Raw genomic sequence first — 115,915 nt, forward strand, 5'->3', positions numbered from 1 at the left:
CCATTGGGGTGGAGGTTCCCGGCTTCACCCCAGGCCACGTCCATCTCATACTCTTCAGGCTAGGTTAGTATTTAATCAAGGGCAAACAAGCAGAAAGTAAATAAAGGGAAACAGTGTGAAATACCACCTCAGAAATTGGTTACGGTTCTCCTCTTGCCAGGCAGTCTAGCTACTTTCATCCTCCTCACATCTCCCCCCTGCTGTTATTTACAGAGGAGTCTCTACTCTGGTCTGTAAAGCTAGGAAGTTCGGTCGAAGCTCCGAGTCCTGGAGCAAGCCTGCTTAGCTGTTAGAGGCCACAGAGAACTGTAGGAAGAGGAAGCACACAGCGTTGGTTCGTCAGGCCTGCCAACGGCTTCACTGTATATACTTGGTGTGACCTTCTAGGACTCTGGATATATTAGATATAATTACTGAAATCTGCATTTCAGGAGCCATTAAAAAGCAGGTGACTCATTTGAGCAGTGAGTTGGGTCAGGCAAAGGAAGTGAAGCAAGCAGACGAAACACACGGACTGTCAGTCATCGCGGGATGCATTTCTTTCCTCCTTAGGGCTGCGAGATAGCTACATCACAGCCGTCATCCTAAAATAGTCACGGTATTCCCACCCTTGTCCAGGAAGATTCTCTTCGGTGCTCTCTAACCCAAATCTGATCTTCCCACAAGACCGTGATAGCCCTGTGACCCTCTCAAAGTGTTAGCTACTTGCTTTTCCTCGCTTCTTATAACCGCTGGGCCCCACATCAGGAGGGTGGCCTGTGAGCTGATCATTGCTGCTTTAGGATCAGTGCTGCTTAGCCAGGAGGTATCTTTCCCCACAAGGGATATTTAGTCAAGACTTAGAGACATTTTTCCTTGTCTAGCTGGAGGCTGGTGCCGCTAGCATCTGTTGTGTAGAAGTCTGGAGCACTGCTCAGCTCAAGGCAGCCTTCTGCAGCAAGGAATGAACCAGTCCAAAAGGTTCACCGTGCCTCTGTTGAGCTGCTCTGTTCCAGATCATTACCTCTCTTTTTTCAAAATATGGCCAGCCTTGAGCCTCATGCCTTTCTACAACCTGCTGCCCCTCCATGGTCCCCCCTCATTCCTTGACGATTCTAGCCTGAGCTTGCTGCCACAGCAGAACCATGCCTCATAGTCTCAGATTAATTCAGTATTCACATAGGCTTCTTGATTCCGTGTTCCTTTTCCCCTACCTTGGCCATACAGTCAGTCAGCCCCTCCACCTGGCTGCGTTCCAACTGCACCCTCTTTATCGATTCCGTTTCAAGCATCCCATGACCACAAGCTCCCCCATCTTTATGGCTCACCCACAAGAATAACCCAACCCTCTTCTGGAACACAATGCAGTGATTCTACCACCTCGTGGTTCCCCTCACGCCTGCATGTGCTTTCCTTCATCCTCTCTCAGATTCTACAGACCCAGCATTATAATCACTCTCTTGCATGTGGTCTCCCTATCATTTTTGGTAAAACCCCCGGTTAGATCCAACTCTCTATCTAACCCAACTGGATGATCCTGGAGAAAAACACGAGCACGAGGACTTAGCCTTGCTTTAAATCTACGACCACAGATTTCAGTGGGCACCTAGTTGTCTGACATCTCCCTTGTCAGTTGGCTCCCCCCTCTGCTAGACAATTAGTTCATACTCCCCTCACAAACTCCACTTTCTACCCCACTTCTCCTCCCCACTTATGACCCTGCCTCCTATTTCACCTAGAAAATAAAAGGATTCAGAAGAGAATTCTCCTACCTTCCCACCACATCTACAGATCTGCCTATATCCTTATCAAAAGCAAAACTCTGGGGCACCTGGGTGGCTCAGTGGGTTAAGGGTCTACCTTCGGCTCAGGTCATGATCCTGGGGTCCTGGGATTGAGTCCCTCGTCGGGCTTCCTCAGCGGGGTATCTGCTTCTCCCTCTGCCTGTTCCTCCCCCTGCCTGTGCACACATGTTCTCTCTTTCTCTCTCTCAAATAAATAAAATCCCAAAAAACAAAACAACGAAACAAAAAACAAACCTCTATACTTGTATGCTAGACCTCATTGCATCTCCACAACCCAGGAACATTGCTCCAGGAATTCCCTCAGGAACATGCTACAATATTTCCCCCTCTTAAAAAAACAGATTGCCCTTGATTTTTGTACTAGCCTGCTAGGGCTACCATGACCAAACACCACAGAAATTGATTTCGCTCAGTTCTAGAGGCTGGAAGCCCAAGATGAATGTTTCTCTTGAGGCCTCTCTCTCAGCTTACAGGCCGCTGCTGCCTCCTGTGCCCTCATGTGGCCTTTCCTGCGTGCAGACACTTCCCTGGTAGCTCTTCTCATAAGGACACCAGTCCTACTGAGTTAGGGCCCACACCCATGACCTCATTTGACTTCAGTTACCTCCTTATAGGCCCTGTTTCCAAATACTGTCACACTGGGGATTAGGGCTTCAGTCTATGAATTTGGGAGGAACAAAATTCAATCCATAACATGTTTCAATGCTCCATTTTCTGCTTCCCTTTAAAAAAACTTCAAAAATAATTGTTTACTAGCTCTACGTCTCCTTGCATCCTCTTAGGTCTAACCCCATCAGGCTTTCTTTCTTCCTCACCCCTCCACCGCTTCCTCACCCCTCCACCTCTCGTCAAGGTCCCCAGTAATGCCCACATCATGGAACCCAGTGATCAGTTCCCAATGTTTCCATCAACTGTATTTAACACAACTGATCACTTTCCCTTCCTTGAAACATTCCCTTCGCTTGGTTCGCATGGCATCACTCTCCTTCATTCTGTCTCTGACTTTTCCTGACTCTTCATCTTTGCTAGTTCCTCTTCCTTTCTCCTGATCCAACATGTTGGGCTGCCCTAAGGAACCATTCCTGCATTTCTATGTCCTCCCCCTCCCTAGATGATCTCTTCCTCTCCCGACTCTAACTACCATTTAGACATGAAAAGTCTTACGTTTATCTCCCACTCCAAATTCCAAAGGATTATATCCGATAGCTTAACACCTCCACTTGGAGTCATCCCAGGCGCCTCAAATTTCAGACATTCACAACATAACACCAGTTTCCCATTCCCACTTCCCACCTGCCTACACTAGCAAACTGCTTCTCCCGCAGTCGGCTCCACCTCTTTCAGAGGAAAGTCCAAATCTATTCTTACAGGTGGTAGGTAGAGTCAATGGCCTGGCAAACATGTTTGACTCCCCCCCTCACGTACACATCCAATCCACGGGTGAGTCCATTTGGCTTTCCCTTCGGAATACATCTGCTGAACACTGCTCTCCACCTCCACGGCCACTGTTCTGGTATAAGACACCCAGATCTCTCCCCCACCTCCTACCTGGTCTCCCTGCTTCCACCCTTCCCCTCCTGTGTCCTCTTCTCCAATCAGGAGTTAGAGAGATCCTTCTGAAACACTTCAGATCACTCCACACCCAACATCTTCCCATTGTACTCAGAAAGAAGCCAGCGTTTGCATTAGCATGTAAGAGCCTGCACCCTGGCTCCCTGTTCTCTCATTTCCTCCCCCCTCACCCCTAGTCACTCTGTTCCAGCCCAACCTGCCTCCCTGGGCTCCACAAACCCTCCACGGCTCTGTGTAGCAGCCTTTACAATCACTGCCTCACTATCTGGAATGCTCTTCTCACAGATATTTAATGATTGTCTCTCTTTCTCCTCAGGTTTCCACTCCTACATCAAACATCATCTGTCAAACATCATCCTATCAGAGAGGTCCCTAACTACCCTGTATAAAATAGCAACTCGTCACCTCAGGGCTCCATATCCCCCTCACTCGGCTTCATCCCCACCTCACATACATTTCTATTTGTTTAATGTTTGTTCTCTGTCAGCTCCATGAAGACAAGGATTTGGCATTTATTGACCACATTGTTCCTGGCACATAGTAGAGGCTTAATCAATATTTTGTTGAATAAAAAAAAAAGATCTCATTTGGCACAAGTTTCAGTTTGGCTGTCCTTGGTATCTGTTTCTATATGCAAGACTTTGCTTCCCCCAAACGCCAGATTTGTCATTTAACCAAATACCACTTGGGGAAAAAAAAATATCAGCCTTTCTCTCAAACCTGCTGGATAAATTGTACACACTTTAGGGACCAGCCTTGAATTTTCCAATTACCTCAGACATCCAGGGAATTGCTTTACCGTGGAGAAGCTTATTGTATTACATCATTTTCCCCATGTGTCTTTTAACAAATCACGTTTCAGAACCAAGGATAAAAAGCTTTTCATGTATTTCAGTTGGAAAAGGGTTTGGGTAATTGTAGAACTCTACTGTAGATGAAGCTCTGTGCAAAAGAAAATTTCTGTCAGACATCCACGTTCTGGCAAATGCCCTAGCCTTGAAGCAGTATTCATGGTAGCAATTCCTTTACAAACACTAAGATAGTTTGTGTGGGAGGAGGTGGGTGGCTTGCTCATTGGCCTGCCGTACAGTGGGGTCCAAATTCAATTCTACTGTCCTACCAGCTGACAGACCTGGCAAAGTTAAGAGTGATCTGCAGAGATTCCTGAGGTGAGGAAAAAAAGAGAGAGAGAGAGAGAGAGATCTGAAGATTTAGGAATTGTTCCCAGCGTCGCAAAGCGCTTCAGAAATCACCCTTGAGCTGTGAGCAGTGAAGCATCAACATCAACAAGGTACAGTGTCATGAGGTAAGTTTTGTCTCTGGTGTTACAGGTAAGACAAGAGAGCCACAGATTATTGCCTCTGTCCTCTGGGATGTTGTCAAGGGATAAACACCTTGGCTGTCTTGGATAACAAACACACACATCCACCAGGTGGCCCGCCCACTCTGATCTCTGAAATGCAGTCCTCACTCAGCTTTACCCCAGAGGATGCATGCCTGCTGAGTTTGTCTCCAGGGGAGGTTGGGTGAAGTGACCGCTAATGGAAGCAGGACGTAGAAAGGCATTTCCCTCTGCCTGGTTAGCCTTTCGGTACTGACTTCAATTCCCTCACCGCTTTCCCAGTCTTCCCTAACTAGTTCTCGTTCAAGCTCCTTGTTCCAAGCCATCCCAGCGACCACGCCTCTCCCAGCAGCCCTTGACATCTCCACAGCCATTCGGGAGACTTTAAGCCTCAGGGAGGACGGGGATGGTTTCAGGTTTCGCTTTGACCCTTTGGCTTTCAGTGCCCAGCAATGCCTGGCATATTTAATATCAATTTTTGAACTGATTACAAATGATTTAGCAGTGCAAGTATTCTCCCTATCCTACCTTGCATACATCATCCCTGCCCTCCCTCAGATTAGCTAAGGATTCTGGGTAAAAGGACTCAGGCCAGAACAGAGGTGTGTAGCTGTGGATCTGTGTGCCGGGTTCCCTCCCTGGGGGTGAGGTTCTTCCTTACTTCAATCCCCACCTACTGACTCTGGGGGGTACTTGGTACACTCACTGACCCTAATTTCATTTTTATTTCTGAAAATATTTTCATCTAGGTGACATGCTTAGGAATTCTAAGTTCTTCTTATAATTCTGGGCGTTGCCAGCTATTTTTAAAATTCGTTCTGCCTTTTCTTAGGACAAGATGCTAGACAGCAAAGAGCAGTACAATCTCCCCCTTTGTAAACCCAATTCTCTCAAGGCATCACGGTCAGTATCAAGATTCCCAATGACCACAGAGGTCACACTGAGCACTGATGGCTCTACGACTGTCCTACTAGTGCGGAAGAGTCTGGCTTCACCTCTGAGCCCGGCTGAAAGCCGCTTCATTAGGCAACAGAGACAACCACAGAGTAAACAAGCTGGAGGTCACACACAGCTGTTCACAGTCACGCACACAGCCGCTAGAGAAAAGGGTCATACTCCACGCAGATGGCATCCTACCTGCTGCTGTTCATGACTGCATGGAAACAGGAGTCCTTGGTGGGATTTTTAAAGGACTCGGTTTTCTGTCCAGCCATGACATGCACTCCACACCCTCTGTGATCAACACTGCTAACGAGAAGTCAAACCGTAAACCTGCCACAGAGGCAGATTTGTCACACGAGAAATCCCTGGTAAATTGGGTGCTCCGTGGGGTTGTGCTTCTGGATGGATGCTTGCCAGCTGGCTTTCAGCTGCACCCAGGCTGCTGTCTTACTCTCATATGCCCAGACTCGGTCCCACAGCAGTAATACACGCGCCCGTGTAACCCTTGACTGCTTCTAAAGCCTCAGTGACATCCTGTCCCCACCCGAGTCTGGTCCGGTAGGCAGGCAGCCGTAAGAAAATCCACCAGGTTAACAGTGTTTCTCTCCTAAACAGTGCGTGGGATGCACATGTTCATCGAATATGCCTTCTGACGTGACCAATGTCCATCCCCTCAAACAGGCTGCAGTGTATAGAGCAGTTAGCACATTCCCAGTGGAGCCTGATGGGATATATACTAATCCATACACCTTACAGATCAAAGAGCTGAGCCTCGTGGGGAACCTGTAGCTAGCCTACAGGACAAGGCAGAGACAGGCTTTGTACATCCTTGCTGGCCTGGGAGCCTCTGTTTTCCAGGGACTGTACCTTTGCCCTGTGTGTTCATCTTAAAACCTGCAAGAAAGGGCAATCTTACTTCTTTGTTTCCTGATCTCATCACGGACCTTATTATAGTTGCTGGGTTCTGAAAACAATGCCCACCTTACAAATGGGGAAACCAAAGTGCAGAGAAGTTAATGATCTTTTTCAGGTCTACAACCCCAGCTAAAACAAACCTGGAACTCAACTGAAGACTGAGTTCTACAGGAGAACTCTTCCTATGGGCCATATTGTCACCTTTTTTGGTCTTTAAACCTTGTCCTGAGAAAGGACCTTTTCTTACCCAGGCTCTGATGCCTCAGCCCACACTGTCACTGGGTTAGCTTCAACTCCCACCCCTGACTCAAGGTTGGCACTCATAGTTCCATCTAGGAGAACTACAATCCTTTCTCACAGAAATTAGCAGATGTGTTTTGGAAATGATTGCTAAGAGGAAGAAGGAAAGAGGAACAGCTTCCCAAAGCATACAAGTCTCAAGAGCTTTTATCAGAGTACCAACTGCTATCTGACTAACCCTAAAATCTCAGTGGCTTAAAACAATGTTATTTCTTGATCATGTGATAACGCCCTGGGTGAGCGGAGGTGAGGAGGGAGGCACACATGCAGGCTTTATTCCAGTCATTTGGGAACTGAGGTTTACTAGTCTGGCAAAAGGTCCATGGCCCCAAAGGAGGTTAAGAATCCCTGATCTAGTGGTTTCTCTAGGGCCTTGTAGGCTTCCATCAGTTCCTTGGCATGTAGTGGGCCGATGAAGGAAGAAACAGTGTGACGAATCACTCCTAAAGTTGGAGGGGAGGTTAAGAAATGACTTACATTACTTCTCTCCTTATCCCATTGACTAGAACTCAGTAATATGGACCCATGTAACTGCAGTGAATGCTGGGAAATGTAGTCTCTCTGGGTGCCCAAGAAGAAAAGGAGATGGGGTTAGCAAACACACATTATCTCTGTTACACTGTCAAGCACACATTTATTGGATTATACCAACCATAATGTAAATACTAAATGATACAATGCTAAATGAGAGAATGACACTACATGCCACAAATACTGTCAATTTGTAAAAACGCAAATACAGGCATACTTTGGCTACTGTAGGTTCAGCTGCAGACTAATACAGTGAATATCATAGTAAAGTGAGTCAAAAGAGTCTCTTGATTTCCCAGGCATATAAAAATATTTACACTATATTGTGGTCCATTAAGTGTCCAACAGTAGAATGTCTAAAAAACTATCTATCTTAATTAAAAAATCTTATATTGCTGGGGCGGCTGGGTGGCTCGGTTGGTTGGATGTCTGACTCTTGGTTTCAGCTTGGGTTGTGACCTCAGGGTTGTGGGATCAAGCCCCGCATCCGGCTCCATGCTCAGAGTGGAGTCTGCTTGAAATTCTTTCCCTTCCCTCTGGCCCTCACCGTGCTCGTGTGTGTTCTCTAAACAAACACATAAATTTTTTGAAAAAATTATTTTATCGTGAAAAATACTATCATCTGAGCTTTTAATGAGTCAGTGGAAGGTCTTGCCTCAATGTCAGTGGCGGCTGACTGGTCAGGGTGCTGGCTGCGGTAATCTCTGAAACTATGATGATGGTGAAGTCTGCCACATCGAAGGACTCTTCCTTTCATGAATGATTTCTCTGTAGCATGGGCTGCAGTTTGATAACACTTTCCCCACAACGGAAGTTCTTTCAAAATCACAGTCAGTCCTCTCAAACACTGCCGCTGCTTTGTCAATGAAATTTATGTGATGTTCTAAATCCTCTGGCATTATTTCAACAACCTTCACAGTGTCTTCACCAGGAGTAGGTTCCATCTCAAGAATCCACCGTCTTGGCTCATCCAAGAGCTCCTCATATGTTCAAGTTTCATCATGAGATCGTGGCAATTCAAATATAATAATGATGAAGAAGCCTCAAACACTGTGAAATTACCAGAATGGGACACAGCCACAAAATGAGCCGGCGCTGTCGTAAGAAATGCGGTGTCGGCAAGGCGTGACGAAGGGAGGTCTGCCTGTACTGGAGAGATGCTGCGTAGTCAACTGTGTTTCACAAGCAGCACATGATACTCTAGCAACGGGAAATTATGGAACACCACGAATGAAACAAGAACAAACACTGGATGGTTCAAGAATACCCAAACCAGACATCTGTTCATGGATGACGCACCTCCTTGCCCTGAAGCTGGTGTGGCAGAACTGTCTGGCCAGAGACAGCTGCAGAGGCCCGGCCTCCGGGTCCACTCTCCGCCCTGCCCTGAGACATGTTACCAGCCTCACTGGTAAGAGAGAGGGAGGGCCAGCACCGGAGCGGGCAGTCACACTGGTCTCCCGTGAGCTGAGAAGAACAAGGCAACGGAGGGCTTTCTGAGTTTGTACTGAGGCTTTTGTAACAACTCCCCTGGTGTTGTTTTCCAAAATTATCTAACTCTAAGGCACATTCTTTTTTCTGAAGTAACTCTTTGGTTTCTAGGTTACTCTTAAATAAGTTGACTGATCGACCTGACGACCCAAGTGTTTAATGTGATCACTGGCATCCAATTCCTTGGATAAGATGGCGGCTCCTACTGCGGAGGGCCAGGCACTTGCCAGTAAAATGAGAAGCCGAGGAGGGCTTATCTCAGGTCACTGTTCCAGACTCTACCACAAACCTGCAGCGGTACGACCCTGAGCCCTAGAAAAGTTAGATGCCAAAAAGGACTTTGAGGTCAGCCAGAGTGAGCTTCTTGACAGATGTGCCAGATCCTGATAGGACCTGTTTGGCCAAAGTTTTCTTCTTCTCTTGGAGGTCTAAGATCTTCTCTTCTACTGTTCCCTCACAAATAAATCTAAAAAAATAAAAATAAAAATAAATAAATAAATAAATAATCAGAAACCCCAAAAAGCATATTTAATGACCTAATCAAACTTGCATTTACGCTTGAGTTTTTACATGAGATTTCTTTCTTAAGTTGTCTTAAGGTTTAGTTAAAAACTCCATGTTTATGAGAGCCAAACAACCTTGACTGAACATGTGCCCATTTAAAATGATGTGGCTCGAATTATTTTTAATTTCTTTCTGAAGCTAAGGTAATTGGGAACGCGCCAAAATAGGCAAACGCTATCCCTATCCAAAAAAAATGCAGAGATCCAGCTGTCCCCCAAAAAGCTCAACCTTGATCAAGTCCGAAGGCCCTAGAGCTTATCAAGTTCCTGCCGTGTGTGCTGGTGTAAGTAGAGTGTCTTATTTCTTGGCGAATTCGTACTGAGGACAGGTTTTACCCCCTGAAGAAACGCCACTATACTCATTCCCTCATTCAGCAAGTACTGATTGCGCATTTGCACTATCGCCAGGCGCTGTGCTGGGTGCAAGGATGGAGATGCATGCAGTCCAGTCTTGTGCTCTCGAAGAGAACACAGGAAGAAAGGCATGAAAATACACAATCACACAAGCTGGAAGTGCTACAGTCATACATCCAGTGTGCGCAGAGTAAAAGGAAACATCTCCAGTGTTCAGGGAAGTCTCTGTTGAAGACCGAGTTCGTAATGTGGGGCCTGTAGGACGAGCAAGGGTTCGCCAGACGCAGCAGAGAGTGGGCGTCCCAGGGAATGGGAATGGAAAAACCACGCCGAGTTTAGAACAGGGTTATGTCAGAGGAAGATCAGGTGGTCCAGTCTGGCCAGGGCAAAAGTCAAAAGGACTCCACCATGTTACAGAGCAATGACAGAAGCTCTGGAGGATGGTGGGTCAGATCATGAGAGGCTCTGCACTTCATGTGAAGAAATTCAGACTTGAAAGAGGGAGATGGCAGTGTGGATAGGAAAGAGGAGATGGTTTTGAGACATTTCAAAAATAAAATGGATGGACTTGGTATGTGAAAAGGGAGGAAAAGGGAGGGACCCCATCTGTGGCTCTAGGATTGGATTCGGGGATCCTATTCATGTAGAGGCAGTCTTCAGAAGCATCGAGAGATTGGAGGCGGTATCTCACTTCAGTCTGTGACATTCTGAGTTCCTGGAACGTGTCATAGTACTTGCTCCAGAGTGAACACTCGGCAGGTATCAGATTTAGAAGCTGAATGAGACAAGTGCACGAGTGAACAGATAATGGATACACACTCGGATTCAGAGCGTCAGCAGGGATTTGAGTATCGAGGTCTGATGCTGTAGGCCTTGGGGATGCAGGTTCAGACTTTTGGACTTCCTGGAGCAGATAGGATTACGAGGGGAGGACCATACAGGGTGAGGTGAGAGCTAAGGACAGGGTAACCAGCAGGATCGCTGTGGAATTCACAGATGATCTGTAACAAGAGCGGTTTCAGTGGAGCAACAGGGGTGAGAGGCTGAGGAATGAATCTGAGAGGTAAGGAAGACAAGACAGTCAGCGACTGCTAATTCTTCAGGAAACCCAGCCCTGAAAAGGAAGGAGAAAAAGGGGTCCGTTGCTAAAATGGATTATTGCATTAACGCTGGTTGTGGTTCTTAAGGGAAAAAGTCCTGAAGAGTGGAACATTCTGTAAAAATCGCTGGCTTGTGCTCTTTGAAAATGTCAATGTCATAAGACACAAAGAAAGACTGACGTATGGTCCCAAATTAAAGGAGACAAAAGAGTCATGACAACTTAATACTACACAGCCTCTAGGATTTTCCTTTGCTGCAAGGGACCTCACTGGGACAGGTGGCAAAACAGAATAGTCCGCAGCTCAGATAACAGCACTCTATCCGTGTTAATGTTCTGATTTGAGCCATTTACTGTGGTTATGTAAGAGAATGTTCTAATTTAAAACCGCACCCTGCAGTATTTAAGGGTAAAGGAGCACCACGGCAGCAACCAACTCTCAAGTGGTCAAGAAAGAAGTCTACATGCACACAGACACGTGCTACAACACACGAGCAGTTTCTGGTATTATTTTTACAAACATGATTTTGGGGGATATTATTCTTTTAAGAACTCTTACATCCTTTTCTGCATGCCCGAAGTTACGTCAACATAAAAGTTAAAAGCAAAAAACTAATAAACAAAAGGTGGGGAGGAGGGTACTTTCCCTAACCCTAACATACAAGCCTTTTCTTCTCTTGCAGGGACCAACCCCAAGGTCACCCCCAAATTGCCTGTGTTCCCTTCTGGACTGTGAATACCAAGGGCGCTGTGACTCAGGAGCATAACTAGTCAAGTGATTGCCAAATATTTTACATTCTGTTAAAACAGGACCCAAGAAAGACTGGCACAAAGGGAGAGCCTGTGAAGGGGCCTAAGCCCCAGCAGGTCTTCACTTACTTGTGCACAACAACATCTTTCTGCTGCCCGACACGGTAAATTCGGTCACAGGCCTGGTCTTCAAGTGATGGATTCCTGTGAAAAGAGAGGCAAGACTCAAAGGGGCTGCCACCCTGGACTCGGTGGTCAAGGGCCCTAGGCAGAGGCGGCCTGCAGCTGTTTCTGGATGGTTCTGCACCTACAAATGGGGTTCACAGTTTTCAAGGGTCAGAAAAAAACCAAATAAACAGAAAGCCCACAGTGAAGAATGCGGGACAGAGACCCATGGGGCCTGGGAGGTCTAAAACAGCTACCATCTGTCCTAAAATATTTACAGAGAGCTTGCAAATCCCTGTCCTTGGCTATGCTGGCCCCAGAAAGGTTAGTGTCAGATACCTTCTTGCCCTCAAATGAGAAACTCAGGTCAGTTTGCCAAGAGAAACTCAGCACCACCACCAGCTGACTTTAAGTAACACAGGTGAACCAATGCTCCAATTCAGTCACTAACCAGTTGGATGAACTTGGGCAAGTCACCTCACTTCAACCCTTTGTACTTGAGATTGCCGCATGGAAATATGATGGCTACCTAATGAGAGGAAACAGCTTTCTCTTTCTTTTTTTCTGTAAAGATTTTATTTATTTGAGAGAGAGAGTGAGAGAGTGAGCGAGCAAAAGCTGGTGGGAGGGGTAAAGGGAGAAGCACTCTCCCTGCACTACGTAGGGAGTCGATGTGGACCTCGATCCCAGGACCCTGAGATCAAAGGCAGATGCTTAACCGACTAAGCCACTCAGGTACCCCGGAACACCTTTTTGATATTCTGGGATTCAACTAAAGAGACTTAATTTCTTTCCTTCTTTACAGATGCTATCAAAACTAAACTAGTTTCTCATCTTATCTCTTTAAAATCTTGGACAACATTCCTCCATTTCAGAAAACAGCATTTCTTTATTTTTTGAAGATTTTAAGTAATCTCCATACCCAACAGGGGGGCTCAAACTCACTACTCTGAGATCAAGAGTCGCACGCTCTACTGACTGAGCCAGCCAGGCGCCCCCAGAAATCAGCATTTAACTCCCACTCTGCTCTCCTCCCTCAAACATATCAGGGAGTCCTAAGACCTAAACACATTCTCCCAGAAGATGGTACTGGGTTGGCCTGAGTGTGCCAATCTGGGCCGCCTGGAAAACCAGACGAATATGCAGCGATCTCTGCTTGGCATAACTGGAAAACCCCAAACTGAGACTAATTAGGACATTTTTCTCCTACCAACACACACACTCATTTATCTTATTTCCAGGAAATTTGCGGTTACGCTCCCAATGTTGATACAACTCATGCAGCCAAGGGCCTTGTGTTAAGCATATTCCTAACATGACTAGAAAATTCCTTCTCCTTTTCCTTTTGGAGTAAAGCTTCTCCTTCTTTTCCAGGGCTGAGATTTCCTTGGATGTCCACAAATGGCGTGAAATATGGTATTCTGAAGAGGTAAAACTGAGTGATGTGGCTCTTAGCCAGGAGAAAAAGACTTCTTCCCAGTTTCCATGGAAACAGATGTAAGATTAACAGTAAGGTAAATGCTATTTTAAGCAGTCATTTGAAGCCTGGCTTGCTCAGGAATTCGGGGCCATCAACAGCCCCACACCCTGTACAGACCAGGAACTGTGCACAGGTGTGCAGCCGAGGCAATGGCCCAATACAAAAAGGGCAGCCTCTCCATAAGAAGTCAGCAACCCCCCTGCCCCCACCCAGCTATGCTAAGACAAGGCAAGATAAATCCAGAGTCATTACCAGTGCATGTCCAGAAGAAAAAGGTGGTTTCCTCCAGTCAGGTTTAGACCCACACCTCCAGCCGAGAGAGATATTAGCATAACCTTCAAAAGAAAGCATGGCATTCCCTTTACACAGATCTGATCTAATACACCTCTCCCTCTGTCTCTGGTTCAAATCCAAGATCAATACAGATAAGTACCACGTTCCTATCAAATTTCCCTCTGCTGTCAAAAAAACCTCTTAGAGATGCACTCCCCTCACCCTGAAGAAAACTGTTCACTTCTGATGTTTTTGTGACTCAACCTCAAAACATGAATTGCACGCCTGCCAAAATACACAAACGCTGCAATTCAGAGCATGGGGGGTGCCTGGCTCAAGGCACTTTCATGGAACTTTCCATTAATCAGATTCTGTCCACTCCCACGGTTTCTGCACCCTCCACCCTCCTGCCGCTGCTGCCCTTCCTGCCTCCCCAGGCCACCAGTGCTTTCCACGTTCCCTCTGTCCCTCAGATCTCCCCACACTTCCTTGTATCCAACTCCCACCTACCCTTCAAGGCTGGCCTCGTCCACAGAGATCGCTTGAGCCAACGAGCTCTGCTCTTCCTCTGCTTTTAGCCCTGGTATTTTATTTTCTTTCAAGTACCTGTATACTTCGATACGTACCCCAGTAAATGTCTAATAAATTAAAAGTACGGGGAAGGATCAAGGCAACAAATGTGTTTACACTGCAGTTCTCGCCACGTAACTGAGAACAAGGTGCTCTCTGTGCTCTCTGACAGAGCTCTGGTGTGACCAGCTCATACCTGGGGACCCCTGGAGCTGTTAAAGGCCTCCACCAAGTCCATCCTCTGTTTGGGGCTGACAGAACCATCAATGGTGGCGTAAGTCAGGCCGTGCCTCTGAAGGTGCCTCGCTACGACCTGCAGCATGCTGGTCCACTGGGAGACCACGACACTGGAAGGAAGGAGAACACAACATCAGCACGCTGCCCACCCCCCACCCCGAAGAGATGAAACAAATTCATCAGCAGGGTCTCAACGCCCCTGTTACTCAGTCATCAAATGTGGATCCAGAAAGGCCTTCTGTCCCCTGCGGGGCAAAGGCACATGTTTAGGTCACATCTCAAGGTGAGGATGCTTCCAGTTGTTTCCAGATCCAGGTTGTCATTTGTCTCATGCTAGATGAGATCAGAATACAGTGGTGGTCAGCCTAATCTAAGGGCTGCAGCTTCCTATCACCTGGAGACCTGTGGTCCTGCAGGGAAGGGATGCACGGGCCGCCCTCCCTTCACCAGCCCCTGTAAGCTACTGGCACGTCTCTACCCTCACACCTTGTGCTGTGTTTCAATTAGGGTGGTAAGTTTTAAAAATCAAAATACTCCACATATACAAATGCAGATCCCTAACACACATGTGAGGCTAACAATGAATGGATCCATGCACCCAGCTCGAGGACATTCCCAGACCTCGGGGCTCCCTGCTGACCACACACCTCACCCTGCCTTTTGCACCTGTCACTCCCCTGCTTTTCTTTGGGGGTTTCGCTACTTTTAAACACTTCTCCAGATGCTTCGCTCACTCTGATCCTCTAGGGACTTCCTTCTCAATCAGTGCCACAAGTAATTTAACTAGTAATCATAGAGAATGTGTGCTGTAACCTCAGTGCTTTCTGCTGAGGAGGAGTCAAGGTTCTGGATTTATAAAAAGCTGAGATTCAGAACTATCAGCAATATCAGAGTTTCTGGACTCATCACAAATAATAACTTGGATAATAAAATAACATTTACCTCTTCTGGGACCCTGAATTTCCTCGGATTGCCTCCAATTCCACCAACAGAGATGTAATCTGGGAAATGTTATTCAGTATACGTTAAGTTGCAGCAAATTCGCTTTTCTCCAGCATCCCTCACCTGAACTTCTGAATGGCCTGCCTCTGGTCTGACCCCACTCTAGGCCACTCCCCTCTCTGCAGCCCAAGGACTGTTTCTAAAATGCCAGTCTGTCACTTTCCTCCCCTCCCGCAGGGCCTCCCCACCGAGGACCGAACCCAAGCTCCTGATAAAGACCTACCAGCTCAGCCCCTCCTCTAATGATGCTCCTGTTATACCAGAGTTCCTCCTCTGCTAAGCCATGCTTTGTCTCATCTTTGTCCACTCTGTTCCCTCTGCCTGGAAAAGCCTTCCATGTCAGATCAACATCACTTCTTAGGGGTCCTCACTAATCCCAAAATAGGGTTAGGTGCCCACTGCCTCCCTGCTACTAGGGCTCCCTTTGTTTCTAGCACTGCCTTTTCCACGCTACCCACTGTGTCTTAATCATCTCTTGCCCTCATGGCCTGAGGTGCTGCAAGGAAGCCGAGCAACAGAGGACTGGTTCATTTTGGTTCATTCTCCTAGCGGCCAGCACGGAGCCAGAGCAGAGAAGGTACTCTCCTAACATTTGCAGGAAGAGAAAATCCAAGAGCTTTACCCAGTTTAGGGCCCACTCCAAAGGCTGTTAAAGAAGCGAACCACCCACCAGTCTGAGCGACACTTGCTAAGGTTTCCCCCAAAGGCTCTCCGGGTATTTATCAAACCCCCTCAGAGCCCATCTGAGTCCACAGGGAGCGGTCGGTAAGAACCGTGCACATGAGCATGAGTTGGGAAAGCAGCTGGATTCACCCCTCCCAGCTGCTAATGCAAAGGACCTTTTGAAAGCCTCTAGGGTCCCTGGAGTTTGTCCCTGGGATGGTGGAGGAAGAAGAAAATGACCAGGAATCAGGAGATAAAGAGAGCTCTTCTGCTGTACTCCTTCGGGGCTCCTGGTGAAGAGCGTGAACGCCTCATCACGGAAACGAGGGGCCACCCCAGATGAACTCTGAGGCACCCTCAGCGCTTATCTTGTACTGCCCTTGTTTGGGTGCTCACCTCTAAAGGCCCCTACTACCCACAAGGCTGCCTTCCGATCTCAAAAAATGTGCTGGACAGGAAGTGAGGACAACACTGGACCATTCTGAATTCATAGGAAGAAAGCAGGTACGTGAGGTGCCCGGCATCTTGGCGACTTGAGGTTGTGGTAAGGGCTTGGACCGCCTCATAAAAAAGCTAGTGATAGGTATTTTGAGAAAACATCAGTGGGAGAACTGAACTCACGGTCCATGAGCAGGGGTCCAACTCCAGGAACATTCTACATGAGGTTAGGTGTGTGCTGCCAAAACTCCCTTCCCTGAGTAAAACAACCTTAAATGGTTTGAACTACTATTAAGGGGCTCCCATTAAAACACCCTGTGAATAAATACTACCCAAGTATTAGATGAAGCACACAAATTATGAAGACTCGGAGTTTTAACCCAGTATTTACTCTGAAGGTGCTAACGACAGGAAGTTTGTCCACATACGGTATCCTTCCTGTGTTTCTCTCAGTTACTAGTGGTAAAGACCTCAGTAGATATTGTGAAAGTTTAATTAAAAGTAATTCTTAAGTAACACCATTCCCTTGGCAGTGACCTCATTTCTAGTTATATTAAAAAAAAGAACCACTTGGGGCGCCTGGGTGGCTCAGTGGGTTAAAGCCTCTGACTTCAGCTCAGGTCATGATCTCAGGATCCTGGGATCGAGCCCCAAATCAGGCTCTCTGCTCGGTGGGAAGCCTGCTTCCCCCTCCGTCTCTCTGCCTGCTTGTGATCTCTGTCAAATAAATAAATAAAATCTTAAAAAAAACAAAACAAAACCAAAAAAAAAGCCTTTGAAGAGAAGCTGAGGCTGGGAATGGCAGCTTCAGACAGCAGTCGAGAGAGAGCCTCGCCCCACTCTCAGGATACGCAGACTAATGGTGTATACTCCAAACCAGCCAACAGAAAGGCAGCCCTCAAGTTACAGCACATCTCAGCCTCCCTCTACTACAATGCTTCAGCCTCGAAAAGCTTTAATGAAAATAGAACAAAATGACTAATGGAGATAGAAGGCAATTTAGGAAATAATACTCACAGATGGATGCCTTTCAACAAGTCTAAGCAATTGGTGCTCAGATGTATTACACAGTCTCTGGGGTCAAGCCTTTGTTGTTTTCCTTTAAAGCTTTCCCGCAACAAATTGCTCACTCACTGAGGCCCTGTCACTGGTGTAAACCTGATAGGCAACCTTCCCAGTGATCCATGACAGAAAATGTGCCTTGCTGCCGGGGCTGGCCCAAATCACTCTCTGAGAGCCCACGAGGTAATAAAACTTGTTATACTTGTGAAATAAAATAAGAACTTAAGACTGGAGGGGCAACTGGACCAGCTCACATCTAATAGTTCTAGCCTCGCCATTCAATGGCTGTGCACACTTGGACAAACGTGTCGCTCTCACAAATGGAAAAAATGTGTGAGAAAATCCATGTTTTTCTATCAGAATGGAGGTGACAAAAGTACCTTGCTGCTCGCCCTTGTGTTCTCAAAAAGCTCTGCCTTGAACTGTTCACCGTTAAGGGAAATGATGGGAGATGCCTCCCTGTCACAGAGTTCAGACAATGTCATGGCACTGAGCTGCTCTTCCAGAGAAAGGGCGAGGTCCTCGCTTTTCAGTTCTGCTGGGTCCAGGGCCTGAGGAGAATACAGGAAGGGGACAGGGTGGGGGGTGCAGATGGACAGTTGAGGAAGCAAGCCATATTATTTGCCAACGAAGTGAGGACTGTTTAACATTTCACACAGCAAAATGTCTTGTAATTTATCACTGGTATTTCCTCAGAGAAACCCTGATTAAAATGTAATCTTGCAAGTTTTTCACAAGATGAAAGATAAATCAAATGATGGAACTTCTTAGAGATTTGCCAGACAGATTACATGATCATTCTGTTTTCCCAGCTAAAGCAGTATAGTTAATTAAGCTATTGATAATCAAAACACATTACCACAGCTCCTCTGAAAGAGTAACAGACTCATCTTAATTATGGATGTGCCTCTAGCCAATGTTAAGGCAACTTTTCCAACTGTATTTTTTCCAACTTGAGTTTTCATGACTAGCCTTAAAAGCCCCTGTGCTGCCTGAAGGCAGAAAAAACTAGTAGCTAAACTGGCTTTATGACATCCTAAAATACCAAAGTATCCATGAATGGTTTAGCAATGACATTTTCCATTCTAAAATTAAGTTTATTTACAAAAACAAAACCAATACAAGCTGTTCTCAACACTATGAGAATAATCTCAAGATCAATAAAAACTAATATAAAGTAAAATAAAGAAGCTTCCACTTCTCTGTCCCACCAGAAAAACAGAAACACCCCAAAATGCCATTCCCCTTGATCCAGCAGGCTGGACCCCAGTTACAGAGGCCTGAAACGGACCTCTCTGGCAGCCGCTGCGGAGGGGAGCACACGAAGAGCTCTTCTTACCGACTTCAGCAGAGACAGGTGACAGCAACACTGGCGAAGTCTCAGCAACTGGGTCAACAGTACGTGGGGGGTGCTGGATCTTGGCAAGCTTGCCGCCACCTGGGGCCCAGGCCCAGTGGATGCAAACTCCTGGGCCACTTCCAAGAAGGGACACAAAGCACATGGAACAGGACAGGGTTTACAACGGAAAAGCGGGGAAGAATCACAAACTGAAGGAGGCTGTTTTGAACTTCTCTGATCTGCGATTCAGTAACAGAGCTATAACTGACCTCTCTACCAAGGAAGCCACACAAAATACTGGTTTTCTTTATGGACCTAGGTGCATTATAATCACGTGGATTTCAAGAGTAACTTTAAAAAAGTTAGATCAGCAGGTCTGGCGATAGCAGATCGGCTTATTTAGCTTTGGTCTGAGTTCCTAGCTAAGGTCAAGTCTCTGATACCAGGCATTCATAATGTCCTGCAGCCGTGATTTTTACCAGATCTAAATCCACATCTCTGTTACTTGTGTGTACTTATGAGTGTCCCACCGCTTACCTTTACTGAATGGATTATCAGGGCTTCTTCCAGACTGGCTGCCCCCACCTTCCTGCCCTCTTAGATAGGATCGCAGAGCTGACCTGCCTCAGATCGAAAGAGAAAAGGCACATGGAATGTTTGCTAAGACCAAAGAGGTTTACTAGTGGTCACTGCTTAACCATGCTTGAAGCAGGATCTTGACTAAGACTTGTTAAATAAAGTCAGGCTCGTGGCAAGCACTGGCAAAGGTAATGAAAATTAATTATTTTAAAAGCCAAATCATTTTTTAAAATAAGTGTCAATAAACACATTAATATTATAAATATTATGTCTGATGATAGTTATTAATTTATAACATATTATAATGTTAATATTAATTAGTATTGGTTTATATTTATCAATAAATACAATAATATTACATCAGGTATACAAGGAGAAAATAAAATTCACATTGGAAATGAAAGGCATCAAGCAGGAAAGGGTAAATCTGGAATTTTGGGAAGGACAAGAGGTTTAGAGAAAGTACAAAGAACACATGACAAGAAGGATTACAGAGCAGTTTGTTGTTTTTAAGTTCCAATGAGATGCTGAGTAACAGGTCGAAGGTCAAAGAGACGTTCTTTCCCAACATAGCCCCACAGAACCAGACACACCTGGTGTAGAGAGACCACACTGTTTGGCTTCTACGCAAGGAAGCCAATGAAGAACAGGTTCAGTGTGTATACAAGACAAAGGTAAGCCAGGGAACAGGTGAAGGGAGAGAAAGGGAGATTTAAAAACCAAAACAAACAGAAAAAGGAAGGTAGACATCCAAGTTATCAACAACACTATAAATGCAGTCTGAAGACAGTGGACCCTTAACTCACACCCAAGCAAGGACAGGAATCACACAACAATAAATGTGAAGTACTTCCTCTATGCACACACCTTGATCTTGCCAAAAGGACACTGTAAACATTCTCTTCATCTTCAGAAAGCTTTAAATGGTGCACTTGAAATTTACGTTGGGGCAGCATCACCTGGAGGAGAAGAATTCAGCTACAGAAGTCCGACAAATGACCTGGGCATTACAGAGTACATTCCCCATGGCGGACCCTGGAAACCTAGTCAAGCCCTAGGTAGCTCTCTCACCTGCCCTAAAAACAGGATGACTATGATACATGACCACTGAGGCCCCCTCACAGAGAGACGGGACACTCAGAGGCTCCGGAGCAAAGCAGATGGCTGTTCAAGCCAAGGCAAGGACAGGGCAGCCTCCTTCCCTGGCCTACCCCAGGGACAGGGACAAACAAGATTACCAAGGGCTGGCCAGTGGAGTCCAGCTGGTCTTTTGTTCTCCTCAGCAAAAGGCTCTTGGTTAAAATACTTAACCGTTCTCCTCCTTTCTTTGAACCATTGTCAACCTGGCTCTTCCACAGTCGGAAATCATCAAATGGAGAACAACGGAGAAATCTTTTTTTGTTAAGGAATAAGAGGGACAGTAGGAAAAAAGAATTAGCGAATGGTTTAAGGAGTAAATAAGGGTCCAAGGAAACACACAAGATGAGAAACAAATCCAATTTTCTGTTATATCTGTCATCCAATCATTTTTTAATAGTGAATTTCATACTAAAGCTCTGCAAGACACATCAAAAGAATCTAAGTTGATAACAAAACCACATTATAAAATGTGAATTTTCCTATTAACAATATCTGTATCATCACAAAAGGACATACAACCAATAGCTGGAATTTATTCCTAAAGCTTCAAAGGCCAGCAAAGAAATTCTATATTCTCTTATGGGCTGACTTGAATAAAAGCAAGGGCTTTAAAATCAGCATTCTTTTCAGTTTGCTTCGAATAAATAGCAGGCCTGACCCTAGGCCATACATTTTAAAACAGAAAAAGCCCAAAACATTCACTGGTCTGAAGAAAGAGGGCTTCTGTTTCCTTTTAATCCATCCTATATTTTTCCATATATAGGGCCTGGATAGAATCTTAGTCCTGCATCTGCCAGGCCATCAGCTGATTATCTTCTCGTAATATGAATTCATTTGCCCTTTAAAGGTCGAGAAGCTTGCCATCCCCTACGTGAGATAATCTGGCATGTTCTGGAGCATTATTGTGAGATATGCAATAATGACCAAGGGTTAACTGACTGGTTCGCATTTACATAATCCCGAGGAGTTTTACTCACTTCAGCAGTGAATACATGTCCAACAAGGTGTTCTGAATGGGGGTTCCAGTGACAGCCCAACGGGCCTGAGCCTGGAGCCTGCACACAGCCATGGAAGTCTGAACTCGCGGATTCTTCACACAGTGAGCTTCATCTAGTATGATTCGAGCCCAGACTATTCGAAGCAAAGGTGTTTTTGCAGTATCCTGGAAGAAACCCAAGTGACATCATCAACAGTATGGAAAAATGTACATGTCTTCAAGGAGAGGAGGGGGAACAATGAACGAGTAGTGAGGGTTCACTCTCGCCATCCAGTTTGGGGGCTCAGATTGGGTATACTGAAATGAGAATTAAGCTGAAGAAACCAAAAGGGGAGACTCTCAGTAGGTAGAAATAAACAAGTTGACCCAAGGGCTCCAATCCTTGAGTTTAAGAGGCTTGAGAATAGGGGTACCTGGGTGGCACAGTCAGTTAAGCCTTCAACTCTTGGTTTTGGCTCAGGTTGTGATCTCAGGGTTATAAAATTGAGCCCCACATCAGGAGTCTGCTTGAAATTCTCTTTCTCTGTCTGCCCCTTGTGCTCGCTCTCTTTCTCCCTCTCTCTTTCAAATAAACAAATCTTCAATTTAAAATAAGATGCCTGGGGCTCCTGGGTCGCCCAGTGGGGTAAAGCCTCTGCCTTCGGCTCAGCTGGGCTCATGATCTTAGGGTCCTGGAATCGAGCCCCGCTTAGGGCTTTCTGCTCAGCAGGGGGCCTGCTTCCCTCTCTCTCTGTCTGCCTCTCTGCCTACTTGTGATCTCTGTCAAATAAGTAAATAAAATCTTTAAAAAAAAAAAAAACTCAAGAGTAAAAATCTTTTAACTTGAGTTTTCAAGTTATAACTCTGAAGTGAGCAACAGCTGTGGGTCAGGACTGCACTAGGTGTCGAGCCTGGAAATTCACCCATTTGAATAAAATATTTACTAAACTGACAAAAAAGTCACTATAAAAAAATTCACTGCCAAGTCTACTTTATAACGTAGGGTATGAAATCAGCCATAAAGGACGGTTCCTAGCCTTAAGGAGTTCACAATGGAGCGGGAAGAAAAACAAGCAGAAAGATTAATCACAGGCGATGTTTATGTACGAAGTCCCACTGGATAACCCAGTAGATCCTGGACGACTCTCGTCAGCGTGGGTCACTGCCGTATCCCTAACACCTGAAGCAGCAGCTGGCTCATAGCGGATATTCAGTATCCGCTGAATGTGTGGAGGGCGAGGACATAAATAAGCTCAAGGTGCTAAGAGAGGCATTTAAACAAAGGATTAAAGGATTCTTGAAGGTGAAAAAAACAAACCAAATTAACCTGGAAAAGGCATGGAGGCAAAGCATTCCATTCAGAGAGAAGGAAAAGGCACAGAAGCCATGACAGAGCAGGGCAGACACACATCCGGGGGTACTGAGCATGCGGGGCCGCAGGGAGGGCTGGGCCGTAGGAGATGAGGGACGCCCAAGCAGGGCAAGGTCATCAAAAGCCTCATACACCATGTACAGGAACTAGGGTCTTATCCTGAAAGCCGTGAGGAACCACTAAGGGATGGGAATAGTTCATTATCAACCAGAAGTCAGAGTTGCTGTGCTGAAGAAGCATTCTAGAGACTTCCGCAAATATGGAGATCAGACAAAAAATAAGAACGTGCAAAAGATTTGTTCTGGGGGGCGCCTGGGTGGCTCAGTGGGTTAAGCCGCTGCCTTCGGCTCAGGTCATGATCTCAGGGTCCTGGGATCGAGTCCTGCATCGGGCTCTCTGCTCAGCAGGGAGCCTGCTTCCTTCTCTCTCTCTCTCTCTGCCTGCCTCTCAGTGTACTTGTAATTTCTCTCTGTCAAATAAATAAATAAAATCTTTAAAAAAAAAAAAAAAAAGATTTGTTCTGGGAACAGTGCTGTATTTTCAGGAGAAAAACGCCCCATAGTAACTACGCAAAAAAGCCTCCACGCTGAGTAACTGAGAGGACCCTGGGCGTCCTTGGGAACAATCAGACAATCAGGGTTTTGGCCTGGTTATCATTTAGCCTCAGGCCCCTTTGTGGCCTTACCGTTTGCAACCTCTTTCCCTGGGAGGCAGAAGAGAGGCAGGCAATTTACCGCTTAATACAAAAATACTCGTCCTAAAATACTGGTCTTTGGGGGGCCTGGGTGGCTCAGTGGGTTAAGCCTCCACCTTCGGCTCAGGTCATGATCCCAGGGTCCTGAGATCGAGCCCCACATCGGGCTGTCTGCTCGGCAGGGAGCCTGCTTCCCTCCTCTCTCTGTACCTGCCTCTTCTGCCTCCTTGTGATCTGTCAAAAAAATAAATAAAATCTTAAAAAAAAATAAAATACTAGTCTTCACAGTAAATATAAAAAATATCCTACGAGTATACCCCAGAAGATTCTAAGATAAACAGTGCAACTGGTGGGGCTCCCACAGTCAAGTGATGTCTAGTATAAAAAGAAAGGAAGAGAGAAAAGAACTTTCCCCTTCCATAGATGGATTGTTTAGGCCACTCCTGACTTCATAGGAAGGTACCTTTGCTGTCTGTGATGCTGCGGAAAGACACTGGTTAAACTATGAGGTATGGGGGGTGCCTGAATGGCTCAGTCGGTTAAGCATCTGCCTTCGGCTTGGGTTATGATCTCGGGGTCCTGGGATTGAGCCCCACATTGGGCTCCTTGCTCAGCGGGGAGCCTGTTTCTCCCTCTCCCTCTGCTCCCCTTGCTTGTGCTCGCTCTCTCTCAAGTGAATAAATAAAATCTTATTAAAAAAAAAAATCAGGGGCGCCTGGGTGGCTCCGTGGGTTAAAGCCTCTGCCTTCAGCTCAGGTCATGATCCCAGAGTCCTGGGATCGAGCCCCGCGTCCGGCTCTCTGCTTTGCAGGGAGCCTGCTTCCTCCTCTCTCTCTCTGTCTGCCTTTCTGCCTACTTGTGATCTCTCTCTCTCTGTCAAATAAATAAAATCTTAAAAAAAAAAAAAAAATTATGAGGTGTGGCTCCCAGACTCACCTTCCCCACACTAGGGTTTGCACTGGGGGTCACTCCCTCTTCTTTCTGTGTAGGAATTTCCTTGGCCAGAAGGCTATAGGTAGTGATCACGATGTCATATGTAGAGAGGCTGCACAGATAGGACACAAAGCAAAAGGTAAACAATCCCTCCATGACTGACAGGAGAGGTGGAGAGGATCCCTTTATGAAAATGCCCACAGCTGGAGGCACATCGGCAGAATTCATTAATTCATGTCCTTAATCCACATATACATGGTTCAGGAGAGGTAAATTTTACTCATTGCCTTATGTTTTATCTCTGATCATTTTTATAGTCCGCTTACTATAGCTAAATGGCCTACCTATTCCCATCACATGAGTCAGAAAGAAAAATCTCTAGCTGGAGTCATATAAAGCTGGTTAGGATCTGGCAACAACAGGAGTAGGGTAGGGTTAGGAATTAACATTTAGTAATGCTTTGAGCTAGATCGATGCTGAAGTCCCAAGGAAGTAAGAAACCCTCAAAGCACTGTTCATCTAGATCTGATCTTTTTTGCCTTATCATCCTATAACGGATTTCTGAAAACCCATTAATCCAGCCTTGACATTTGGGTAAAAAAATACATGCTGTAAGCTTTGAGTTTACCTTGCCTATGCTCTTTACATGTAAAGATTCTTATCAAAAGGCACAATCTTCTTTCCAATGAAACTTAATACTGTGCACCTGGGAGAATGTCCATAAATACTTTGATAAAAATGATCTGCCTAATTCAGAGGGAGCACTGTTTACACGCTGGCTTAGCATAACAGAGAGAAGAAAAATTAAGAATGACTCCAATCAGTCAACTAGTACATTCTGAATACAAATGACGTATGACTAAAGTGCAAATCAAGTAAGGTACAATTTATTTTTAACAAATATCTATTACAGCGCCGTCTGGGTGGCTCAGTCGGTTATGCATCTGCCTTGGGCTCAGGTCACAATCCCAGGGTCCTGGGATTGAGTTCTGCATCGAGCTCCCTCCTTGGCAGGGAGTCGGCGCCCCCCCTCCTTCTGTCACTCCACCCTGCTCATTCTCTCTCTCTCAAATAAATAAGTAAAATCTTTAAAAAAAAAAAAAAAAACAACTATCTAGAACAAAGGCCAGCCACTGACAGTACTCTGCTGGAGAAGGGACACAGGACTATCATTGATGCCCTGACACCTTCTGTCTGCTAGACTGACCCTCACTCGTGAGAGTGGGTGTAAGACCTAAGGCCCCAGCTTTTGCAACTCACCTCTAAAAGACTACTGCTCTGTTCTTTAGGAGATAAAATAATCTGATAGGACAGGCTGGGGAGATTATTTAGAAGCAGAAACAACTCCATTCTTGATTAGATCAACAAGTATTCAACCCAGACCATCATATTACAATTAAGAACAAAAAACAATTCCTTTAGGGGTTCCTGGCTGGCTCAGTTGGTGAAACATGTGACTCTTGGTCTTGGGATTGATGTTCTTGGGGTTGACGTTCAAGCCCTACATTGGGTGTACAGATTACTTAAAAATGAAACCTTAAGGAGGGGTGGGGTTATGGACATTGGGGAGGGTATGTGCTATGGTGAGTGCTGTGAAGTGTGTAAACCTGGCGATTCAGAGACCTGTACCCCTGGGGATAAAAATACATTATATGTTTAAAAAAAATTAAAAATTAAAAATTAAAAAAAAAAAACCACCTTAAAAAAACAAAAAAATCCTTTAAAGCCAAAAGGCAAAGAGTAGGACTAAAATCACCATCTGGGGAAACATTTTCCTTCCTCCTTCCCAATCCTCCTCCTTGAGGAGTTCAGTTGGGCCTAATTCTAAACTCTTCAATCTAAAACTTCCTAAGATGATTCCTATATGAAAAACACAGCCAGTCTACGCCAACTAATCATTAATATTCTACCAAGATGCTCTGTAAGACTGGGCTGGTTGCACTCACATGAGTGGAAAAAGAATATGAATTTGGAATCAGAAATTCCACAAGAATGCAGTAACTGTGGCAGACCCCTGTTCCAGGGCTCGCTGGCTGAGAGCTCAGCAGCTCATGCTACCTCGCACAGCTGCTCTTGCTGAGGATGGTGACAAGAACAAAAGAACACCATTCTCTTCAAAGATGCATCTCGTAGCACAGGTGACAGACACTGGGTGGTGACAGTGCCTTCAGTCTTCACAAGAACCATGAGTCCTGACTATCTGAGAGCTTGGGGGGAACAGGAAGGCAATACGGCCGCTCAAGCCAAGAGGCTGAGGGCTCGCGCCCACTGCCGTGTTTCTGCACTTACACTTTTGCACGTTGATCCCGATTGGGCCCGTGATAGAGACAGACTCTTAGCATGTTGTTGCTCACACGTTTCATCACCTCATTTTTCCAGTGATGGATCAGGGAGGCAGGACAGATGATCAGCGTTCCACGGGAAGTGAACTCACAGGAGTCTTGAGGGGAAAAAAAAATCAACACCTCATTGCTCTCACTAAATAGTCTTAAACTCCTTCAGGGTACCTCCTCTTCCTCTTGACTTTTATTCCTTCAATCAGTATTTTTAACAGACTGGTGCTCTTATTTCCACACACAGCGCAGAACAGAATGGAAAATGACTCAAACCGCTTCTTTATTTTCCCTTGTACAAAGGTTAGACAGAGAGTAGCTAGAGGGAGAGGAAAGGGTGTGGTCCGTAGCCTCGGTCTAAAAAACCCAATGTGCTTCCACAGTGGTTAAGAGGTAGAAGTGGGATCTTTTCCTACCTTGTCCTGACTTGATGCGTTACAGGGGCTATTATTACTTTTTTCTGGAAAGCATAACTTAATTACATCCATGCTATAACACAAGTACAAAACCCCTAGGACAGGCCATGTGTGATGTGGGGTTGCTGACATGTTACACATAGGACCTTGAAAGTACTCAGACAGTAATTTTATCTTAAAAACAGCAGCTGTAGTGAGACAGAAATTGTCTAGAATTGGGAAACTTATGGAATTTCAGAAAACTTGGAAACAGTTTCTGCTAAAATCAGAGGTTGTGACGGACCTTCCTTTAAAAAATTATGTATTAACTCATTTGACCCGGTCCTGTACCTGTGTACTTAATGTTAACAAGAATCATCATCAGAGCCATTCCAGAGGCTTGGCTTTCTCTATACACTTTTTTCGAATCACAGGTCAGGTTATATTTATGGCAAAAGAGGAAATGATCACTGGTAACGAGCAGATTCAGCCTCAGAAATGATGCCAGAGAACAGAGTCTAACACTGGTTTTCTGATCGATTAATGACACAGGACCAAAAGTATTTTTCACAGCTAAAACATGCCCACACTCACTGCTGGCTCAGACAAGTTAGGAAAGAAGAAGCTATGAAGACATTTGTATACCATCTCTGGAAAGCCAAGTCAAGGCTGTGTTTTTGTCCTCTTCTTTGTTCTTCTCTTGATTCTTCTGGGACAGGATGAGTGCAATCATCGTCAGGGTTTTCCCTAATCCCATATCATCCGCTGGAAAAACAAAACCGAAGTCAGAGAGTTTATCACTTAGAGCAAAGAATCCCATCCACTTCCACAGAAGAAACCAACTGGTAGACATGAGTCCTTGATGAGCAGCCGCTGCTGGTTCAGGCACTATTATTTCTGACCCTAACAAATCCTTGACCTTGGGAACAAGGAGGAACCCTCGCCCCTCTTTCTCATTATCAAAATCAAAGACATTTACCATGACCTTTGCAAAACTCAAAGTTTATTATTTAGACCTCACTCCTGTGTGCGTTGTAGTGTTACTTACCTAACACATTCACTGGCTGGCTGTCTCAGTCTGCTGACACTGCCCCGTCTTTCTTCACTCCACAAATCAGAAAGATCCAGCAGATGGAGTTAATTCAAAACAGCCCTCCATTCCCTTAACTTACTCATCAAAGAGGAGCATAAACTAACATTCCTCAGACACTGTCATTGTGCCCATCACTGAACCTCTCTCTTTGAATTTGCTATTTATACCCTATAAAATATTCTCACCCTCACTGTAACAGTTTAAAATGTCCCAGCAAGGGTTCTAGGTCACATTCCGGCTTCGAACTCCAATGCAAGCAGGGTTCCCACGACTCCCAGAACTTCTTAGGGCAGCTCACTGTGCCTACACTCCGTGCACAAACACTGTGGTTTATGCCGAACACCTGCTTTCCTTCGGGAAGCCTGGCATTTCAGGACGGGCCAGGCCTGAAGTTACCGGTGTGACCAGCTCCCAGCAAACACCTGGGGCCCAAACTCCCATGCTTGGCAATATCTTATGCATGTCATCACCCTGTGTGACTTCACTGGGAAAGGCCTCTGGAAGCTTCCACCTGGTGTTCCCTGAACTTTGCCCCGTGGTTTTCCCTTTGCAGATTTCAAGTCATAGCACATCAAAATAATTTTATTTTTTTATTTTGCAAGAAATCCTAGCCATGCATATGACTATATGCTGTGCCTCCTCCTTTCAAATCATTGACCCTGGACGTGGTCCTGAGGAGCCCTGTCACAGCCACTTACTTCCTAGCCACTGTGGCCACCTGTCATATTTTCTAGAAGCTGAGCACCTTAGAAATTTTTAGTTTGATGAGTCTCCAAAGCAGAGCATGGAAAACTTGCTTTTGAGGGTTCCCTGCACCTAAGTCCCTGGCAGTGTGCCTTGCCTCGGGAGAACACACGTACTCCCACAAGAGCTCAATTTAGATGCAAGCAACTTGAGAAAAGAGGCTCCTGTGAATCCCTTTCTGCAGGAAGGGGTGGAGACAGGAGTCTCTGACTTTGGGGTGGCAATGCTTTCCTTTAGAGTCTAACGGAGCAAAGCAGCCATGAGAGTTCCCACAAGACACTCAGTTTGTACTTGGCTTTGGCCATGCTCCTAGACATCTGGCCTCCAGCCTGCCTCCCCACACATCCTCGAAACTCTCTGTGCCACCAGAGAATGAATTCTCCCTCTGCTTAATTAGCCACGTCAGCTTCTACCACCTGCAGCCACGACCTGCCTGATCCTCCAGCTGCGTACTCTTGACCACATTGCTTTACCATCCTGTACCTCAGTTTCTTCACCTGTAAAAGGGGGGCAGCATAGTGCCCACCCCAGAGTTGTCAAAAGGATCAAATGAAACCATACCATACACCTGTTGCTCTTAGCGTAACACCAGACTCACCCAGAATTCCTCCGTGTGGCTTCTGACTTTCCCGCCATGACAACCAGGCCAATGCCTGCTTCTGGTGTGGTAGCAAAGGGACCTGACAAAGGAAGAACCAAAAGCTGAGTATAAATTCCTCAGGAGGGGCTGGATCCCGACTCCACTGACTCCATGCTCTCCTCTCCTCTTTTCTGTAAGCGATCCTACCAATAATCCGGCTGTCATGGGCTGCCCACAGCATCTTGGAGGTCCCTGACTCCACCTCTCACCTCCAGTGGCCGAATGTCCTGGGCTGCCCAGGCCAGACTTGCCCCTACTGGCCAGCATGTCTATCAAGAGCATCCCCAACCCCCTCAAGTGAGTCTCCCTCTGTCTGCTTTAATCAGCCAGGCAGTTTCTACTGCTTGCAATCAAGACCTCTGACCGGCCACCTTCCTTTCACTGATGAAGCCATTCTGATGGTTCTTCCTCATTTTCTCTCTTAAAATATGACTCTCCTGGGGCGCCTGGGTGGCTCAGTGGGTTAAAGCCTCTGCCTTTGGCTCAGGTCATGATCCCAGGGTCTTGGGATCAAGCCCCGCATCGGGCTCTCTGCTCAGCAAGGAGCCTGCCTCCCCCACCCTCTCTCTGCCTGCCTCACTGCCTATTTGTGATCTCTGTCAAATAAATAAATAGAATCTTTAAAAAAAAAAAAAGGTGACTCTCCTCTCTGCAGCCAAGGTTCCCCTCGCACCATGAGTTGTAAATTTTAATAGCCTTTGGCGAACACCCCCTTCCAGTCTTTTCTTAACTCCAGTTCATCTTGCACTCTGTGACAAAAACCACCTTCAGGAAACTACCTGGCTTGAGATTCTAGATGATTTCGTCCCATCTCTGGAGCAAGTCTCTCTGAGCTGCTTCCCTGTGCCACACCACACTGCCAGGGAGACCCCCACTCAAGGACGTCACCCGCTCCCCACCTTCAGTTGCTGGTCCTGCTCCTGGGACCTTCTCTCTACCCAGAGTGTTTGGCTTCTACCCTCTCTGCTTCCTTTGGGCTTGCAGCTCTGTGAAGGCACAGGGCAGGTAGCCGACAAAGAATGCTTGACCTACAGAGACTTCTCCCTTATTCAGTACACTGTCTGTGGTCCAGTACAGGGCACACTTTACCTATGTTCCTGTGTCCTTTTCTGTTTCACAGATGTTGTAGATGCACTCCCCCCCTCAACCAGTTAAGAGCAGCAAATCCTCTGCATCTTTGCAGCACCCCTGAAGCTCAATAAATGGGTCTTCTATTGCTACTGACCTACAGAACCTTATGGTTTTAAGAAAAAAAAAAGTGGGTGTTGTTCTTTTTTTTCTCAGTGCTAAACAAAAGGAGAAAACACTCCAAGGGAAGCCACGAAAGCATTACGTGTAGGAAATGATCCATCAGGAGGGCGCTCCACCAGGCAGCCCCCAGGGTCTCCCTATCCATGGTGCAGGGACACTCTTGGAGGAAGGACATGATGTGCCTCGAGTCTCCCCAGCTCACCTTCAGCCCGGCTGGGTCCTCCGCCATGGCTGTCTCTCCCGGCCGCGACTCCAGTGACGCGTGCAGTTCATCGATGGCTTTACTGATGATTCTCCACGTAGCATGAGGGCCATCCTGTGCAGGGCCTGCAGACAGACAGGTGGTATGGAAAGGTGTCACAAGGGCCGCAATCTCGCAACTCACGATTCGCCAGGTAACCGATCTGCACAAACTACAAATTCTCACTCCCAGATTTTCCTTTCTCACAGGCTCCACAACCCCATTTTCCATTTGTTTAACCACACGCTTCCAAAAATCAAGAGCAAAATAACAGAAAACAGATGAAAAAGAGAGCTTGGAGTATTTTTGGTGGGCTTTTTCTTCCCCCTCCAGTTTTGAAGAGGTGGCAGAGGAAAAGGTAACGCCACCATTATTTTAGGAAGAAAAGCTCCTCGGGGCTGGATGTAAAGAAGGGAAGCCAGCAACAGGGAAGGCTGAGCTAGTGGAAGTCTGTGGACTTTTAGGGAGACAGAGGGACACCCCCTGATGTGCACGTCACACGCTGACTGCGCCGTGCCAGGATTTTGAGAGAGAACGAGCGTGCACATGTGAGCATGCCAAGTAGGGGCGGCCCACCCCCAGAGAGACAGAGACCAGCAGACTCCCTGCAGAGCACGGAGCCCAATGCAGGGTTCGATCTCACGAACCTGACGCTCAAGAGTCCAACACTCAACTGACTCAGCCCCCAAGCGCCCCGAAACAAGCGCATTTTCTGTTTTTTAGGCCACCCTCAGTTGTATCCAGCTCCTAGTCTATTTCTTACCCCCGTTAACTATCACTCTTCCACTTTCTCCCTTTCCTTCCCTTTTCTGTTTCCTCGCTTCCTTCCTTTTCCTCTTCTAGATCGCTAGGGCCCCTCAGCTGGGAGAGAACTACCCTTAGCTTTTCCAGTCACTGACAACCAAACAGACCAGCGAGCTTGGGTACTGTCTCCTCATCAGCAAACCAACCCATCCTAAGACATACGACCTAGTTATTTCTGAGCCACAGTTTTCTGGTAAGTTCAGGACAGAAACTCATTTAAATAGGGTATCACTGCTCTTGGTGGGTCTTTGGTCATCAGGTTGACTTCTGCTGCTTCTCCGCTCGGCCTTTATACACAGGGTGCAAATGTGCCCACTGGTGTGCCTACCTCACTGTGGAGTAAGTCTGAGTTCACAAAACATTTACGAGAGGATTCCCACATGCCAGCCCCCGGGTTAACTGATTACGGCTCGTGACCAAAGTCAGTGAACACAGCAGGCACAGAAATCTCAACATTGTGCAAGCTCAGCTAAGCAACACGATCTGTATCACGCGGGCAACTTAAACCTCCAGAAGGGCTTCTCCCTTCACACAGGCACAGAGACCTCTCCTAGGCAGCATTAAATTTGTAGGAGTAGCCATTCACACTGGGCCCAGGCCCTTGGATCTTACCACCATAGCCATGACTGGATCCCCCAGCAACTGCTGGGAAGGCAGCCTTCCATCCTTGAGAACCCAGAGGCTCGAGACCCTGACCCTGCAGGGGCTGGGGAGGCACCCAGGGAAGGGACTCAGTGGTAGATTTGCTGAAGTTTCTCTGTTGCGGCACTGGAGTGTTACTCTTCTCATTGGCGTCTGCTCAAAAATCAAGGAAAGAACAGGCTATAATTCAGGAAAGCAAAGGAACTGTATGTGGGAGCGGAGGTCAAGAGGGGGTGGGATCACTACCACTCCTATAAGCTGGGGAAGACCTCAAGGGCACAGCACTGAAAAGTTCTTAAACGATGGAAAAGAGCTGAGTCCACAGAAAATGAAGGAAGCTTTCATAAATCACAGGGGTCATTTTGAAAAGCTCAGAAGTAGATAATCAAATGGACAGGTAAATGGAGCAACAGATTCTTTACTTAAAGGGCTTGTCAAATGTGTCATTTAAAGTTCCTGCAGACCCCGAGTTCTGGGGTGTAACCCATTTTACCTGGCTCTGGGGAGAGGGCAAGAGCACCAAGGGCTTCCTCTAACTCCTGAATCTGCTTGAGCAACTTCTGACCCTTGTCTGGAAGAGCCTGGATGTTCACTGACTTCAGTGTGCTCTGAAAAACAGATCCTGTAAGATGATCTCTTGTCTCAAGTTGTTAGAAAGGTAGTTTCAGAATAAAGCAATCTAAAATGTGAAAACACTGCAATTAGGTTCCTTTGAGTATATGTGTGAAAACCTGGGTTTTGTTTTTTTTAAATCCACAAATATAAACCCAGGAAAAGACAGAACCTAACTATCCAGCTACAAAACCTTTCTCACACTGACACAGCTGACTTGCCTGTAGCCCACACCAACCACTGCTCAGACCTTAAACACAACGGACACGGTGGGTCAGGAGTAATTACCTTCTTTTGCTTCAGTTGTGTTGTGAGGTACACACGTTGGGCTGCTGGATCTGAAGACTCCGCCTTCCTGGAAACACCTGAGGCAGATGTTTTTGTTTGCACACTCTGACCAGGGAACGGGAGGCTCTCCTCCTTCTGTGAGTCCGGAGTCGAGTCAAAGAACAAGGGAGGCTTAGAGGAAGTGAAAACGGCATTATTCTCCTCACGGTCACCACAACTGGAGGCCGCCTCTGGCCTCTGTCCTGGGGAGCGGACCGTGGCCAGTGGTGCACACCGTGCGGCTGGTCCTCCCGGAGCAGGCCCGTGCCCAGGCTCCGACTGTCGGGTGGTCTGAGAGCATGAACCATCCCTTGCCTTTGTTTCTCTCACCTCCTGGCTCTTGGGGTGCTCTTTGCTGACCTGTTCTTCTTTCTGGGGCTTGCTTACTGGGTTCTGACTGTGAATAATCCCAGGCAAAGGATTGGTTCCTTTTTCCCTCAGAGGCTCTGACGTTTTTTGGACATGATGACTCTCAACGTGTGACTTCTCCCGAAGAGACCCACATGGTTTTCTCGGCTCCTCACCATGGCACTGCTTGGATTTAACCTCAGAAAGGTTTCTTGTGTGCGTCCCTTCCCTCTCCTTGGCTTCATGCTGAAACTCCGCCTTCTCCCCTCGCTGCTGCTCTTGAGGTATAGGCTGCTTCTTCATTCCCTCCACCAGGCCAGAAGAGAGATCTTTCTTCATCCAGCAGTTGGATTCAGGCTTCCGTTCTTTCTTTTGATCCACGAGCCCATCTCCCTTTTCCTTCGGCTTATCAGCCACCTTTTCCTCACATTCACCTTTGCTGAACTGCTTCCAGAGAGATGGTGCTTGATTCTTGTCCAGCACCTTGAAAGGGTTTCTCTGCTGGGTGGAAAGACAATGAAGAGGCTCCGAGGCATGCTGAGACTTGTTGGTTACAGAATGTTCTCTGGAACAAGGCTCCTAAAAGACAAAAAAAAATAACCTTAATATAAAACATTAATGCAAGCATCGTATCTAGAATGCCTTTTTTTTTTTTTTCCAGAGGAAATGGAAACAGTAGTCCGATATTTCTGAACATTCCTGGGACCATTTTTAGCTCTCAAAAGGACTATATGCCTAACTCATGAAGTATTAGTTCCTGAACAGTACTTTTGAAGCCTGGTTCCTTCTCTGTCCGTGACCACTGCCTTCCTGGGTCTCAAGGACAAGCACTGACCCAATCAAGTGCTTTTGCAGTTCCAAAAGCCACAATGTATACCTTTCACAAAAAATTATTCTCTCGAGGGGCACCTGGGTGGCTCAGTGGGTTAAGCCACTGCCTTCGGCTCAGGTCATGATCCCAGGGTCCTGGGATCGAGTCCTGCATCGGGCTCTCTGCTCAGCAGGGAGCCTGCTTCCTCCTCTCTCTCTGCCTGCCTCTCTGCCTACTTGTGATCTCTCTATGTCAAATAAATAAATAAATTCTTAAAAAAAAAAATTATTCTCTCGAGATGAACTGATCCTCAAACGTATACAATGTCCTATGCTTGGAGTTTGGCTTTAGGGCAATTTCACTATAGGAAGCCAGAGTGACAAGTCTGAGCTACATTTCGACCAACGAAAGTCTTGCCGCTTCCCTGCGTTGAGCCTCTCATGCTCTGGGTATCTGTCAGTCTCTCACCGTCTAGGAGCTTACGAATAACACGCTATTTATACCAACATCAAGGAGATACAAGATACAGTCTATAACAAGATGCTGAAATTGATCAAGTAAATCCAAATTTTTTCCTAAATAGAACAGTGACTCCATTTAAGACCTTGATTATTTAAGTGAAACAAGAGGCAAATGATTAAATCTCCACTATAACCAAGAAGTCCTTTGAATTAGAAGACCCAATAGGGTCTACATTGCTTAAAGAAAAGAACTATTTTTCAGAGACAGTATGATGAAGACCAACCAGTTTATACTGGACTTCAAGGTCTTTTCCAGTGACATCACAGATTAACCAGTCTTGGGAGAGCAGGCTGAAAGACAGGAGTAACTCCTACCTGCCACGGGATACTTCCGCACCATTGCTTCCCCGCCGCCTTACTTCTAACGCACTGGAAGAACAATCTAGTGAAATATAAAACACAAACAATCAAGGCTGTGGAAATCCATCACAATGAGAGAAACTACTTTTTCATCCAAAAAACATCTTGCAACTATTTGGTGCTGGTTTTGAAAGGTCACTTGAAACCAATTACTCCTATATTTACATTTAGAAATTCTACTGCATGAGGTATGTAGAAAGACTAAGAAATGGAAGAAAAGAAGCGTCATGGAAACCAAGATGTACACAGGTTTATCCTTTTCACTCTGCAAAGAATGACTAAAATAGAAACATGATCAGCAGTGGCTGCTAAAATCAGAAAAAGAGAGAGAACCAGACATTAGGTATCCCTGATGGGAAACCATGATACGACCTATACAGTAAAACAAAACAAAACTAAGCCAAACCAAAACAAACAAAAATTAACCCAGATCAGGTCAAACCCCCAGATTCAATTACCAATTTACGGAAAATACAAACAACAGGAACACACAGAGCTCAGCCACAGGGATGTGACCTGTAAGATCTTGACCGTGAGAAATGATCTATGACAAACAACTGCCTTCCTTCAAAACATGTATTACAAGGGAGGGAAAAATGGAGACAGAACTTCAGAGACTTCACAGACACATCAATCAATTGCAAATGTGAACTTTATTTATTGATTTAAACATATAAACAGAAAATCATTAAAAATAAACTATGACATCTATGAAGCTCCTGGAAATTTGCACTCTAACTGGTTAAAAAGAGAGAGAATCCCTGTCTTAAGAGCCATACACTGAGAGATCTACAGAATAAATGATGTTATCTGGGACCTGTCTGAAAATATGGCAGGAGATGGCAGGGAAGAGCGGGTAGAGAATACACAGAACAAGACTGGCATGAGTTGGTAACTGTTGGAGCTCATATGTTTTAATAGTCTATCTTGTCTACTTGTATATATTTGCAATTTCCCATTAAAAAAAAAAAAAAGACTGTACTCAGACATACATTCCAATACAAGACTGTCCCTACACCAGTAAACACAGCCTACGACCCCCCCACAGAAATGGCTATGCTGCTCCATTCACAAATGAAACCATGCATGTGCTCTCTGGCATGCCAGATTTTGCATGTGAGTCTCCCTCCATCCAAAGAATGTCTTCTTCATCCCTATTTGCCCACCACGTCCCCCATCACCAGTTCTCAAAGTCCTACATGTCCCTCAGAGCCCAGTTCAAGCCATACCTCCTTTGCAAGGTTTTTATTGTTTTCCCTGTTCATCCACTGTACTGTTTCTGTATTTCTGTTGTATTGAGTTGTACTATACTTGTATCTGCCTGTCTGCCTGACATTTTCAGCAACCAGAAGGCTATAACCATATGTGATCTCTTTATTCGCAACTATGCCTTGCCTTTTGTACATACCTGTTAAGTATCGTGGAATTAGAGTGAGCTGATTTTTTCCTTACCCAAAATGAGTCTTCAAACACATTTAATAATCAGTCAAAGAAAAGCAGCTTTTAAATATCATTTTACTTAATTGTTTAACTAGGCAACAAACTCAACCAGAAAGTATAAAGCCATGAAAAGGATCATCTCACAGTAACCTATTCCCAGTTCCCATCCTTTCCAAGTACCCATTCCTATTAGCTTTCTGTTTATCTTTCCAGAGATTTTAATATATTCAGATCAATATAAATATATGAATCATAATTTCCTTTTCCACACAAATGGATAGCATTGGTAGACATTATACTAAATACACGGCATTTTTTAACAATGTAGTCAAGATTTTTCTAGAACACATAAAGGGTTGACACATATATATGTGCATATATTTTATGTGTATATGTGTGTATATATATATTTTTTTTCCTACAGCTGCACAGTTTCCCCCTATTTAGAGCTCCATTGTTTATTTATTAAGAACCCTCTTGATAGACAGTTTGGTTGTTTCCAATATTATGCTACTAAAACAATGTCACAGTGAATCTTAATGTATCTGTAGGGTAACTGCTTATTTCTCATATTGTATACTAAGGCTGTCTCGGTTTTTCTTGATCAATTACCTTCTGGATTTTATTTATTGCTATTACCTGACTCATTAAATTCCATTTTTACCTACATTAATCCTTTCTTTCTTCTTTCTTTCAGCTTAATCTCTTGCTCTTTTTCTAACCTCTTAAATTAGTCACATGTTATACAACATGAATCGTGACAGTCCAAGTCCCAATTCAAAATCCCCCGATGTCATTACCTCACCTGGACAAAAAAGCAAAGATAAGCCTCAAATGAACAAGTGTTCCAGTCAAACTGAAAAGAAAATAGGTCCAGCAGCCCCAGTATAAACTCACAATTTTCCTGTTCAAGCTCACAATTCTCTGAAAAAAATTTGGTCTTTTTAGTTTTTCTCACTGCAATAGGATATTATATTGAACATGTGTAAAAAAATTTCCGAGATGCTTCAAATGCATAACAATATAAAGTACTGGCAACTATCGGGCAGTACCACTCCTTATCTAAGTGAATCAGGAATAAATTTCTGCTGTTATTTTAAGTGTATCAAGTACTTGAAATCTTCACTGACTAGAACATTTCATAAATCGTATCTATTTGAAAGCCCAAGTGACTGCAGACTTTCAAAAGGGCGGGACTTAAGAGACCAAGAAGGGACAAAACAACATATCTCTGATTTAACAATTAAGCATCTACTATGTTCTAGGCATGGTGCTAAAAATTAATAAAAATACTTGTATTTTTATTAAAACCAATCTGGGTGGGCTTCTCTGTTTTTAGGATAAAAAGTCTGCTATCTTTATTAAATTGCAAATCAACAAAGAAAGCAACGGAAATATATTCTCAGAAAAAGCAAATATTGATTCTGCCACAAAGAAGAATGTAATTTCTGCAGTATATTCATTATCTCCCAGGATGTAAGCAATAAACAGTAATAATGAACACAGCTGGAGGAAACCAGACCTCTTCAATGCTCCACGAGAAGGCATATCCTCCCTTCCTCCTACAGGTTGATTGTCCAACCCAGATTTACACTGTCAGGCACGTTCACTTTAGTCAGGCCAGGATTCCCTTGGGCCCCAAAGTCTTCTCCCATTGGTCAGAATCCCAGCCTCACTACATTTAGCTCTGAATCCTCAGATAATTCATTTGATTAGCCTCTGTGCCAGTTTCCTTTTCTCTAAAATGGCAAAAAAAAAAAAAAAAAAAAAAAGTACCTACCTCTTATGATCACTGTGAAGACCACATGCATTAATACATGTAAAGATAAGGTTCAGACCAAAGCCTTTCCTAAGTAGGACCTAAAGCCCTGCAGCTGAGGGGTGAAGGATTTGGCAATTCTGGCCACATCAAAGTTTTAAACTTCCGCCCGCGGGAACCACTAAGGAGCATGGCTTTCCTCTACCCTACGGCCATTAAAATAAAGTTTTAAACTTCCATGTGGTGAAAACACCATTAGCAAGATTATAACACAAAAGGCAAAGTGGGAAAACTGTGACACTTAGAGCTAACAGCCTTCACATATGAGGATTCCTTCCGTTACACAGCACAGTGTATGATACTCTACCATACAAATACACTACTAGCTTTAATGAAGGGGGCTCTTCGTGGGGGTGGAACTTCATGTGCTTCTGCACGGGCCTGGCTTAGACCCAAATTTCTGTCATCTGCCCAGAAAATCATCACTGGGCTACATCGTCTGCACCCCAATCTTACCCAATAACCAACCACACAAGGAATCTGCTAGACAAAGACTCAAATGATACTAAAAATAAAATAGATTTTTTCAATTTAAATTTTAAATTTATTTGAGAGAGAGAGAGTAGAGAGAGTGAGAGTATGCACGAGTGGGGTGGGGGGACAGAGGGAGAAGCAGATTCCCCGCTGAACAGCAGGCCCATCCACAGGGCTCAATGCCAGGCTCGATCCCAGAACTCAGAGCTCATGACCTGAGCTGAAGGCAGCCACTTAACCAACAGCCACCCAGGCATCCCTAAAGATAAAATATTTTGAACATCCCACAACAATCAGTTATTTAAAGAATTAAAACTTATTTTACCTAGTTACAGATAAAGAATACTTCCTTCTATTTTGATTCTAGACCTTTGAGAAGTTGAAAGACAAAGGAGAGGAGGGGGAAATGGGAAAGGAGCAAACAGAAACTCAGGAAGCTCAATGAAATGTCCACACTTGATGTGTAAATCAAAGTGTGTGTATCACATCATTCAAGTCAGGGCAAGAGTTCCTTCCTCTGGTTCTACTGAAGTGACTGTTTCTTGTCCCTAAACAGATGGCCAAGGCTGAAGGGCCAGTCAAATGCTGGTAAGTGCCACCATCTGGTGTTTAAGTTAGAGAACTGCACACAAATGCAGCTACATGCTAAGGAATGAAAAATGGGCATCTTTGCCTCATCTGGGCTTATACCTCCTTCCCATTACTTGGCTACACCTGTCACCTAGTTGGGTTAAGCTTCAAACATGCTGGAATTAAGTCAAAGACACGAAGTACTTTAAGTTCAGTTTTCAGAACAAAAGGTTGTATTGCCTGAGGTTATTCTCCAGAGTACAGGGGTCCTGGCTAAAAGCCCTTACTGTCTGCTAGGGAAGTCATCTACTGACATACTAGACGTATCTAATTCTGTTAAAATTTCCAGTCTGGACTATGTATCAGGGTACTTGACTGTTTCTTGTTTTTTATTTATTGTGTGTTGTTGAACTGTATTTTATTATCCTAAAACAACCTCTTAAAACCTCCAGTAAGTACCTCCTAGTAATAATGTTCCAGACTTGGTCTAAAAGAAAAACATTGACATACTTTACTTTTCTATTTTTTTTTAGAGGGTGGAGGGGCAAGAGAGGGAGAGAGAGAATCTTACGCAGGCTCCATGCCTAGCAAGAAGCCTGACACAGCACTCCGTCTCACAAGTCTGAGATCATGACCTGGGCCAAAATCAAGAGTCAGATGCTTAATCAACTAAGCCACCCCGGTGCCCCTTTACTTTTCTATCTTAAAATAATGATCACGTCTCGGCCTCATCTACCTAGTATGAAGACTATTCACGGTAACTTGTCAGAATTCCATCTTGAGCTTAGACCTTTCTTTGGAGCTGCACTTCCTTCTCTAGCTGGTCTCCTATATATGTAAGACGTGACTAGTTCAAAGCTGTCTGTGTTGTCCACACATCCCAGTCCTCCACTGATACTACCTTTCTTTCCTTGTCTTGCTTAATGGTAAACTCAGCACCCATAGATCCCAACTTGAGCAGCATTCACTGAGCACTCACAGTGAGCCAAATGCCAACTGCATGCATCAGACCCACGACCTCACCGAATCCTCAAACCCAGGGAAGTTGGGACCGCCAGGGTCACTGCTCCTGAGGGGAAAATGAAGGACACAGGTACAAGCTTAAATGCCCTACCAAAGCTTTTCACAATCTAAGTACACCCAACTCCACTGCCAGTGCCTCAATCCAAGCACACCTTTCACTCAGAGACTAAAGGGGATGGATGCATCTAGAACCAGCAAGACCAAGGTCTGAATCTCAGCAATGCCACTTCACAACCCTGGGACCTGCTTCCTTTCCTAACCTCTCTAAATGTTAGTTGTCGCATTTTCCTATCACAGAAGAGTCTATGGTGGTAAGTGATACTGACTATGTCATTTACTAGACATTTAATAGCACCTCTATACCCTAAGTCTCCTTGCCTCCACCGTCTTCCTTTCTGACCAACCTTCTTCAACCACCTGTCTTTTATTAATGCAATTGGAGCAAACATTCTTCAGTGGCTTCCTACAACCTCAAACAGTCTTCCCATATGGTTGAGAGGGGTACCCCCAGCAGCATGTAAATGGTTTTAGGTGTCAGGACATCCTGACTTCATGCTCTAGAGGCTTACCAGCCCCACTGTACTAACAACAACAACAACAACAACAACAAAACAGTCAAAAGGTGAAAATTTCAGAGCACCTGGGTGGCTCAGTTGGAGCATCTGACTCCTGGTTTCAGCTCAGGTCATGATCTCAAGGTCATGAAACTGTCCCTGTGCGGGGCTCTGTGCTCAGCGGGTAGTCTGGTTGAGATCTTCTCCCTCCACCCCTTCCCCCACTCCCTCTCTCTCTCAGATAAATAAATCTTTTTTAAAAAAAGTAAACAATTTAAAAATACCACTTATAATAGCATCAAAACCCATAACACTCTCTGAAGATTAAATTTAACAAAAGGAGTAGAGTACTCTACAATGAAAACTATTCAACAATGCTGTGGGGAAAGAAAGCCATAAATATACCATGCTCATAGACTGGAAAATCAACTTTAATGTCAGTTCTTCCCAAAAGGATCTATACATATTCGGTATAATACCGACCTAAGGAAATGTGGAAGTTGATGCTGCATTTTATATGGAAATGACTCTGAAGAGCCAATCTTGGAAAAGAATGCTGGAAGACTCACACTATCTTACCTGCTTGTGTCAGGATAGGCAAAAGGACCAAAAGAACAGGTTAACAAGTTCAAAAAACAGATCTGTAACATGGTGGTCACCGATTTTTTACAAAGGGCCAAGTACTTCTATGGGGAAAGGGAAGTCTTCCATAACGGTGCCAAGACAACCAAATAATATATTCACTCAGTAACATACGGAAAAATAAATGAACTATTCCTATCTCATAAAATAGCCAAAATTATTTGGAATAGATCACAAATGAAAAAAAAAAAGCCATTAAAAAAATAAACTATAAAATCTCTGTATCATTGCAAATAGAAGGAGAGATAAAAAGGTTCCAGGACGGGCACCTGGGTGACTCCGTGGGTTAAAGCCTCTGCCTTCGGCTTAGGCCATGATTCTGGAGTCCTGGGATCAAGCTCTGCATCAGTCTCTCTGCTCAGCAGGGAGCCTGCTTCCTCCTCTCTCTCTGCCTACTTGTGATCTCTCTCTCTCTCTCTCTTTCTCAGATAAATAAATAAATTTTTAAAAAAAGTCTAAAATTTTTAAAAAAGCTTCCAGGACAAACAAAAACTAAAAGAGTTTGTAAACACCAAACCAGCTCTACAGGAAATATTGAAAGGGGTCCTCTAAGCAAAGAGAGAACCTAAAAATAGTAGACCAGAAAGGAAAAGAGACAATATACAGTAACAGTCACCTTACAGGCAATACAATGGCACTAAATTCATATCTCTCAATAGTTACCCTGAATGTAAATGGGCTAAATGCCCTAATCAAAAGACACAGGTATCAGAATGGATAAAAAAAAAAAAAAAACCATCAATATGCTGTCTATAAGAAACTCATTTTAGACCCAAAGACACCTCCAGATTTAAAGTGAGGGGGTTGAAAAACAATTTACTATGCTAATGGACATCATAAGAAAGCTGGGGTGGCAATCCTTATATCAGATAAATTAGATTTTAAGCCAAAGAGTATAATAAGAGATGAGGAAGGACACTATATTATACTCAAAGCGTCTGTCCAACAAAAAGATCTAACAATTTTAAATATCTATGCCCCTAACATGGGAGCAGCCAACTACACAAACCAGTTAATAACAAAATCAAAGAAACATATAGACAATAATACCATAATAGTAGGGGACTTTAACACCCCCCTCACTGAAATGGACAGATCATCCAAACAAAAGAAAGGCCTTTAATGACACACTGGACCAGATGGACACCACTGATATATTCAGAACATTCCATCCCAAAGCAACAGAATACACATTCTTCTCTAGGGCACATGGAACGTTCTCCAGAATAGCTCACATCCTGGGTCACAAATCAGGTCTCAACCAGTACCAAAAGACTAGGATCATTCCCTGCATGTTTTCAGACCACAGTGCTCTGAAGCTAGAACTCAATCATAAGAGGAAATTTGGAAAGAACCCAAACACATGGAGGCTAAAGAGCATCCTACTAAAGAACGAATGGGTCAACCAGGAAATTAAAGAAGAACTGAAAAAATTCAGGGAAACAAATGATAACGAAAACACAACTGTTCAAAATCTGTGGGACACAGCAAAGGCAGTCCTGAGAGGAAAACAGTGTTTAGTAGTGTTTATAGCAGCAATGTCCACAATAGCCAAACTATGGAAAGAACCTAGATGTCCACCAACAGATGAATGGATCAAGAAGATGTGATACACACACACACACACACACACACACACACACACACACACACACACACAAATACTATGCAGCCATCAAAAGAAATGAAATCTTTCCATTTATGACGACGTGGATGGAACTAGAGGGTATTATGCTGAGCGAAATAAGTCAATCAGAGAAAGACAATTATCATACGATCTCCCTGATATGAGGAAGCTGAGAGGCAAAGTGGGGGGTCTGGGGAGTAGGGAAGGAAAAAATGAAACAAGATGGGATCAGGAGAGAGACAAACCATAACAGACTCTTAATCTCACAAAACAAACTGAGGGTTGCTGGCGGGGGGCAGGTAGGGAGAAGGTGGTTGGGTTATGGACACTGGGGAAGGTATGTGCTATGATGAGTGCTGTAAAGTATGTAAACCTAGAGATTCACAGACCTGTATCCCTGGGGCTGATAATACATTATATGTTAATAAAAAAATTAAAAAAAAAACAAACTATAAAACCTCTAGAAGAAACCCTTGGAGAAATTTGTGATCTTTGGGCAGTCAAAGATTTCTCAGAGAGAACACATAAAGCACAAAGGACAAAAAAATGATAAATTGGACTTTATAAAAATGAGAAACTTCTACTTTTCAAAAGGGAATTAAGAAAATGAAAACCAAAGACTTGGAGAAAATATTTATTATACATGTATTTGCCAAAGAACTCGTATAGGGAATATAAAAAGAACTCTTCAAATTCCATAATAAAAAGACAACACAATTTTTTAAAATTAACTAATTTATTTTAATAAACATACTATGTATTTTTATTCCCAGGGGTACAGGTCTGTGAATCACCAGCTTTACACACTTCACAGCACTCACCATAGCACATACCCTCCCCAATGTCCATAACCCCACCCACCTCTCCCAACCCCCCTCCCCCCAGCAACCCTCAGTTTATTTTGTGAGATTAAGAGTCACTTATGGTTAAGACAACACAACTTTTAAAATAAGCAAAAAATCCCCCAAAGTTACCCTTTATGACTCCATTGATATAACATTTCTGAAGTAACAAACTTTAGAAATGGAGATCAGATTCCTGGTTGCCAGAGACAAGGTAGAGGGAGTGAGAGGCAGGGTAGAGGAATTTAGTGATGAAGGAACTGTCCCATATCTGGACTGTGGTGGTGCATACAAAAAACTACACATGAGGGAGCCTGGGTGGCTCAGTGGGTTAAGCCGCTGCCTTCAGCTCGGGTCATGATCCCAGCGTCCTGGGATCGAGTCCCACATCGGGCTCCTTGCTCAGTGGGGAGCCTGCTTCTCCCTCTGCCTGTCCCTGCCACTTCCCCTGCTTGTGCACGCGCTCTCTCTCTCTGACAAATAAATAAATAAAATCTTAAAAAAAAAAAAAAAACTACACATGATAACTGTATAGAACTAAATCTACACACACACACACATTACTACAAGGAAAACTATCTTCACAAATAAGATCAGTGGACTGAATAACATCCTAATTGTAATATTATATACTATTTATGTATACTTTGCAAAATGGTACCATGAGGTAAGAAGTCTACAGGGGCTCTTTTTGTACTATTTCTTATAAATGCACGAGAATCTACAATTATCTCAATAAAATTTTCAATGAAAAAAAAAATGGCCAAAAGATTTAAACTGATACTTCACCAAAGAAGATATATAGAGGGCAAATAAACCCAAGAAACTGTGATAATCACAAAATAGAACTCAACTCAGCAATAATGAAGAATTATTGATACACACAACCATGTGGATGAATTTCACAGATACTGTTACATAAAAGAAGCCAGACATAGAAGAGTAACAGTGGTTGCCTATGGTGGAAGGGGAGGATTAACTAGAAGGGAGTCCAAAGGCACTTAATGGGGTAAAAGAAATATTTTTCTATTTTGACTGAGGCTTGGTTATATCAATTACTCAAACTCAACTGTTGAATACTTAAAATCTATGCATCCTACTGTATCTACAACCCAATTAAGAAAAACAGTACTGGCATTTAAGTGCCATATGAAGATGGTACTTAAATGCCAATATGCGGGGGGATTGATCTGGAATATATACATTCTGAACTGCACAGAGTATCATATAGCGAACATCATACCTGGCCTCTGCCTCCTGACCAGCCTTATCTTCTGAAATCTCTATTCAAACACACGCTAAATTACTACCCAATCAAATGCTTGCAATTCCCGGTTACTACCTAAATCTGTGTCCTAATGGAGGGTATTGATCCTTCTCTTGCCCCTACTGAACTGCTACTAACCTTTCAATACTCATGATAAATATCACCTGCCATCTATATAGATTTCCCTGCCTTACCTCGGAGTTTTCATACAATAGAAGGGAAACTAACATTTATTGAGTACTTAACATACTTGAGACATTTTTAGACATTACTTCATTCTATGACTAAATGGATAAGTTGACAAGTCACAGCAAGTTAATGACTGTTGGAGGGCTGACAGCAGTGGCTACTGAAGAGCTGGAGAGGGAGGAAGGAAAACCAATTGATCTGAAATTAACCAGATCAACCACTAGCTCAGCAGTGAGGAATGACAAGTTCAGAAGGTATTCAATACACACAGAAATCCTCTTTGTTAAAAATCGTTTTTACAGAATAGTCAGTTCTAGAAAACATACCTGGCTGTAACTCTTCCAGGGAAAGAAAGAAGTAAATACATGAAGATTTTCCCTTTGGACACTTACCTATATTCTTCCTTGCCTGGCAGTAGAAGCAAACCCTGAAGCCCTACCACACAGTCCTCATGCAATAAACAATGAGAAACAGGAATACTAGAGGGGAGGGAAAAAAGAAAAAGGAAATTTTGTTTTAGGAGATAATAGAAATTAGCATTCTAAAATTCAATCCAATCTATGGGTTTTCTTTCTTTATTTTTGAGAGTGTGGTGTGTGTGTGCGCGCGCGTGTGCGTGGCCTCGCAGGCATGCACAAGGGGGAAGGGCAGTGGGAGACAGAGAATCTCAAGCAGGCTCTACACCCAGTGTGGAGACGGACCCAGGACTCATTCACATGATCCTGAGAGCATGACCTGAGCCAAAATCAATAGCCCAATGTTTAACTGACTGAACCACCCAGGCACCCTTAAACCATGGGTTTTAAACATAAGAATGCATGTATGACCTCCACTAGGTTTGTAAATCCCATACATTTGTACATCTATGCACATCCCTCTGGGGAAAGGCTCCACAGCTTTCAATTTCCTTCCCTCTCCCCTAAAGACAGGAAGACGATAAATACACCTTTCTCCTGATGACTCAACAGCTCAAAATTACACTGTGTTTGTGACCTTATGTTGTGAGACACTCACAGCTGAAGTACCTAAGACTGGCTGTGAATTTTCCCCAAGTTCTTCCATCATCTCTCGTCCTATAACAATCTGTGTAGGGGCAGGCTCTCCTAACCTGCTTCATGCCTGGCCTAAGTTTTCTAACTCTCCTTTTCCAGTTTATCATGAGCGAATGTATACAGAACATTTGAGGTGACACAGTTTTGAGTGAAGACCTAAAGTGCTCTCATATGATGCGGGGCGCTTGTTTCTTCCTTTGCTTTGCTTATATTGTGGTTATCAGACATATTCCAAATTGGTCAAGTTTATTAAGTAACTGTCAAGTCAGCTATTATATTGTACTAGTTTGATAGCAGTGCATTTGCATAAATGATATTCTATATAAAGGTATCTTTTTTTAATGATTCTATTTTCAAGTTACCTCTGCACCCAACATGGGGCTCGAACTCTCAACTCTGAGATCACATGCTCCACCAACTGAGCCAGCCAGGCGCCCCAAATGTATGTTTCTTTTAACATAAAGCTGAGTCTTACACTACCATTAATGCTTAGTTCCTTCAAGTCTGAACATGCTTCCATGTTTCATGAGACTTGAACGAGGTACAGGACCTAAGAAACTTGGTATAGAAATTAGAAATAAATAGTAAATCCTGACTTAATGATATGCTGTTGATAGCTTAACTGGCTTATCCCTTCTATCTTAAGATCTGACACTGCTTTTTTTAAAACCATTTCGTATTTAACTAAATTGAGTCCCGGTAATTTCTTTCCAATAAAATGACAACTAACTAGAAGACTAAGAAAGCATTTTCTCTGAAAATTTATCTGCCAAATCTGAAGACAGATTCAAATTCCTTCGCTTAGTTTCAAAGCACAACAAAGACACAAATCATCTAATCATGTAAGGGAAACATAAGTTAATACATACAAGCTAAAAAATAATTTATTTTCTAGTATTGATATCCACTTTATGCCTTACAGCAGATGGAGAGAATTCATGTTTTCTACCAAATTGAGTAGAGAGCAAGAAAAATGTTTAATGTGATTAGGTTTAAAAATTCACATAGGCTGTGGACCTTATTAACACTTTATGACAACAGTATTACTTTTCTCACTTTAAGGAGATGCTTAACATTTCTGGGCCTCAGCTTCCAATTTTGTAAAACCAGAATGCTGATCAGATATCTGATTTTCTTTCAGCATTAATCCTGAAAGTAACCTGTTTCTTTGGATTATCAATCTTACACCTTAAATGAAGAGAATCCTTTTTTTTTTTTTTTTTTGAGAGAGAGAGAAACAGATAATATTAAGCAGGCTCCACAACCCATGCACGGCTCCAAGCGGGACTCTATCTCAGGACCCTAAAATTATGACCCCAGTGGAAATCAAGAGTCAGATGCTTAACCAACTGAGCTACTCAGGCGCCCCCAGAGAACCCTCTTTTAAAAAGGAGTTGACAGGGGCGCCTGGGTGGCTCAGTGGGTTAAGCCTCTGCCTTCGGCTCAGGTCATGATCTCAGGGTCCTGGGATGGAGCCCCACATTGGGCTCTGCTCAGCAGGGAGCCTGCTTGCCCATCTCTCTGCCTACTTGTGATCTTTCTCTCTCTGTCAAATAAAATAAATAAAATCTTAAAAAAAAAAAAAAGGAGTGGACAATCTGACCACCAGCGAGTTTTAACCTCAAACATTTAAAAACAAATTCGGCCTGAAACTAGTGCAAAACAAGAACCACTTATTTTCTACTACGTCTGCATGTCCTCACTTAGCAAGGAGCGGCAATGTCCCAGCAGAAGGCCTGGCAAACAAGAAAAAACCCAGAGCGGGAAAGGACCAGAAGGTTCCAGATGTACTCGAACCTCCATTTTACAGGTGGGCGAAATTGGAGGCCCAGAGAGGGTGATTAAGCTGCCCAGGGCCAAAGAGCAAGCAGGAACGGAGCGCCTCCTGAAGACGCCACGCTGTCCCGGGACCACCAACTACTTAAAGGCCCTGGCTGCAGAGACCAGGGTCCCCACCTCTCCTAGTGCCAGTGGCGCAGGGCGGAGGGGAGCTGGCGGTGGCGGGCAGTCATGCCCAGCTCGAGACTTACTCGGCGGCCAGCACGTAGCTGCAGGTATTAGCCGGGCACACGTAGAAGCTCTTTCCTTTATTCGGGCCATCACGGACGCCGGTCTTGAGAAAGCAGACGCTCCCTGAAAAGAGGAGGAGGTTGACAACGATTACGCCAAGCTACACCGACACACCCCGAAAGCCCTTAAAAGACCCGGGCCCCTTACCGTGCTCCGAGCATCTAACCACTTCCATGAGCGCTCCGGTCTCCAAATCCACGGAGCCCGCCCCCAGCGCCTGCTTCCGCCTTTTACCCCGCCCTCCTCGCCCAGGAGCCAATCAGCATCCACCTTCTGCAGGCTCAGCCCCCATAATTCACCGCGCGGGACCTTCACCAACCACTTTCGTGGGCGCCCTGAGTTTAAATAGTGGGGCGTGGCTTGGGTGGCGGGATGGTATTTTGGAGGATGGGGGGGCGTTCCCGGCGAGGGGCTTTCCGGGGGAGGGGCTGCGCTTGGCAGGTGCGCTGAGTGGACCGGGCGAGGCAGAGGACAGGGAAGACCCCGGTTTATAATTGAGACTCGGAGGCGGCACTAGAGGGAGCGCGCGTTACACCTGCAGAGGGGCCCTCAGCAAGGAAGACTCCCTTCTCCCGGTGGCAGACGGTGCTCGGAGCTTCGCGGTGGTCCCCGAGCCCCGGCCTGGTGCTCCGTCCCTTGGGAGGCAAGCCGGGAGAAGCTGCTGCCGCCAGAGGAGACTGTGAACTTGCAGGGCTGGGGTGCGGTGGTGTGCGGGCTCCTGGGCGTGTCCCTTCAAGCTGCACGGTGAACCGAGAAGTCTGGGGGAGAGCAGGCGTGAAGACTTCTGCAGGGAACCCCCCGCCCCAGCAGTCCTTTAAGTTTGCCTTGGGCTTTAGACTTCACACAGTGCTCACGCATCCCCGTCTCTCTTGACTCGACAGCCTGGTGAGATGGGCAACATGATAAGGAAGCCTTCGAGAGGTTCATAGAAATTTGAGTGACTCAACCAAGGTCACGGAATTAGTGAGTGGGCGATTCACGGGTGCCCAGGGGACTGCGCAGCTGCTTCCTGTGTGTACTGAAGGTTCTCTAGGCCCTCCTGGTGCAGGAACCCTGAGTTGTACAAGTCAAAGTAGAAACAGCAGGGAAGAAATAGATAACCTTTAATGAAAAGTACTCTGTATTTTTTGTATTGTTAAACTTGTCTTATTAGTATGCTTTTGTGTTAAAAATCGAGGCTGAAGGTAAATAAAAGGAAGGGAACTGTATTTGAAATGGTAATCAGAGCTATTAGTAAAAAGGGAGGAATAGAAATCAGAGACTTATTGCAACAGAGATGGATTCATATTACAGCTATTGAGGACCATATGCCCAGACATCTGGTGTGGCACATGCAACTGTTCTTAAGGGACAGTAGGACAGAAAATCTGTAATGTCTAGGAAATCTGGGTTATATGATAAATATAAGTGGTGGGGAGACAGGAGGCAGAGGCTCCTGGAAGGGAGACAAACCTGAGGTGTCATTATTAATTAAACAAGTACTTATCAAACAGCTTTTCCTGTGCCCAATGTGAGCGAGGTGCTTGGGAAACAATTCGTTTATTCACCCACAAAGTCTGAAACAGTTCCTCTAACCACAAGGAACTCAGTATATGAGGGAGGCTGAGTGAACGCATAGCGAACACTTAAACAAAGTAAAATAGTATTTAAATGTCAGGATGAGTGGAGTTGTAAACTCTGTAAGGCTAGATAAAGGTGTGTTTGGAACCAAAGTTGAGGTAGTTTATACATAATTACCTCTCTGAAACACCTATAAACTTAGAGATAAGGCAGGAACAAAAAACAAATAAATAAATAAAGGCATTTTCTTTTCTTTAAACCCAGATTACAATTCTGCATTGAGAGATTTTTGTGTACATATCTACTCGATGCTGTACTGGGAGACATAGAGCGTGAGTACTGGAGCTGCAGGATGAGGAGCGTGGTAATTTCATTATTTCTTGAGTAAATAAGCCTTCTGGAACAAAGAAGACAAAATCAGAGTCTCTTAAATATCCCGTTTTCTTCTGCAGGATGTAAAGCAGTGTTTCACATCCAACCCCATGGAAGTGTGCACAGCCAAATTACAGAAAGGGGGAATATTTCTTCCATAAATTTGGGATATGCCAGATGAAAATGTTCAGGCTCCAGGCAGTTTATCCCACCTAACCATATCTGTAAGAGTGAGAAAACAAATAAGCTGATCCTTGAGTGAAATGCGGCCATAATGTTGGCATAAACTGTAATGAATTATGTAATATACGCTTTTCAAAATATACGTTAGTGTACGTGTATTAACTTTTATTCTTAACATATAGGTTTAATTTATATTCTAATTAGCCTGTAGACCCCTGGAGAGAATGTGTTTCATTGACCTCTCTTTGGAGAGAGAGTTTCACTTTGTTTCCCTTTAAAGCTTGATTTATTCAAAAGGAATGCCTCTGCTAGGTTCTAGAGCCAGATGGTTTAAATCCACAAGGTAATGATCCAGTAAATTCTTTCCCTGTGGGTCTGGTCAGATGGAAAGTATATGATGGAATTTGTTCTAAAACTGAATTGTAGTAATTGCTGCGTAACTGTAATACAGTTACCAAAACTTCGACAACTGTATATGTTAGGGAATTCTATGGTATCTAAATTATCCCTCAATAAAGCTGTTAAAAACAAACAAAAAACTTAATGTATGAGTCATGCCAGAACATCTGCCTGGAAAATAAAAGCTAAGATCATCTCGGTATTTTGACATACTGAGGAAATAGAATGGGTGAAGGAGTAAAATAGTAGACACTAGTTAGTTTCAGATAGTGTGCTCCTTATGCAGCCTAGTCCTCTGACCTATGGAATAAAATATCAAATGATGCAAACACTCATTGGAAATCTTGGGAAAATGAAAGAATTCTGTTTCCCTCTGGTCAGCATTGTGCTGGCTGGCATATAGTAAGCAGAGCAGGCACCTGTAAGGTACTAGAAGTGAGAGGATCAGCTCCAAGTCACCTTTTGATGTCCTTGTCACTCTCTGTATTGTTTAAAAATAATCAGTGAGGGACACCGGGATGGCTCAGTCAGTCAAGCCTCTGCCTTCAGCTCAGGTCATGATCCCAGGGCTCTACCCGCATGGGGCTCCCTGATCAGTGGGGAGTCTGCTTCTCCTTTTCCCACTCCCCTCTTTGTGTTCCCTCTCACTATCTCTCTGTCAAATAAATAAAATCTTTAAAAAAAAAATCAGCGATCCCAAGTTATTTGTAAAATTCCAGCTTTTGTGCAGCCTTTGGCTTTACTCGGTATTTTAGTAATTAAATTGTTCAAATGTGTTTTTCCAATCAGCTGGTAATTCTAAGAAATATATTTTGTTTTCTGAACTTCTTTCAGGGGTTTGGCTTAATTTGGGGGATGGGGTGGGTTAGGGAGAAGTAAGTACTTTGGAATGTCAGATAAAGGATATTTGTCCAGGAGGCACACAATTACTGGTGTGAACCATCACAGCACACTATTTTCTGACATGTATTCTGAGATAATTGTTTTTACACATGCATTTTCACACTTGGTTCTCACACTGACCTTGGCAGTGAGTATTCTTTTATCCCCATTTTAAAGAGTAGAAGAGTCGTTAGGAACTTACCTCCACACCACACTCCTAACGGCTAACTTGCAGAGAGCCTCTGCTTGAACTTTGGGACCAGGTGGGCCCATACATTAATCTCGTTAGGGCTCAAAGTCACAAAGCTGACTGACACCAGGCAGATCAGGGGCTGGAATCTATTTTTTGAGATTCCCAATCCAGTTCTGGCCCCTACAGTTTGTGTTTGTTTGTTTGTTTGTTTGAAGCATAAATTATTCAGGGATCCATTCAGATATTTAACCTACACACAGCCAAGCATTGAGATATTTGTGGTATACAGACAGGGCTCAACAAATCCAAGGTTTACAAAAAGGGGAGCGCTGGGAGGTGGGGGCAAGCCAAGTGGCTCCATTTTATAAATGACCACGAGGTGGCGGCATAGGAACATAAAAACTAAACACAAAGCTCTCTTCCGGTGCTGTTTCATTCTTTTTGTCTAAGGGTATGTAATGGTAACTCAATCTCCTTCCATATTGTGCCTTTCAAAGATATGACCGTTTTAGTATATGTGCTGCCGAAGCGAGCACAAAGATATGACCGTTTTAAAATTCATCCTTTGACATAGGCACCGTTGCGATGACATTATGTTAAGGATAAATCTGGTTATCACCTGAAAAGCCAAGAGACTTTACAAATTCTTTTGTTGTGCCCTATTTCTTCTTAGGCTCCAAATTTCACTCATCTTAAAATAGTGTCCCCAAAATGTTCAAAGCACCCTCTCCTTCATCTACTTTCTGTGTGTTTGTTAAGTGTACAATTCAATACTTTTTCAGTAAACTTATGAAGTTGTGTAGTCATCATCATAACCCAGTTTTAGGACTTTTCTATTGTTATGCCCCAATAATGGGTCCGTGATTAAAGGAGCGAGACTGATACAAAGCGAAGGTCAAGCAAAGCTTTATTTCGCACCAAGCATCAAGAATCTAACCGAACGCTCGGGAACGCACCTCTTACTGGCCTCGCACAGGTGGCCAATGAGATTGTAACACACACAGGGAACTCCACAGTGATGCTAGGTGACCAATTGAGTTACCATTTACCCTAGTAGACATTTGAACCAGCCTATTACACCTTGATGGGGATTGGCGCCCAAAGGGCCCATACTCCTTGGTAACCACGGAGACAGTATGCATCCCCCCACTGATCCGATGTCTCCACCTGGTCTGACCCACCTTTGTATCTGGGCTTTGTTACCTGAAGCTGGTTTCCGGGACTTGTCTCCAAGTAAATCCCCTGGGGAAAGGAGAGCAGGGACAGTTTCTAAATAGGTCCTTACACTATCACCCCCAATATGTCGCGCAAACCTGTGCATAGGAATCCTCACTAACACTCGCAGCACCAAGCAACCACTGATCTGCTGGGTCTTTATGAATCGCCTTTTCTGGACATTTCCTGTAAATGGAGTATACAGCGAGTGAACTACCACCGCCTTGTCTTCTTTCATGAAACACAAAAGAATTTGAGTTTCCTCCGTGTTGTGGCACGTATCCATACTTTATTCTTTTTATTGCAGAAGAGTATTCCATGGTATTCATTCATCAGCTGATAAACATTTGGGTTGTTTTCCCTTTGGGGTCATTAGGAATAACGTTGTTATGAACTTTAACAAGTGTCTGTGTGGGCATTTGCTTTCATTCCTCTCAAGCGCATACCAATGGCAGGAATTTCTGGTCATGTGGTAAATTTAGGTTTTGCTTTTTTTTTTTTTTTTTTTAAGATTTTATTCATTTATTTGACAGACAGAGATCACAAGTAGGCAGAGAGAGGGGGCGGGGAAGCAGGCTTCCCGCAGAACAGAGAGCCTGATGCAGGGATGATCCCAGGATCCTGGGGTCATGACCAGAGCCAAAGGCAGAGGCTTTAACCCACTGAGCCACCCAGGCGCCCCTAGGTTTCACTTTTTAAGAAATCGCCCAACTCTTTTCCAAAGTGGTTGAACCACTTTATTTTCTCCTAAGTAGGGTATAAACATGCCACCTCTGCACACCCTCACCAGCACTTGTTATTGTCTGCCCTTTTTTGTGATAGTCATTCTGCTGGTTGTGAAGCGGTATCTCCTGGGGTTTTGATTTGCATTTCCTAATGACTTTTGACCACTGAGCTCCTTTTCATGCGCTTATTAAGCCATCATCTTCCTCTTTTTCAGTGGTTTTGAAAGGCTTTTTCCTTTAAAGGTTTTTGTAGGAAAGTTAAACTAAAACCCAAGTAAAAATGACATCAATCGTTACTAATCCTAGGAGATCAAAGAAAGAGTTATAGTTTGTATAATGCTAAGTAACACAATTACATATATTATGATCATAGTCATGTGAAAATGCTTGACTACAACAAACTATTAGCTTTTTCTTTTCTTTTCTTTCTTTCTTTTTTTTTTTTTTAGAAAGGGATGGAAAACCCCTTAGCATGGGATGAGGAAGGGGCAAAGGGAGAGGGAGCAAGAGAGTCTTAAGCAGGATTCCTGGCCAGCACAGGGCGGCACAAGGGTTACATGCAGGGCTTGAAGGGGGATGAAGGCGGGAGTAAAGGATTGCTGGATCTCAAGACCCTAAAGTCGTGACCTGAGCAGAAACTAATAGTCAGATGCTTCACTGACTGAGCCAGCCAGGTGCCCCACAACAAACTATTAACTTTTAAGGCTATACACTGTATGGTTCTGTTCCTACGGCTTTGAGAGTTTGGGTTGGATAGGATTTTTATTTCATGCAACTCACATGTAGGATTGGAAAAAAAATTCCAAATGTCTTTACATTAAAAGCAGATGGATAGGAAAAAATAAGGAGGGAATGACCCAAGCAATAATCGTGCTAATTTAAGATGGTAGGATTATCGGTGGCTCTTCTCTTTTTTCCCATTTTTCTGTGCAGCGTGTGATGCTGTTAGCCTGCCCGCGGAAAAGCGGTTGGAGGACCCACATCTCCACACCCCAACCGCAGCTCCTCTTAAAAACTCCTTCACTCCTCAGTCTTGCTAATTAGTCCTGACCTTCCTATAATCCTTTCTTTCTTTTACTTTCTTTTTTTCCTCCCGCCCACATTTTGGTATCTTGCTTCAAACCTTACAGCATAATTATCTTTTCCCCAATTCCCTTCATTCTATATTAGTTATTTTGCTTAATTCCAGCTTTATCCTCAACCCAGATTCCAAATAACATTAGAAAGCAACGACACTTCTTACTTGTTCCCTAAGACCCTTAACGCTTCACAAGTTACAGACATCCTAGTCCCAGGACCTAGGTGACTGTGCCCTGCTGTCACCTTGAGCTGTGTTTCTTCACGAATAACAAAGAGCACTGGAGTAGATTCCAGGTTCTTCAAGTGGAGAACGAGAGTAAAGAATCCACTCTGAAGACTTTTGCCATGAAGTTTTGAGCCTCCCCAGGTGCTGGGATCTTCAGGCTTGAGCAACTCCAGCAGAGTCCTGGCAAGCTCCCCTCCACTTCCTTGTTGAGCTGACCTAGGGGCTGGGGCTGAACAGCCTCTGTTTCCTGCTGCTGTTCTTGTGTACTAGATTGTTCTTACAGAACTTATCAACCTCTTTTTTTTTTAATGATTTTATTTATTTATTTGACAGACAGAGATCCACAAGTAGGCAGAGAGGCAGGAAGAGAGAGAGAGGAGGAAGCAGGCTCCCCGCTGAGCAGAGAGCTCGATGAGGGGCTCAATCCCAGGACCCTGGGATCATGACCCAAGCCGAAGGCAGAGGCTTTAACCAACTGAGCCACCCAGGGGCCCCACTTTTCAACCTTTTAAAAACGTGAATCTGATTCCATTACTCTTTGCTTAACACAATTCAATGGCTCTCCACTGAACTTAGAAAAATCTTTAAGTCCTCATCCTGTCTCATGTGCGGGGGGAGGGATGGGGGGATGTGACCTTGACCCTGTCTGCTTCTCTCTCTCTCTCTCTCTCTCTCTCTCACCCTCTGCCATTCTTTTCCGTGCCCCCTAGGTTCCAGCCATCCCGACCAGCTCTGCTTGCCTCACTGTGACCAGCTTTGTCTTATACTTTCTGCCTGGACTGTTTTCCTAGTTCTTTCAAAACCTAGCCCCTAGGTCTTCAGGTCTCAGCTGAAGCATCACCTCAGAGAGAGTTTCCATGACTACTTAATCTAAGAAGATCCTTCCTGGCTCTTCCCCACCTCAGTACTGTTTGCTTTCTGCATAACATTGAGTTAGCTTTCTGCTCTTTCCTGGTTGATGGTCCGTCTCTTCCTCATGGATTATATACTTATGTGCCAAGAAAGCAGGGACAAGTTAGGTTTTGTTCCCCACAGTACGCAGAAATTCAATACATACCTGGTAAGTGAAATTAACTATGCCATAGAGCAGAAGGGACCTCGGGACACCTCGCGTGCCCCCCCAATCCCCTCCCACATCACCCCTAATGGCTTCAGCGAAGGAACTTCGGGTCACAGCAAATTCTTTCTTAGAGTATATCAAAATGACAGTTAATTCTCATGTATATGGAGGACTCTGTCTTTCCATCTGAACCTTCCACTTCCTAGTAATCCGGAGTTACATATCACACACTTAATTCTTCTCAATGTCACTTTCAAATATCTGAATACGGCTCTCTGCTCCTCCCCGCATCCCTCGTATTTCTAGTCCTCAGAGTGTTTGCTGCAACTGCTGCAATCATGTCTCTCCCCTCCGGACCCCCTTGCCAGCACTTTTCAATGAATGTTTGCTTCATTTGAGACATCGCAGGTAGAATTCAATATGAAGAATCCTGTGGGATAATTATCTCCTTTATTTTGGATATTACCATGATACACATGCAATATAAAACAGCAAAAAAAAAAAATTCTCTCTCCTTTCTAACAAATATGTCATTCTAGTAATTCATATCAAGTGTGCAGTCAACCAGAACCACAGCTTTCATTTTTCACGCATGAACTCGCATCTCCTTTACCTGGCGCATCTAATTGCCTGAACTTCTCTGGGTTCTATCTTTCATCCTGTTAGTGTGGCTCCATCATTCTAAGCTGTCTAGATCTCTTTGAATCTTGCTCCCATCAGCTGACCTATTGGTGCCATCTCCTGACTCCGGGTCAACCGAACAGTTGACAAGCCAATTCCCTCGGCCGCCATCTGAGTTGCCAAGAGAAATGCTGAACCAGGCAGAGCACTTGAGCACAACCCGGAGAGCTCTCCTCCGGGCAAACACGGCGCCCGCGGTGCCCTGCCTTGGGGGTGGTCCTTCGGGTCTGCACGGAGCAGAGCGCCAGGCTGTTCTCGCGCCGAGAGCCTTGCAGCAGCTCACGCATGCTCTGTACCTGTCCCTTGACTTTCCAGCGTGCAAAGCAGAGCGGAAAAGGAAATGAGGTTAATGTGGGCGATTTTTTTCTCGGTGAGCAGCACCGGAAGCAGCCTGGAAGCTGCCGGGGGTTGTGGTTCTTCAGGACAGAGGCCCTCGCCGGGCACCAGTCTAGTGATTCGCTCAGCCGCACCATCTCCTGTCTTGTCAACCTGCCTGACAGCATCTGTCACTTCCCACTTCTTATCTAATCTGCCACCTCCCTGCTGGTTCTCTCTCCAGTTTCCATGCATTTGGATGAGAGCCAGCCGGTTCTGTGTGGTGGATTTGCTCCTGTTCCACTATGAGAAGAAGGAGAGTTGGTAACCCTTTTGATGGAGATCTGAAGCTGGCCTTCCTGGGTAACCCAGCCCAGGGCATCGCCTTCAAAACATGGAGCTCTTCCTAGCTCTTCGTTTCTCCTTTAGAGCTTTCCCACCCTTCCTTTCTTGGACCAGCTTCCACCTTACTCCAAGCAGAAGTCCTCTGCACAGCAAACAGAGCTTCTTGTCCTCTAGGGTAGCGGGGAGACAGCGAGGCCTGTTCTCTGTGCCAAGGGGCTTGCTGACTCTCCTGGCATCTGGAAGATTCTTCCTGTAAGCAGGCAGCCTCCTTCCTTCTCCCAGTCAGCAGGTGCCTTCAGACCCTGCTGGTGCCCCATGGTGGGGATGTGACCCACCCACCTGAGCCCCAGAGAAGAGCTTGGGTAGGGCTGTGAAGTTGTGCTTTCAGTGGTTTCTTGTCTTTTATTTCTGCTTTCCCACTCTTAAGCTAAATGTCTCGCTCTCTCCAATTCCTCTTTTGCTCCTGCTTTCCCCATTACCCCTCCTGCCAACCCTCAACACTTCTCCTTCAGTCCAGAGGAGACAAAAACAGCATTAAAGGGGCTGCGGAAGAGGACTCGCCCAGGCTCTGCGTATGCCAGCCCGGAGCTCTGTATGCATGTTTAAGCATCTCTTTACAACCTCACGCTTTTTTCCCAGATGACACATTTCCTGCCCCTTTCCTACTTGCCTACATCTGACAGGACAGCTGGAGCATGGCTAAGTGGAAGGTGGGGAAAATTCTGCCCACTTGAGCAGCTTTGCTGTTAAGCTGTATACCTTACCTGAATGTGTGCATGTGCAAAAAAAAACCAAATAACTTACTCCCTCTGAACCCTCTGAACCATGCTAACAGGCATGGAGACCACGGTTCAACTCATTAATTACACCATCAGTTCCTCTATGGACTGAGTTGTGTCTCCCCAAATTCATGTGACAAAGCTCTATTTCCCAGTGTGATGGTGTTTGGAGGTGGGGCCATTGGAAGATAATCAGGTTAAATCATGTCCTGAGGATGAGGCCCTCAGGACCAGGATTAGTGCCCTTATAAGAGATAGCAGAGAGACTCTCTTCGTGTGTGTGTGTGTGTGTGTGTGTGTGTGTGTGTGTGAGTGTGTGTTCTCTGTTTCTCTTTCTCTGTCATATGAGGACATAGCAAGAAGTTGGCAGTCTACAAGCTGGGAAGAGAGCCCTTGCCAGCTGGCTGGCATCATAATCTGAGACTTTTAGTCTCCAGAATGGTGAGAAACTAAAGTTCTGTTGTTTAAGCCGCCCAGTCGATGGTATTTTGTTATGGCAGTCTGTGCTGACGAAAACAAATTCTCAAGCTAATTATTTGCTACCTACCATAACATTTGTTTTCCAAATGTGCCATTTGCACTCAAATCTACATGCAAATTGAATTAGTTAATTAATACAGGTATAAAGTACCTCAGGATAGGAGTCTCTAGTGACTCCATTCCCCATTAATTGCCATATATTTATATATCTTTACTTGGAACTCCTGGATTAAACTACCCTGGCTCTTCATTTAACTATAAAGCACTCAGACGATTTTGTCCAAATGCTCCTCTTTCCTGAAACTTCATACTTATCTTTCTCTAAATTAGGCTCTTGGGCTGTGGACCCAAACAATGATCCTGTTTTGTAGCAAAGCCCATACTTGCATTCCATGTCCATACCCAGTTCTGTCCACTATCATGTTAAGAATTAGAATGTCAAATGCAGGTATCTGGTTTCCTTCTTAGGGGTAGAAAGGATTAGAATGTCCAGCTTGTCAGTGATGATAATGGTGATACCTAAGATTCAAGAATTCTAACCTCCATACATGCAGATCTCTTTAACCCTTGCAACAGACTCCATGAAGTAATGGGCTTCACCTTGTACGGATGAGGGAAGTGGGGCAAAGGAAGATTAACTGGCAAAGATGACACAGCCAGTGATGGATGTCAGGATTTGCATGCAGGCAGTCTAAATCCGGAGCTCACTGTCCTGACTTAAAAACTGGATATTTTCATTGAGCATACTATCTAAAAGGAGCAAAGAGTCAAAGTGGAGAACCCTAAGAAGGAGAAGTTTAGCAGCCTCAATTTTATCTCGATGCCTCTTACTTCCCAAAAGGGTCCATATACTGATGATTTCTTTTGTGTGAGACAATTACTAAATATCACAGTCCTCATTTAGCCTGCTGTTGCCAGATGAGGAGTCTCTCGGTTTACTGTGTTTGAATGACCCATACCCTGAATACCTTCCCTCCATCAAGAAAAGTTTCAAGCGAGGAATTTAGACCTGAAACTTAGACTTTAGAGTTTGGTATGTGTGTGTTAGGACCCAAAGTTGGACAGAGCCATAACTCTTCTTCAGTATCAAAGCCAAGTCTAGCCATTCCAGACTCCTGTACCATTGTTTCAGCTTTGCTTTAATAGTGATAGTTTTTGAGCAGCATCCCCATTTGTCAGCTCTAGGACTAGAAGGTGTTTGGTCCACATACAGTAATAAAGGCCATTCTGACATCAGCACCATCTTATTGGGCTGGTCCTATCTTGGGTACTGGGAATAGAAGATCCTCAAAGAATTTTCTGCTGCCAGCAGGGCAGTACAAAGAGCTGCCATCAGACTATTAAATACAAGTTTCCCTAAAGACAGACTCAAGAACTTGTAGCATTTGCCTTCAATCATGGGAGCCCATAACAAAAACATGCATTGGGTTGAATGGACACCTGTGGGAACCAGGGCAAAGGGTGCCAAGAGATCCCTTGTTTTCTAATCCAAATTCCTCCTCGCGTTTTTAGAGCAAATGGGCACTTAGCATGTGATGAAGCAAGCACCTATCATTATTTTTTCTATGCCAGTGGTCCTCCTGTTTCACCTTGTGTGTACAGATCTTTGCTCAAAATGAGAAGGTAGAGTCCTTACAACTAGAGGAAGCACACTGCGATAAACCGTTGCTTTTGGAGTTAATGCACCTGGGTTTATTTTTTATTTTTTTTTTTAAGATTTTATTTATTTATTTGACATAGAGAGATCACAGTAGGCAGAGAGGCAGGCAGAGAGAGAGAGGAGGAAGCAGGCTCCCTGCTGAGCAGAGAGCCCGATGCGAGACTCGATCCCAGGACCCTGAGATCATGACCTGAGCCGAAGGCAGCGGCTTAACCCACTGAGCCACCCAGGCGCCCTGCACCAGGGTTTAAATACTAGCTCTGCCACTCATACTTAAAGGCACGATGTTTAACTGCTTTCTCTGGTTTATGGTTTAATCTGAGCTTCACAAGTTTGTCATAAAGATCCAGTCCTCATAACTCGTGATGGTTGCTCAGTGTAGAGAACATTAACTCCTTTCTTCTTTCCTCTTAGAGGGAGTGGATGATTCCTGTTGTTTCTGCATTCCTAGCTCCTACCATATGTCTTGGCACATGCAGAATATCAGAAGATGTTTGTGGAATAAATAAATCTTATAGCCCTCTATATTAAAATCCCTCACTCTGGTTGGTCATCTAGTTGGTTCTCAAATACTGTTTTTTTTTTTTTAAGATTTTATTTATTTATTTGTCAGAGAGAGAGGGAGAGAGAGAAAGGGAGAGAGAGCAGGGGGAGTGCAGGCAGAGAGAGAAGCAGGCTCTCTGCTGAGCAAGAAGCCTGACTCAGGACTCGATCCCAGGACCCCGGGACCATGATCTGAGCCAAAGGCAGACGCTTCACTGACTGAGCCACCTAGGTGTTCCTCAAATACTTTTTGAAAGAGAGACGTTATTTTAAAAATGTAGGTTTAAGTTATTTACACACAGTAAGTTATTTAAGCTATATATTATTATATTTATGTAAGTTGTATATTATATACAGATATTCTTCAATCTTAAGAAAATAGCTTTGTAAATTTTTATATGGGTATACACCCATGAAACCTCTACCTAGATAAAGATAAAAAACACTTCAGTTGCCCCAGAAGTTTCTTCATGCTACTTCCCAGCCAATACCCGTCCCGCCAGGGGAGCTGATTGTTCAGACTTATGTCACCATAGACTCCTTTGCTGGTTCTTGGACTTCAAATACATGGAATCATAGAGTGCATACCCTTTCTTTTTTTCTTTTCTTTTTTTTTTTTTAAAGATTTTATTTATTTATTTGACAGAGAGAGATCACAAGTAGGCAGAGAGGCAGGCAGAGAGAGAGGAGGAAGCAGGCTCCCCACTGAGCAGAGAGCCCGATGTGGGACTCGATCCCAGGACCCTGAGATCATGACCTGAGCTGAAGGCAGCGGCTTAATCCACTGAGCCACCCAGGCGCCCCGAGTGCATACCCTTTCATGTCTGGTTTCTTTTACTAAAAAAACATGTTGTGCTATTCATCTATAGTGTTATGTATGTCAGAGTTTATTTTATTTATATATTATTTATTTATACTGTAGAATACTGTATTTATACTGTATTATAGAATATAATACAGAATGTTATACTGTATTATAGAATACTGTGTAGTATTCTACAATATAAATAAATTCTGTGGGCACCTGGGTGGCTCAGTGGGTTAGGCCGCTGCCTTCGGCTCAGGTCATGATCTCGGGGTCCTGGGATCGAGTCCCACATCGGGCTCTCTGCTCAGCGGGAAGCCTGCTTCCTCCTCTCTCTCTGCCTGCCTCTCTGCCTACTTGTGATCTCTGTCTGTCAAATAAATAAATAAAATCTTTAAAAAAAATAAAATAAATAAAAAATAAATAAATTCTGTATCCATTCACCTATTGATGGACAATGGGGTTGTTTCCAGGTTTTAGGAATGATGGCTAAAGCTGTGAGTATTTTTATATGCATCTTTTAGTGGATGTAGGTATTCATTTCTCTTGGGTAAATGCAAGGAGCAGAATTGCTAGATCATAGGGCAGGTATGTGTTTACCTTTATCAAAAACTACCAATCTATTTTACAAAATAGTTGAACTATTACACTGTTACCAGCAACATATGAAGTTTTGGTAACTCTAAGCTTTTATCTGTGTTTGATATTTGATATTATCTTTTACATTTTAATTATCCTGATGAGAGAGAGATCTCATTGGTGTCTTACTTTGCAGGTTGCTGATGAATGATGATGCTGACCATCTTTTCAGGTGCTGTGTCCTTGGAGCTGCACAACTCAAATCTCCCTTCAAGAGAACCTTCTGCAGGAAACATAGCTAACTGACAGCTTCCAGCAGCTAGATCTTGACATCCATCACTATGCTCATGCCTACGCCACATTTTCCCAGTTCTGCTTTCCGTCAAAGACTAAGCCTGGCCGGGATACTAGAGCTAGGCCATTTCTGCCCAGTGGAGCACTCCTCCAACAGCCAAACTTTGTTCAACAGACTCCCATCAACGGCCCAGATTATCTCAAGATTACACTGAATCCAAAATTCTTCCTACCTAATCCTTCTTCCTTCCCTGTTTCCTTTTATAGATGTCCAACCTCCCCCAGTCCAGGCTCTCCCTACCTTCTCCTGCTCCCCCTCTTTTCCTTCATAAGCATTTCCCTCAGTAGACCCACTGCATGTCTAATCCCATCTTGGCATATGTTTCCTGAAGCCTGAACTGATACATATGATTACTGAGAGTTCCGATAACTCTCTCTTGTAAAATCCCTTGTTCAAGTCCTTTACTTATTTTTAAATTGAGTTTCAGACCCCTACTCCTTTAAAAAAAAAAAAAAGGGCTGTATAGGAGTTCTGTATATATTCTGGATGTAAGTCTTCATTAGATATGTTTGGTGACTATCTTCCCCTCATCCATGCCTTGTATAATCACTGTATTAATGATGTCTTTGATGAACAGAGATATTTTATTTTAGTGATGTCCAGTTAATTTTTTTCTTTTGTAGTATGAAACATGAGGTAGATGTCAAGGTTCATTTTTTTTCATACAATTATCCAATTGGATCAGCACCACTTACTGGAAGAATGATTTCCCTACTGCAATGGCACCCATAATGGAAATTAGGTAAATGCACATATGTAAGTATATTTCTGGATTCCATTCTCCTCCATTGCTGTTTATACCTGTACCTATAACACACTGTTTTTTTTTTAATACTATCACACTTTATTTATTTATTTTTAAAGTAATCCCCATGCCTAACATGGGGCTCAAACTCATCACCCCAAGATCAAGAATGTTCCACCAAAAGAACCAGCCAGGTGTCCCATAACAGACTTTTTAAAATTATTATAGCTTCATAGAACTTCCTGGAATTTGAGAGCGTAATTCCTCCAACTTTTTCTTTTTAAATATTGTCTATCCTAGATTATTTATATTTTTATTTATTATTAGAATGAGCTAGCCAATTTCTAAAAATTACGTGGGATTTTCATTAGGATTCCATTAAATCAGGGTTTCTTATCCTCAACACTATTGAAATTTGGGGCCAGGCGATTCTTTGCTATGGGGAAAGGTGTCTGTCCTGTGCACTGGGGGAAGTTAGCAGCATCCCTGGCTTCTACCCACTAGGTACCAGTAGCAATCCCTTACCCCAGGCTGTGCCACACAAAAACATGCTTCCATAAATTGCCTAAGGTCCTTCGGAGAGCCACAACTGCCATGCCCTCCCTCCCCCACTGATAACCACCACATCAACTCTATAGAACAGTTTGGAGAAAATGGACCTCTTAACAGTATTGAGACTTTCAATCCACAAGAATGGATTATCGCTCCATATAAAATCGAAGCACACACTTTCAACACCCTATACCATTGTGACCTTAAAGGCATAATGAATTTGGATTTTCATTTACTGGTTATTTAATGACATATGAACTTATTCATACCTCCTATCCAAAGTGGTCTTCCATCTCCGCAAATGGTTTAATGTGATAATTAAGCTTCTAGTCAAAATACCACTATTTGAAAGTCAGAGCTGATCCAGAAGGAGCCTTGGACTTAAAGATGACATGGTAGAAACTGCAAATATCTAACAAGTAAAATAAACATAAAAGCAAGGATCAAAAAAATAAGGTAAGGGTGCCTGGCTGGTTTAGTCAGTGGAGCATATGACTCTTGATCTTGGGGTTGTGAGTTCGAGCCCCACATTGGGTATAGAGATTACTTAAAAATAAAATCATAAAAAAAAAAAAAAAAAGAAAAAAGAAAAAAGATAAGGCAGGGGCACCTGGGTGGCTCAGTCTGTTAAGCATCTGCCTTGGGCTCAGGTCATGATCTCAGGGTCCTGGGACGGAGCCCCATGTAAGCCTCTCATGGGGCTCCCAGTTCAGTGGGGAGTCTGCTTCTCCCTCTCCTTCTGCCCCTCCCCCTGTTCATGCTCGCTCTCTCTCTGTCTCTCTCTCTCTCTCTCTCTCTCACTCTCATAGACTCTTTCTCAAATAAACAAAATCTTTTCTTAAAAGAAAGATAAGACAAAGGGAAAGCCAGGTAAGTGAAAAGATATTAACTCTCTTACCAATAGAAAATCAGGTAAACAAATATTTACTAAACAGAAAAAGAATCTCATGTTATCATTATATTTAAAAAATATACATTAGCTACCTCTATGAACTTGATGTGATACTTGAATCTTTCTGATAATTTTTTTCAGTCCTCAAACCTCACAAAATTGATTTTATCCCTGTTAAATGAATTAGGAAAATGGAGATTATTTCCTGAGGTTGGCTGCCCTGCTTCGCCTTGGTACTATCCCAGGCCTCACTCAACCCCTACCCATCACCTATGCTGCTGCTCTTTCAATTCTCTAAAGGAGAGCTGCTCCTTCCATGCTAAATAACATTCAAGACTCACCATTGTCCACCAAATAAAGCCCAAGTTTTTATGCGTGTTCAAGATCTGTTCTCTTGCCCCTCCTCACTCTAACCTTTCCATATGTAATATTTCTCATTGCTCCATACATCTGACACTTAAATCAAACCAAAGCTATTCTACATACTTTGCTTTTCATGGAGCCCTCTCTGCCTCCAGACTACTATTTATCCCAACTTCTCCCCTGTCAAAATATTTCCTGACTTGAAAGCCTAGTTCAAACGACATCTTCTTTGTGAAGTTGTGTCTGATTTCTCAATTGCCACAGCACTCTACTGCATTAGGGGTAAAAATTAATAACCAACCGGAAGTCCCAGCTGAGCCTGCAGGGAATGCAAACTTCCCCGGGACCAGTCTGATGAGTGGGCGGACTCCCCAGAAGTACAATTTGCATGACTCAGCAGCAGGGGAGACAGGAGGCCTGGGAGGAAGATGTACTAACAGGTTCCCAGGAGCTGGGGGGGCGGGGGGGGGGGGGGACGGAAAACAGCGTGATGTCTCTCTCTCCCAAACTGGGCCCAGACTGGGTGGGGTCTGGACCCTGTGGAGCAAGGAGGTACTGGGCAGAAGCTACAGGACCTGTTTTTACAGTCTTTGGAGACATGGGGGCACAAGCAATTTTGAATTCGTTTGCAATCCTGAGTGCGACATGAGGACAGAGTGAGAGGTGCTTTTCCTTGCTTACCATGGAACACCGACCAGCTTTGATACCTCGTACACTCCAGCATCCTAACTGCAGTGGGAGCCCAGAGATATGAACAGAGCAGCAGGAAACCATGCGGGAGTGGACTTGTTTGTGAGCTCATATGAATTCCCAGAATGCTATGGAATCCCCAGAAATACTAGAAGAACGCTTTATAGATGGCCAACAACCTGTGTAAGTAGCTTGGGGGCAAAAGTCTATAGAATTTGATTATCTTTTATTTAATTGCTTTTATGTGCAGACAGGTGAGGCCTGAAAAAAACTTGGCTATGCCCATATGCACTTATGACTTGAAGCGTTTTAAAACTTATCTCCATGTAAGTGTCTGATTCTATGCTCCACCACCATGCAAGGTGGATATTATCATCACCAGATGTTCCCCATCGCTGTGACTTTGAGCATAGTGTCCACTGTGGGAAGACTCTAGGATTGGGTACCAGCAGACCTACATCAGGGCTCTTTCTCTTCTACACATGGCTGGGTGATCCTGGATCAACCCAGACGCTCTAAGCATCCCTGTCTCTCCTGTAGGACATGGTAATCGTCCCTTTTGCATGGGGGTGCCCTGAAACTCTGAGACGATGAATAGCTTCTGTGCAACTATAAGAATGTATTATGGCCTTGACTTTCTACCATTGTATCCATATTCTGCCATACATCAGCTGTTTCCTATACATTATCCATAGATTAAAAAGAATGAAAACAGCCTACATATGCCTTATACACGTCCACGTCATCTCGTCCTGCACAGAGCAGGAGGGCCTCCAGGGTGATGAGTTTTCCATCTCTAAGAGGAGTGTAGCAGAGGATTCGAACTTCACAACAGCTTGGACCAGACACCAATCTGGAGGGCCTCAGATTATTCTTCAGTTAATTGGGAATATAACAGATACCCATACAATAGGCCAAGGGTCCCAGGAACACAGTGCATGGTTAAGAGAGAACATAGCCACTAAAACAGGGCAGGGTTGGAAAACTTTTTCTGCAAAAGGCCAGAAAGTAAACATTTTAGGCACAGAGTCTCTATGGCAACGACTCACCTCTCCTGTTTTATGATGACAGCAGCCTGGGGTAATATGCAGGCAAACGGGAGAGGCTGTCTTCCAGCAGCTCCTATTTTACAAAACGGGTGGTAGGCTGCTCAGCCTGCGGGCCATAGCTAGCCAACTCCCAAGACGGTTTTGTTCTGTTGCCGAGGAGGACTGAAAACCCAAGATGCTGAAAAGAAAACCAGGTGCTTACATAGAATGGAAAAGTTGAAATCAGTGAATAAAAGTCAAGTTCTCCACTGAGTGTTAGAGATAAAATGGAACAAGTACATCATTGGAAAGAGAAGAGGTTTTGCGTAAAACGTCGATTGATTTGGGTGAACACAAATTTTATTCAGTTTGGAAAAGAGAAAAGACGACTTTGGGGTTTAGTTGCCTAAAAATTCGTGATGGGCCAAAGAGTGCAACGTGGCTTCTGAGAACATGTAGCGTGCTGTATGAAGGCACAGGATCCGGAAGACACAAGATGATGATCCCAGGGGACTAGAGCTGTGTCTGGCTGCATCCCCACTGGATTCCTCACACCTATCCCAGGCCGGGCACAAGGTGGTGCTCCCTGGGGAATAAGCGGTCCCAAGCTTGGCTCTGGGTGGCGCAGTTGGACATCTGCGTGTCTGCTCTAGTGCCTTGTCTGGGCTGGATCCAAAGGTGAAGAAACAGCTGGTGAGCTCTGAGCCGAAAGGCGGGACCCAGGTGAGCAGAGAGGGAAAGAGTCAGGGGAGAGAGGACCCCAGGCAGAAGGCAGCACTAGAATCCGTTCTCATTATCTGATGGGTTTCGATTCTGCTCCCTTTTCCTTCAAAATCCCAATTAAAATACAGGTTTGGGGGGGCAGGGGACATCACACTTTCTAAGAAGTCTTACCTTTAGCTTTGTTTTCTGAAAAATATGCCACCCTCCCTTTGAGAAAAGAGACAAATGCATTGACACATTTAAGGAAACACTTGGGATATTTTAAATGAGCCAGTAAAGGGAGATGAGCAGAAGGGACATGGAGGTCTACACTGGGAGTTCTCATAGCCTCCGATGCTCCCCTTGCAAAGGAACTAATTATGTTTGGAGAAGACATGTGTGCTTGATAAAATAATTAAAAATAAATTGCTCTCCTTGGAAATGCAAATTAGCGAGTGTTAAAGCAACCCCGTTGGTCATATAGATAATAAATAGATGGGTTTTCTCAAGTCTGTTAGGCTGCACTGATCGATTTCCAGTTCTGGCTCCAACAGGCCCAGAGCGGCTTCTGAAACAAAGGTGAGGAGATCTCAGGCCCACTGGGAACCGGTGTTGTATCCTGAGGGCCGATGTTGAAAACCTTAAGCCAGGACACTCCCGAACCACACCCCACCCTACCCCCGACTATGCCTGGCTGAGAATAGGGGACCCCTGAGGAACCAGACTTGACCCACTGCTTCCCACGAGCTCCTAGCTGCTGCTGGGGGAGGACGGGGCAGGGGCACTGTTCCTCCTCCTCCCTCGATAACTACCACAATGCCCTGAGCTACTACTAATGCTGTCTGGTCACAGAAAATAAGGCCTTGGCTCAGAGCCAGGACCCAGATGGATCTTTGGGCGTGGGGAGGAAGGGGAGGTATGAGGCCTTGGGGGCTGATCAGACCACTGTTACTAAAACAAAACAAACAAACAAACAAAAAAAGTTTTCCCTTAGCAATGACCTAATGCTAATAGACAGAAGAAAGAAAGAAAGGGAGAGACAGACAGACAAAGGAAGGAAGAGAAAAGAAGAGAAGAGAAAAGAAAAGAAAAAGAAAGGGGGAGGGAGAGGAAGGAAAAGCAGAAGGAAGAAAGAAAGATAGGCTAGGATAGGCTAGGAAAGGAAAGGAAGGGAGGAAAATAGAAACTCAGACTACAGGGTGCCTGGGTGGCTCAGTGGGTTAAGCCGCTGCCTTTGGCTCAGGTCATGATCTCAGGGTCCTGGGATTGAGCCCCACATCGGGCTCTCTGCTCAGCAGGGAGCCTGTTTCCTTCTCTCTCTCTCTGCCTGCCTCTCTGTCTACTGTGATCTCTCTCTGTCAAATAAATAAATAAAATCTTTAAAAAAAAAAATAAATAAAATAAAATAAACTCAGACTACAAAATGCTTTACAGCTTCATGGAAGGACCAATATTTTTTTTTTTTTAAGATTTTATTTATTTAGTTGACAGAGAGAGAGAGATCACAAGTAGGCAGAGAGGCAGGCAGAGAGAGAGAGAAGGAAACAGGCTCCCTGCTGAGCAGAGAGCCCGATGTGGGACTCGATCCCAGGACACTGAGATCATGACCTGAGCCGAAGGCAGCGGCTTAATCCACTGAGCCACCCAGGCGCCCCATGGAAGGACCAATATTGATCAGGGACCCTCTACACAGAGTTTGTTCTTGCAAAGCATTCATAGATGGGATGAGGGAATGATGGGCGTTCGGCTTTGAGGGAAGTCACACTCACCTTGCAAGACAGATGGAATATGAATGAAGGGCACATCCCTAATACCCTTTTGCCTTGCTGACATCAGGGCCCTTCCTGCACCTGTAATCTGGGGGCAAAGGATGCCCAAGGGCCAGCGTGACTGGGCCACTCGGAGTGCTCTCCTGGGAGTCAGCGACATAAGGGAGGGAAAGGTAGAGGGTCCTCTCACCGAGGCTTTGCTGTAGGATCTCACCGAATACCCAAGAGGCTGTGTGAGGGAGGTTCTCTCCTTACAGACAGGGGCCCTGAACCTCTGTGAGGTACTGCCAGTGAAAAACAGGGTGAATTGTCTAGCTCCTGGGAGGATACAAGGGGTAATGAGGGCAACACGCAAAGAAACACTTCGTGGTGTGGGTCCCACAAACACGCTCCATGAACATTCCCTATGATTCCTAGGTAACTTGCCCAAGGTCATAGACACCAAGAAGGACCCAACCTGGATTCATTCACATTCACAAGCGGCTCAGTTCAATTCCAAAGCCCGCCCTTTCCCTGGGGCTGATGGACGCTCTCCAGCCCGCCCTTTCCCTGGGGCTGATGGACGCTCTCCGGATTCAATGGTCTTCCTCTTCCTCGTCCCTCTGGTTTATTGTCCAGTCTCCAGTCCCTTTCAAGTCCATCCAAAGGGACTTTTCTTTCTGTGCTTTTAGAATCATTGCCGACAACTTCCTGGCCTTGTGGCAGTAGCAGAAGAGAGCAATAAGCAGAAGAATCAACAGAATGCAGGGGATGGCCAACAGGAAATAGAGTAAAGATGTCGATGAGCAGATCCTGGAAGGAAGTGTGGGCTCTGCAATGAAAAGGAGAACCACCAAGAAGATAATCAGTCTCCAGCTTCCCTGCAACAATCAACCATAAACGCCTGGGGGATTTATTGTTACAGGCAAATACGGGCAAGAACCGCGGCCCCCTCAAATCATAGGAGGGCAGGAAGAGGGAAGCAGTGGGGAGAGGAGAAGCCCAGAATGGTGTTTTTCCAGCCTCGCTGCCTTCACCCAGCAAGTTCCAACCACTGGGGTTCCCATGACCTACTTAAAACCAACAGCCTCGAAGAAAAGCAAAACAAAAAAGAAAACCTCTCCTTTAATCTTCTATCCTCAGAAAAGAGATCTATAATTCAGCCCTCGTTCTCAACTCTGTTGCTGGTCCTGAATTTTTAACTGAGTTATTCCCGCTGCTGCTTCTTGCGTGCGCGTGCACACACTCTCACAACGTCTTGTCTTCACACGACAGCACCCAGGGTGAGCAGCTCCCTCCCTTCCCCACCCTCCAGATGGGTCTCCCCTGGGACACCCTCCTTTGGGCTCCTTTCCTGTGTTGCTCTCACGATTGCCTCCCTCTGGCGCACACACACACTCTATACCTGAATCCTCTGGGTCCTTCTGACCCAGCTCATATGACCCTCTTCCTCCCCAGGGTTATCTTCCTGCCTCAGGCATGGTCTTCCAAGGTCCTCTTCTCACATACCCCTTGGCATAGACCTCTTTTTTTCCCCCTTAACCATCTCCTTGGTTTCATCCACCGTTACTTGAGCCTGCCCGAGAGTGTCATTTGGCCCCGTGTCCCCTGCAGTGTCCCACACACGTGCATGAGAGCTTTCGCCGATCTGAACTGAATGGGACTGATGGCAACCGGAGGCAAAGGATACTATATAAAGGCAGCCCGAAGCACATGACCGTCAGGCAGCTGCAGCCCGTGGGGAAGCCCCATCACACACAGACACAGAGAGCACGCACGCGCCTCCCCAGAGTGATTCCCGGCCACGTGCCCAGGGAAGCAGAGGGACAGGATTGCAGACTTTCCCAGATTCCAGGAAGCAGCTCCTGGAGTTCCTAGTCCAAGGACCGGGTTTACAGACTCTCCGTGCAAAAAGACACAGGCTCAGAGAGATACCAGCTGCTAGATATAGTCTTCCATCTACATGTATTTACGACAGGATATTTGAAATCCGGCTCTTCCGGAAAATCGGATGCTAATAGTAGTTGTGTTTTTATTGGAAAATTGTAATGATTATAAACACATTCTTCTTCAAAGGTGAAGTTACAGGATTCAAGGGATTATAGATTCTTAGAGATGTAAACAGCTTTACAGGTCATTTCCATCAACCTCTGCTGCAAAAAAATCCCTGTTTCCCACATTGCTGATGCATCTTGCACGGAGAAGAACGTCTCTTTAGTGGAAGTCAAGAAAGAATCTAAACATTTGTCCAGCTCCTGCACTGTGAGCTCCTGAAGGATGGGGCCTACATCTGATTACCTTGTCCAGCACTTGGTCTGTGGGTCATCAATGGAAACTGATGAATGAATTAATTGCATGAGTACATTGCACCCACAAAAACGCAGGGGTGGCAGCCATCATGTTGCACAGAGTAAAAGATCATCACCGAACATTAGACTGGCCGCAGCGCTTGGGACTCACAGGTTGCTACGGGGGTTTGTGGCCTGGATTTTCTCTAGTCTCATTTATATTCTCCAGCCTAATTTTGGTTTCCCTTTTTGAAAGGGTGGACAATGATAAAGCTGGATTTTTAAATCCTTATCACCCCCCTCTCTGTAGCGTACCTGACCCTTCTCTCCAAGGCCCTGCTTGACTACAATAATTCTCCCAGCTCTTATGTGAATGTATTTGAAGGCACTGGGATAAGGAGGAGTTATAGATAGAGATGCTGAAAGAGAACGGAGCTGCAGGGAACGGTGGGTAGGAGTACGGGGTTTGACACTTCGCACTACTCATACACAGGGTAGGGACTGACTACCATCCCCAAGAGACCTGGGTTCACATTCTAGCTCTTCAACTTACTGATACTGACATTAGACAAATTACTTATCCTCAACAGTGATTAGTTTCCTCATCGATCCAATGGGGATAATAATTTCTAGAGTTGTGATGAGATAATGCATAATAAGTTATTTAACAGAGTGCCCAGCACACTTGTTGAGTCAGCAAGAAATAAATGTTAGTTGGAAGGCTAGTGAGGATGTTAGGATGTTAGGAAAAATGATGGGCAACTTCTCTCAGGAGATGGGACAGAAAACAGGGCTGGACCAACTGAGTCCTCACACGGGTCACCCACCTGGCCATGTTCTCCCACAGGCCAAGACTCTCTCTTAAATCTCTGGTCCCTCTGTCTCCACGACTGGGTGACAGTCCACTGAGAGTCTAAAGACTACTTAGTAGGAGACTCTGACTTCTCTTCCCAGTCATGGGTGTCAGAGAACTGGAAGGTGAGAGTCTGCCTTGGTCTCACCGTTGTTAGACGATGGTATGATCATGAGGGCTGGCATACAGAAGGGGGAAAGAAATCTGGTACTTGGTTTTTTCTGCCACTGAGACTCTAACCTTCAGCATGAAGGGACTGCCAGAGGGCTTGACTGTCTTAATGGGGAGGAGGCTACTCTTTTTGGAGCAATCTGCCATCAAAGGATGGTAAAGTGTGCTCTTCACAGTGCTGAATTGGCCAACAGCTAGCGACTGTCAGCTCCAGTGCTTCTAAATTACCTCTCCTGGGAAGGCAGGGTTTGCTCTGGATCCCACGATCACCATTTCGAACCATCTGCCTCTTACCCCTATTGGGATTAGAATTAGTGACATTCTAAACCGTTAAGGTTCGGCATTTTTAATCAATCCAAGTAAGTGCCCCATGCTCAAAGTACAAGTTCTGCAAGGCAGGGCCAAAAATGTAATGAGACTACTTCATCACCAGCTCTAGTTAATAACTGTCTTCCACCCACAGCCAAACATGCCAAGAGGAGCACTCCTTTTTGCTAGCGCTTCAGAAATATGTACTTCAGCAGAAGAAAGATACAAGATAACGATGGGGGCTATCAACTCCTCCCCCACCTCCCACCAAGACTTTGGCAACTGTCTATGCCAAGTGTGGCCATGTGAGAGAGTTGGCTCCTGTCCAACAATAAAAGTAGGGTTAGGGAACCTGATACGAGTGCATGCCGGAACCAGTGGTGCCTGACAGCATCCTGTTTCCTTTGAAGACTTGCTTGCTCCTTCTTTCATCAAGCATTTGTGAAGTGCTACATGCCAGACATTGTTGGAGGCATTAGGGTAGCATGGGTAAATTCTATGGTCATTCCAGAAACTTCAGTGTGGTAGGGGCACATATCTCTTTTGAAGGTTCAGTTTCTAAGTATATCCTTACCCAAATAGAAGTTGGGGAATAGGAACAAACACCATATAATTAGAACTAATCCAGTCCCCAGGAAGCCTTATAGTCTTGCCTGTTAATTAATCCCAGCAAATTCTGTAGAATAAGACATTTATGTCTGGGTTCTGAGGGCGAGATAAAAAGATGAAGATATCTCCAGGCCCTACGTTGGCGTGGTCAAAGATAAGAAAGTAAGATGGATAAGAAGATGAGAGGTCCATTCCCCCAGGGAATTCCTCTTAATTTTTTTCTGTCTTCATTTGAGCCACATGCCCCACAGTTTCATTAGGTGGTCCTAAACTACCCAACCTGACATTGCCACATAGAGGTGGCGGAAAACCACCAGAGAAGTGAGAATTGCTAGCATGTTAGATCTGACCTGGACTTTATTAATACATAAGCAGGTCCTTACAAGGAGTGTGATTACACTGTGATTCGGTAAGCCCTTGAGCATCTCTACTTGCCAGGCATTGCGCTGTGTTAGGAATGAGACACTCAGTCTGTGCCTTCTCAGAATGTACAGTCTGACGGTGCGGATAGATGTTAGCCAGGTGTGATAACTAAGAGAACAAGGCAAGTCACAGATCGTGGCAGTTATACTCGGAGGTAGAGGATTCATGGATGTTGACCAGAGAAAGATGATATGGGAGAACATTCCAGACAGGAGGTGGTCTGTGTTGATGCAAGGTGTTGGACTATTGGTCTACTCTCTTCTGATCTTTCCCTTTGTCCTTGCCACTGCCTCTTTCCGCTCCAGAATGTAAAGGTTCTCAAGTCTCTACCACCTCCAAACCAACACGGAACAAAGTAAAAGTTCATTGACACCTCTCGCCACTTGTTATTTCCTTTCTTGTCCTTTACATCAAAGTTCTTGAAAGTGTAATCTGTATCTGCTGTGTCCACTTTCTCACTGCAGTCTGAATTTTCTCATTACTTGTCTACAATGGCCCTATAGTGTGAAATCCAAAGGATATTTCCCCATTCTTATCTTCATTGATTTCTCTGAAATAGTTGAGTCTGTTGGCTTTCCCTTCCTTCTTTTTTTTTTTTTTATTTATTTATTTATTTTTTTTAAGATTTTATTTATTTATTTGACAGAGAGAAATCACAAGTAGATGGAGAGGCAGGCAGAGAGAGAGAGAAGCAGGCTCCCTGCTGAGCAGAGAGCCCGATGCGGGCCTCGATCCCAGGACCCTGAGATCATGACCTGAGCCGAAGGCAGCGGCTTAACCCACTGAGCCACCCAGGCGCCCTTTCCCTTCCTTCTTGATACCCTCTCTGCTTTTGGTTTCTACAGTACCACTCCTACCTCTTGGCTACTCCTTTCATTTCCCTTCACAGGCTCCTCTTCTGCACTGATCAACAGTGATAGATCTCAGGAGTCCCTCATGGGACACCATTATTGGCTATAAGTTGATGCCTTCTAATCTACAACTCTGGCAAAGATCTCACTTGGAAGTCCCGATGTCTATTGGGTAGAACTCTTCCGATAATTTACACGTACTCCAAACTCAATTCCAGCTCAGTTTATTAAAAATTGAACTAATTTCCCCTTCAAACTTTTCTCCTATACCCACTAGAAATTTGATATTCATCCTTGGTTCTTCCCTTCTGCTCATGTACCCTCCACATATATCTAATCAGTGTCTAACTCCTGAAGATGATGCCTCCCAACACTGAATGCCTGCCCTTCTCTCAACCCTTGTGTGTACTGCCTTAATTTAGGCCTTCATCTTGTATCACCTGGGTTCCTACAATCAATTTCAAATGGTTCTCCCTTCTCTGTGTCTGCCTCCCTTCCAGTTCATCTTTAACACAGCTCCAAATGGGAGCTTTCTAAAATGCAAACCTCATGCTGTCCCTCCCCTGCCTGAACTTGTTTGCTGACACTCTACAACGTTCATGAATAAGTTCACCCTCCTCTTTGATATCCATACCCTCTCCATCTCACTAACTTCATCTTTGTCCCTTGTGCAACAGCTTTTAATATCATCTTGCATAGTTTTTCCTTTTCCTAAAATATCTTCTCTTCCTTTCTCTTGCATACCCCAAGGAACTTCCTGGATCTCCTCCCCACACAGCCCTTTATCCCAGCCCTGCCTCTGTTCCTTCATCCCGAGGCTGCTGCTTTGATGATGGCTATCATTTTGGACTTCAAGTCACCCATCGGAATCTGAGCTCTTTGGGAAAAGACTCTGTAATACACATTTTTGTATTTTCAGATCCTCACATAGTTACTTATTGAACAACTTAAAATATTTTGTCACATATATGGATATATCCATATGTGTGTGTGTGTGTGTGTGTGTGTGTGTGTGTGTGTGTGTGTGTGTAGCACGTTTGGTGGCATAAGGGGATAGAGAGTTAACATTTCTTGACCACTTACAATATTCTAGGAACCATGTTACTTTATACACATTCGTATTATTATCCTCACTTTATGAGTAAGCTGAGGCTCACAGAGGTTAAATAACCAGGGTATGAGTTTGTAGGTAGGTAGTAGGGCTGTGATCTGAGCCTAGGCTTGTCTGATTCCGAACCCCAAGATTTTTCATACTCGCTCCTCCACTGCCTCCACAACTCCGTAACTCCCAGAAAGGAACAGCCAGGTAGAGGAAGCGAGATCCTGTAATTGAGGATTTACTTGGGAACCCTTAAATGTGGTTATAAAAAACCCTCAGCTGATTGTGGCACAGGCTTTCAAGCTTCTTCACCTGTAAGGAATACAAAGGCGACCTAATTTTTAACATTTTCTTTCCAGAGTTCATCTTTTTTAAAACCTCTCACCTGATTTAGAAGGATTCCACAAAGATTAACAGTATATATACATATGCTGTGAAGGATCCCATCTGTCTCAGAGGAGATGTGCTTTTTAGTCACAGAATAGGTACATTTTATACTTGTTATCTATTTATGCTGCTACCAAAACCCGCTGATGCTATAGGGTCTGCGGATTCCAGTGAGAAAACAGGTACGGAATGTGCTCAGGGTTGTGGGACTTCCCATAATTGTTAGACTAGAAGAAAAGCCAGGAGGAAGAAAAATTCTCTCTGGACACTTGGGAGAAAAGTTCTGCTGAAGAATGGTCAGGGGAAAGGATGATGGAGTCCCAGGGAACAAATCAGGTAATTGGCTTCCTCTCCAGAAGCTTGGCCGGGGCTGGGTTCCAACTAACCCTACTTCAAAGAAGTTGACACCTTTCTGGGCAGCACCTTTTCTCCATGCTAAGGAGCATCACCCAAGCTAGCTGGTGTTTTAGGAATGTGACCTTTCATTGATCCTTCTTACCCTTCCTGGTGTAGGACACCGAGACCTCTCCAGTGTCCCTTTCCCAGTGTAAGTTCAGCTAATAGCTCACTTCTCAGCCTCACCTTAAACCCTGCCATAAAGGAGCGGCTCAGAGATGAGCTTGGCTACATCAGGCAGCGCAGTGATCACCAGGGAAGATTCACGGGTATGGCTGGCAAAACAGTTGCTTTCATGAACAAATGCTTCGTGAATGTCTATTACATGCTCGGCACCAGGTTGGCTGGAAGGATGCTGTCCTCTCTTTCACAACCACCTATTCCACATCCCACCTGAAGCTGTGCACTGAGTAGGATGGTCTTCCTACATAGAGAATAGCCATGCTGTGGCCAAGGTCTTTCAGGAGCTACCCTCCTTGTTGACCCTGTAAATGAGTTCTATGGGGCACACTTCCTTCTTCGATGCCTTGCAAGCTGTCATTAGGAGACACACATCAAACGACTATCATTATCAAAATCCTGCTAATCTGTTGAACATATAGAGTGATAAGAAGCTGGGCACTTATTAATTGAGAAAGGTTTCATTTTGTTTTTGAGGTGGGGAGCATTTAGATGTAGCTGACTTGGATTCAACCCAATGAAACCTCAAGTCACTATACCCCTACCCCTCACTCTGACTCCCACTGCAGACCTGAGCCTTCTGAGAGTGGAGAATCAGCCAAGGGGTAAGGATGTCTACTGTGAACATTATTTTGTTCTTTGAAAGGGTACGAAGTTGATGGTTTTTGTGTGTTTGTTTATTTGTTTGTTTGGGAGGGTAAGGGGGGAAGTGGGCCAGATGCCCCTGACATTTAAATGTCAATGCCAAAAACTCTCATAGACCTTGTCAGTCCAAATGAGGAAAGGAAATTGGCACTGAGAGAAATGGCAGAGTCACTTTCTTTAGGGAATCTGTAAATTGTTTTCAGCAAAACATAACTGAGAGGGAAAGCGTAAGAGAGGAGACAAAGATTCTCCTGACCACGGGCCAGGACAGATTAGCCCCTTGTTACCTGAAGGCAGCACTGTGAGCACCATATGCTGTGACTCGTCTGAGGCTTGCTTGACCCACTTGCTTGGGTTGCCATGCAGCTGCCACTCGGCCACTCTGCACCAGTAAAGCCCAGCATCCTCCATCTCTACCCAATGAAGCTGCAGGACAAACTCTGTAGAGGATGAACGGTAGCAGACCAGAGGCCTCCTGAGCTCCTCTTCGCCATACTCCAGCAAGCCATCATGCTGCAGGTGCACCAGCATTTTCGTTCCAGAATTTTCCCTGTTCCGGTACCACATCACAGAGAACAGGGAAGCTGAGCTGCCAGGACTCTCCAGGCTGCAGCGGATGGCCACCTGGCTGTGCTCGGTAGCATTCTCTGTCCTGTACTCTTTGGACACACGTACTTTACTTCCTAGGAAATAAAATGGCAATATGTTTGAGAAGAATCCAGATTTTTAGTTCGGATACTGCGTCTGAAAAATGTAGTTTTCACTGAGGAGATGCCTTCTTAAAATCCTTAGACATCAGGTCTTTCATCTGTAACATGTTTTTCCTTGACCTCTGTTCCTCCTCCACATTTGCTAGAACATTCTGTGCTAAGACTCAAACAGGCCATTTTCCTTCTTCAGCTTTATCTCTTGTCTGCTGAAAACCTGCCCGGGAACCTCCTAGCTTCAGTGGGTGTTCTGCCCTGCTGCTTTTACCCCTCCTCGGTCAACTCTTTCCTCTGCTTCCCAGAGGGATCCTTCAAAACTTCCAGCCATCCTCTCAAGCTGTGGATGGCACCAGTGCCCCTCGTTCTTAGCAGATTACCCTCCTCCCACACGCCCACACATCATCTCAGTTCTAGAGGCAAGGAAAGAGGAGGCTATCAGAGAGAATGAACATGTTTATACAAGTGTTAGACTACCATTCAAAGAGACACTAAATTACTGGATTAGACTAAGCTGTTTTTTTTATTATGTTCAATTAGCCAATATATCATTAGTTTTTGACACAGTATCCAATGATTCACCAGTTGACTAAGTTATTTGTTTTTTTTTTTTAAGAATTTATTTATTTATTTGACAGAGAGAGATCACAAGTAGGCAGAGAGGCAGGCAGAGAGAGAGGAGGAAGCAGGCTCCCCGCTGAGCAGAGAGCCCGATGCGGGACTCGATCCCAGGACCCTGGGATCATGACCTGAGCCGAAGGCAGTGGCTTAACCCACTGAGCCACCCAAGCGCCCCCAGTTGACTAAGTTTTAAACAGATTTTGACATTTACTTTTTTAAACGTTCCCCTCCTAACCAACAGGTGAGAACTTCGAAGGCCAGAATAGTCACAAACAAAATATAGAAATTATAGTACACACTAAATTTTTGACTCTACTACAAACATATTTATTAAACTGTCTTTAAAAGAATGACTTCAGGGGCACCTGGGTGGCTCAGTGGGTTAGGCCTCTGCCCTTGGCTCAGTTCATGATCTCAGGGTCCTGGGATTGAGCCCCACATTAGGCTCTCTGCTCGGTGGGGAACCTGCTAGCCCCCTGCCTCTCTGCCTACTTGTGATCTCTCTCTCTGTCAAATAAATAAATAAAATCTTTAAAAAAAAAAAAAAGAATAACTTAAAGAATGACTTCAGGGCACCTGGGTGGCTTAGTCAGTTAAGCATCTGCCTTTGGCTCAGATCATGATCCCAGGGTCCTGAGATCGAGTCCCCCATCGGGGTCCCTGCTCAGCGGGAAGTCTGCTTGTCTCTCTTCCTTGGTCCCTCCCCCTGCCCATGCTCTCTCTCTTTCAAATAAATAAATAAATATCTTTTAAAAAATAAAATAAATAAAAGAATAACTTTATCTGATCCTGGATTTGTTGCTGTTATTGTTACCACCTTGACTCTCTCCTTCCCTTCATGGCAAAGTATGTGATATATTAGTTTATATGATAGTGTCTCTGCTTCCTCATCTCTAATTCCTCCCTACTGGACTACAATCAGTCTTCCAGTCATGCTCTGGCTAAGATGCTCAGTATGGGCCCAATTTCTTAGCTCAAGACACTTTGTTTTGTTGTCCTCTCTGTGTGTTTTATCCCTGAAGTCCATTTTCTTCTTAAGTCCTCTCCTCTTTTGATTTCAAAGAAAATGTCTCTCCTACAATTCTGACCACTCCTTCGCAGTATCTTTCCCTGAGGCCTCTTCCTTAACTCACACCCGACACCAGGGTGCACAGTTGGCCACGCCCACCCACAGATACGTTTTGTTTGACACCCTCAGAATTTGAAAAGAACTCGGATTCGTTGCGTACATTCTCAAATGTGAGCGATGTCACACAAGAAAGATTTTAGGTATTTCTTGACATACTAAAAGATCAGACAATACTGAGCCCACATTTATGGATGGGAAGTGCTTGCTAGCTTGAGCTAAGGAGTGGCTGCCTCCTTAAAAAGGGTGCGCATACACTGTCAAGATCTGGCTTGGGCAAATGGGAGAAAGGGCTGCCAGCCACACAGATGGAGAGTGTTAAAGTATGCACGGGTCTCGTGGGATGGCAAGGATGATAATGCAATTTGGGACCTGCTGAGTGTAAGGGTCTCAAGGGCATCCAAGTAGAAATGTACAATAGCCAGTTGGGTAGAAAGATTTGGAGCTAAACATCAAGACTGAGAGCAATTTCATCGAAGGTGGTAGTTGAAACCAAGGAAGAATTGAAGAAGTTCTGAAGCAAGCAGAGAATAAGAAGACAAAGGGGCCCAGGATCTGTCCCTGAGGAACACCCACATTTAGCAGGGAGAAGAAGGGCCTGAAGAACATGGAGAAGAGGAAGCAGAGCAGCAGGAAGAGATCCCAACGCTAAGCTATTGTCTTGCTCTGCTGCCCCCAAATGAGAGTAAGCTCCTTAAGGCAAGAGCTGTGCCTTATTCCTCTTGGTATCTCTAAACGTTCATTATAATCTTATTTTTGGATGTTACGTTGCAAATAAAATTTTAAGCACCACTTATTTGCATTGTGCTGTTGGATCTCAGCCAGTTCCCAAACCTTCGCTGTGACATTCATTTAATTTTAATAAACATTGGAGGTGACCTAACTAACACCGAGTGATCTAATGAACCCTGCCCACATTTCAACCACAGCACTCCTAGACCAATGCAAATGGATGGAACTTCTATTACATCTTTAAAGATCTCCTGAGGAAGAGGAGACTCCCTCAGTAAGCCATTCCAACAGTTAACTACTCTTATTCGCCTTATGTTTAGGCAGCCAAATGTTGAAAAGCAATTTCTCCACACATCCCTATAGAGTTGTACAGTTTCTGTTCACAGTGGGAGAAATATGCTTCGTATTACTCTTTCTTTGCCAAATTACAGTAGAGCCCCACTGGAATGACACAGCTTGTTATTACAGAGATCTAGAGATACGACACACTAGGTAGCTCCAGAGACCAGGCTGCCAGGATGATAAGCAAACCAAAGGGATCTAGTCCCCATCCAAGCACCTTGAAGCCACGGACTGATTCACCTTAAATGATACCTGCTTTCTCTGCTGGGCTACCAGGTCCTGCATTCATTGTGTAGGTAGACACTCTTCCTATGACCCTGGGTCATAGTTCTACCTTCACATAACCACTCTAGAGAAAAGCTGCCCAAGAAAAGACGGAAATCCCATAGAAAGACATGTAAGAATACACTTGCAAGGTTTACCTGTGGGCCTGAGTTTCAATTCTGTCAGACCCGACTTCTTTTCTCCAAGCTTGTGCCAAGTGCCATTTGTAGACAAGAGCCATTCCTCCACAGTGCAGTGGTACTTGCCCTGATCGCTGTCTTCCACATTCAAAATGTGTAGCTGAAACAAGTCTCGGGAAACTTTCTCGGGGTAGAATTTTTGTTTTCTCCTTGGGGTGTGAAATTCATCCCCATATTTTACAACATTGGTTTGGTCCATTTGCAGGATCCTCAGCCAGATTGCGTTAGTGGAACTGGGAAAGAAGTACCAAATGACGGCTAACTGAAGGTCTCCAGTGGACTGGGACAAGATGCTACATTCTATGTTGGTGTTGGAGTTGATGAGGATCTCTCGGACTTGACTGCTTGAGTTCACTTGCAGCTTGCTCTCTAAATTAAAAGAATGGTGACAGTAACTTTTGTTACTTCACTAGAAAATAGAATTTTAAGGTAGAAGGGACATTAGAGGTCAACTAAGGCAATGCATCCTACATTCATTGGATATAGGCATTCCCTCCTGCACAGTCCCACTAACTGCCCACAAAGCCTCTGGATAGCTCACCAACTGACAAAGCAGCTCGTTCCATCTTTGGACATCACTGCCACTAGAGAATTCTTTCTGATGTCAACTTGGATTTTACCACTCTGTACCTTCCAGTCACTGGTCCTGGTTCTACCCTTAGCTGGCAGAGTAGGATAGGGAACATGGGGCAGGATGGAGTGTCATACAGAAAACCAATCTCTTCCACATGGTAATGCCTCACTAACAAAGCCTAGATATTTTCTCTTCTGTCGCATTTTATAAATCAGTGAGGAAAAGTGGCCCTATTAATGCTTTGTTTGTGTACTCACTCTCCAGAATACTCCTGGATTTACAATTTGCTGACATGTCCTTGCTTGTTTTTGCCTTCAAACATGGGTAAACAAGAGGTAGTTGTAGGTGGGCTATTAAAATTGTATGTCTCTTTGAAGCCAGTTAATGGGAATCTCATACAGATATGGAGTCAGCTATCCTTTTACTCTAGCAGCTTTTCTGCTCTATCAGAAAGAAGATTGCTACAACCTGCTTTCCAAACCTTATTCTAACTTCTTGCTGTTATCGCTAATTCTACTTTTGTAATGGCTTCTTGAAGTTGCCAGGAGGTCTCTTTCCTCCTCCTTCAACAAATACGTATTAAGCACATACTGGATTATGTGCCAGACCATTCCAAGCTCTGTGGATACCTCCATCAGCGGGTTCACAGTCTAGGGAGAAACTAGTGCAGGCACAGAAGTTTACAGATTACAACACTGTGTCAGCCAAATGTGACACAGGTATGCAGAAATGGCTGTCAGAGCCCAGGGCAGGACTATCTAACTCAAATATGGCAGTGGGGAGAGGCTTCCTGGAGCAGAGATCTCCAGGCTAAGTCTTAAGAGTTAATAGGAATTTGTCTGGTGGAGAAAAGGTTAAAGAGTTCACACAAAACCCATGACTTGAACAAAGACTAAAAGTGAGGGAGAACATAGAGTATTTGAAAACCTGCAAGTAGTTTAGTGGGACTGGAGCTCAAATTCAAGATGGAAAGTAGAAGATGATGCTGGAAAATCATAATGTAAAGGCATAAATGTGCCAGGTTATAAAGGATCTTGCAAGCTGTGCTATGGGAGTTTGGATAAGGTGGATAGGGAGGTGTTGTGGTTTCTCACCTGGGCCACTGGTGGTGGATTGTATATACATGGAGAGCAGTGTAGGAGGAGTAGCTTTGGAAGAATAAAAATAGTGCATTTATGTTTGGACTTACTAAGTGTAGATATGCCTCAGAGCTAACTGCATAACGAGTCTGGGGATCAAGAGGAGACTTTCAGGATAATGGATTTGAGAGTCGTCACTATGTAGGTTGAACCAGGGGAAGGAATAAGCCCACTTCAGGAAACTGTATAGACTGAGAAGAAAACAAGCTAAAGCTGAAACACAAAGGAATGGACCTGTGAAGGAGGAGAAATCTGCAGAAGAGAATGAGAAGAAACAGAGTGTTAGGAAAGAGACCAAGAAAATCTGATGTCATGAGGCCAAGGAAAAGGAAAGTTTCAAGAAGAAGGGATTGGGTTGACGATTTTAAATACCATAGGAAGGACAAAGCAATTAAGGCATGCGTTAATCAACAAGGAGATTATTAAATGTCGCTCAGCAGCAGAGAGAATAATGGCTGCCACCATGTCGGACCATCCTCTTGGTACGTCAGGCACTGTCCTGGGCACATTACATATATCACCACCTTTACAGTGCACAGCAGCAATTTAGGGATGAAGTACCTACACTAGGGCAGAGTGAGTGACTTGCTCAACGCTAAGCCACTCCCTGGTGCCTGTCAAGTGGCAATGACTTCAGAGTCTCTTGAACACAATGTCTTTAGAGAACAGAAGTCATAAAAGAAGATACGTTAACCCAGCGTGACTTTGCCCAAGGTTGTGTCTTACTTTTTTTACCTCTGCTGTTTCACCAGCTGATGAGGTAAATTCTATTTGACTATAATCAGATATTCTCTCTTTACATTAACATGTTAAATCAAGAGGATAAATGTATTCTAATGGAATTGACATTATCCTTACCAGTAGGGGAGACATTGCAAACATTTAATGATCAGTAAGGCACAGGCAGTGACCAATCCAAAGAATGCCTCCCTCCCGACCAGAGCTGGTCCAAGAAGCCCCCTGTTGTGCCACATGATACCTTTCACTTGCTGGGTAGGGGGGACTTATGGAAAGAGGGGGATGGTGCCTGGAGCAACAGTAACTAGTAGTCCGTGGGGAGGTATGTCAATGCTTTAACAACAAGTATGGCTGTCCCATGTGTACTAACTTCATGTTAGCCTGGATATCGGTTTTATTCAGTGCTAACTTACACAGTCAAAACATAGGGGAGGAAGGTATTTTATGTTTTAATTCTATAACTTGCCCTAAATAAGAGAAAGGTGTTTGTTTGATTTTAAAGCAAGGATTAATTTCCAGTGGTGTTTACCTGGTAGAGCGATGGCTATCATCAGTGAGTGAGAGATGGCAGAAGCTCTTGCGGGGCTGCTTGTGCATAGGGAATTTCTGACATAAACTTCGACTTTACACTGATAGACTCCTGCTTCTTCCTCAGTGGCATCATGGATGAGGAGTTGAGAATGAAACGAGGACTGGAGAACGTTTGTCTTCTTTTGGAACTGAGCTAGGTCTTCCCCCCACTCAATAGTGCCATTATGGGTGACTCGAACAAGTAGATGAAAGACTTGAGATCTCGATGGCTGGAACAGCCACGTCACAGTGAGTGGCACCCTGAGGTTGGCGTAGTCAGCCTCCACTACGCAGGACAAGCCAAAGGTCTTGCCTAATTCTACTTTGGGCTGACGGCTCATCAGCTTAACCCGTAAACTTGACTCTGTGGGCAGAAACACACGGGAAACACCAATGCCAATATGTTTATCAAATCAAAGTTCTCCTACCTACCGCCTCTTCATATGGAACCATGCATTCATACATGGGGAGCTCCAAATATTGGGGGCTAAAAGTTGACTCACGGTACAGTCTGTCCTGAATTCTGGTTTCAGTTTTCCAAAGTTGATCCTATTCTGAGAGCGTTCCTAGCAGGAACAACAAACAGGCAGTGTTTCTCCAGCCTGCCGCTTAGACAGCTGCTACTGAATAGGTGGAGTGCTCTCCCCTCCCCAGCCCTACCCCTGGATGGTGGGCCTCCCCTGATTTCCACTCGTGGGCTCAGCGTCTCTCTGGCGCACAGGCTTGAAGAGATTCTGCAAGCCCAGAGCTGCAGCTATAGAAGCCTGGATATACAAAACTCACGTCCACAGGCACAGGTCCTCTATATGTCCACTCTAGCTCATAGGCTTTTTTGTTTAGCTCCAACCAACAACCAACAAGTGGCACCCTACACATGATCCTTATAAAGAGGAGTAAACTTTAGAGACTGATGGACAGACATGGCAGCCAGAGACTATGCTCTGTGTCCTGGGGTGCACGTGCCACAAAGAGGGGTTTCGGGATGACGCACAAATTCCACTGCATCCCACCGTCAAGAAGGTACTGCTGATATATTTAAGTTTAGAACAGGATTTCTTCGACACTTACCCAGAGACTTGACAGTGACTGCCAACTTCTGAGTCCAGCTCCGACCTCTGGAGTGGCTCTGGGTGCCCTCAGACACTCGGCACTCGTACACACCGCTGTCTGTGATGCTGGTGGGGCTGATCTCCAGCTGGAAGGTGGCCCAGTCCATTTTCTCCAGCCTCATGGCGCCCCGGTTGTTGAGTTGCTTGTAGGAGGCCCCCAGCTGCACGGCACCATCTTGTTGCATACTGGCCACCAACTCCGGCTGTGCCTGGCCTTGTGGGAGGTGCCACCATTCCACGGACAGGAGACTCACAGCCCCATCTACCTTGCAAAGAAGCGTTAATGTCTCTCCTTCCCACATGGCTTCCCGCTTGTTCTTGGTGGATAAGACCACATTTCTTGCTATGGGTTACAGATTTGAGAGGAAAAAGAAGTATTTCAAGTAAATGAAAATTTTACTAAAACACAGTGAAATCTCTTTAATTAGGCCTTGACTGGTTTGTGACAAATCAGATCAGGCTGTTGACTGTTCTTACCACCCCCAGAAAAGAGATTTGCTAACCACTTAACTAGTGGCAATAAGACAGCAGAAAGAATATCAGGAGCACTTATTTACACTTAAACAATTTATAACTTGCCTTTATTTTTAGTGCTTTGTTAAATCAGCCCTTCATTAAGAACATCTAGTTGGGAAAACATCTGGTAATATTTTGTTAGATTAATTAGGGTGGGTGTATGAGCCTAAAAGTAACAAAGCTGTGTTTATTTAAATTTTTAGTCTTTTAGAATTTTATATTTCATAGATCAAAATGACATTGCTCTCCCTACTTATTTTTCCCCTAATTAGTATGTGTTGTGAACAGGAAAGGAGTATTGGTAATTAGATTTCTTTTCAAAAACTACCATTAGGGGTACCCGGCTGGCTCAGTCCATAAAGCATGGGACTTTTGATTCCAGGTTCATGAGTTCGAGTTCCACCCTGGTTGTAGAGTTTATTTAGACAACAACAACAAACAAAATACTGCCATTAAAAACAATTACTAGAAAAGAAAAAACAATTACTTGGGGGGAAAATACACAGATAGATACATTTCCCTTCTTCAAATCACATATTCTCATACATACACTATTGGTTGAAGGAGATCCTTCTTTTATCTGAACTATAATGTTAAATTACAAAATATAAATGGCTCCCAGATGGGAAACTCAGAATGTATAGAAATGCAAACACTCATTCAACAGATACTTCCCGTGCAAGGCTTTGTCCTGGGTGCTTTGTGGGCAAAGCAAAGAGACCTCAGTAGCTCATGCATCTCAGGTTTAAGGTCAAGGTCCTGGGAGTCAGAATTTATCTTGGGCAACACAGTTGTCCTCCCTGACCCTTGATTTTCTTTCCTGTATATACAAACGTAATAGTAGCACCTACCTTATCGCATTGCTGAGATGACTAAAAGTGGTACACACCCAAGGGTTTAGCCTGGCTGGCAAGGGAAAGTACCCAGTAAAGGGGAGCTATTAGCATTGAGAGGTACTTAGTGAAAGTGAGGTAGTTCAAAGCCAAAAGATAGAAAACAAAATAGAATTGGGATGAGAAATCTCAATAGGATCTAAATGAATTTGCAAATTGTTTTTCCCTGCTGGGGAAGGAGCTGGGTCTTCTCCAGCTCTATGTATATACGTAGATGAGGTACAAAGGCAGAATGAAGCCTGATGTCCACAAGTACATCCAATACATGTATTTAATATTTTAATTATCCAATAATACAATTAAATAATTAAATGATAATTATTTAATAATTATTAGTTAGATAATATTTAATACTCTATATCTATATCTTTATCTGTATCTGTATCTATATATGCAAACCTACTTCCAGATTTTGGGTAGTGAAGGCAGGATTATACTTAAAGTTCTTTTCAAGTTAAAAATAGACTCAAACTGAAGTTTAGAAAATAAAGAGGAAATTATTACTCATAATCTCACGACTTGAATGTAACCATTATGGTTAGTTTCAACTAACATCAATTTTTTTTTTTAAAGAAAAAAAATGAGGTCTCCTTAGTTCTTTACAGTCATTATTGCCTCTTGGTAAGAAGTAATAATCTTATCAAGTACATGTAAGTTACACATTCACAGTGGTAGTGAGTACCCCCTTCTGTTTAAAATATTCATAAAATATGAGTTTCACGATAAAACTGCTCAGACTTTGGTTTGACTTTCAAAACCGAATGCTCAACAGAATCCTTAATAAATCTGCTAATAACTTTTTCTGTTTCCACATACCAGGCCCAGTTTGGACTCCAGCCTACACAAAGAACTATATTTCGCTTTGGAAGACCATCCTACGGACAGGCTTGTGATCTGAGGACCACAAAGCACACCTTCAGGTCCCTCTGGCACAGATTCCCAAATGCCAAATTTAAGAAAGGTTTACAGATCTGTTTCAGCAGAGACTGAGATGAATGAAGCAGAGATTACGCTTCATGTAAATATGTAAACCCGCCCACACAGTTCTTCCTGAATCCTAGAAAGTCAGACCAAATGTTTAGTGTGAAAACTAACACCAACACACTTCCTGGCGTGCCATCCTAGGCCAAGGCTTGTGCTTCTTCGTTGCTCGCAAACAGGGCAACAGAGAAGAGCATGAAAGGGAAATTGATCTATCTTTGGAGATGCTACCAATGAGCAAGTGAAAACGAGAGTATCTTTATTTTTAGCTGGGTTTTGTTTTGTGCTCTTGGGCAGTGGATGCTTCTAGGCTTTGAGTATAACACCCAGCCCAGAGCATCCTAACATATGTTGTAGATTTGTCTGTTTTCTCTGCACACAATAAACACTGAGCGTTCACCACGTTTAAGATTGTCCAATCTTCATAAACTTGAAACAAGAGCTGAGTGGCCTTCCATGTCCATGCCTATGGTAGCTACGTGGACCTGTTTGGACAGGCACCTCGCATTATAGCAAAATGCAGGGAATTGAGTCTGCCTGCTATCATTTACCTCTTCATTTCTTATTCTGAGTCAGGCTTTGATGCAGAATTAACACGTACTCTCATTCCCTGTATCAGGTTTAAGCGAACAGAGGATGGACAAAAGACATCTGAAAGATGTTTGTGGGGCGGGGGGGCACAATGCAGGTGTTTCATCCACAGGAAGGAGGCCAAGTGTCATTCTTTCCCCTCACCATACTCGCATCACACAGACAACAAAGAGAAGACGGGGGTTTCATTAACGCTGGTGCTTTCCGCGTGGAGAAAAACCCAACGTACATAAATGAGGACTGATGGCAAATAGAATCAAAGAATCTAAGACAGCAAGAGGGGACTTCAGGGCAATCTAAATGTATGTCATTATTTTATATTTAAGGAAGCTGAGATTTAAAGAAGTTAAGCCTTGGATCTGTGGTCACAGCCTGTTTAACGGTCCCGGAATAAGACCTAGGTCTTCAGCCAGTTTGGTGTCTTCTCTTTTTAAAAAAAAAAAAATTTTAAAGATTTTATTTATTTATTCGACAGACAGAGATCACAAGTGGGCAAAGAGGCAGGCAGAGACAGAGAGGGGGGAAGCAGGCTCCCTGCTGAGCAGAGAGCTCAATGCAGGGCTAGATGCCAGGACACTGGGATCATGACCTGAGCTGAAGGCAGAGGCTTTAACCTACTGAGCCACCCAGGGGCCCCTTGGTGGCTTCTCTTAACTCCACCTCAGAGTGATGGGACTGACACTGGACTCTCCAGGGGTGTGTCTGCTGTGTCCAGGGAGGCAGCCTGGCCTCACAAAGGGCGGAAGCAGAGAGCAATCCGGGCATGTCTGGCTCTGACTTCACATACCTGCTGGCTTCCTCAGATGCACGCGGCTGTCTGGGGACTGCTTGCTCTGAAGCACCTGCCAGGAGCCCATCGGAGCTCTTGCCACCTCTGCCACGGCGCAGCTGTAGGTGCCTTCGTCCTCGGGTCCCACAGAGAAGATCTTGAGATAGAAAGCTTTGGGGCTTATCTTTGAAACCTGGAGCTGTCCTTGACTTGCTCTCTCTCTGTAGTCTCCCTTCAGGTCCAGAACACCCCCAGCGTCCATGCGGGCCATCTCATTACCATTGAAGAACCAAATGCCCTGAAGCCATGGGTCCCGGCCACCACCTACAACCAGGCAGACCAGTTCTAAGGAATTCCCTGCAGTCCATGCGCTCTCAGCTGAAATGTTGATGTGAAAATCTCTCACTAGGAAACAAAAGCAACACAGGTGTTTAGAGAAGCCTCGGCATCTGTCCTTTCAGGACCACAGAGAGATAATACCCCCTGTAAGGGTAGTGTGGGGATTGCATTTCATGTGGGAGTCAAGCTCTGAAGAGGAAGTCAGCCAAAGCAATGCCTAGAATCAAAAATGTCCTTGCCTATTCCTTCAGTCTTTCAGGAAGAGCAGCGCACATAGCTTTTCTGATTGCAATCCTATTAAGCAAGATGTATGCATAGAAGTATAAAAAAGTAGGGTATCTTTTTTGAATAAAAAAATATAAAATATTTTATAATATGTTGAACTGCTATAAACTGTGACTGCTTTGCTCTCTTTTTTGGGGGGCTAAGACTATCCAGTGGAATTTTCCTAAGTTAAAGCCATGTGACGTGACGTATGACAAATCCACAGCTAACTTAACACCTAATGATGAAAAGCTGAAAGTCTTTCCTCTAAGATCAGGAAAAGACATGGACGTCCACTCTCACTAGTTTTATCAGACATAGTACAGGAAGCCCTAGCCAGAGCAGTTCGTCAGGAAAAAATAAATAAAGAACATTCAAGTCCAAAAAATGAAGAAAAATCATCTGTTTGCAGATGATGTGATCTTATATATAGAAATCCCAAAAGCCTCCACCAAAAAACGGTTAAAACTAATGATTTCAGTAAAGTTGCAATATACAAAATCAATATACAAAAAAAAAAAATCAGTTGCATTTCTATGCACTAGTAGACACAGTATTGGAAAAAGACATTGAGAAAACCATTTCTGCAGATGGCCAATAAACACAATGAAAAGATACTGAACATCACTCATCGTCAGGGAAATGCAGATCAAAACCATAATGAGACATCATCTCACACCTGTCAGGATGGCTATTCTCAAAAAAGACAAGAAATACCAAGTATTGGAGAGGATGTGGCAATAAGGGAACACTTTTATATTGCCGATAAGAATGTAAATTGGTGCAGCCAATTTGAAAAGAGTAGAGAGATTTCTCAGAAAATTAAAAATAGGGGGCCTGAGTGGCTCAGTAGGTTAATGGCCAACTCTTGGTTTTGACTCAGGTCTGATCTCAGGCTCTGTGCTCAGCACTGAGTCTGCTTGTCCCTCTCCCTCCCCCTCTTCTCCTGTCCATGAGCTCTCTCTCCTTGCCTCTCTCCTAAATAAATAAAATATCAAAAAAAAATATTATTACCTTATGATCCAGCTATCCCTCTTCTGGATATTTATTCAAAGAACATAAAAACACCAAAAAGATATATGCACCCCTATATTCATTGCAGCATTATTTATATTAGCCAGGATACGGAAGCAGCCCAAGTATCCATCAATGAATGAATGGATAAAGAAAATGTGGTATATATACACACACACACAAAGAATACCATTTAGCCATAAAGAAGAAGGAGATCTTGCTATTTGCAATAACACGGATGGACCATGAGGATATTATTCTAAGTGAAATAAAGACAGAGGAAGACAAATACCACATGATTTCACTTATATGTGGACTCTAAAAACCAAAACAAATGAACAAACAAAACAAAAATAAACTCTCTATAGAGACAGAGAACAGGTTTGTGGTTCCCAGAGGGGAAGGGGGTTGGGGAGTGGGCAAAATGGGTAAAGGGGCTCAACTATATGGTAATGGATTGTAACTAGACTTACGGTGGTGATCACATGGAGTGTATACAAGTATTGGATTAGTATTGCACACCTGAAACTTATATACTGTCTTATACTAATTTTATCTCATTTTTTTTAAAAAAATCTCACTTGCAATAATGTCAAAAAGAAGAAAATACTTAGGAATAAATTTAACCAAGGAGATGAAAGACATGTGCTCTGAAAACTGTAAAATACTGATGAAAGAAATTAAAGGTACAGGTAAATGGAAAGATGGCCTGTGTTCCTGGGTTGGGAGAATTAATAACACGTGTTGGTGAGGATGTGGAGAAATGGGTGTGGAGGACATGCTCTGTTTTCGGGGAGGTAACGTTATAGAAATGGTGTGGAGGTTCCTCAAAAACTAAAAATAGAACTACCATATAATCCAGTCATCCCTCTTCTGGGTATATAGCCAAAGGAAATGAAGTCAGGATCTCAAAGAGACATCTGCATTGCCATGTTTATTATTCGTGATAGCAAAGATATGGAAACAACCTAAGTGTCCACTGATGGATAGATGAATGAAGATAATATAGCAAATATATACACATTGAAATATTATTCAGCCATGAGAGAAAAGGAAAGCCTGCCATTGTCAACAACCTGGATCACCCTGGAGGACATTAGGCTAACTGAAATAAGCCAGACACAGAAAGACAGATACTGCAGGGACTCACTTATATGTGGCGTCTGAGACTGCTGAACTCATAAAAGCAGAGAATAGAATGGTGGTTGCCAGGATCTGGGGGGTAGGGAATAGATATTGGTCAAAGGGTACAGAGTTTCCATTACACAAGATAAGGTCTACAGATCTATTGTATAGCATGGTGACTGAAGTTAATAATACTGTGTTGCATACTTGAAATTTGCCAAGAATAGATATCTTAAGTGTTCTCACCATACAGCACAAGCACACGCCCACTACACACAGAAAGTAACAAGGTGAGATGGTGGATATGTTAATTAGCTTGATCGTGGTAATCATTTCAAAATGTATATGTGTATCAAAACATGCACACCTTAAATACATACAATTTTTGTGAAAATAAATAAGAAAAATAAGACTGTTTTACATAAAAAGCTGTTCTCAAAGAAAGAGGAAAAGCACATGTGATAGGTCCTCACAGAACTCACTGAGTGTAACTTGGACCCTTAAGAGCAATAGGACAATTTCTTAATGAAAGGGAGTAACTCTCCTCCTAGGAAGGAAGGGAGAAGGAAGGAAAAGGAAAGGAAGGGAAAGGAAGGGGGAAGGGGAAGTGGGAAGAGGAGAGGAGAGGAGAAGAGAGAGAAGAAAAGAAAAAAGGAAAGATGGGGCGCCTGAATGGCTCAGTGGATTAAGCCTCTGCCTTCGGCTCAGGTCATGATCTCAGGGTCCTGGGATCGAGCCCCGCATCGGGCTCTCTGCACAGCGGGGAGCATGCTTCCTCCTCTGTCTCTGTCTGCCTCTCTGCCTACTTGTGATCTCTGTCAAATAAATAAATAAAAATCTTTAAAAAAAAAGAAAAAAGGAAAGGAAAAAAAAGAAAAGAAGCCTTGAGTGATCCACCATTGGATAACTGCTTTTAGTCTGGATATATACGGCTTTTGCAACCTCTTCCTGTTGGACCATCGCCCATGTAGAGAAACCAGGAATGACAGCTGAGCCTTCCTGCTTGCTTTGATGAAAATGCCAGTGGATCATGAAAAGTAACACCATCCCAAACAGGAAATGGGGTCAGATGGAAGGAAGTCCTGGCAGTGACTAAGACAAGGCTCCACGATGGAAACTGCTAGAGCTTCTCTGAGGCCCAGGGGTCTGTGGTGTGGAAGCTTCCGAGAGACACACCTGCTTCGAGCACCAGCTCCACCTCTCACCAGCAATTTGCCTGTCTGAGGCTCAGGTTCCTTGTTTTAAAAATGGGGAGTCAACCGCTTGCCCCATAGGGCGAGGACTAAATTAGATAATATAGATAAAGTAGGAAATGTAGATAAAGTGCTTATACAGGGCTTGGCAAGGGTGGTAACAAAACCATTTTCAGGCATGCCTTGCAGAACCTACCTAACCATTCAACAAATCTTATCCCATAGAAAACCTGCTATGGACAGACCCAACGCCAAATGTCCCTCTTCTTACTTATGCTTCCCAGATGCCAAAACCCAAATGTATTTAAACTTTCTAAATGTTTTTTTTAAAGGCATGACTGAAGATCAGAAAAACACCAAAAAGATAACCCATCAACACCCACTATCAACATACTAACGAGTTTCTTGAGAAGATCATTACCTATGGGTTGGATCCTCAGAGCGGTTTGAGCTGTCCGCTTTCTCGCGATTGAAGTCCAGGTTTCGTCTGGATCCTTTATCCATTCGGTGGCCTCACAGAACAGCTGGCCTTGATCTGAGGGCTGGAGGCTCCCTATGGACAGCCTGAAGGTGGCAACCCCAAGCTTGCTGAGCTGGACATCACCAGCCGCAAACCTCTCTGTATACGAGGGCCCAGGGATCAACAGGAAATCTTTGGAGAGGGAAATAATCTCAGTGATTTGGTTTCTTTCTCCGTCCTGCATCAGGTACCACGTGACAGAAAGGTGAGTGTGCTGAGCTGAGGCTTTGGCTGCTTCGCAGGTCAGTTCTAATGATTCACCTTCCTCCTTACTGAGAGTTTGGGAACTCATGGTGGCAGAGAGGGTATCTGGAATAACTGGAAGCAAAGGAACAATGATAACTGACTGGCCCAGTATCCTGCCAGACAAGTCTGCTCGGAAGGAGATGGCGCCCTCACCCACCATCCGTAAAGCACCTACTTGGAGTTGCTTTTCCACTAGCCACAGGCTTTCCTTATTGCCAAGGGGAACATCGGCGTCTGTATACACAGTCTGTGGAACTTGGCAGAACTAATGGCTTAGTGATGTACTGACCCTGACTTTACGTTTTTAGCTTAGGCAGTGACCAAATTAGCTACTCAGACACAGAGTATTTAAAAGGGAAGAGCACTGGGAGCCAGAAGACCTAGATTCTGGACCTAAATCTGTCCCTATTTGACTACAGGAATTGGAGCAAGTTGCTTCATTTCCTGATGTCTTAACCTGCTTCTTCGTGAAGTTCTGAAATAATCTCTTATAATCATTCAGAGCTCAAATGCAGCCCTTACCAAAGTTTTGATAACCATCCTACTACCCTCTAACTGTGTTCTTCCTCAGAGGAAATCACACAGCCTAAGCTTATGGGAAAGCAACACTTAGATTCGATCAATGAGTATTTACTGAGCAGCTACCCAGTGCTACCCACCATGCTAGGGGCTGAGATCATGATTCTGCCGGAGCTCGAGGTGAGGAAGGAGTTGTATAAGCAGCCAAATACCACATACACTGGAGGAGTGCTAATAATAGTGATGTGAATAGAGCATCAGGAGGAAACAAAGATGGAAATATATTGCCTGAGACAGGACAGATTTCACAGAAGAGGTAAGAGCTAAACTGGGTCCACCAGTACATGTGGGTTGGCTAGATTGTAAAAGGGGTGCCAAGGTATTCTAGGCAAAGGGGCAAAATGGTAATTGCAAGGACTATGAACCTCTCTATGTAAATCTGCTTGAGATGACTAGCTTGGGAATATTCATTTCCAACTGAATGACTTACCACTTGACCTTATTAACTCCAGCTCTCTTACCAAGTTAACGTCCTGCCCCCAAGAAGAGACAGGACATGGGAAGAACTCTCAGAATTTTGTTTGATGCTGTTGCTACGATCACCCCATGGCTAGCTATGGACCAAACCTTTGGAAGATCACATGCTATCTAAATCTTGGCAGTGGGCCAAGTTGACCAGAAAGACAAATGAGTGTTTGAGAGAAGGGGAGATGCCAATGTGTGACCCATCTGAAAAATACCCAGAGGGCTTCCAGGGTTCTCTTGCCAAAGCGAGGACATGACTCGAAGCCCCGTCACATGGCACAAGGCATTGTGATGGTGGGGCTCTGGCTTCTGGGGGCTGCCGGATGCAGGCGGGCCCATAGCTTACCAATTAGCCTAGTCTTCGCGCTGTAATTGCCATAGTATCTTTCATCCGTGTTCGGTGTGTGACACTCATACTCGCCAGAATCCTTCAGCTGGGGCTCTGAGATGTGCAAGAAGACTGAGTTGCCCCGGACCCTCTCCACATAGATCTCCCCGCTTCGCACCCGCTGTGCGTACACCACATAAGAGAAGCTGGCATCCTTGGTGCTAACGATCTGGATTTCTTGTTTCGGGGTTTTAGGCAGGTAAACAGACCACTGGAAATTCTGCTCAGCAGGTCCCTGGTAGCCCGTGACATTGCAGCCAATGCTGATAGGGTAGCCCGCGACCCGAAACAGTGGTCCTTTCTGGATGGTTACCTCCCTCTGGCCAAGGCTGAGCTTAGCTTGCAAGGAAGAGAAAGAACGGGGAATAAAAACAGATTAGTGCTCCAGTCCCCAGTGTGCCACCTTATTGCAGCGCCCTGTATTAGAGTTCTAGCAAATGAGATCACAGGTTATTAGCTATAATCAACTCAAATGTTCATACACCTCCTTCAGGTTGAGAAGCAGTGGAATGGCTTGATGAGCCATTCCACTTCAACTTCCATAGTAAGTCCTAATCACGTTAAAAAAAAAAAAAAAAGGTGAGCTTCAACAGAATGATAACTATTATAACTAGTATAACACCTAGTGCCTGGTGTTATCTAAGGGCACTTATTTCAAAGTCAATATGAGGGGCACCTGGGTGGCTCAGTCGTTAAGCAGCTGCCTTCAGCTCAGGTCATGATCCCAGAGTCCTGGAATCGAGCCCCACATCGGGCTCCCTGCTCGGCGGGGAGCCTGCTTCTCCCTCTGCCACTCCCCCTGCTTGTATTCTCTCTCTCACTATCTCTGTCAAATAAATACATTAAAAAATCTTAAAGTCAATACGATGCACAATAATTCACCTTTTACATTATTTTATGGGACAATTCAGCAAATTCTTCCTTCTGACTCTCATTCCTGGCTACCTGTTGGGCCGTTCTCTCCGAGATGGCTGGAGAGGGGAAATCTACCCACAGCCTGTGGTGCCACACTTTCTCGGTCTTGCTAGTTCGTTGGAACTATTTGTAGCTCCTGGCCACGTCTGATGCAGGACTAGCTAAAATTAGCAGCAGAAGAGGCAGCAGCACTTCCTTTCTATACTGTGGAGGGTTTTTTGTTTTGTCATTTTTAAAAGAACCACTACAGCTTTACTGAAAAGCTTCATAAAAGACGGCCTGTCAAGTCTGCCAGAATCTGGGCTCAAAGTCACCTTAGTTCTTCTCTCACCAAAAGCATTCAGTTGGGATGACGATGAAGTGTTTCCTGTTGAGACAAATCTCAAGTATTCAGTTGCAAGGAGAAAACATTCACAAATGACAAAATTTTCTTTTGACGTGCACGTGTTCAAAATCAGACACTTTGCAGAAATGAAAAATGCATGTGTTTATGGGTTAGGCTAATATTAAAGGCTAGTTTGTGTGACAGAGAGAACAGAGAGCAAGTGACAGAGTTGCCCAAGGGTGAGCACGATCTTTCACTAGGGGCCTGGGTCCCAGTGGAAGGGGAAGAGGAGGGGAAAGACCTCAGAAGAGTCCCACACGGAGCAATTGCTGGCATTGTGGGATGAACAGAACAGAGCTCCGAAGAAGACATGGGGAGAGGGTGCCTGGGTGGCTCAGTCGGTTAAGCATCTGCCGTTAGCTCAGGTCATGATCCCAGGGTCCTGGCATCGAGTCTCAATTCGGGCTCTCTGCTCAGCGGGGAGTCTGCTTCTCCCTTGCCCTCTGCCCCTCCCCCATGCTTGTGCTGCCTCTCTCTTTCAAATAAATGAATAAAAATCTCAAAAAGGAAAAAAAAAGAAGGTATGGAGAAAGCAGAATATCTGCTGAATTTTGCAAATCCACAAGAACAGCAAGTAAAGGAAACCAGGGTGGGAAAAAAGTGAGAGAAAGGAAAAATGACCTTATAGGGATCATGTAAGGCTAAGGAGAGGAATTTTGGAATGGAAACAATTCTGAGAGAAGAGGGACTACACAAAAACCAGGGAGAAAGTTCGAGTGGTCATTTGAGGCAGTGCACTAAAAATTGCCTATTGAATGCTTCATGCAAAACTGGAAAACAAACATACATCCAACCAACCACACACACTTCCAGTAACAATTAAAGTATAACAATTTATTCGTAAATCCCAGTTCATGTGATATATTGATATTATGCTCTTTTTGTAATAAATCCTGAGGGATAGAAGGAAAAAATGTAACTTACTACTTACCAATTATTGAACAGAGAACTTAAAACATTTTCAGCAATGCCAGTTAGACATATATCTCAGAGAAATGTGTGTGTTGGGCACCAGGCTACAAATGGATAAATACCCATGTCAACACTGTTCATCGTAGCCCCATCTTGAGACTACTGGTATGTCCACCAGCAAGAATAGACATACTGTGGCATATCCATAAAATGAAATATTACACAGAAATGAAAGCGAAAGAATCCTAACGGGTTGTAACATGGATGATTGGGTTTAATGAAAGAGACCATATGTTGAGATTTTTTTTGACGCACTACAGAATGATTCCAGGATTTATCAACTTAAAAACAGGCAAAACCACACTGTATCATTTAGTAAATGTGAACAGAAAACCACTTAAAAAAAGAACAAAAGCTAGGAAGTGGTTATCAGGGGAGTCAGGACAGTGATTGTGTGTAGGGGGGATGGTAGAGATCTGGAGGGGGCTCATGGCACAGTGAGTGGGTACTTCTAGGGTCCTAGCAATCTTCTGTTTCTTGACCTGGATAGTGATGACATGGTTTTATTTTTTTAACTTATTTCCTACACTCCATGTTTATGTTTTACTAACTTTTCTTATGTGTTATATTCCACAACAAAAATGTTTTTAGAAATAGGGTTTCTGAGGTACCACTTTAGTGGTATGTTACCACAGTGTTATTTTGGTCGCTAGGCAACACTTTTCAGTATCTTCCATGGCATCAGGAGATGGGTACCATATCTGAAACATTTTACTGTGTAAACTAGCACCCTATCTTCTACTGCCTTATTTGCCAATTCAATAAATACTTTTTCAACAACTTATAGTATTTCTGATGCTTCAGGAGCTAAGACAAAAAGATGAGTTAGGGATCATCTTTGACTTTGTGATTTTATAATTTAGTCAGATAGGATGGTAGTCCTCTCTCTGTAACAGGGAGATGCTTAGAGTGCTTTAAGGAATTTGAGGGAAGGAGAGATTACATTTTGAGAGGAGGGAAACAGGAGAGATTTAAGGAAGAGATCGTTTGAGAAGTGGAATTTTAAGAATTGGAAAGATTATGATAATTCATGACAAGACTGTATGAATAGGAATCAAAAGACTTGTTTAGGAATTAGGGAGGGATAAAATGGATTGGGGGTGGTGCCTGGGTGTCTCAGTTGGTTAAGTGACTGCCTTCAGCTCAGGTCATGATCGTGGACCGAGGATCAAGTCCCACGTCGGGCTCCCTGCTGAGCAGGGAGTCTGCTTCTCCCTCTGACCTCCTCCCCTCTCACGCTCTCTCTCTTTCTCATTCTCTCTCTCACATAAATAAATAAAGTTTTAACAAATGGATTAGGGGAAAGTTTACACACATGAAGATGAATGAAGGAGGTAAGGCTGGACAGGAATTTGGGGCCCAAAGCATGAAGTTCTTGACTATCACATCTTAAAGTTTGGATTTGACTGATCAAGTGATGGAGGATCCACTGGAAATGTTGGAAAGGTCTTAGGAAAATCAATCTGACAGCTGTGTAGGATGATGGAAGTTAGAAATAAACATTAGGGGGCGCCCAGGTGGCTCAGTTGGTTAAGCAGCTGCCTTCAGCTTGGGTCATGATTCCAGGGTCCTGGGATCGAGCCCCACATCAGGCTCCCTGCTCAGCAGAGAGCCTGCTTCTCTCTCTCCCCCCTCCCTGATGCTCTGCTTACTTGTGCTCTCTCTCTAACTCTCTGTCAAATAAATAAAATATTAAAAAAAAAAAAAGGAAATAAACATTAGGAAATCATGGTAGCCCAGGAGAGAAATGATTGCTGCCATCGGAATGCAAAGAAAGCGACTGTAAGAGCTACTGCGGAGATAAAATCTAGAGAGTGTTTTAGTGACTTGGATGCTCGGAGGTAGAAGAGGTGGATGGAGGATGGAAGGCTGTTAGGAATCGAAAATGATGGCAAGTTTTGTGAGGTTGACTGAGAGAATAATGATTCTCTTAATAGAAGTAAGGGTATCACAGGGCACCTGGGTGGCTCAGTCAGTTAAGCGTCTGACTCGTGCTTTCTGCTCAAGTTATGATCTCAGGGTTGTGAGATCAAGCCCTACATTGGGCTCCGTGCTCAGCACAGAGTCTGCTTGGGATTTTCTCTCTCCCTCTGCCCCTGCCCCCTGTTCTCTCTATAAGGAAATAAATAAACGAACAAAGAAATAAATAAAATCTTTAGAAAAATAGAAATAAGGGTATCAAGAAGAGACTGTTGTGTTCACGGGTAAGGGAGAAGATACTGCATTTGATTTTGAAAATACTAAATTTGAATACCATAAATTAAATAGGAAGGATATCTAGCAAACATTGGGAAATAACATTGAAATAATATATATTCTATATATGTGTTTATAGATACATAAAAGTATAAATAAATAAATAAATATGTTTTTTTTTAATTTTTTTAAAAGATTTATTTATTTATTTGACAGAGATCACAAGTAGGCAGAAAGGCAGGCAGACAGAGAGGAGGAAGCGGGCTCCCTGTTGAGCAGAGAGCCCGATGCGGAGCTTGATCCCAGGATCCTGGGATCATGACCTGAGCCAAAGGCAGGGACCGTAACCCACTGAGCCACCCAGGTGCCTCAATAAATATTTATTTTTACTTTGAGGTCTACTCAAGCCTTTGAAAATCTTTGTAATCTAGTCCTTTTAAGAAGTCTGTGATATTCCCACATTTAGCAAAGTCAAACTTGTAAATGGCTGAGCCTGACTTGAAACTAGATTTGCAAATGTGAAATCCCTGGCTGTCTCCATTGCTTCTCACCGCTTCCTGTGAATGCCTGTTTATAACCACAGAAGGTTCTGGGCCACGGGCGCAGATTAGGTCTCAGCACTGGGCAGTGTGAGGGAATAGAAGGAGGAGGGCTAAAGAGAGATTCCTAGAGGGTCTCTCTATTTAGGGGATAGGATGAGGAACACACCTACAGAAGGAAAAGTGAGGGAGATAGGAGAGCAGACAGGACATAGTAGCTTGGAAACCAGAGGACGGAAAAATGTTCCACAAAAGGGCTTGTCTGGGGGTCACCTGAGTGGCTCAGGCAGCTACCTTTGGCTCAGGTCATGATCGCAAGATCCAGGGATCAGCCTCACTTTGGGCTCTTGCTCAGCAGGCAGCCTGCTTCTCCCTCCCCCTTCCCCTGCTTGTGTTCTCTCTCCCCCTCCCTCTCCCTCTCTCTCTCTCAAATAAATAAATAAGTAAATCTTAAAAAAAAAAAGAAAAAAGAAAAAAGGTCTTGTCTGCTTGCTGAAAAGCTGCTGTGAGGGCAAGGACCCTAAAGTCAGGGGACAGTCCTTTTAGTTTGATGAGGACGGTATCAGGGGAGATCTTTGTAAAAGAGATTTCAACAGAGCGGAGGCCGAGGATTTCAAGGATAAGAAGCCAAGGCAAGAGGTGGGAACTACTTCGAGAAGTTTTGTGGAGGCAGGAAACAGAAGAATAAGGTGGCAGCGGGCAATGGCAGCTGAGAGGGGAGAAGCAGGGTGGGCCGCCAGGTGTGCTTAAGGGCAGAGGAGCTGCAGAGGGGAGACGGACCGTGAATGGAGGAAGGCCCCACGGAGGCACGAGGTCACGAACACGAGCGGGAAGGTACCGCTTTCTCAGCAACAGCACGGAAGTATCACAGGTATTTTTGAATGGTCCACAGAGGTCACTCAAATGGCTGTGCACTGGGGCCATTCGCTGAAGCAACTATTTTTATAAAGACATTCTCTGTGGGAGATGTTGTCCCTATCTCTCCTCCTCAGCAGTAAAATACTTCAGAGGACTGTTCTGTTGCTTTCTCTCCTAATGGACGGAGGGTGAGAACCCTTTGCGTAAGCAGCTCAAATTCTCACTGACTGACGGATATACAGCTGGGCCCTGACACACCACACCGGGGCCAGGCTTTTGAAACCCAAACAATTCTTGGATGATAATGGGATTTTCTTTTTTTTTTTTTTCCCAAAAAGATCACTGGGATTGCCAAATTTACCATTACAATATTATTTAAAGGGAGGATGTTAGGTTGATCATATAAAATGGCCCATAAATGACCACTTTTTAAAAGGATTTGTTTATTTTGACAACGAGAGAGAGAGAGAGCACAAGCAGGTAAAGTGGCAGAGGGAGAAGCAGACTCCCTGCGGAGCAAGGAGCTCAATGTGGGGCTCGATCCCAGGACCTTGGGATCATGGCCTGAGCCAAATCCAGACACTTAACCGACTGAGCCACCCGGGTGCCCCTATAATTGACCATTTTTGATACACAAAAATAGCAACTTCAAATGATTCCGCGTTATACAAAACCTACCCAGAGAATATCAAACACAACAAGCAACATCTTACACGTACACATACAAAAACCTTATGCCCTTGAAGGCGGAGAGAACTTCCAACCCAAAAAAATTTCTTCTATGAATACAGTCTCTGTAAGATTAGAAAAAAATGGGTCTCTCCCTAGGTCCCTCCCGCATTAGTGGTTTTTCTATGGAAGGAAGCTAGTCAGGGTGAGGGGAGACAGGTCTAGATAAGGGAGGCCAAGCTGAGTGCTAAGTTCATGAGCTCGTTCACTGATAACATTAATTCATTGAGCACTGTATTCTGGCAGAACTAATCAGTCTTTATGTTTATTAAAAAATTAATCCAGGGGTGCCTGGGTGGCTCAGTGGGTTAAGCCTCTGTCTTTGGCTCAGGTCATGATCTCAGGGTCGGGATCGAGCCCCGCATGGGGGGAGGGGCGGGTCTCTGCTCAGCAGGGAGCCTGCTTCCGCCTCTCTCTCTACCTGCCTCTCTGCCTGCTTGTGATCTATGTCTGTCAGATAGATAAATAAAATCTTTAAAAAAAAATTAATCCAGACAAAGTATACCTTTGCTAAATAGTGCAACCAATCAATTGATCAGCATTCAACTTCTTCCCTTATTTATAATTTTGCCTCCATAATTTTCAGGACAAAGAGCAGGCTTCCAAAGTTCTTTCGAGTTGCTTCCTGACTCATATGCCCTTTACATAAAAACCATGGTTCTATAAAAAATGAGTGCTTTAAAGGGAGTCAGTACTTAGAAGCAAGAAATACAGGTCCAGTTTGGATAATTGTCTATGTGGGTTTAAGAAAAGCTTCCAGCTTCCCTTTTTTGAACTTGGTTACTACTTGCCTTCACCCTGGGCTTCCAGTCTGCTCACCAGAATTTAAAAAAAAAAAAAAAAAAAAGAAGTGTGTGAAGGAGAGAATTTGCAATGTCTGACTTGTTGCACAACACACACCCTGTTTTCTACTCTACACAAGCCAAACACACAGTCCAAATACACAAAGCATGTTTACTTAAGAATCACCCTCTAAATACATACATACATACATACATACATACATACATACATAAAATTTAAAAATAAACAAATAATCACACTCAACAACTGAACAGGACAAATTGGAACGTACCAGCCACCGACCTGCCCAGCCAAGCCAGTCTGGTGAGCATCCATCCACCCAGCCACTAACCTAGTCTCGTAACTAGCCCCACAGGCCCCCTCTCACCCCATCAGGTCCCAGATCTGATCCGTGCCTCACACGATCTACTGTCTGCTGAGACATGAGCCCCGCTCGGTTCAAGCCGATGTTTACGAAGCGCACCATTGTGCTGAAGGCTGTCACTTCTTCATGTGTTAGCCACAGCTCTGGCCACACTGCTGATTAAGTTCACTTAGCTCCCCTAACTTCCCACTCAGGTCCTTGTGTGAACTCCGTCTAGTCTCCACAGCAGTTCTTAGCCTGAGTCCACACTCAGGATTCAAGGTCCATAAACTCAAATTGGGAAAAAAAAAACCCAAAAACCGTACATCTTTATTTTTCACTCGTCTTAATGAAAATTTAGCATTTCCTTCAGTCATGAAGGTAGACAACAAAGCAGAGATATGTTCACGTTACATTCCTGTTGTTGAAGACATCTTGAAACATGATTCACATTCATTACGCCTTCAAAGTTTGGTGGTTAACAGACCACCTCTAGATCTTGCGATGGAACCGCCAAGAAGCCAGTAAATGACTACATCACCATTTAAAATGATACCAATAATTGCATTTAAGTATGATGGATTTCCCCTATAATCCTATGCATTTTATTTTAGGCATTTTACAAATTATCCTAAGGTGGGATTTATAGGCCTCGCCACTAAAGGAACCCATAACACACAAAAAAGGACCTGTTACCTGCTCTGGAATGATTCCATTCCCAGCACAGGCCATCTGTTCTATTCCAAATCTCCTCATTCCTCCACGGTTATAAGTTTAAGTGCTCCTGGGCCAGCTAAGACCCTCCATGTGCCCTTTAGCAGAGCCCGGTGAATCTTTCAGCCCCTTCTCAGTCCTCAGATCAATTCCCACTTCTCCCAGGGATATCCAGAACTTTCTTTTAGCTTTGCCTAAAATTTCTAAGTGCTCTCATAACTTTCCCTTCCATCCATCCACATTCCCGAAGAACCTACATCAGACAAGACATGAGGTCACCTCTCAGTCTGGGCAGCTGAGGCCTCCACAGATGGGTGAGCCCAGGAGGATAAGGTAAACTCAGGGCAGCATAGACAAATGTGAACATCGGTGGGCCCAGGTTCACGAACTCAACCAAGCACCGCATCTCTCTAGAACTCAAGTGCTCTGAGGTAAGCCAGGACACCGTTCTTGGTTAAGTCAAAAATTAGTGCCTAAACTCAAAATGTGTGGCACAATTTTTGCCTTTAAATACCAAATTGTCCTCCTCCACCACCCAACAGCCTCCTGTTGACAAGCTCCTGGGACGACAGAGACATGCAGAATTATGACACTTACTCAGAAAGAGAAAGAAAGATGCCACATGTGGGATGTGTGCCATTTGGCCCAGTACAGACCTTTCCTCGTGGTGTCACTGAAGTTGCTCAGACACTGAGTGACAAACGCTGTGCTCTCGCTACAAAGGTAAAGAGGAAGCCAATGGTGTGGTTTGCAGCACAATGGGAAACACAGATGGCTTGCAAAGAGCAAAACCGTTTGCATCATATGGTTCTTTGCTAATCATTCGAATCTGGGTGAGAAAAGTGAGTGATCTTTATGGGTAAGTAAGCGTATACGGATGAAAATAAGAAAAGATGGGCCTCATCCTGGCTAAATGTGCATCATTAGGTCATGTAGTAAACCGGATAAATAAAAAAAATCAAGCAGAAATGTTCTCTTCTTAATGCCTCCCTTTCCTTCCCCCTTGGGAAAAAGGGTCAACATGAATGTGGGGAGATACAAGGTGGTAGTAATGACGATGGTCTCTTGAGCCAGGCTGCCCAGGTTGGTATGCAGGTTCTGTTTTCAATAGCTTGGTGATCTTAGAGAAGTTACTGACCCTCCTCTGTAAAACAGAGATACTAATAATATGTACCCCATCAGGCTGTGTGGGTTGAATGAACTCATTCACATCAAGCACTTAGAACAATACCTGGTACATAATAAGTGCTCAATGAGTATCAGCAGCCATCATGTGACATTTAAGTGTGTCTTCATTTGCCCAAGATGGGCCTGGCACCAAGGATGGCGAGTAAATACCTAAATCTAACAGGTGCCACTGAACCCAGACCTACTCAATCCTACCTAATCCTGGAAGACAAGAACATACAAAGAGGAGCTCATCGAAGACAACAGATTTCTAGGTCAAGGCTACATCTAGATGGGCCAACAATAAACTGGTGTGCTTTGGGCCACAGTTTCAGGCATATTCCCACTCCATCCACCCACCGAATCATTTTTTTAGTACTGCTATGTGCTGGGCGCTTCGGTAAATTCTGCACCTGTGAAGATGTTAACAACCCAGTCTTTGTTCTCAGGAAGCTTCCACTTCATCAGAGACCCACAGTGCAATGTTGCAAGCACAACCATCAATGCAGCTCCTAAAAGGAGTGAGAAAGGTTGGGGGAGAGGAGGGAAAGGCAGGATGGGTTGGGTTGGGCCAAATGAGACAACTAGGGAGGAAGAGAGGCAGTTACAGCTGGGGAGAAGCAGCCTAGTGTCAATAATGATGCACAAGCCACCCCCTCCTGTTTGCGTGAAGTTTGAGGTTGGTCTACAAGGTTAGGCTGGGGCAGATCTTACTGGGCCATGCATGCCAAGCCTAGGACCTTGGCCTTTATCCCACAGAAAAGGGGAGATCTGAGGTCTTCTTCTTCTTCTTCTCCTTCTTCTTTTTCTTCTTTAGGAGGAGAATGGCCTGATTGGATTTTTCCTTTTGAATTGAATTCCATGTTGTGTATTGCTAACTAGTTGAAAGATGAGGGAGGGAAGCAAGGCTGGAAGCAGGAAGGCCAGTTACAGGATTTTTGTAGTTTCCCATATAAGCAATGATGAGGTCCTGAATTAAGTCATTTAAGATATTGCAAAGGAATATCGATGCATTTGGAATTACAGGGTAGCCTCTCTGATCTTCTATATGGGATGGTAGAGGCAATCAGGAGCATGACTGGCTCTCACACAAGGTAAGTTAGGTGAGGTGGCCTAGGAGAAATACGAGTAAAGAGGTACGGACATTTGAAGGAGGGAGAGAGCACAGCTGATTCGAGGAGAAAGGGAAATCAGGCCAATCTTCAGGGGAAAGGTAACATTTTGAGACAGTTCTTACTTCCCCCATGGCCATTATAGTAGAGTAGGGTGACATTCAACAAATTCAGGTCTGGAAGCCTCTAACTTTTACCCCCTTTCAAGTTTTCACTTCCCTCCCTTTTGGTTTTATTTATTAGTGATGATACCTAAAAATTAACCCTCCACGGTCAGTGAAACTACAAATACTAATGTCTTTAGTGAAAAGCTCTGTACTTCCCTTGTCAAGGTACTATGCAAGACTTAGTGGAAGATGAACCATTCCTTCCAGAAACTTGAAAATTAGCTTAATAAACAACCACAGATAAGAAACAGTAGCCAGTTGGCATGAGCTCTCTCATGTGGGCCTCTCCACAGTAACACTTGAGTGCCCTCACAACATGGCGGCTGGCTTCCCCCCAGATGGAGTGATCCAAGAGACAGACCAAGGAGGAAGATGCAGAGCCTTTTATGGACTAGTATCAAAGTTACACACTATCACTTCCGCCTATTCCATCTGCTAAAAGCCGAGCCCACACTCAAGGAGAGGGAAATTAGGCCATGCCTTTTGAAAGGAGGAGTGTCAAGAATTCATGGATGTGTTTTAAAACTACCACAAACCTAACTCATGATTTTTAAACATTTTCCATATGTCCTTTATCATATGTGTGTCTGTGAATATGTATGTATTTGTTCAAGACAAAGAAAGAGAAAGAAAGGAAGGAAGGAAGAGAGAAAGAGAGAGAGAGGAAGAGAGAGGGGAAGGGGGGGAGGGAAAGGAAGGAAGATTAACCAAATAAGGCAGCATGTGTTGAATCCCCCATTTATGGCTCAAACAAGAAATATCCTAAGAGTTAATAGGCTGGAGGGGCTGCTGTAGGCAGGGAGCAGCCATAGGTCATTCAGAAAACACTGGTTTCAAGTAGGTCCTTGGGGGTCTGGTATGATTCAAATAGGCAAAGGAGCGAGGGGAGGATTCCAGTAGGGAGAAATGAAATGTACAAAGATACAGAAGCACGAGGTGCAGGTTATATTCAGGGAACAAGTAAAGGGTAGTTTACCTAGAATGGGCACTTCACACTACCTCTACAGGCTGCTGACTATAATATCAGTGGGACCTAAGGTATGGTAATTGGTCCATCGTTTCAGTTGGAGAAATCATGGGTCATCCCCGGGCACCGAAATTTTAGGCAAATACACTGAATCATTTAGTTATTGCTGTAACAGTACACATTATTTTTGTTCTTAAGCCTGTGGGTCACCTGTCCTGGACCAGCCTTGGCTGGCATCTCTCTTCCATCCCTCCAATAGGCTAGCCTGAGCAGGTTTTCATGGTGATGTGAGGGGTCCAAAAGGACTCGTGGAAATACAACAGCACTTTTTAAAGCTTCTCCTTTTATCATGGCTGCTGACACCTCATAGATCAAGGAGAGTCACATGGCCAAGTCCAAATGCAAAAGATGGGTTAACAGGCTGCATCTTTTTAGTGAGGGGAACGGCAAAGCGACAGGGCAAAAGGAGAGAGAGAGAACTAGAACGATGGACGCAGTCAGTGCGCTACGTGCACCGGAAAGAGAATTCTTCTAGAAGTGAGCATTGACCACAGAGACGGTCATTGTCAATAATACGTGATAATCAGTATTCCTGAAAAACGTGCAACCAAATTAATGCTAGACAACTTCTCATTTCTATAGCTTTGCTCCCCCAAAAAAGAATTTTTTTCCCCTCTTTCCATTTTAAATGACTCAATTTCTGCCAAAATTAACATTGACAGAGTGATGTTGCTTCTTTTCTGGGGCAAAAAACCAAAAAACCAACCAAACAACAACAACAACAAAAAAAAACAAGCAGTTTTCTGTTGTCAAGGGGGAAAAATGAAGAAAGAAAAAATAAAGCCAGAGAAAGAGTGTTATTCTATTACCTTGGCAATCACTGCATTGTATCAGCTGAAAAGAATGTAAAAACGCACTTCCTGAGTCAGACGGAGGGAGAGAGCCAGGAATGGACAAAACGACACAGGAATGTACTAATGAAAAAAATTCTGTCCCAGTTTCTGAAAGATTAAGAAAAAAGAAATGTATTTTCTTTTCCTTCAGATTTGACATGCACAAGTATTCCACAGAAATCCCAGGTATTTTAGCCTCCTCTCCGAAGCATGTGGGCTGAAAACTTTTCACATGGGCAATTTTTTTTAATCCTTTTTTTTTTTTTTTAAGATTTTATTTATTTATTTGACAGAGAGATTACAAGTAGGCAGAGAGGCAGGCAGAGAGAGAGAGGAGAAAGCAGGCTCCCTGCTGAGCAGAGAGCCCGATTCGGGACTCGATCCCAGGACTCTGGGATCATAACCTGAGCTGAAGGCAGAGGTTTTAACCCACTGAGCCACCCAGGCACCCCCTTCACATAGGCAATTTTATAGAAGAGCTCACACCACCATGTGATGGGTATTACAAATCCCATTTTACAGAGGAAGAAACTGAGGCTCAGAAGAATCAACTGGCCAGGACTGTAAGGAGAGGAAATGGCTGCCTTCTTGCTCTTGGCTCAGTGCTTTTTTTTTATTCATTCCAGTATAATACGTATACAGTGTTATATTAGTGTCAGGTGTAGAAATATATTGATTCAACAATTCCACACATCACCCAGTGCTTACCATGATAAGTATACTTCTTAATCCCCATTCTGTTTCACCATCCCCCGCCCACCATCCCTCCGGTGACCATCGGTGTGTTCTCTAGAGTTCAGAGTCTGTGTTTCAGTTTGTTTTTTCCTTTTTTCTTAAATTCCACACGAGCGAGATCTTATGGTATTTGTTTTTCTCCGACTTATTTCACTTAGCATTATACCCTCTAGAGCTATCCATGCTGTTGAAAATGGCAAGATTTCTTTCTTTTTTATGGCTGAGTGATATTCCATGGTGCATACATACCACATCTTCTTTATCCATTCATCTACCGATGGATGCTTGGGCTACTTCCGTAATTCGGCTATTGTAAGTAATGCAGTAAACATAGGAAGGCATATATCTTTTTCAATTCGTGTTTTCATATTCTTTGGGTAAATACCCAGTAGTGGAAATTGCTAGATCATAACGCAATTCTATTTTTAACGTTCGAGGAACGCCTATACTGTTTTCGGTAGTGGCTGCACCAGTCTGCGTTCCCGCCAACATGGAAGAGGGTTCCCCTTTCTCCACATCCTCGGCAACATTTGTTTCTTGGGTTGTGGATTTTAACCATTCTGATAGGTGAAGTGATAGTGCTCTTCCCATTGTATCTTCTAGCTTGCCATTCATGATTTCAGAAGGCAGAATGTGTGTGGGATAGAGTGTGATTGGAGGTTGGCAGAGAAAAACCCCAAGGGGTCAGCAGGAAGCTGGGCATGATTCCCCCTGCTTGAGCTCTTCCAATTCAGGGTAAATTGAGAGTCACTCAACAAGTGCTGAACTTGCCAAGATACAGGAAGCCCAGGGACTGAGCCCACATTCATGGAACATCAAGCAGTGACCCCACAGGAAGGGATCGCAGTGACCTCAGTCAACGCCCTTGTGGAACAGAGGAAGAAACAGGCCTTCAGCGGGCCCAGCTGTGAGCTGGCCCTGGGCTGTGACCTTGCCCCTGAGCTGTGACCTTGCCTCCATAATGGGAGAATGATACCTGGGTCTCTTCCCACTTGCCCAGCTCCACCAAGAGTTAACAACTAGTTAACCTTGGCTGAAGAGGTTTTCGAGGTGTGTGGCAACCCCTCCTATGTGTGGGGGAAAAGCCTGAAGTGGACTTCTGTGGGCAGAAGAAAAAGCCAGGGTGATGGGTAGGGGTGGGGATGGAGTTTGGGGGGTATAAGATGGGGAATAGGGGCCCTAGCAGAAGAGAAAGAGCAACAGACGGGATTCCTAGGCCATTGGCTGTTTCCAGATATTCCCTTGGTAAAGGCTATTCCTTCAATTTCCTACCAGGGATTAAGTGACAGCCAGCCCTGATTTTTGAAAAAGAGAGTGTGGCTGGGGGGCACCTGGTTGGCTCTGCTGGTAGAACATGCGACTCTTGATCTCAGGATTGTGAGCTCCAGCCCCATGCTGGGGGTAGAGTTTACTTTAGAAAAACACAGAGTGAGGCTCACAATAGGTCCCAAAGAGAGGAGAAAGGGAGAGGAGACAGGAAGCTGGCTTTGCCTGGGCTCTGGGTCCCTCCTACACCCTCAGATACAGATGCCCATAAAGTAGCTCAGGTGTCTCCTACCCTATTCAATAGCCACATTTTCTCCCTAGCGTCATACTACCTTGTCTTTCCCCTCCTCTTCAAACTTCTGACGGTTTCCCAGTGTCCTGTTTTCTGTTTGATTTCCTAACTCATCGCCGCTTCGGCCCACTGCAATCTGGGGCGGTTCACACAAACATCCATGATCACAGCAGCGGACACGGCTCAGTTCTCCCCTACACTCCATCTTTGGGGGTACCAGATATGTGCCCCCACTGGCAAACCTGCTTGCAATTCTTTCCATCCTCCTCTGATGGCACTCTCTCCAGGATCCTTCCTCAGCCCCGTTGGGCCCCTTCTCACTGGATCCTCCTCCCAGCCCACCCCAACACTGTGGTCTTCTCCTGGGTTCTCAGCAGCCCTTTGCTCCACACGCTGCTCTCATCCCGCATCTGTCTGCTGACAACCACAGATACACATCCAACCCTGTCTTCTCCCTTCAGTGCCGGACCAGCCACCTAGCTGGTGTGGAACATCTCCATTCGAAGGTCCCCCAGGAAACTAAAACTGGAGTCTGACCCTGAAAGCCTTGTCTTCTCTCATTGGTGGTGTCCATCGTGGTGGTATGAACCAGTATCTTCCCAGATCCACGCTTGGCCTCCACACTCTACATCCACTTCTTCCTCAAATCTTTTATGAACTCATCCTAACTGTTGCTGTCACAACCAAAGGTCTCAATTTAATTGCTGGATTAACACAGTTCAACTCATCTTTTGGCCTTGCTTGCACACCCTAGTCCCTACTACCAGAAAAATCAAACATGTCAGCATTGCCGTGCATTCTCCTGATTAAGGTGTTCCAGTGGCTCCCCAGATATTTCTAGAAGATTGAGTCCAAACTCCTTGACTTGACCTTTACATGTTGGCCCTTATAAACTCTCCCACCACCTCGCCCTTCAGACATAGAACCACTTGTACTCCTCCCAACCTGTGCAAAAGCTATCCCCACTGCTTTGAACCTTGTCCCCTTCTTACCTGGGAAATGTCTGTTCATTCAAGAAACTTAAAAATCTAGGTTTGTAGATTGTATAATTGTTATATGATAATAACATAATGATTTCGTGCCTCCTTCTCCTACAAGACCATCAATTTCATAATGACAGGGTCCAGTGCTTACTCATCTTCCTATCTGTTCAACAAATACTTGCTGAGAGCTTGAAATACTCAGGCCCTGTCGCTGGTGTACTGATTTAGAATACGTACAGTCATTCCCCCCTGCCTTGTCCACAGCTTCACTTCGTGCAGTCAACTGTGGCCTTCTGGAAACAGATGATCCTCCTTCTGTCATGTCATCAAGAGGTCAGGAACAGCCTAACACTATGCCCCAATATTTACATCATTCACCTCACTTCGCCTCATCACACACGCCTGGTACCATCTCACGTCATCACAAGAAGGGTGAGTACAGGACAGTAAGATATTATGAGAGACGGAAAAACCACGTTTGCTAGTTCTATCATTGTATATTGCTATAATTGTTCTATTTTATTATAGTTATTATTGTTAACTTCTTACCCTGCCTAATTTATAAGTAAAACTGTATCTAGGTACTTACAGGAGAAAAACATAGTAAATAGTAAATACAGGGTTTGGTCCTATCTGGGTTTTGGGGCATCCACTGGGGGTCCTGGAATATGACCTCTGCAAGCAAGAAGGGGGGCACTAGTGTGCACATGTTGGAGTCAGACAGGTCCGCGTGCAAATCTTACTTCATTTGAGCAAATTAATGCCGTCTTAATCCCCTTATCTCTGAGAATGGGAACTGTAACAGTAGGAACTCCATTATCTGAGGTAATTAGAGCTGTTAATCAATTAACAGAAAATGTCAGGTGAAGCTGAGAACTGTAGGAGGATTCCTGTGTAGCTGACATAGGTATTCTCACCTCAACCAACACACTCATTCACCTATCTCTGGGCATAGGCCTAGGTCTTTCCTTTGCGTGGGGGTCTGCTGTCCTGAGGCTCCCGTCCCATCCCTGCGTAAATCAAACCTATCGTGTCTTGTCTGAAATGTTCAGCTTTGGGCACCTGGGTGGCTCAGTCTTTAAGTGTCTGTCTTCAGCTCAGGTCATGGTCCCAAGGCCCTGGGATGGAGTCCCTCATCAGGCTCCCTGCTCAGCGGGGAGCCTGCTTCTCTCTCCCTCCCCCTCTGCTACCCCCCCAACTTGTGCTATCAAATAAATAAAAGCTTAAAAAAAAAGAAAGAAAGAAAAGAAAAGGCAATTTGCCTCTATTGAGTCTTTTCAGAGAATTCTTCTCACATTTACCAACACCTGGTTAGGAAGCGGAGCTAGTGTGCTGAATCAAGAATACGTAGGGTACAACCTGCTACAGGAGGGGGCACAAGCCACGCACACGGGGTCAGCAGGGAGCTTCCTCAGCACCCATGTTCCCCAGGGCCGTTCTGATGGAAGGTGTAGTTTCAGTGCGCTCACACAGAGGAAGTCAAGTCACAGGATTTGTTGCTTACACATCCCAGCAACAGGGCCAGGGGCAATGAACTGGGGTGAGGGTAGCCCCCCATGCCAGTCATGAGGGAGCAGGAGACAGAGAGCAGGGTGGCAAGCACCTATTATTTTTAAGGAGCGTGGGGGAGAGGTCACTAACTTTTCGAGGGTCACTAACTTTTCGAATAAAGTAAGTGGTTATTTTATTTTTACTTTTTTAAAAAGATTATATTTATTTATTTGAGAGAGAGAATGAGCATGAGAATTGGGGGGGTCAGAGGGAGAAGCAGACTCCCTGCCAAGCAGGGAGCCCGATATGGGACTCGATCCCGGGACTCCAGGATCATGACCCGAGCCAAAGGCAGTCGCTAAACCAACTGAGCCATCCAGGTGTCCCTAAGTGGTTATTTTAAAAGGTACCTGGGGAAAAGCAAAGTAGGAACTCATAGCAGGATCCCTAAACAACAGTCCTTAGCTAAGAGTCCAGATTCTGGGCGTGGGTGGTGGTGTCCCCCGTAAAATGCCCAGGCATCTCCTCACAACACCTGTTTGGCACTCACATCTCAATGGAGCACATGCTACGGAGTGGGTCTGTGTAAATCACAGTCAGCAGGACCGCTGGCGAATCCAAAGAACAGAGAGGACTCAGGCGAACACCAGCTCTGCGGGTGGAGCTCAGGTGTGCCCGAGCAGCCGACAAGTCTCGGGGTAGTGAGCACATCAATCATGTCATTCTGTACTGTTTTTTGAGGCTTTGATATCGAGGGCCTCGTTGATCCCGGGGACTGCCTGTCCCGGAGCTAGCCAGTTCCTAGAGAGAGGAACTGACGCACCGTGAGCACGCCTTTCACGCCACCAATCCCGAGTCCACAGTTCTGCTACCCTCTCCACCGGGGCTCCCACTCAGGACCACTGTCCCCCGCCCTGCTTCACCTCAGGACCAGATACCAGAAAACTAAGGACAACCTCTGCACCCCAGAACCCACTGAAATGATCCAGTCGAATCATCCCTAAGCCTGAGGACCCTGACTTACCTGTCCTTCCCGTGAAAACCACAAAAAGGCGCTGCCCATCCTTTACCCTCCCTCTGCCTCCTGATGGCCGCTGGCCTTTCCTGGGTGGCCTCCCGGACAGCGGCACGGTGTGCTCCCTCCTCTTGGAATCTATGAAAAGAACACTATCTTTGTTCTGCTATCCCTGAGTTACCCAATAACAACAAAACCTGTATTTTAAAAAACAGGGTGCCACACGCCCTGGACTGTGGGTCTGAGGAACGAAGCAGCTTCTCTCTGAAGATCCAGCTGCACGGAGAGCGGTGCATGGATTGGCCGCGTGGACCTTCCACGTGTCCGGAACTGCCAATCTCTCAGCCAGGTTAGAAACTAGGACACAGCCCCAGCCCCTGCAGACCTCACCACGAGAGATGCTCCCTGCCCAGGACACATATGGGGCCCACAGTGGAGGGGGGCAGCCAGCAGGGAATCGGGGTTCTCAGTGTTCTCTCCTGTCCGGGCTCTGGAAGCTGGTGGCCCGGGAAGGAACACTGTCCTTACATCACAGGGGCTGGCACCTTCTAGACCAGTTTGGCTCCATACTGGGTCATGAGTCAGAAAAGCCATTGTGCTCCAGTCATGATACGGTCACAGAACCTTGGGTGTCTGTTTCCTCAGCCACAGATAGGAACAACATCTAACTTCCCGCTTTCGTGATGAAAGACCTGTAAGGTCATGAGAATTCACCGAAGAATGAGGAAACTGTGCTAGGTAACAG

The 115,915-nt window shown here is 44.5% G+C and overlaps 2 protein-coding genes across 7 annotated transcripts; both read right to left on the reverse strand.

The window, feature by feature from the left end:
* Positions 1 to 7,913: 7,913 nt before the first annotated feature.
* On the reverse strand, positions 7,914 to 49,483 carry TTF2 (transcription termination factor 2). Of its 6 annotated transcripts, XM_032360678.1 has the most exons (23): positions 49,405 to 49,483; positions 49,218 to 49,320; positions 46,528 to 46,614; positions 35,644 to 35,710; positions 33,610 to 34,575; positions 33,203 to 33,317; positions 32,680 to 32,862; positions 31,225 to 31,349; positions 29,730 to 29,811; positions 27,940 to 28,059; positions 26,856 to 27,006; positions 24,570 to 24,678; positions 21,569 to 21,753; positions 20,690 to 20,843; positions 20,319 to 20,410; positions 19,410 to 19,492; positions 18,873 to 19,009; positions 17,914 to 18,084; positions 15,311 to 15,369; positions 14,328 to 14,478; positions 13,541 to 13,623; positions 11,773 to 11,847; positions 7,914 to 9,343 (listed from the first exon to the last, which is right to left on the reverse strand). In XM_032360678.1, exons 1-23 carry the CDS (start codon positions 49,430 to 49,432, stop codon positions 9,199 to 9,201), a joined length of 3,471 nt encoding a protein of 1,156 aa, XP_032216569.1. In that variant the 5' UTR covers positions 49,433 to 49,483; the 3' UTR covers positions 7,914 to 9,198. The 6 variants fall into 6 exon arrangements, 2 of the variants coding, with proteins under 2 accessions (XP_032216569.1, XP_032216572.1); XR_004289721.1 differs by lacking the exon at positions 13,541 to 13,623 and having other exon boundaries at positions 9,237 to 9,343; XM_032360681.1 differs by lacking the exon at positions 7,914 to 9,343 and having other exon boundaries at positions 13,541 to 13,606; positions 14,333 to 14,478.
* Positions 49,484 to 68,306: 18,823 nt separating this feature from the next.
* CD101 (CD101 molecule) lies at positions 68,307 to 107,637 on the reverse strand. The gene is made up of 11 exons (XM_032360601.1): positions 105,680 to 107,637; positions 96,586 to 96,966; positions 94,851 to 95,267; positions 90,513 to 90,899; positions 86,704 to 87,087; positions 85,595 to 85,999; positions 82,573 to 82,983; positions 78,913 to 79,308; positions 70,985 to 71,246; positions 70,436 to 70,948; positions 68,307 to 69,234 (listed from the first exon to the last, which is right to left on the reverse strand). Exons 1-9 carry the CDS (start codon positions 105,720 to 105,722, stop codon positions 71,011 to 71,013), a joined length of 3,060 nt encoding a protein of 1,019 aa, XP_032216492.1. The 5' UTR covers positions 105,723 to 107,637; the 3' UTR covers positions 68,307 to 69,234; positions 70,436 to 70,948; positions 70,985 to 71,010.
* Between the last annotated feature and the right edge of the window lie 8,278 nt (positions 107,638 to 115,915).

The sequence above is a fragment of the Mustela erminea genome, chromosome 10 (genome assembly GCF_009829155.1).
Source record: "Mustela erminea isolate mMusErm1 chromosome 10, mMusErm1.Pri, whole genome shotgun sequence".
NCBI classification, from domain to species: Eukaryota; Metazoa; Chordata; class Mammalia; order Carnivora; family Mustelidae; genus Mustela; species Mustela erminea.

Coding starts and splice junctions, on each gene's coding strand:
- TTF2 (XM_032360678.1), bottom strand. CDS start 49,432: ATGGAAGTGGTTAGATGCTCGGAGCACG. Junction 46,615..49,217: donor AGCTACGTGCTGGCCGCCGA/GTAAGTCTCGAG, acceptor CCTCCCCTCTAG/TATTCCTGTTTCTCATTGTT. Junction 24,679..26,855: donor CGGGATCAACGTGCAAAAGT/GTAAGTGCAGAA, acceptor CTATCTGTGCAG/CCTCTCTACATATGACATCG.
- CD101 (XM_032360601.1), bottom strand. CDS start 105,722: ATGGCACACATCCCACATGTGGCATCTTTCTTTCTCTTTCTGA. Junction 90,900..94,850: donor TCTGAGGATCCAACCCATAG/GTAATGATCTTC, acceptor TTTGTTTCCTAG/TGAGAGATTTTCACATCAAC. Junction 79,309..82,572: donor ATTGAAACTCAGGCCCACAG/GTAAACCTTGCA, acceptor TTTATTTCCTAG/GAAGTAAAGTACGTGTGTCC.